This window comes from Bubalus kerabau, chromosome 1 (genome assembly GCF_029407905.1).
Source record: "Bubalus kerabau isolate K-KA32 ecotype Philippines breed swamp buffalo chromosome 1, PCC_UOA_SB_1v2, whole genome shotgun sequence".
NCBI lineage: Eukaryota > Metazoa > Chordata > Mammalia > Artiodactyla > Bovidae > Bubalus > Bubalus kerabau.
In genome coordinates, this window is record NC_073624.1 from 63,564,478 (window position 1) to 63,684,245 (window position 119,768).

At 35.5% G+C, this 119,768-nt stretch overlaps 5 protein-coding genes and 4 pseudogenes across 5 annotated transcripts; 8 read left to right on the forward strand and 1 right to left on the reverse strand.

The window, feature by feature from the left end:
* Positions 1-20,089: 20,089 nt before the first annotated feature.
* LOC129641562 (olfactory receptor 6C2-like) lies at positions 20,090-21,025 on the forward strand. Its single transcript, XM_055566245.1, has one exon. It carries the CDS (start codon positions 20,090-20,092, stop codon positions 21,023-21,025), a length of 936 nt encoding a protein of 311 aa, XP_055422220.1.
* A 19,516-nt stretch (positions 21,026-40,541) lies between these two features.
* On the reverse strand, positions 40,542-41,524 carry LOC129641563 (olfactory receptor 6C1-like). The gene has a single exon (XM_055566246.1). It carries the CDS (start codon positions 41,478-41,480, stop codon positions 40,542-40,544), a length of 939 nt encoding a protein of 312 aa, XP_055422221.1. The 5' UTR covers positions 41,481-41,524.
* A 7,550-nt stretch (positions 41,525-49,074) lies between these two features.
* LOC129646329 (olfactory receptor 6C2-like) lies at positions 49,075-49,620 on the forward strand (annotated as a pseudogene).
* Positions 49,621-49,848: 228 nt separating this feature from the next.
* Positions 49,849-56,591, forward strand: LOC129646368 (olfactory receptor 6C68-like; annotated as a pseudogene).
* Positions 56,592-60,278: 3,687 nt separating this feature from the next.
* LOC129641564 (olfactory receptor 6C2-like) lies at positions 60,279-61,194 on the forward strand (annotated as a pseudogene).
* A 5,322-nt stretch (positions 61,195-66,516) lies between these two features.
* Positions 66,517-67,532, forward strand: LOC129646411 (olfactory receptor 6C68-like). Its single transcript, XM_055572566.1, has one exon. It carries the CDS (start codon positions 66,984-66,986, stop codon positions 67,530-67,532), a length of 549 nt encoding a protein of 182 aa, XP_055428541.1. The 5' UTR covers positions 66,517-66,983.
* Positions 67,533-67,687: 155 nt separating this feature from the next.
* LOC129646449 (60S acidic ribosomal protein P0-like) lies at positions 67,688-71,010 on the forward strand. Its single transcript, XM_055572673.1, has 3 exons — positions 67,688-67,744; positions 70,196-70,628; positions 70,808-71,010. The coding sequence occupies exons 1-3, from the start codon at positions 67,688-67,690 to the stop codon at positions 71,008-71,010; spliced, it is 693 nt and encodes a 230-aa protein (XP_055428648.1).
* A 6,072-nt stretch (positions 71,011-77,082) lies between these two features.
* Positions 77,083-78,014, forward strand: LOC129646501 (olfactory receptor 6C2-like; annotated as a pseudogene).
* Positions 78,015-93,403: 15,389 nt separating this feature from the next.
* Positions 93,404-94,351, forward strand: LOC129646536 (olfactory receptor 6C2-like). The gene has a single exon (XM_055572914.1). It carries the CDS (start codon positions 93,404-93,406, stop codon positions 94,349-94,351), a length of 948 nt encoding a protein of 315 aa, XP_055428889.1.
* The last annotated feature ends 25,417 nt before the right edge of the window (positions 94,352-119,768 follow it).

Below are 119,768 nucleotides of genomic sequence, written 5' to 3' on the forward strand. Positions count from 1 at the left end.
AGTGATAATTGTTGTTGTTTTTGTTCAGTCACTCAGTTGTGTCCAGCTCTGTGACCCCATGGACTGTACCATGCTAGGCTTCCCTGTTCTTCACCATCTCCTGGAGTTGACTCAAACCCATGTCCACTGAGTCATTAATGCCATTCAACCACCTCATCCTCCATAGCCCCCTTCTCTTCTTGCCTTCAATCCTTCCCAGCATCACGGCCTTTTCAAATGAGTCAACTCTTTGCATCAGGTGGCCAAAGTGTTGGAGCTTCAGCTTCAGCATCAATACTTCCAGTGAATTTTCATGGTTTATTTCCTTTAGGACTGACTGGTTTGACCTCCATGCAGTCCAAGGGACTCTTAAGAGTCTCCTCCAGAACCACAGTTCAAAAGCATTAATTCTTCAACTTTCTTTATTTTTTTTTTTTTTTCAAGCTGGTTTTATTTATTTATTTATTATTTTTTTTTAATTTTATTTTATTTTTAAACTTTACATAACTGTATTAGATTTGCCAAATATCAAAATGAATCCGCCACAGGTATACATGTGTTCCCCATCCTGAACCCTCCTCCCTCCTCCCTCCCCATTCCATCCCTCTGGGTCGTCCCAGTGCACCAGCCCCAAGCATCCAGTATCGTGCATCGAACCTGGACTGGCAACTCATTTCATACATGATATTTTACATGTTTAAATGCCATTCTCCCAAATCTTCCCACCCTCTCCCTCTCCCACAGAGTCCATAAGACTGTTCTATACATCAGTGTCTCTTTTGCTGTCTCGTACACAGGGTTATTGTTACCATCTTTCTAAATTCCATATATATGCGTTAGTATACTGTATTGGTGTTTTTCTTTCTGGCTTACTTCACTCTGTATAATAGGCTCCAGTTTCATCCACCTCATTAGAACTGATTCAAATGTATTCTTTTTGCATTTATTACTTGTAGACTTTTGGATCGCAGCCATTCTGACTGGTGTGAAATGGTACCTCATAGTGGTTTTGATTTGCATTTCTCTGATAATGAGTGATGTTGAGCATCTTTTCATGTGTTTGTTAGCCATCTGTATGTCTTCTTTGGAGAAATGTCTATTTAGTTCTTTGGCCCATTTTTTGATTGGGTCATTTATTTTTCTGGAGTTGAGCTGTAGGAGTTGCTTGTATATTCGCGAGATTAGTTGTTTGTCAGTTGCTTCATTTGCTATTATCTTCTCCAATTCTGAAGGCTGTCTTTTCACCTTGCTAATAGTTTCCTTTGATTTGCAGAAGCTTTTAAGGTTAATTAGGTCCCATTTGTTTATTTTTGCTTTTATTTCCAATATTCTGGGAGGTGGGTCATAGAGGATCCTGCTGTGATGTATGTCAGAGAGTGTTTTGCCTATGTTCTCCTCTAGGAGTTTTATAGTTTCTGGTCTTACGTTTAGATCTTTAATCCATTTTGAGTTTATTTTTGTGTATGGTGTTAGAAAGTGTTCTAGTTTCATTCTTTTACAAGTGGTTGACCAGAGTTCCCAGCACCACTTGTTAAAGAGATTGTCTTTAATCCATTGTATATTCTTGCCTCCTTTGTCGAAGATAAGGTGTCCATATGTGCGTGGATTTATCTCTGGGCTTTCTATTTTGTTCCATTGATCTATATTTCTGTCTTTGTGCCAGTACCATACTGTCTTGATAACTGTGGCTTTGTAGTAGAGCCTGAAGTCAGGTAGGTTGATTCCTCCAGTTCCATTCTTCTTTCTCAAGATCGCTTTGGCTATTCGAGGTTTTTTGTTTTTCCATACAAATTGTGAAATTATTTGTTCTAGCTCTGTGAAGAATGCTGTTGGTAGCTTGATAGGGATTGCATTGAATCTATAGATTGCTTTGGGTAGTATACTCATTTTCACTACATTGATTCTTCCAATCCATGAACATGGTATATTTCTCCATCTGTTAGTGTCCTCTTTGATTTCTTTCACTAGTGTTTTATAGTTTTCTATATATAGGTCTTTAGATTCTTTAGGTAGATATATTCCTAAGTATTTTATTCTTTCCGTTGCAATGGTGAATGGAATTGTTTCCTTAATTTCTCTTTCTGTTTTCTCATTATTAGTGTATAGGAATGCAAGGGATTTCTGTGTGTTGATTTTATATCCTGCACCTTTACTATAGTCATTGATTAGTTCTAGTAATTTTCTGGTGGAGTCTTTAGGGTTTTCTATGTAGAGGATCATGTCATCTGCAAACAGTGAGAGCTTTACTTCTTCTTTTCCAATTTGGATTCCTTTTATTTCTTTTTCTGTTCTGATTGCTGTGGCCAAAACTTCCAAAACTATGTTGAATAGTAATGGTGAAAGTGGGCAGCCTTGTCTTGTTCCTGACTTTAGAGGAAATGCTTTCAATTTTTCACCATTGAGGATAATGTTTGCTGTGGGTTTGTCATATATAGCTTTTATTATGTTGAGGCATGTTCCTTCTATTCCTGCTTTCTGGAGAGTTTTGATCATAAATGGATGTTGAATTTTGTCAAAGGCTTTCTCTGCATGTATTGAGATAATCATATGGTTTTTATTTTTCAGTTTGTTAATGTGGTGTATTACATTGATTGATTTGCGGATATTGAAGAATCCTTGCATCCCTGGGATAAAGCCCACTTGGTCATGGTGTATGATCTTTTTAATGTGTTGTTGGATTCTGATTGCTAGAATTTTGTTAAGGATTTTTGCATCTATGTTCATCAGTGATATTGGCCTGTAGTTTTCTTTTTTTTTGGGATCTTTGTCAGGTTTTGGTATTAGGGTGATGGTGGCCTCATAGAATGAGTTTGGAAGTTTACCATCCTCTGCAATTTTCTGGAAGAGTTTGAGCAGGATAGGTGTTAGCTCTTCTCTAAATTTTTGGTAGAATTCAGCTGTGAAGCCGTCTGGACCTGGGCTTTTGTTTGCTGGAAGATTTTTTATTACAGTTTCAATCTCCGTGCTTGTGATGGGTCTGTTAAGCTTTTCTATTTCTTCCTGATCGAGTTTTGGAAAGTTGTACTTTTCTAAGAATTTGTCCATTTCTTCCTCGTTGTCCATTTTATTGGCATATAATTGTTGATAGTACTCTCTTATGATCCTTTGTATTTCTGTGTTGTCTGTTGTGATCTCTCCATTTTCATTTCTAATTTTATTGATTTGATTTTTCTCCCTTTGTTTCTTGATGAGTCTGGCTAATGCTTTGTCGATTTTATTTATCCTTTCAAAGAACCAGCTTTTGGTTTTGTTGATTTTTGCTATGGTCTCTTTTGAACAAATATTAAAAGCAGCAAGGGAAAAACAACAAATAACACACAAGGGAATTCCCATAAGGATAACAGCTGATCTTTCAATAGAAACTCTTCAAGCCAGGAGGGAATGGCAAGACATACTTAAAATGATGAAAGAAAATAACCTACAGCCCAGATTATTGTACCCAGCAAGGATCTCATTCAAGTATGAAGGAGAAATCAAAAGCTTTTCAGACAAGCAAAAGCTGAGAGAATTCTGCACCACCAAACCAGCTCTCCAACAAATACTAAAGGATATTCTCTAGACAGGAAACACAAAAATGGTGTATAAATTCGAACCCAAAACAATAAAGTAAATGGCAACGGGGTCATACTTATCAGTAATTACCTTAAACGTAAATGGGTTGAATGCCCCAACCAAAAGACAAAGACTGGCTGAATGGATACAAAAACAAGACCCCTGCATATGTTGTCTACAAGAGACCCACCTCAAAACAGGGGACACATACAGACTGAAAGTGAAGGGCTGGAAAAAGATTTTCCATGCAAATAGGGACCAAAAGAAAGCAGGAGTAGCAATACTCATATCAGATAAAATAGACTTTAAAACACAAGACTGTGAAAAGAGACAAAGATGGTCACTACATAATGATCAAAGGATCAATCCAAGAAGAAGATATAACAATTATAAATATATATGCACCCAACACGGGAGCACCGCAGTATGTAAGACAAATGCTAACAAGTATGAAAGAAGAAATTAACAATAACACAATAATAGTGGGAGACTTTAATACCCCACTCACACCTATGGATAGATCAACTAAACAGAAAATTAACAAGGAAACACAAACTTTAAACGATACAATAGACCAGTTAGACCTAATTGATATCTATAGGACATTTCATCCCAAAACAATGAATTTCACCTTCTTCTCAAGCGCACATGGAACCTTCTCCAGGATAGATCACATCCTGGGCCATAAAGCTAGCCTTGGTAAATTCAAAAAAATAGAAATCATTCCAAGCATCTTTTCTGACCACAATGCAGTAAGATTAGATCTCAATTACAGGAGAAAAACTATTAAAAAATCCAACATATGGAGGCTGAACAACACGCTGCTGAATAACCAACAAATCACAGAAGAAATCAAAAAAGAAATCAAAATTTGCATGGAAATGAATGAAAATGAAAACACAACAATCCAAAACCTGTGGGACACGGTAAAAGCAGTCCTAAGGGGAAAGTTCATAGCAATACAGGCACACCTCAAGAAACAAGAAAAAAGTCAAATAAATAACCTAACGCTACACCTAAAGCAACTAGAAAAGGAAGAAATGAAGAACCCCAGGGTTAGTAGAAGGAAAGAAATCTTAAAAATTAGAGCAGAAATAAATGCAAAAGAAACAAAAGAGACCATAGCAAAAATCAACTTTCTTTATGATGCAACTCTTATGTCACATAACTACTAGAAAAACCATAGCTTTGACTATCCAGACATTTGTTGACAAAGTGATGTCTCTGCTTTTTAGCACACTGTTTAGATTTGTCATAGCTTTTCTTCCAAGAAGCAAGTATCTTTGAATTTCATGGCTACAGATTTTAATTTCATGGCACAGTGATTTTGGAGCCCAAGAAAATGAATCTGTCACGATTTTCACTGTTTCCCCATCTATATGCATGAAGTGATGGGACCGGATGCCATGCTCTTAGTTTTTTGAATGATGAGTTTAAGCCAGCACTATGTTTACCGGATAAATTATAATTACCAGGTAAATGATAATTACCAAATAAAAATGACAAGAAAACTTAATAGACACTTCATAAAGGAATCACATGAATAGTCAATCAGATCAGATCAGATCAGTCGCTCAGTCGTGTCCGACTTTTTGCAACCCCATGAATCGCAGCATGCCAGGCCTCCCTGTCCATCACCAACTCCCAGAGTTCACTGAGACTCACATCCATCGAGTCAGTGATGCCATCCAGCCATCTCATCCTCTGTCATCCCTTTCTCCTCCTGCCTCCAATACCTCCCAGCATCAGAGTCTTTTCCAATGAGTCAGCTCTTCGCATGAGGTGGCCAAAGTACTGGAGTTTCAGCTTTAGCATCATTCCTTCCAAAGAAATCCCAGGGCTGATCTCCTTCAGAATGGACTGGTTGGATCTCCTTGCAGTCCAAGCGACTATCAAGAGTCTTCTCCAACACCACAGTTCAAAAGCATCAGTTCTTCAGCACTCAGCCTTCTTCACAGTCCAACACTCACATCCATACATGACCACAAGAAAAACCATAGCCTTGACTAGACGAACCTTTGTTGGCAAAGTAATGTCTCTGCTTTTCAACATGTTATCTAGGTTGGTCATAACTTTCCTTCTAAGGAATAAGCGTCTTTTAATTTCATGGCTGCAGTCACCATCTACAGTGATTTTGGAGCCCCCAAAAATAAAGTCTGACACTGTTTCCACTGTTTCCCCATCTATTTCCCATGAAGTGATGGGACCGGATGCCATGATCTTCGTTTTCTGAATGTTGAGCTTTAAGCCAACTTTTTCACTCTCCACTTTCACTTTCATCAAAAGGCTTTTGAGTTCCTCTTCACTTTCTGCCATAAGGGTGGTGTCATCTGCATATCTGAGGTTATTGATATTTCTCCCAGCAATCTTGATTCCAGCTTGTGCTTCTTCCAGTCCAGCATTTCTCATGATGTACTCTGCAAATAAGTTAAATAAGCAGGGTGACAATATACAGCCTTGATGTACTCCTTTTCCTATTTGGAACCAGTCTGTTGTTCCATGTCCAGTTCTAGCTGTTGCTTCCTGACCTGCATACAAATTTATCAAGAGGCAGATCAGGTGGTCTGGTATTCCCATCTCTTTCAGAATTTTCCACAGTTTATTTTGATCCACACAGTCAAAGGCTTTGGCAATAAAGCAGAAATAGATGTTTTTTCTGGAACTCTCTTGCTTTTTCAATGATCCAGCGGATGTTGGCAATTTGATATCTGGTTCCTCTGCCTCTTCTAAAACCGGCTTGAACATCAGGAAGTTCATGGTTTGCGTATTGTTGAAGCCTGTCTTGGAGAATTTTGAGCATTACTTTACTAGCGTGTGAGATGAGTGCAATTGTGCGGTAGTTTGAGCATTCTTTGGCATATAAGAATAATCAATAGGAACTTGGAAAGAAGCTCAAAATCATTATCATTAGAATATTAAAATTGAAATGAGTCAAATATTCACTCTAATGGCCACAATTGTCACAATATATGCTGACAATGTAAGTCACAAGCACAGAGAACAACTGGAACTATCATTCAGTGCTGGTGGGCATATGTGAAGTGAAACAACTGCTTGGGAAAACATTCTGGCAAGTTCTTAAAAAGTTAAACATAGTTACCGTACATCTCAGCTATTACTCTCCTATTTACCTAAGAAAAATGGAAATCGACATCCCCCAAAATGATATACATAATTTTTTGTAGCCATTTAACTCATAGAGCTCAGAGTTTCAAATATGTCAAATACTTGTTTAAAAATAAACAGAGAAGCATATTTTAGTTTATTCATACAATTTAAAAAGGGGGGTTCAGGATGGGGAACGTGTGCACACTCGTGGCGGATTCATGTTGATGTATGGCAATACCAGTACAATATTGTAAAGTAATTAGCCTTTGATTAAAATAAATAAATTTATATTTTAAAAAAAGAAAATAAATAAATAAATAAAAATAGTAAAAAAAAAAAACAAAACACTCAACTGTGCAAAGATATAAACTGCTAAGACAAATAAAATAGAAAATTTCAGAAAGATTATGCTGAGTGAAAGTTATCAGACACAAAACAGTACATGCTGTGTTCCCTAAATTTAACACTCCAGAAAGGGAAAGACAAACCTGTACTGACAAAAAGCAGGTCAATGATCAAATGAGATCAAAGTGAGCTATATACTGATGAGGGAATGCTTTGGGGATTTGGGAGACATTATATATCTTGTGGTGTGGTAATTACTTGGATGGCTGTATTTTTCAAAATTTCTCAAAATTTACAGTTAAAATGAATGCATTTCATTGTATATAATTTATATCTAAATAAAACTGATTTGAAAAGCAAAGAAAATGAGCAAAATATCTTAAACATGTACCTTACATAAATAGATATTTTGGGACTTCCCTGGTGGTCCAGTGATTAAGACTCTGTGATTTCATTGCTGAGGGCCCAGGGTTCAATCCCTGGTCAGGGAACTAAGATCCTGCATGCCTCATGCATGGTCTGGCCAAATAAATATATATTTGGGAAGTAAGTATATGAAAACAACATATGACTACAAACACACATGTAGGCACCCACAAAGAGTCCAAATGAGATGGCGAAAAACTGAAATTCTTATACACTCTCCACAGGAATGTAATTGGTACATGCACTTTGTAAAATACACTGCATGATCAGCAATTAAAATCTTAGGTATATTATCACAAGTAACATATATATATATGTTTTAAAAAAAAAAAAAAAAAACCTGTATACAAGAGACTCTTATCAGTGCTGTGGGAAACAGGAAGACCTGGTGATGTGCCCTCATTGTAATGTGTTATATACCAAACTTTTAAAAAGTAAAACAGAATTTTCCAGAAAAAAATCAAAGTGAATTTATCACCAGTATATCAAACCTAAAATAAAAAATAATAAAACGTTCTTTATAGCTAAGAAACATAATGAGACATATTCTTGAAGATGCCATAAGTAACAAAGAATAGATATTAATATAAGGAGGAAATTAGAAGGTTGAATATGCAGTGTCTGAAACAGTGAAAACAGCTTACAGGATTTAAATATATAGAGAATTTTTTTTAGAAAAACAAATATTTCTGAAATTAATATTTTCTGGCATAACTGTTAAAAAGATTGAGGGTTTTTAGTAAATTTGTTTTAGCTTAGAATGAAGAATAAATAGAGTGGTATAACAAATTCCCTGCTTTATTATTACTTCAGAATCTTTAAAAGTAGGCAAGTTAGACTCATATTTTTTAAAATTCGGAAGGAATCCAATATAGAGGATACTGCATCAGGTTTTCAGTTCAGTTCAGTCACTCAGTCATGTCTGACTCTTTGCAACCCCATGGACTGCAGCACGCCAGGCCTCCCTATCCATTACGAACTCCCAGAGTTTACCCAAACTCATCATGTCCATTGAGTTGGTGATGTCATCCAACCATCTTATCCTCTGTAATACACTTCTCCTCCTGCCCTCAATCTTTCCGAGCATCAGAGTCTTTTCAAATGAGTCAGCTCTTTGCATCAGGTGGCCAAAGTATTGGAGTTTCAGTTTCAACATCAGTCCTTCCAATGAACACCCAGGACTGATCTCCTTTAGGAAGGACTGGTTGTACCTCCTTACAGTCCAAGGGACTCTCAAGAGTCTTCTCCAACACCACAGTTCAAAAGCATCAATTCTTAGGCACTCAGCTTTCTTTATAGTCCAACTCTCACATTCATACATGACTACTGGAGAAACCATAGCCTGAGTAGACAGACCTTTGTTGGCAAAGTAATGTCTCTGCTTTTCAATATGCTATCTAGGTGGGTCATAACATTCCTTCCAAGGAGTGAGGATCTTTTAATTTCATGGATGCAGTCTCCATCTGCAGTGATTTTGGAGCCCCAAAAAATAAATTCAGCCACTGTTTCCACTGTTTTCCCATTTATTTGCCATGAAGGGTTTGGACCGGATGGCATGATCTTACTTTTCTGAATGTTAAGCTTTAGATTTTGGAAAAAAAAAAAAAATCCAAATTCTACACAAACATTCAGTATCCTTTACTTGAAAATAAAGTTCGAATGGATTGTCCTCTACCTTGACTGTGGTAATGGTTTCACTGATGTAGCATAAGTACAAACTCATCAAATTGTATACATTAAACAAGTACGTTATTGTATATCAACCACATCTTCGAATAACAGATGCTGACAAAATTATAAACTGGGGAGGAAGAATTTGTAATCATCTTTATACTTTTAACACATTTAGGATTAGAGAAATTGGGACTTCCCTAGAAATTCAAATGGAAAACAATTTGCCTGCAATGCAGCAGACCAGGATTCAATCCCTGAACCTGGAAGATCCCCTGGAAGAGGGCATGGCAACCCATTCCAGTATTCTTGCCTGGAGAGTCCTATGGGCAGAGGAGCCTGGTGGGCTACAGTCAATGGGGTTCAAAGACTCATACATGACTTAGTGACTAACACTTTAACACTAGAGAAGTTTGTTTCACAAAATAGCACGTTAGGTCTACAATCTAAGAACTCTGTATCTATATAGTGTAAGAACCTATACCCTGTGAGAGTTTTTAAATATCCAAATTTGACTTATCTTTAAGTTACGGTCTTTTATTACTAGTGTGTCTATACCGTCATTTGATCTTTGCTGTTGTTCGGTCAGTCACTCAGTCATGTCCAACTCTTTGCAACACCATGGATTGCAGCATGTCAGGCTTTCCAGTCCTTCACTATTTCCCAGAGTTTGCTCAAACTCATGTCCATTGTGTTGGTGACGCTGTCCAACCATCTCATACTCTGTTGTCCCCTTCTCCTCCTACCTCCAATCTTGCCCATCATCAAGGTCATTTCCAATGAGTCAGCTCTTTGCATCAGGTGGCCAAAGTATTGGAACCTAAGCTTCAGTATTACTTCTTCCAATAAATATTCAGGTTTGATTTCCTTTAGGATTGACTGGCGGAGAAGGCAATGGCACCCCACTCCAGTATTCTTGCCTGGAAAATCCCATGGATGGAGGAGCCTGGTAGGCTGCAGTCCATGGGGTCGCTAAGAGTTGGACACGACTGAGCAACTTCACTTTGACTTTTCACTTTCCTGCATTGGAGAAGGAAATGGCAACCCACTCCAGTGTTCTTGCCTGGAGGATCCCAGGGACGGGGGAGCCTGGTGGGCTGCTGTCTATGGGGTCGCACAGAGTTGGACATGACTGAAGCGACTTAGCAGCAGCAGCACCAGCAGGATTGACTGGCTTGATCTTACAGTCCAAGGGACTCTTCAGAGTTTTCTCTAGCACCACAGTTCAAAGGCATCAATTCTTTGGCACTCAGCCTTTTTTATTGTCCAGCTCTCACATCCATACACAACTACTGGAAAAACAACAGCTTTGACTATACAGACCTTTGTCGGCAAAGTAATGATCTTACTTGGTCTTAGATGACTTGCATTAGATAACATATCTAAACATGGTATTGGAAAATATTAGGAAGTACTAATAAATTTTAAACTACAGGTTTAGAGTAACCTTGGTAATTTATTTAGTACCCTGATTTTGACTAAATTCTAAGATGTTTACCATAAGCTCAGAAAAATATTCAAAAGAACTGAAAACGGGAAAATAAAACTGGAAAGATAGAATTTGTTCTATTTGAAAAAGAACTGAGGAATATAACGATAGGTGTTGTTAACCAAAGGCTTAAGAGTAAGCGGATCTGATTAAGAGAAGATACTAGGATAGGAATGTGGCAAATATTAGGAAGAAATACATAGTCCCTACTCATTATATTCTTTCCAAATGGATGTTTATTTTATTATGAAATAATGTTCCTAAAGTTAAAAAAATATGAGGCATACAATTATTTAATAAACACATGCAAAATATTTTCTTTTATTTTAAATAGTAGGACAAGTAAGATGGTAAGTCTGCTGTTCCAGAGGAGAAATCAAGGAATAAATATATAATCAAAAGACTACTGCTCAATATATATTAGAAACTGAAACTACCTAATACATATTGGACTGGTTAACATCATACAATAAAATTGTAACCTTTAGGGTATCATTAGTTAATGTGCCACTTCACAGAGTCTGGAATATATAGTAAAGTCAAATACCTACATATTTTACTGCATATTAAATAATTTTTGGATGAACCTATTTACAATCAGATTGCAAAGACAGGCAATCACGTTCATTCTATATTTCTAAGATTTGGACATTTTTCTCAGGCTTTTAGTTCTGCCAACCCCTGACTTGCCTCCTACCTATTGGCATAATGGGTGGATTTTGAACAATGATACGCTATATTAGATCCATCCTATTCCATTTCCTGTCATGTACTGTATGTCTACAGACAGATTTCATACTCTTTGAAGTCATTTAGCAAAAGGATCTGTCCCAGGTGGTGGGGTAGATGTGGATTTCTAGCACTGCCTACCTAGAGATATAACTCAAGATTTTTTTACGGGATATTCAAAGCTCAGTTTTCAATACCTCTATATAAAACTGGTATTTTCATCTCCATTTACTTACCTTCATTCTAGTTGATTCGGAACTCAAGCAAAAATAAGGGTGGAATTCCTTCAGAACCCATAATCTCAACAATGTGAAAGAGAGACCCAGACACTTTTGTATTATGTAAGTAATATTACAAACTGGAAGCCAAATTTGACAATACACTTCAAAATTCTAAAATGTAAGGCTTTTGCCTCAAAAATTCTTTTTCTGATAAAATAAACTAAGGAAATAAAAGACATTTATACAGAACATAATATGTACTTTTATAATAGCTAAATATGAGAAGCTTTATTAAATAATGATTTATCCATGAGGTACAATACAGAAAAATTATAATAAAAATATATATTTTGCATGTAAATATTTACAGTTTTTGGCTTAGAAATTGACTGTAAGTATACAACTTTCATATATATATAATATACTTGTGTAAATATTTTTCCATTGAAAACATAGACATAAAGCCACTTTGTTGTGTTTTCTTTTTTTTTTTTATTTAACTTTACAATATTGTATTGGTTTTGACATATATAACAGTCTTTTGGACTCTATGGGAGAGGGAGAGGATGGGATGATTTGGGAGAATGGCATTGAAATATGTATAACATCATATAAGAAACGAGTCGCCAGTCCAGGTTCGAAGCACGATACTGTTGTGTTTTCTTAATACTTTGTTATTTGTGGGTTGAAGAGTATCCAGAAATATGTTTACATCAGGACATTATTGTTTTACTCTTGGAATGTGTCTAATAAAATGGCAGCATTTTCTCCAAGGACCCTATTCCCATTGCTGCCTCTATCAGGTATTTCGCCAAAATTCAGTGCACATTAGATTCATTGGTCATGTTTCAGCTTAAGTCAGGAATGACTCTATTTATCCAAACAGCGGGCTCCTGCACATACATAACAGTCTGAGACAATAAAACATTCATTTTATTCACTATGTAAAAATCTATCCTTGCTGAGAGACATCAGCAATTACCATTTTCAAAATCTTCTAAGAATCAACTTATATTTCTCAGATATTTTAAATAAATGATTTTGTTACTTCAACTCTAAGACATAAGACCTTTATTCATAGGTCTAAATAGAATAGAACCTTAATGAGAGTCAGTTGGCAACTCAGCACTATCCACTGCAAAAACTGCCTGTGAATATGTATGTCCTCAAGAGAGGGGCATTTGTGCATGTGTTTGAGACCATTTATACTTTCAATTTCATCTTGGGGATGATTATGATTACACAGCTAATTAAAGTCATGATTACCTTCCATTGGAGTAAGTTCTTTGGTAATTTCAGTTTTTTTCTTCATTCACTATTCTAGTTCCTTGGTGTCGGCAAACCATCAGACTTATCTATTTAAAACTCAGAGACGGCAATACATTAATCTGGATATATCTAAAAAAAAAAATCAGTATTTCTAACAGATTTTCACTTTCAGTTCAGTTCAATTCAGTACAGTCGCTCAGTCATGTCCGACTCTTTGCGACCCCGTGAATCGCAGCACGCAAGGCCTCCCTTGCGTGACCACTATGTGGTCATCTGCAAACCTTTACATTATGCAACCATCATGAACAGTAGAGTCTGTGGAAGACTTTTTATTCGCTGTTGGATAGCAGGTTGCCTGGTCATATTTCCACCAGCTTCCCTGGGCTTAGAACTGGAATTCTGTGACTCTAATATCATTGATCATTTTCTCTGTGATGCTTTTCCTGTGCTAAAAATCTCTTGTTCAGACACATGGTTCCTAGAACAGATGGTTTTTACCGTTGCTGTGTTGACTCTCATTGGGACATTTCTGTGTGTGTTTATGTCTTATACATACACCATCAAGACTATCATAAAGTTGCTTTCAGCTCAGCAAAAAATGAAGGCCTTTTCTACCTACTCTTCTCACCTGATTGTGATTTCTATCACCTATGGAAGCTGTATTTTCATCTATGTCAAACCTTCAGCAAAGGATGAAGTGACTGCCCCCATGTTAAACCCGTTTATTTATAGTCTGAGGAACAAACAAGTGAAACAAGCTTTTACAGAGTTAATTGAAAGAATTTCATTGATCTTAAAGAAGTAAAGAAATGTTGAAACTAAGCATAAAATATCAATTTAAAAAGAGCAGTGGGCCTCAAGGTCACTATCTTCCTTTATTAACTATTAAGTCCTGGTATATTGTCTGTTCATATTAACATGCTCTTACCACTGTTATTATTGGATCTTGGACCTAAGGTCATCTTTTCAATGCTTGTTGAAATAAAAAACTTGTGTTATTTCAACTCTTGTTGAAAATAAACTTTATCCAAGAGGACATCTCATATGAAGAGAACGTAAAGGGCCTTACTGAAACTCTAACCTTGTTCTGATCAATAAAAGAACTATTAAATATTACATGGAAAAAAATTGAATTATTGAACTGATAGGAAAATAGTGGAGTAATGGTATCCATTGCTTTTTTTAATGCAAACATCCAAAATGCATCTATATGATTATAATTACTCTTCTCAAGCAGGAATTAATTATTTAAGAAAAGAATGAGTTATTACCCACGTCTCTTATATCTCCTGCATTGGCTGGCAGGATCTTTACCACTAGCACCACCTGGAAAGCCGCTTTTTCTGCTCACATCTTGGTAAACTGATAAGAAAGCTCAAGCATTCATTTCTTTGGCTCTGGCAGGATGTTGAAACCACATGCAGGTAATTTCATTCCATCCCTACCTTTTCTGCACCATAGAAACCCCAAGCCAGTCTTCTTTCTCTGTTCTCTCATGCCATTTTCAGACCAGCTGGGGAAGCAAAGAACTTCTGCTCTTCTCAGAGAACTTCATTATGTGAATAAGTAACCTTACAAACCCTGTTCACATGTGTATGTTGTCACCCATCTCCACATCCAAATCACATTTTGCATAAAGCTCCATCCTGTACCTATGAGGGGTGAAGGATGGAGACAAAACTACCACTTGGCTAGACAGTACAGGAAATTCAAAATAATTGTTGTATGTTCTGTCTCCAAGAAATTGTCAAATCATGTTTCAAGATGTAATAGTTTCAATCAACGTTCAGAGATACAAATGTTTTACAGTCACAGACTTAGGTATAATTCTTTATTATGTCTATAACTAACTTTTTGGCCCCAGCTGGGGGTCACTAATACCAATATGAAAGATTAGTTTTCCTGAAGAACCAATCTCTCCTATTTCTTTCTACTGCTCTCAAAGTTTATATTTTATAAATATGAATGATATTTTCAGCCAGATGCCAAGAGAGTTCCACTTCTATTAGGTCCTCAGAAAGTCATACCCAGAAGGAAGACCATCCTTGTTATAATGGTCAAGTTGTCATGAAACATTTTCAGTATCTTGTTGAAAAATCCCATATTTGGCAATGTAGGAAATTAGGATGATCTGTTTTTGTTAGATTATTAGTGTCTTATTCTGAGTTCATTTGTCTTTTTTCAGGCATGCCATGCCAATCTTCGAAAGTTCTCTCATGTGGGGACATCCTCAGGAGATTTCAAATAACAGGTGCTCTGACCACCTTGGACAGTTGAGTCAACAATGTGAATGTTAGCTATCAACACTGTAGGCTAAACTGGTTTTTAAATGTTTAACCAGCAGTAGCCTAATTAAACTTTCTCTGTACCCTGCTTGCATGTTGGAAAATCAGAAAACATCCCTGAGCAAAATTTTCTCTTTTTATTTTTTTTGTGCCTAATTTTATTTTTATTTATTTTTTAATATAAATTTATTTATTTTAATTGGAGGTTAATTACTTTACAATATTGTGTTAAACCCGTGTTTGCTCAATCACTTCAGTCGTGTCTGACTCTTTGCAATCCCATGGACTATAACCTGCTGAGCTACTTTGTCCATGAAATTATCCTGGCAAGAATATTGGAGTGGGTTGCTATTTCCTTCTCTGGGGATGAAACCCATGGCTCTGCAGCTCCTGCATTGACAGACAGATTCTTTACTACTGAGCCACCTGGGCTTTGTTTATTAAGTACCACAATTGTCTTATAAAATTAAAGAAGAAAGCTGAGCCTAACTCTGTTTTGGCTTGGAGTCTATTTACTAAATCACTGGCTTTTTTGCTCCCTGAAATTAATATATGACTAAATAATCTCTTTTCCTCCAGTAGATACTAATTTTAGAGCACAGGATGTTAGAACTGAATGGTTCTTTAGTTCTAACACAACTCCCTTTGCTCATGGTTGAAATATGAGCCTGTGAGAGAAAAATAAATTTGCCAAAAGATTTATTGATTAGAGCAGTTGGAAAGCTGGGATGTTCCAACCCTGTCTGCTCAAATGTGTTTGTCTTGACATTGTTGTTGTTCAGTCACGCAGCTGTGTCCAACTCTTTGTGATCCCGTGGACTGCAGGATGCCAGGCCTCCCTGTCCCTCACCATCTCCCAAGTTCATGTTCATTGCATCGGAGTTTGCCCAAGTTCATGTTCATTGCATTGATGATGCCATCCAGCCATCTCATCCTCTGATGCCCTTTTCTCCTTCTGCCCTCCATCTCTCCCAGCATCAGGGACTTATCCCATTGAGTGGTCTGTGTGCATCAGATGACCAAACTACTGGAGCTTCAGCTTCAACATCACTCCTTCCATTGAATATTCAGGGTGGATCTCCCTTAAGATTGACTGGTTTGATCTCCTGGCTTTCCAAGGGATTTTCAGGAGTCTTCTCTAAAACCACAGTTCAAAGGCATCAATTATTTGGCATTCTGCTTTCTGTATAGTCTAGCTCTCACAACCCTATGTGACCACTGGGAAGACCATAGCTTTGACTATACGGACTTCTGTTGACAGAGTAATGTCTTTGCTTTTCAATACACTGTCTAGGTTTGTCATCTAGGTTTGTGCATGTCTTAGGTCTCCAAAACAAAATAAATTACTTATAGATAGAGACCAAACATGTATATCTGTATTATTAATAGTTTCTTAAGGCTACCATACCAAAGTACAAAAAATTGGATGGCTTAAAACAATAGGAGTTTACTGTTTCACAATACTAGAGGCTAAAAGTCTGAAATCAAGGTCTCAGGTGAGCCACACTCTCTCTGAGAGCTCAAGGGAAGAGCCCTCTTTTCTTCTTGTATTTTCTAGAATTTTCCAGTAATCCTTGGCATTTCTTGTTTCATGGATGCATCTCTCTAATCATTGCCTGTCATCATATGCACGTCTTCTGCCTGTCTGTTATTACTTCATCTTTCCTCTATGCATGTCAGTATCTATGTCCAAGTGTCTCCTCTTACCAGGGCACCAGATATTCTGAAATAGGGATCATCACAATATTCAACATATTGTTTTGTGGAAGCACAATTCAATTCCTAACAGTGTGCACAATGACCTCCCAGTACTCATGTCTTTCCTATATGCAAAACTGTTGAAGTCTGGGGAAAGTATGGACAGACCTTTCTAAAGGAGCAAAATATTCACTTATTTTGTGGAAATTGTCAAAATGAATCTAAATTTTATATGGAAATTTTAGGAGTGCACAGGACAATTTTGAACATTACTAGCAAAGCTACAAGAAAGTTGTGCTAGTGGCAAAGAACCCTCCTGTCAATGAAGGAGACATAAGAGATGCAGGTTCTATCTCTGGATTGGGAACATCTCCTGTTAGAGGGCATGGCAACCCAGCCCAGTATTCTTGCCTGGAGAATCCCATTGACAGAGGAGCCTGGAGGTCTAAAGTCTGTAGGCTCCCAAAGAATCAAACACGACTGACATGACTTAGCATGCACACATGGTTATGTCCAACAAAGCAATACAAATAAGCAACATTTTCAGAAAAGCTGAAGCATCAGAAGCATTGTTTATTTATTTTTTTTTAACCTGGTTAATTTGGTTGTAGTAAACTACAACCAAAACTTGGTTTTGTTTTGGTTGTAGTTTACTAGTTGTACTTTTACCTAGTCAGCTACTCAGTTCAATCTCTCAGTCATGTCCAACTCTTTGCAACCCCATGAACCATCGCACGCCAGGCCTCCCTGTCCATCACCAACTCCCGGAGTTTACTCAAACTCATGTCCATTGAGTTGGTGATGCCATCCAACCATCTCATCCTCTGTCCTCCACTCCTCCTCCTGCCTTCAATACTTCCCAACATCAGGGTCTTTTCAAATGAGTCAGTTCTTTGCATTACATGACCAAAGTATTGAAGTTTCAGCTTCAACATCAGTCCTTCCAATGAACACTCAGGACTGATCTCCTTTAGGATGGACTGTTTGGGTCTCCTTACAGTCTAAGGGACTCTAAAGAGTCTCCTCCAATGCCACAGTTCAAAAGCATCGATTCTTCAGTGCTCAGCTTTCTTTACAGTCCAACTCTCACATCCATACATGACTACTGGCAAAACCATAGCCTTGATGAGATGGACCTTTGTTGGCAAAGTAATGTCTCTCCTTTTTAATATGCTGTCTAGGTTAGTCATAACTTTCCTTCCAAGGAGTAAGCGTCTTTTAATTTCATGGCTGCAGTCACCATCTGTTAGGACATGATATACATTTTATGGATTAATTTCTGAAATATTTATTTAAGAAATAAATAAACACAAGAGAAAAGCAGGGCTCTTTGATTTTCAAAATGATTTGGATAATATAAATATAAACATAAAATATTTAGAGCAGTGCATCATTTTTGTTCCCTGTGCACCAATCTCTAAACTGTTTCATCTTCTCTCCTCTGAGGATACTACTCCTCAGAGCTGCATGTTGTAGGCTTTTTGCCAACATTATGACACTAAAGAGTCTATAGTGATTTTATTGAATCTGGGCCTCTAAGGACCCTTTTGTTTATTCATTATGTTATAAATATGCTAAATAAAGCAAATGCCAACTTTGTTAATGTGCAAACCTCTCTTTGCCCTTAGAAGTCAGAATATAAAGATCTCCGAAGGCTTAAAAAATTCTTAGTAATTTTCAACTCTTGGAACTGCTTTTTATTTCAGGTATAGGCAGAAAAAGAAATTATCTTCTAGGTTTATAATAGCCAGAGTGATTTGTGAGGAAATTGTTTTAATTTTTGGTGATGAATAATAGAAAGACTTATGCAATACCAAACAGCATATAGAGTGAAGTTATGACCAAGAGAGAACAGAAAGGCACAAATTAATTTTAGCCTTAAGTACCAATGTTGCTAAACAATCACCTGAATTATGACTGACTGGCAAAAAGTAAGTACAATAAAGTTTTTATTTTCAGTATTCTTAGTAAGAAATGGTCATAGATTACTATGTAAGAAATACATTATATTTGTGTTTATCAAGTCAGAACTCTTAGTGTATATTCTGATATTTCTTAATGAAACCAAAATTATTTATTGTATGTCAGTTGTAAAATTTATTATCCTTCCAAAGTTAAATTAAGGACAAATTATTTTTAAGCATTAATTGTGAAGTACAATTTGAGCTATATCAAGACAATAAGCAGCTACCTTATCCTTGATCATAACATAAACAAAAAATATATACACATTAACACATACAAATAAGATCATCTCTCCCAAAAAAAGGTCATACAGTCTGCTAATTTATCATCTATTTTGACATCCCTCTCTTTCTTTAAAAATACTGATTTATTAGAATGTTTTAAAAAATGAGAAATTAATCAGTTACATCCTAGGTCAATTACTTTCTCAAACTCTGATTTATAACATCTAGGAAAAATTGAGTTTCATGTAATGAACTGTATTAATGATTGAAAAAGACACCATATTATTTTTTAGAACACTGATAAACTGACTGGAATGTGAAAGGCTGAGTTCAGTATCACAGTGATGTCTTAAGTGCTCACAGCTAGGAGAAGGGAAGGTAGTTAAGCTGTCAAAATGTTCACAGCATCTCAAATTTATCTGCCATGGTTGTACCCTGGGTAGCCCCTCACTTGGAAAAGCTTTCAGCCTTCAAGCAAAGAATAAACCAAAACTGTTTCCTTGTGTATGATAGTAGCTGTAAACCCTGGAGTTTAGTTGGGAACACTATAAATTTGGGCAAACAGTTGAGCCTTACTCCTTGTATCATTAGCAAGGAGTATATTTACTCTATTTTTTAAGAGCATATTTAAAATGTTTGCTCTAAAGACAGGAAAAAAAGTTAAATCACATAAAATAATTCAATTCTGCAGGGGAAATTTCTTAATTGTTGATTGACAAAGGGAAATCCCAAGCCCTGGAGGCATGAATGAACCCTGAAAACAATTGAAGTTGGTATTTTTATAATTAATAGGTAAAAGTTAAAGAATAACCTTAGGAAAAAAAGTCCTAGTATTACAAAGTATTTTACCACTAGCTTTCATAACTTATGGATATACAGACTAAGCCAAAAATATTAGGAACAAAGATAAAACTATCTGATTGAAAGATGAGGCAAGAATGAAAATACAATAGCTATTAACATATATAAAATAAAATACTACTCATAGACAAGATATTCATTTCAAGACAGTCAAGTCAGTTTGCCTGTCATCTATAGCCAGTATTGAGCACTCATTTTGGCTTCATTACACTCTTTTCAAGTGTCTCTGAATTTTTCCTGATGACTGGGCAAAAGCAGAAATCCTTGATGAGAAACCACACAGTAACAACATTCATCCTGCTGGGACTGACTGATGACCCACGAATAAAAGTTCTAGCTTTCATCTTTCTTTTTTTCACCTACATGTTGAGTGTAGCTGGGAACCTGACCATTATCTTCCTCACCCTCACAGATGGCCATCTCAGGACAGCCATGTACTTGTTTCTCCAAAATTTCTCTTTCTTGGAAATCTCATTCACAACTGCCTGTATTCCCAGATTTCTGTACAATATATCAACTGGTGACAAGGCCATTACCTATACTGCTTGTGCTGTTCAAGTATTTTTTACTTACCTTTTTGGGATAACGGAATTTTTTCTTCTAGCCACTATGTCCTTTGACCGCTATGTGGCCATCTGCAAACCCCTGCATTATGTGACCATCATGAATAACAGAGTTTGCCACAGGCTTATTATCAGCTGCTGGATGGCTGGTTTGTTGATCATCATTCCCTCACTTAGTCTGGGCCTCAATCTGGAATTCTGTGACTCTAATGTCATTGATCATTTTTTCTGTGATGCCGCTCCCCTTCTAAAGATATCATGCTCAGACACATGGTTCATAGAGAGAATGATTCTAGTGTGTGCTGTCTTGACTTTCATCATGACCCTCGTGTGTGTTGTTCTGTCCTACATGTATATCATTATGACAATTCTAAGATTATCTTCTTCTCAGCAAAGGAAAAAAGCCTTTTCAACCTGTTCTTCCCACATAGTTGTGGTTTCCATCACTTATGGCAGCTGCATCTTCATATATATCAAACCTTCAGCCAAGAAAGACATGGCTCTTAATAAAGGAGTTTCTCTTCTCATTTCTTCTATTTCACCAATGTTGAACCCATTTATTTATACTCTAAGAAATAAGCAAGTAAAGGAAGCCTTGCAGAACTTCATCAAAAATATTGAATTCTTCTTAAAGAAGTAAGAAAAAAAAGTAGTTCACTGGTCATAATGAAAGAATAAATATTTTTTCAACCTCACTAGTAAAATTTTAATCATAATCAAGCCTTCCCTTAATCCAAGTCTATGTCCCAACCACCAATGCTTAAGCAGCTGTTGACTGATTTTATGAAGACCTACAAGATCTTCTAGAATTAACAACAACAACAAAAAGATGTCTTTTTCATCACAGGGGATTAGAATACAAAAGTACAAAGTCAAGAGATACCTGCCTTGGAGGACAAAATTTCCTATGACAAAGGCTAACAGAGTTTCATAGAGAACACACTGGTTAGCACACACCCTTTTCCAACAACACAAGAGATGACTCTACACATGGACATCACAAAATTATCAAAGCTGAAATCATATTGATTATATTCTTTGCAACTAAAGATTGAAAAACCCTATACAGTCAGAAAAATAAGACATGGAGCTGACTATGGCTCAGATCATCAGCTCCTTATTGCAAAATACAGGCTTACATTGAAGAAAATAGGGGAAACCACTAGATCATTCAAGTTTGACCTAAATCAAATCCCTTATGACTATACAGTGGAGGTGATGAATAGATTCAGGGGATTAGATCTGGTACCCAAAATGCTTGAAGAACTATGGATAGAGATTCATAACATTGTACAGGATGTGGTGACAAAAACTGTCCCAAAGGAAAAGAAATGCAAAATGGCAAAGTGGTTGTCTGAAGAGGTATTATAAATAGCTTAGAAAAGAAGAGAAGTGAAAGGCAAAGGAGAAATGGAAAAATATACCCAACTGAATGCAAAGTTCCAGAGAAGAGGGAGGAGAGATAAGAGAGCCCTCTTAATTGAAAAAGGCAAAGAAGTAGAGGAAAACAACAGAATGGGAAACACTAGAGATTTCTTCAAGAAAATTGGAGATGTCAAGGGCATATTTCATGCAAAGTTGGGCACAATAAAGGACAGAAATGGTAAGGACCTAACAAAAGCGTAAAAGATTAAGGGGTGGCAAAAATCCACAGAAGAACTCTGTGGATTTATGAGAAGAAAAGGTCTTAATTACCCAGATAATCACGATGGTGTGGTCACTTACCTAGAGCCAAACATCCTGGACTGTGAAGTCAAGTGTTCCTTAGGAAACGTTACTACAAACAAAGCTAGTGGAGTTGATGGAATTTCAGCCAAGCTTATTTAAATCCTAAAAGATGAGGGTGTTAAAGTGCTGCACTCAATATACCAGCAAATTTGGAAAACTGAGCAGTGACCACAGGACTGGAAAAGATCAGCTTTCATTCCAATCCCAAAGAAAGGCAATGTCAAAGAATGTTCAAACTACCATACAGTCACAGTCACACTCACTTCACAGGCTAGCAAGGTAATGCTCAAAATCCTTCAAGCTAGGTTTCAGCAGTTTGTGAACTGAGAACCTGCAGATGTACAATCTGGATTTAGAAAAGGCGAGGAACCAGAGATCAAACTGCCAAAGTCCATTAGATCATAGAAAAAGCAAGGGATTCCAGAAAAGCATCTACTTCTGCTTCTTTGACTACACTAAAGACTTTGACTCTGTGGATCACAACAAACTGGAAAATTCTGAAAGAGATAGGAATACCAGACCAGCTTACCTACCTCCTGAGAAACCTGTATGCACATCAAGAAGTAACAGTTAGAACTGGACATAGAACAGACTGATTCAAAACTGGGAAAGGAGTATGTCCAAGCTATATATTATCACCCTGCTTATTTAACTTTTATACAGAACACAATATGTGTAATGCTGGCCTGGACGAATCACGAGCGGGAATTAAGATTACCAGGAGAAATATAAACAGCTACCAATACGCAAATGATACCACTCTAATGACAGAAAGCAAAGAGGAACTAAAAAACTTCTTGATGAGAGGAGAGTGAAAAAGATGGCTTAAAATTTAACATTCGAAAAACTAAGATCATGGCATCCAGTTCCATCACATTATGGCATATAGATAGTGAAAAAGTAGAAATAGTGACAGTGAATTTTATTTTCCTGGGCTCCCATATCACTGAAGACAGTGACTGCAGCCATGAAATGAAAATACACTTTCTCCTTTGAAGAAAAACTATGACAAACATAGTGTATTAAAAAACAGAGGCATCACTTTGCTGACAAAGGTTCATATAGTAATACATACAGTTTTTTCTGGTAGTCATGTGGATGTGAGACTTGGACCCTGAAGAAGGGTCCAAGAATTGGACCAAGGGTCCAAAGAATTAATGCTTTTGAATTGTGGTGCTAGAGAAGACTCTTGAGAGTACCTTGGACACCAAGGAGGTCACACCAGTCAATCCTAAAGGAAATCAACCCTTAATATTCGTTGGAAGGACTGATGCTGATGCTGAAGCTCCAATACTTTGGCCAGCTGATGCAAAAATCTGATTCATTGGAAAAAACCCTGCTGCTGGGAAAGATTGAGAGCAAGAGAAAAAAGGGATGACAGAGGATGAGATGGATGTATGATATCACTGATTCAATGGACATGACTTTGAGAAAGCTCCAGGAGTTAGTGAAGGACAGGGTAGCCTGGATTGCTGCAGTCTATAGGGTTGCAAAGTGTCAGACACGGCTTAGCAACTGAACAACAATAATCTCATTTCAAGTTTTTTGTTTGTTTTTTAACATTTTGCAACCTCTTTAATTTTACTGATTGGGTACTATTTCAATTTGATTCCTCTGTTTCAAATTTGTTTAATAATTCCATCCATATGGATATGTTTATAACAATATTTGGGTTAAAAGTTGTAAGTAAGGCCTAATTCAGTAATTAAAAGCAAAAGTTTCAGTTGTTCAGTTGCTGAGTCATGTCCAACTCTTTGTGACCCAATGGACTGCATCATGCTAGGCTTCCCTGTCCTTCACTATCTCCCAGAATTTGCTCAAACTCCTGTCCATTGAGTCAGTGATGCCATCCAACCATGTCATCCTTTGTCACCCCCTTCTCCTCCTGCCCTCAGTCTTTCCCAGCATCAGGGTCTTTTGCAGAGAGTCAGGTCTTAGCAACAGATAGCCAAAGTATTGGAGTTTTAGCATCACCATCAGTCCTTCCAATGAATATTCAGGGTTGATTTCCTTTAGGATTGACTGGTGTGTTCTCCTTGCTGTGCAAAGGACTCTGAAGAGTCTTCTCTAGCACCACAGTCTGAAAGCATCAGTTCTGTGGTGCTCAGTCTCCTTTATGGTCCAACTCTCACATCTGTACATGACTATGGAAAAAACTCTACAGATTTTTGTCAATGTGAATAAAGACACTTCAAAATGTATCCAAACAAAATAAATGTAAATACAACTCAGAGATGGAATATAAGATCTTAATAGTTGTGTGGTTAAAAAATTCAGAAGTGACTCAATAACATGAAACTAAGTTGACCAATGGCACCCCACTCCAGTACTCTTGCCCGGAAAATCCCATGGACGGAGGAGCCTGGTAGGCTGCAGTCCGTGGGGTCGCTAAGAGTCAGACACAACTGAGCGACTTCACTTTCTCTTTTCACTTTCATGCATTGGAGAAAGAAATGGCAACCCAATCCAGTGTTCTTGCCTGGAGAATCCCAGGGATGGGGGAGCCTGGTGTGCTGCCGTCTATGGGGTCACACAGAGTCGGACACGACTGAAGTGACTTAGCATAGCATAGCATAGCAAGATGACCAAACTGATATACAGTCAATGGAGTGCAGAATTATAATTCAATCTTCTGCTGCTGCTGCTGCTAAATTGCTTCAGTCTACCCAACCACAAATTCAGATCAGTTTAAAAAAAAAAAAAAAGAAGAAGAGAAACAGATTCTCTAATGTATTGAAAATTTGAACCTTGATTGTAAAGCATTGATGTGGCATTTTAAAGTCTATAAATCAGACATAAAATTTTAAATGTAAATATTTAAAATAAACAGTTTAAACTTAAATACCCAACTTCAATAAACTTAAAAATTTGAGACAAGTTAGAGCATACCTAGCAAACAATAGGGCTTCCCAGATGGCTCAGTGGTAAAAATCTGCCTGCCACTAAAGGAGACCCAGGAGATGTGGTTTAGATCTCTGGGTCAGGAAGATCCCCTGGAGTAGGAAATGGCAACCAGCTCTAGTATTTTTTGCCTGGAAAGTTCCACGGACAGAGGAACCTGGTGGGCTCATCTACGGGATGGCAAAGAGTCAGCTAGAACTGAGCGACTGAACACAGCAAGCAATAACATGGTAAATATCTATAGAAAGCACACAGTTATAAAGTTTGTATGTCTAAGACATTTGTATGTATAAATTTGTACTTGACAGTAATTTATGTACTTACTAATCTTCGATAATAACATTTTTCAAAGTAGATTAAAAATAAAGTGGAATACTCATTTTAAGCAATTAGAAAAACTATACAATGAAACAAAGTAGAGTGAACAATGAAAGATTAAGATAAAAAGCAAAAGCAATTAAGTGTTAAATTTAAGGCAAATAATTCAGAGATTGATTCTCTGTAAAAATTAAGGAAAAATAATCTTACATACCCAAATACAGAGAAAAAAGACAGAAATTAATATATTTGAGGTTAAGAATTAGAAACAAGATATAAATATCAATACATGGGAGATTCAAATATATATAAACACATACTTCATTCAATTTTACAATAAATTTTACAGAAACACTGAAAGATAAAAACTTCTTGGTAAAATATGAAAAAAGGAATTATGTATTTAAATACAGCAAAACTCATATAATTTATTGGATAAGTGAAAATTTCAGACTGTAAAGTGGAAAGAGAATAATTTTAAAAAAATTCTCACTAACTTAATAAATTTTCTAAATAATTTCAGCCTAAATAAATCCATTCCATTCCATAAAAAAAAATTTAACTTCATTTAAGTGTATAAATAAAAGTTTTCTCTATAAATATCTGTAAGTACATGTTAGGAACATATTAAAAGAAAAAAGAACAAGACCAACTAGAGTTTAATCTAAAAAAAAAGCTATGCCTCAGTCAAATCTATCCATATACTTTATCATATCCATTTTTAATGATACACATCAGAAGAGTAGATAAATAGATGGTGAAAATCTTTCATAAAATTTAATAATTAAAAATTTACAATTAAATGAGAACATGGTAAAATAATTAATAAAACTATTTATAAAAAATAAAATTTATTTTACAGAATAAATTGCTGATAGACTACGAATAGACTTAGGCTTCCCTAGTGGCTCAATTGTTAAAGAAACTGCCTGCAACGCAGGAGACCCAGGTTCAATCCCTGGGTTGGGAAGATCCCCTGGAAAAGGAATTGGCAACTCACTCCAGTACTCTTGCCTGGAGAATTCCATGGATAGAGGAGCGGGACAGTTTATAGTCCATGGGATCGCAAAGTGTCGGACACAACTGTGCAACTTTCTTTTTTTTCTTTCAGACTATGAATATAAATCAAGGACCAAACATGGATGCCTAATTTCATCACACAATGAGGACCAGCAGTGGGACAGCCAGGGCACCCGGCATGTCATCTGGCTACATTGAGTGGCTGAAGGTCATGTCCCTGATAGTTAGGGTCTGGCAAAATGTGGTCCACTGGAGACGGGAATGGCAAACCACTTCAGTATTCTTACCTTGAGAACCTCATGAACAGTATGAAAAGGCAAAAAGATATAACACTGAAAGATGAACCCCCCAGGTAGGTAGGTGTCCAATATACTACTGGGGAAGAGCAGAGAAATGACTACAGAAAGAATGAAGAGGCTGAGCCAAAGTGGGAAAGAAGCCCAGTCATAACAAAACACTCTCTTCCAACAACACAAGAGATGACAACAATAATTTCATCCTTGTTATTCAACATTGTTTTATGGTCTTGAAACATCATAAGAAAATAGACAAACTATAAATAGAATTCGATATAAATGCTAAGCAGAAGATATAAAATATCGCTTTTAACAATTTAAATATGCATATTTTATGCATCATTAACCTGAATATAAAATTTTATAATGTATGATAGCTTATCATTTACATCATAATATATTTAAATGGCAGCATTTTTTTCTGTATAGCAGTAAAATAAACCATGTCTGTGAATTAATGTTGTTTTAAGTTCATATAAAGAGGTACATAGTAAAAGAAAAAATATCATATATTAACACATATATATGAAATCTAGAAAAATGTTACTGATGAACATATTTGTAACTCAAGACATAGATAATGGACTTGTGGACACAATGAGGGAAAGAGAGGATAGGATGAATTGAGAGAGTAGCACTGACATATACACTACCAGGTGTAAAATATTAATAGATAGCTAGTGGGAAACTGTTGTGCAGCACAGGGTGCTCAACTCTGTTCTGTGATGACCTGGACGGGTGGGAATACGGTACGGGAGGGAGGCTCAAGTGGGAAGGAATATATGTATGTTTATAGCTGATTCATATTGTTCTTCAGCAGAAACTAATACAACATTGCAAAGCAACTATTCTCCAATTAAAAAAAAATTAAAAAGAAGTACACACTCTTCCACTAACATTATTGAAAGAGGTATAAATTCAAGAAACTTATAGAGAAATAATAGGATTTAGATGAGAATTTAAGATGGATAAGGATATTTTTTTTTTAAAAAATCAGTGGTATATTTTGTATAAGAATAAATATTTAAAAAGCATAATAAGAAACCAATTTCAATCAAAACAATAAAGAAAGGATGCCATTAAGGAATAAAGCAGGTTTCTAAATGAGGAAAGAGACACAATCAATTTAAAGATATATGAAACGAGTTGCCAGTCCGGGTTCGATGCACGATACTGGATGCTTGGGGCTGGTGCACTGGGACGACCCAGAGGGATGGAATGGGGAGGGAGGAGGGAGGAGGGTTCAGGATGGGGAACACATGTATACCTGTGGCGGATTCATTTTGATATTTGGCAAAACTAATACAGTTATGTAAAATTTAAAAATAAAATAAAATTAAAAAAATAAATAAATAAAATTAAAAAAATAAAAAAAAATAAAGATATACAATTATGGAAACACATAATTTTTAAAGTTATGTTATTCTTGGCTGCAAAGCAACACACCAAAAGTGTAATAATTCACCTAAAACTAACATATAGAATTTAATATAATTATCATTAAAATTCCAACAGATATGCCATTCATTACATAAAATTATTTGTAGATGTGCCTGGAAGACTAAAACTCACAAACTTCCCACTAATGTATAAGTAAGAGCCATTGAAATAAATTTAAATTGTGTATTTGCCTAGAAATAATTAATGCATAGAACAAAAATATAAAAATGGTTTTGTGTAAATAAACTAATGTATTCAATTACAAAAATGAAGCTGGAGTTCAGTATGAAAAGAATTAATGAATGAATGTTGTGACTAAAACTTATTCTTCTGCAAGTAAATATGTTAGACCTATTTTTCACAACATAAACAATGGATTCAATGACTTAGACATTACTTATTGATCTGCTAGTAGATTGGTAGGTTGATTGATGAATGATATAGACACACATGTTCAGTGTGCATATGAATTTCTCATAAAAAATATTTAATAGTGTGGTTAAGACATCACAATGAAAAAATAAAAAAAAGAACATTAAAATAAAGGAAAGAGATGTCATACTTTTGAAAATACTCAATTTAAAACATTATAATACACAATGTACTATGTCAATTTATCCCAATCAAACTGAGGAAAAAAATCTCTTTTCTAACCTAGAGGTAATACAGCAAACAAATGCATAGAAAAAATTGTTTATCTTTCAGAGTAATCAAGGAACTGCAAGAGAAAAAGTTTTAAAATAGCTTTTTATATCTACTGCAACAGCAAAATTATAGCTTTTTATTACAGTAACTGTCAATGTTGAAATGAAACTATGTATTCATCAGTTCAGTTCAGTTCAGTCGCTCAGTCGTGTCCGACTCTTTGCCACCCCATGAATCGCAGCACACCAGGCCTCCCTGTCCATCACAAACTCCTGGAGTTCACTCAGACTCACGTCCATTGAGTCAGTGATGCCATCCAGCCATCTCATCCTCTGTCATCCCCTTCTCCTTCTGCCCCCAATCCCTCCCAGCATCAGAGTCTTTTCCAATGAGTCAACTCTTCACATGAGGTGGCCAAAGTACTGCAGTTTCAGCTTCAGCATCATTGCTTCCAAAGAAATCCCAGGGCTGATCTCCTTCAGAATGGACTGGTTGGATCTTCTTGCAGTTGATCACAATTATTAATGCAATACTTTTAGAAAAGAATATGGCAATAAAGAACAGTAGCCATAAATATATTTTAAGTAAAAATAAAATATTTTATAAGTAAAATTATACCATAAACTAAGTTTAAAAAAAAGCATATGCTAGATTAATATCTAAATTATAAGAGAGCTCTTACATATACAAACAGAATGTATAAGTAATTAAATAAAGAATAGGGTTCAGGATGGGGAACATGTATACCTGTGGCGGATTCATTTCGATATTTGGCAAAACTAATACAATATTGTAAAGTTTAAAAATAAAATAAAATTAAAAAAAAAGAATAGGAATACATAATTGCCTATGGGTAAATCAAATTTAGAGGCAAATAGTAAAGTAAAAAAAGTAATAATAATAATTAAAAAAATAAAAAAATAAATATATGGAAATTTGTTTAAACTCATTCACAGTCCAATACAAAATTAAGCGACATTGAGATACTGGGGATGTTGAAAAGAGTTCTTAACCTCTTTCTTTTTTTTTTTTTTTTAATTATTTTTTATTTATTTATTTTTTTTAACTTTACAATATTGTATTGGTTTTACCTCTTTCTTATTACAACCATTGGGAAATGACTACTCTCACAGTGTCTATTGAAATGTAAGTTGCTATGTAAATGCGATTTGTTGATAATTGTAAACAAAATGTAATTGTAAATGAAATATAAATTACAATATTGCATTACTATATTTACTTAAGCTGCTAAAGGAAACAAACTAGTCCATAGTGACAATTTAACAGTGGTTGCCTGAGGAGTAGGGAGGTGCAGGAAGACTAGGGCACAGGAGATAATAAAAATCCATCAACACTTAGGGGTGATAGACATGTTCACTTTTTTATTATGTAAATGTTTTCACTGGAGTGCACATATGTCAAAACTTTAAAAATGTGCAGTTTATTGTATTATGATTTTCCTTCGATAAAGCTCTTAAGAGAAATAAGAAAATGAACAGAATAACCTGATACTTGTCATCCTCTTTTCTCCAAGGACACTAGAGCCAAAACACTTTTTTCTATTTTGCTTTTGCAAAATAAAATTACTCCAAAGATTCATTAATGACTTTTCAGCACAAGTCATCAAGGACCTTTTTAAAGGCATTTATTTGCAAGGAGAACAAATTTAAAAAGAAGAAAAAAAAGGCGAGGCTGATATTATTCAAACCTTTGCCTCTGTTCAAAGATACTGAAATACCAGCTCTTGCAAAAGAGGAGGGAGTCTAAGGCATTTCACTGCCATTAGGATCATTTTTTCCCCACCTTTTAAAAGTTAATCTATATACAAAACTATTTCTTAGGCTTTTCCCAGGAAAGTCAAACCAATTTTTAGAGACAGCAGTTTCAGAAAGCTTTCTATATGTTCAAACACCCTGTGAGAGTGATAAACGATGCATGAGCCAAGCGGAAGTTTCTATGAAAATCTTCATCGAACTTTCCATTTTCAATTAAATGCCTTTAGGAATTTTAATCAACTTAAGGAAGTTATGATTGACACAAAAGTAAGTGTGATGTTTGCATCATTTGTAATATTTCTGTTTGGTTAATTTCAGTTGAAATTTTCTCAGACAAAAAGGAAATTCATGTGCTTGCATTAACCTAAGATCTATGAGCTATAATTTCTGTATTTTACAAAGTCTTCAAAAATATGTATGAAATATCTTAATAGAAATAGGCGGATATATAAATGAAAATCCAAATATAGTATATATGCAGAAATAGCATCAGCTATACCATCAATCTCAAGTTGGAAAATATACGTACGTGTGTGTGGTGTGTCTGTGTACTTCTTCCTTCATCACACTAGGAGATTAGTTGCAGTAACGTCACTCATTGGAAATCCCTCCTTTTGAATATTTATTGAAAGATAAATGAACCAAAATGTTTGTTGTATGTCAATGTCAATTAGCTTATGGAATTATCTTTTTTTTTATTTTTTTATAGTCTGCCTTTCTTGATTATCCATTTTAAATAATCAGTGTGTACATGTCAACCCTAAAATCCCAATTATTCCCTCCCCCTGCCATCATCTCCATCTGGGATGGTAAATTCATTCTTTAAGTCTATGAGGTATGTCTTATAAGACTATTTCAAAAAAATACAGTTTTTGAACATTGAGTAATGTCCATACCACATTGAAGAAGGATACATAATGATACATATGTAGCCTCAGAGATAAAAAAAAAAAAAAAAAAAAAGGATGACAAGAAGTAGATAGATGGCAATAATCATTCCCTACTACTTCTGAATTAAATCTAATATATATGTTGTATATGACCCAAATTCTATGGGAGGGTCCTAGTTTTCAAAACTATGAGCCTAGATCAGCACTTCACCCCCATACTGGTGGCTGCCAACACAAGGATTTAATGTTATGAATTGGACAAACCATCAGATACAGCTCTTCTCCTACCTCAGTATGAATAAAATGCAACTTAAAAACAATGAAGAGAAACTCTTCAAAGGCGCATAAACTATTATTTCAAAGGGAAATTTTTTCACTCATTGATGTAGTATTACAATCTTTGAGACACTTATTCTAAATTGAAAATGATCAATTACCACACTTCAGTAATTAAGTCGGGATGCCTGAAAAAATAACGATGCAGTAGCTTTTAGTATAAACTCAGCATCAATAAAACCCTTGATTTCTGGAATTAACATTGCATTTCTAGATAACTGAGCATAGAAACACAGAATCAATGAAAATACAATTACTTATTTGAAAAACCAGGGTTAGAGGCGAATGACCCTACAGCTTTTCCCACAGTTGCAAATATCACAGTACATGTAAATTAATTTTTTTAAATAGCTCTTCTATAAAAAGGAAAAGCAAAATAACCAGAAAATGTCTGGCTATAAACTGGTATACAAAAAATTGAATAAAAATATTGAGTATCAGAATTTTAGCCCAAATATGAAGAAACACTTTTGTTGTTTTGTTGTTGTGCTTGTTAAATCTAGACACATAAATTTATTAAGAAAATAGTCTTAGGCATTGACAATATATGTGAGACTACATTAGTTGTTGTTGCTATAAGGGTGAGGAAGTTACGATCCCAGCAAACATATTCTCTAGCTAAGTACTAATATAGTGGCAAGTTTTGCTGTTCGTGGGAACACAGAAGTAGGTATGTAGGATAAGGCATCTAGCAGAACTGCACAAAACTTTTCAGAGGAAGTTTTACTTCAACTGAAAATCAATTATTAGGTCTACTCAGTTAAGTTGCTGAATATAGGACAGAGTATATAAGTACTTACAATAATACCATGCACAGATTGTGTGGTTAATAAATGGAATCTGTGAGTACACAGGAAAGGTGATGAAAGTGACAAACCATGTGGATGATCATGACCTGTGATTTAGTCACACTGAAATCGACATGAATGGTTTGGTAGTAGGTTCAATACAGATGTGGATATGCTTGGTGTTCAAGCCAATATATTAAGTCAGAAAAAATCCATTAGTACAAGTAGAAACATGTGTTTATTAACTGAAAAATGTTATATAAAATTATAGCAATTGTGGAGAAACAAGAGAGAGGTATGCAATCAGAAGTGAAGAGGATTTAAATATGCCCAAGCAATCAAAACAAACAGATAATACAGGAAAATCATGTGTAATTTTAAAGTTCCTTTATCAAAGCACTTCTTTTTTGTTTGTAGATTTTTTAATTAAATTTATTTGTCTTAATTGGAGGCTAATTACTTTACAATGTTGTATTGGTTTTGCCATACATTAACATGAATCTGCCACGGGTGTACATGTGCTCCCCATCCTGAACCCCCTTCCTACCTCCCTCCCCATACCATCCCTCTGGGTCTGCTTTTAAAAATATAATAAAATTGTGTTTAAAATGCTGTATGCTGCACAACAGTTTGCACAATGATACTGTTGTTCATGGGAGACAACACACTTATCCACAACAGGAAAAACAAATTAAAAAAAAAAAGAGAACTCTTATTATAAAGCTGGCACAGAGATTCCATATTCTGGTCAAGACTCTAGAGGGAGTCCAAATTGCAAATCATGCGTTAGTATTTTGGGGGCTTCCCAGGTGGTTCAGTGGGTAAAGAATACCCCTACAATGCAGAAGACTCAGGAGAGGCAGGTTCGATCCCTGGGTCAGGAAGATCACCTGGAGGAGGACCTGGAAACCCACTCTAGTATTCTTGCCTGGAGAATCCCATGGGCAGAGAAGTCTGGTGGGCAACAGTCCCTAGGGTCGCAAAGAGCTGGACACAACTGAAGAGACTAAGCATTCACGTTTTAGCATTTTGACAAGAATGGAATTGTTAAGCAAATGCACACTTTAATGATGTGTTGTTTCTTTCACTTAACTCTGAATATGGAAGATTTAGGGGAGTCAAATGAGATTTTCCTACTCATGAAATTACACTACTTTAGCAATGTATTCAATCATATGCATATTGTTTTTTAGTAGTTTCATTCTTTTACAAGTGGTTGACCAGTTTTCCCAGCCTATTATACAGAGTGAAGTAAGCCAGAAAGAAAAACACCAATACAGTATACTAACGCATATATATGGAATTTAGAAAGATGGTAACAATAACCCTGTGTACGAGACAGCAAAAGAGACACTGATGTATAGAACAGTCTTATGGACTCTGTGGGAGAGGGAGAGGGTGGGAAGATTTGGGAGAATGGCATTGAAACATGTAAAATATCATATATGAAATGAGTTGCCAGTCCAGGTTCGATGCACGATACTGGATGCTTGGGGCTGGTGCACTGGGACGACCCAGAGGGATGGAATGGGGAGGGAGGAGGGAGGAGGGTTCAGGATGGGGAACACATGTAAACCTGTGGTGGATTCATTTTGATATTTGGCAAATCTAATACAGTTATGTAAAGTTTTAAAATAAAATAAAATAAAATTAAAAAAAAAAAAAAAGATTATCTTTAATCCATTGTATATTCTTGCCTCCTTTGTCAAAGATAAGGTGTCCATATTGCATGGATTTATCTCTGGGCTTTCTATTTTGTTCCATTGATCTATATTTCTGTCTTTGTGCCAGTACCATACTGTCTTGATGACTGTGGCTTTGTAGTAGAGCCTGAAGTCAGGCAGGTTGATTCCTCCAGTTCCATTCTTCTTAAGATTGCTTTGGCTATTCAAGGGTTTTTGTATTTCCATAGGGTACTGGATGCTTGGGGCTGGTGCACTGGGACGACCCAAAAGGATGGTACGGGGAAGGAGGAGGGAGGAGGGTTCAGGATGGGGAACACGTGTATACCTATGGTGGATTCATGTTGATTTATGGCAAAACCAATACAATATTGTAAAGTTAAAAAATAAAAAGAAAATCTCATGCTCAGACACATGGTTGAAGGAACAGACGGTTATAATCTGTGCTGTGCTGACCCTAAATATGACTCTTATTTGTGTAGTTCTGTCATATGCTTGCATCGACAAGACAATTTTGAGATTCCTTTCCGCTCAGCAAAGGAAAAAGCCCTTTTTGACCTGTTCTTCTCACATGAGAGTGGTTACCATCACCTATGGCACATGCATTTTCATCTACACGAATCCTATAGCAAAGGAAGAAGTGATCATTAAAAAAGTGGTTTCACTCCTCATTTTTTCTGTTTCATCTACGTTGAACTCATTTATTTATACCTTGAGAAACAACCAAGTTAAGAAAGCCTTTAAGGACTCAATGAAAAGAATTGCCTTGCTCTCATCTAAGTATGAAAAAATATTTTTAAAATATCATCTCAAAAGGGTAGGAAGGAGACTTTTTTGAAGCTTATAATTTACTATTAGCAAAATACATATTATTACACTGAACACACATATATATTAGATTAAAATTTAATAAATATTGTTTTGAAACTATGGTAAAAGCTGTCAATAGAATGTATCAGAAATAATGATTTAACTGGTTAGAGCAATAATCTATAAAAACATGTGGATAATCAGGAGAATATAGGCAGGCATATGGGAGCAGAGGTTGCACTATAGATCAGAGACTTAAGGCTGAAGTCTCAGGATTACTGCAGTAAGAGCACTTGTGACACAATAGATGCACATTTAATGAAAGTTTGAATTAGTAAATCGTACTTATTTTCATGGAAAAATTACATTTTTTCCTGAGACGTATTATCTGCAGCTTTTACAGCTGTGAGTCAAGGGAAAAACATTCCCCAGTATATTTGAACCTGTGCCAATATCTAACACCAATTAAGCTTTTATAGCCCAGATTCTATCATAATAATCTAAATGATTAGATACAACAAGTTGAAAAATCCACACAAATGTAATTCCTTGGAAATTATAGCTTTTACACCAAATCAACTAATTACTATCAGGAAAGCAATGAAATACAGATCTAACATCACAGATTTGGAACACTGAAAAAGCTATGGTCAAGAGGAATTCTGTTAACTTAAATTATTCATTATTTACAAAAATGCAAACTAGCCCCAAAGAGGGAATTTGTACTCACCTGAATAAAATGAAAAAAATGAAGAATTTACAAAAGTAAATGGAAAATGTAACTTACTATGGGTAGAAAATGAAGTCAGTTAAGTAAGCTAAAGAGATTAAAAACCACTTCTTTGAAAAGTCCAACAGCATAGGTAAATCCCACTCCAATGAATGTCATGAGTGAAAAACAAATAATCGGTATGTTATTGGGAGATCTGGGACAAACAATAACATAAGAAAGCACAATAATTAGGAAAAATATGAGGGAAAATAAATAAATGATTGCATTTGATTGATTTCAAAGTCTTATTCAAATTTTGCTTTTCTGAAATGGAGGTATTATATGTCATTCAACGAATGATATCAATCATGGTTCAGTTTAATCAGCAACATTTTGTTTTCACTAGTAATACACAATAAAATTGTATTCTTAAAGTGATGTCTTAAAATTGATGAAATTTGATATTTAAAAAAAAAAATCTCGAGGAAATTCTTACATATTCAGAAAACTCAAGAAACTCTAACAGGGAAATAGTGCAATTAATGAGGGAATTTGGTTTCTAGATGAAAAAATGGGAAATATTTAAAAATCAGTAGACAATCATAGCAATAAGCAATGGGAAATTTGTAATATGAGCATGTACATGTGTATTTATGTATTTTGGAATAAGCAATCTATAAGTAATTATAGATTATGTATTGTAGAATCACATATTATTTTATTTGTGTACAGCCATTAAGCAAGTAGAACATTGAAACATGACAAATTTTAATACAGGATATCTGAAGCAGAAACTAAATGATGCAATCAGAAAGAAGAATGGATAGAACAAGACAAAAAAATAAAAATGAAACATTGATCATAAAATCACATGAAATATGAGTTTCAGTAAATATATATACATATATTTGAGTATAAAGAAACTTTTTTAAAATACATTTAATTCTACAATTGAATGATAGATAATTAAATATCTGTTGCCAAGTGAAAGAAATGAAGTTGCAGTCTATTTTGTTAATATTAGTTCAATAAAAATACAAATGTGAAAAGATCAACTCTTTGAATGTGTAAATATTGTACATTATACAATGGAATGTTATTCATCCATAAACAGTGGGAAATCATACCACTTGCAACAGCATGACTGGACCTTGAGGGTATTATGTTAAGTGAAATAAGTCAGAAATAGAAAGACAAATACTGTATAATCTCATTTTTTTGTGGAATCAAGAAACAAAAACAAAACAAAGAAGTCAACCTCATTGAGAAAGAGATTATATTTGTGGTTACCAGAAGAGGGAGGGCAGAAGCAAATGAAGAACATGATGCTAACACTGCTGTAAGGTATATTTGAAAGTTGTTAAGAGAGTAGTCCTAAGAGTTTTCATCAAAAAGGAAAAAACATGTTTTGTATCTATATGAGATGGATGTTCACTATACTTTTGTAGTAATCATTTCACAATGTAAGTCATTATGCTGAATGTCATAAACTTGCCATCCAGTGTGGCATATCAACTGTATCTCAATAAAACTATAAAACATTAAATATAAAACTCCCATTAAAAGTAGAGCACTGTAAACTCAAACAAGTGAAGGGTATTTGAAAAGACTAAGGTGGAAATTAATAAAATAGAAAAATATTTGAGAAATCATCAAGATTAATGAAGGCATGCCAATAATGTGGCATTGGTATAAGAATAAACAAATACATCAGCAGAGAGAATAAACAGTTGAGGAATAATATATCCAAATATGGTAAAATGAGGTATGACAAAGCAGTACAGATAGAGTAACATTTTCAAAAATCCTGGGCTGTAAGAAATATTTTAGATTTTTATCTTGGTTATTTTGTTTGTTTATTCCCGGTAAACTTGTGAAAATCAATCTCGAATTTCAGGTAAGATAAGTAAACTTTTAATATGCATATCAGTCAGTTCACTTCAGTTCAGTTCAGTCGCTCAGTCGTGTCTGACTCTGCAACCCCATGAATCGCAGCATGCCAGGCCTCCCTGTCTATCACCAACTCCTGGAGTTCACTCAGACTCACGTCCATCGAGTCAGTGATGTCATCCAACCATCTCATCCTCTGTTATCCCCTTCTCCTCCTGCCCCAAATTCCTCCCAGCATCAGAGTCTTTTCCAATGAGTCAACACTTTGCATGAGGTGGCCAAAGTACTGGAGTTTCAGCTTTAGTATCACTCCTTCCAAAGAAATCCAGGGCTGATCTCCTTCAGAATGGACTGGTTGGATCTCCTTGCAGTCCAAGGGACTCTCAAGAGTCTTCTCCAACATCACAGCTCAAAAGCATCAATTCTTCGGCACTCAGCTTTCTTCACAGTCCAACTCTCACATCCATACATGACCACTGGAAAACCATAGCCTTGACTAGACGGACCTTTGTTGGCAAAGTAATGTCTCTGCTTCTGAATATGCTATCTAGGTTGGTCATAACTTTCTTCCAAGGAGTAAGTGTCTTTTAATTTTGTGGCTGCAGTCACCATCTGCAGTGATTTTGGAGCCCCAAAAAATAAAGTCTGACACTGTTTCCACTGTTTCCCCATCTATTTCCCATGAAGTGATGGGACCAGATGCCATGATCTTCGTTTTCTGAATGTTGAGATTTAAGCCAACTTTTTCACTCTCCACTTTCACTTTCATCAACAGGCTTTTCAGTTCATCTTCACTTTCTGCCATAAGGGTGGTGTCATCTGCATATCTGAGGTTATTGATATTTCTCCCCGCAATCTTGATTCCAGCTTGTGTTTCTTCCAGCCCAGCGTTTCTCATGATGTACTCTGCATATAATTTAAATAAGCAGGGTGACAATATACAGCCTTGACATGCTCCTTTTCCTATTTGGAACCAGTCTGTTGTTCCATGTCCAGTTCTACCTGTTGCTTCCTGACCTGCATATAGATTTCTCAAAAGGCAGACCAGGTGGTCTGGTATTCCGATCTTTTTCAGAATTTTCCACAGTTTATTGTGATCCACATAGTCAAAGGCTTTGGCATAGTCAATAAAGCAGAAATAGACTTTTTTGGGAACTCTTTTGCTTTTTCCATGATCCAGTGGATGTTGGCAATTTGATCTCTGGTTCCTATGACTTTTCTAAAACAGCTTGAACATCTGGAAGTTCACTCAGGTATCAAAACACACATCATCAATCAATTCTAAACCTCAGTATTTTCAAATATTTCCAGTTAACTGTAGAAATTATTGTTTCAATGAAAAGGTAAGAAATAGTAACTTCATGACTCCCTCCAAACTGGAAAACTCCAGTATTTTTTAAAGTTGTTTTCTTTGTTTTTCAGCATAGTATGGATCTAAGTCTCTCAACTGAGTATAATGCATGCATATAAAGAAGAATTTAGGTCAATGAATTACAATTACAGACTATTTAGAAAGATGATTAGAAAATGCAAGATGAGTTTGCATAACATTCAATATTATTTGAAATTTTGACTTCATGGAAAAGAAAAAAAAAAAAACTTTAGTGCCAGAGTTGCAAGATCTTGCATAATCATCTTTTAAATTCTAATCAATACATTTTAAATACACTGCTACATTATAATGCTTAAAACAGAGTGAAAATACAAATTTTTAACAAAAGAAAATCTCAAATTCATACACAGTAAAAGTTTGCCATTTAGCATTTTTATCCCTATTAATTGTTTGCCATTTAATTAGGTAATTGGATGCATTATGTGTGTACAATATTAACTCAAAATAACCACTAATATGAGAAAGTTGTAAAAACTGTCAGCTATTGATTATTTACCAAAAACAACTTGACATCAAGCATTAAATATACAACTGACTATAGCAAATGCAGTCACATATGGTTTCCAATAATATTTAATTCTTCAGGCTTTTATTGTAAATCATTGTTATATGTGTTAATTAAACAGTTTCCCCAAAGAGCGACAATTTCACAGTTTTCTTGAAAGTATATATTAATAATTGTTCTCAAATTGATAAAGTATATGGCAGAGAGATTTTAAGTTGCATAATGAGAAAAGTTTTTGATTTCTCAAAAAACTATAATTCCATTACTTTTTTAGTTGCGCTGTTTTTCCTGTAATTACTGAGTAAGCCATAGTATGGAGAGAATAATATGTGTAATACTCTAATAGGGTGGTCAGATTATGCTCATGGTCTTGTATAGTAAATTAAAAACAGTGTTTAACATGATTTATCATTTCCTGAATTTCTAGAAAGAATGAAATCATGAAACACAGGTCTCTCTTGAATATTCTTGCTCTGCCTCTTTCTGTCTGAATTTAATTTCCCAAGAAATATTGTGGAAGAAATGGAATTTTAAGTTTCAAAGAAGGAAATGACAGTTTCATAGTTACAGAGTTGAACACATGCATGCAGTTGCACAATCATGCCAGATCTTTGTGACATCATGGACCATAGCCCATCAGGATCCCCTGTTGATAGACTTTTCCAGGCAAGAATACTGGAGTGTGCTGCCATTTCCCACTATAGAGGATCTTATGCACCCAGGGATTGAATCTGTGTCTCTTGTGTCTCCTGCATTAGCAGGTAGATTCTTTACCCCTGGTGCCAACTGGAAAGTACAGAATGAAAAGCTGAGCCCAAAGGAAGGGAAGTGCATGAGAAAGGATGGGAATTTGAATAGAAAAAAAATGTATACAATACGCTTGTGACACTGCTGTCAATGAAAATATGAGTAATGAAAAAATAGCTCTATGGAGACAATATGAAAATTAATAGATTTTGAAAAGTTCTGAGTTTTATTTAATTGCATTTCATTATGCCTCCAATTTATTAAATAGGACTTTTATTTTTCATTTCCTTGAGAAAAGTACATTCTTCCTTGCCATGTCTATGAAGGCTCGCTTGACTTGCTGATTCCTTAAGGTATAGATAAATGGGTTTAGCATGGGGGCAACTGAGGTATTTAGCACAGCTACTCCCTTACTCAAAGAGACCCTGTCCTTTGCTGATGGATTCATGTACATGAAAATGCAGCTGCCATAAGAGATGGAGATGACAATCATGTGGGAAGAACACGTGGAAAAGGCCTTTGTCCTCTGAGTGGTAGAAGGGATCCTCAAAATTGTTCTGATGATATATGTGTAGGACAGAATTATTAATGCCAAAGTAAACATCAGAGTAAACACAGCACAAGAAAACACCATTATCTCTAGGAATTTGGTGTCTGAACAAGAAAGTTGTAAAAGGGGGGAAAAATCACAGGTATAATGGTCAATAGCATTGGACTTGCAATAATCAAGCTGTAGGGAGAACATGAGTAATGGAAATGTGATTAAGAATGAAGCCAGCCAAGAGGCCAAGACAAGCAGTGTGCACACTCTATGATTCATGATGGTCATGTAATGCAGCGGTTTGCAGATAGCAATGTAGCGGTCATAGGACATGGCAGCCAGAAGATAAAACTCAGTGACTCCCAAGAGAATGAAAAAAAATAACTGAACCATACAGTCATTATAAGAAATGGTTTTATCTCCTGTAATAATGGTGGCCAGAAACCTGGGCATAGTGACAGTTGTGAATGATACTTCTAATATGGAGAAACTTCTGAGGAAGAAATACATGGGAGTCTGGAGGTGGGCATCCAGCAGGGTCAGGATGATAATGGTCAGGTTCCCAGTGATGCTGAGCATGTAGGTGATAAGTAGAAAGACAAAGATCACAACCTGAAGTTGTGGGTCATCTGACAATCCCAGGAGGATAAAATCTGTTATTTCTGTGTAGTTTCTCATTTTCTTCTTCTTCTGAGTAACTTTCAAGAGAAAACAGAAACCGAAGAACTTAAAGAAAAGAGAATTATTCATGGACTACACTGGAATTTATTTCTGAATGTGTTATGCCATACTGATTTAACTTGGGAGATCTTTGAAACAACTTAATACAAATAGAGAACTCTCTTTAAAAGAATTTCTTACTATATGCCACTGTGTGTGTTTTCCATAGAATGTTTCTTTTAAAATCTCCATTTTACTGATTGGAACTATGCTAAAAATACTTCTAAAAATTTTATCCAAATCACACACCCTAAATGGGAAGAGCAGGAATTTTAACCTAGGCTTTTCGAAGTGTTTGAAATAGTGGAAAAGAAATGCTACCTGTTGACTTTTTAAAAATCCTTCCCTAAAAGGTTTCTTTCCCATTGAGAATCTTGTCTTTTCTTCAAATCCGGTAAAATTATATTATTTCTTTTTTTTCTTTTAATTTTTTATTATTTATTTTCCCTTTTTCCTTTTTATACTCATTTTTTTTTTGTAATCAGAGATTTTATTTTATTTTATTATTTTTCCATCTTTTCTTTTTACTTTACAATATTGTACAATATTGTACAACACAGGCAAAACCAATACAATATTGTAAAGTATATTATTTCTTAATCTTTCACCTAGTTTTTTATTGTTATTTGCTAGTTAACATATAGAAAGTACAAAAATGTCAGGAAAAAGATCTGTCTTCCAAATGAAAGTCATTGGACTTAAATCTTCAACAATGGAAACAATTTCTAAGATATCACTCTGACTCACATTTACCTCCCAAGCTCCTACTCCTTATCTGAAGCCACATCTAATGGATTCATTGTCATGACCTCCTCAGATATTAAAGCAATGGTCCCCAACCTCTGAGATCTAATGTCTGATGATCCGAGGTAGAGTTGATGCAATAATAAAAGAGAAGAAGTACACAATACATGTAATGCACTTGAATCATCCTGAAACCACACCCTTGTCCTCGGTCTATGGAATAATTTTCTCCCATGTAAACTGTCTTTAGTGCCGAAATGTTTGAGGACCACTGTAAAGAGTCCAGAGTTCAGAGAAGGCAGAGTAATGTTTAGTAGACTGGATCTGTGTCATGGACTAAGAAGACCAAATTGTATGAAAAATCGAAAAGAAAGCATAAAAAAAAAACATCTTCTTGAGAACATTTTTTTGTTCAGAATGTCTCCTATCTAAATAATGCTATTGTTCTCTCTCTCTCTCTATCACTTTAAATATGTGTGTGTGTGTGTGTGTATATCTTTCTACTGCATGTTATACTTTTAGGTTTTTCCTTTTATCTACATTAATATTCCTTAATAGAAGGTCTATTTTGCTAGTACTTTGGAGTGATCCAAGAAGTAGTAAGGAAATGCCCTTATTTTTGTCTTCCTATATAACGATAATGATAACATGCCTTCATTTTAAAAGGAAGCTAAGAGTTCTCTCAGTAAATAGAGTTTTTCCCCTAGACCTGTGGAATTTAGGATAACAAGCTTCATATTCCTTTCAATCCTTTTGTTCTTTTTTAAAATGAATTTTAAAAATTCATTTTTTAAATGAATATCTCATTGTCAAATCAGTCTTGTAGCTTACTGAATGTGAAAATCAACTTCTATAAACATATATCCTCAAGGCAATTTGCACCCTCAGCATTGCTAAACAGTGTTCCAATTCTCTATCTTTCCCTCTTACTTGACAATCATTTTCTGTGGTATGTTTATATGCTAGGCTATTTTGTCATAGAAGAGAACAGAATATTGGTGGTAATTTGATATCTTGGGTAAATTTTGAGTTTAAAACAACCTGAACTTTTTCTGGAATGATCCACTTCACGCTTGACTGTGTTTGTGACATCTAGGATCATGTAAGAACTTCATCATGACTGCAGTAAAAACAAAAACCCATAAGAAGAATTAATTTAGATTATTTTCAGATTATTGCTTTAAGACTGCCTTCAAATAGTACTACAGTTAGTTCAGAATTCTGTTTCTCTGAGTCCTTTGGGGGGAAAAAATGTCCTTGCTTTTTTCTTAATGGAAAAAGGGAGTCAGATCAAGTCAATCAGATCAAAGCACCAACCAATATGAATAGGAACAATGAAGGAAAACTGTAATCACCTAAATTACTCTCAAAGTCTATAGGTTTTCATAGAGATGCTCTAATTCTTCCCTGATTGACTCAGTTTGTTAACTAGTATCTATATTTGAAGATAATTTTAACTCAAAAAAGAAAAGAAGTTATAATAATATGGCATCAGGACTTAATATATAACATGTGAGATTATTTGAGGTTTGCATTCCAAGAGAAATACATGAAAATACAGCTTTTTCTGAGTTTTAGGTTTGTTTTTTGTTTCTCCACTGGGAAGATGGGGATAATATTTCAGGGAATAATTGTGAGGGCTAATTTATGTTATAAGTAAAATTCAACGATACAAAGCTTTTAAAGCATGTACTCCACATAGAAAATATTGCTCTTTATTATTTCCTAAAAGTGAAATCAATTATCATATTTGAGGAAAAGGGTCCCGTTTGGAAACAAGAATATTCATTTCAAGGAAGCTCATTTGAGAAACAATGCTGATTTATGCATATATCTCATTGACTCATTACAATTCTTATGTTACTTTTGAAGAAGCTGAGCATGAAACTTTAAATAACATAATGAAGATAATACTACTAGTTAATGCACAAATTGGAACTCTAAGCTTTTTTTTTTACTGAAACTGAAGCATGTGCTACTTACTAAATCTATATTCAATTAGGGGGACCAAATTCAGAAAGTAGTTTTCTGAAAACTAATAAAGAACTAAATTAGTAGGACAAACAGGGAATGTAAACATGTTCACTTTTCATAATCCTGGACATATACTGGAAGAAATGCAACCCCAAAATATTCTACTCAACTGGATGATAGGTTAAGCCAAGAATGACTAAATCAGCACTAATCAAAAGAATGCTTTATATGCCTTTAACATTGCAAACTTACTTCTTCTTGTCATACAAATGCATCACATGAGCTGGTTTCAATGATTAAAAATTTACTGGCAACCATTTCAGTTTTAGGTTAAGCAATCCAGTACTTCTAAGAGTCATTCTCTCTCAACACATTGGAGTTATCTTATTTCTATAGATAGTATTTTTAATACATCTTCCATTGTAGCCATGGGAGCAAAAATAGTGAAGAGAATCAAGATATGGAGTTACTGTGGTCCTTTCTGGTTAGGATTTTTATGTGGATTTTAACCTGCATGAGCCGCATGTTGTTTAATCCACCACATGGGCAAGGCTCTTGGGAAATAGTGACTCAAATGTGCCAACAAGGACCAAGAAGGAAATGTTCCAAGGATCATAAATATGCTATCAACATTTGTAACACTATTGAAACAGAAAACTTGGAAGACTATGTCCAAACTGCTAGAAAAGTATGAGAGATAGGATAGAAGTAATGGAATATTGTGCATATTCTCTATACGAAAATATCTAAACCTGCAAAATTTTGGAAAAGATTTCCTGAATTTTCTAAGGCAGGATTCCTCTGAAGAACAGGCTTTTTTACTTCTTGTTTGCTGAAATACTGGGAATGTATCTCATATATAAATGTTACACTTTCTTTTCTCATATAATAAAATCTCTCCATAAAATAACTTTGAAAAGGGGCAGTTCTCCGAGAAGACCTAAAAATTCCTAATGACTATTCTTAATTCCTAACAATGGATAAAATATGTCATGCATAAATTAATAGAATGACTAAAAGATAGATGAATGCACTATAACAGTTGGAGACATCAATATCCATCTATCAGAAAGAAACATATCCAGCAGGTAGAAAATCAGTAAGGACATAAAGGAACTCAACAAGGTCATCAACCAAATGGTTAAAACTGACACCTATAGAGTACTTCATCCAGTAACATGAAAATCTATGTTCTTCTCAAGCTTCATACAGAATTATTGTCAAGACATTTTGGACCATCAAATGCACTAAGTGAATTTAAAAATGAGAAATAATAAAGCAGAAGTTTCTATGAAAATCTTCATCGAACTTTCAATTTTCAATTAAATGCCTTTAGGAATTACTATTTTAATCAACCTAAGGAAGTTATGATTGACTGACATAAAAATAAGTGTGATGGTTTGCACCATTAGTAATAGTTCTATTTGTTTAATTTCAGTTGTAATTTTCTCAGAGAAAAAGGAAATTCATGTGCTTGCATTAACCTAAGACCTATGAGCTATAATTTCTGTATTTTACATAGTCTTCAAAAATATGTATTAAATGTCTTAATAGAAATAGGTGGACATATAAATGAAAATCCAAATACAGTATATATGCAGAAATAGCATCAGCTATACCATCAATCTCAAGTTGGAAAACATACGTACGTGTGTGTGGTGTGTCTGTGTGTACTTCTTCCTTCATCACTCTAAGAGATTAGTTGCAGTAACATCACTCATTGGAAATCCCTCCTTTCGAATATTTATTGAAAGATAAATGAACTAAAATGTATGTTGTATGTCAATGTCAATTAGCTTATGGAATTATATTTTTTTAATTTTTATTTCTTTTACAGTCGGCCTTTCTTGATTATCCATTTTAAATAATCAGTGTGTACATGTCAACCCTAAAATCCCAGTCAATCCCTCCCTGCCATCATTTCCGTCTGGGATGGTAAATTCATTATCTAAGTCTATGAAGTATGTCTTATAAGACTATGCAGCATTTTGTAAGAAAAAATACAGTTTTGAACACTGAGAAATGTCCATACCACATTGAATAAGATTACATAATGATACATATGTAGCCTGAGAGATTAGAAAAAAAAAAAAAAAAAAAACGGTGACAAGAAGTAGATAGACGGCAATAATCATTCCCTACTACTTCTGAATTAAATCTAATATATATGTTGTATACAACCCAAATTCTATGGGAGGGTCCTAGTTTTCAAAACTATGAGCCTAGGTCAGCACTTCATCTGCATACTGGTGGCTGCCAACACATGGATTTAATGTTATTAATTGGACAAACCATCAGATACAGCTCTCCTCCTACTTCAGTATGAATAAAATACAATTTAAAAACAATGAAAAGAAACTCTTCACAGACCCATAAACTATGATTTCAAAGGGAAATTTTTTTCACTCATTGATGTAGTATTACAATCTTTGAGACACTTATTCTAAATTGAAAATGATCAATTACCACACTTTAGTAATTAAGTCAGGATGCCTGAAAAAAATAACGATGAAGCGGCTTTTAGTATAAACTCAGCATCAATAAAACCCTTGATTTATGGAATCAACATTGCATTTCTAGATAACTGAGCATAGAAACACAGAATCAATGAAAATACAATTACTCATTTGAAAAACCAGGGTTAGAGGCGAATGACCCTACAGCTTTTCCCACAGTTGCAAATATCACAGTACATGTAAATTATTTTTTTTTAAATAGCTCTTCTTTAAAAAGGAAAAGCAAAATAACCAGAAAATGTCTGGCTATAAACTGTTATACAAAAAATTGAATAAAATTATTGAGTATCAGAATTTTAGCCCAAATATGAGGAAACACTTTTGTTGTTTTGTTGTGCTTGTTAAATCTAGAATACATAAATTTATTAAGAAAATAGTCTTAGGCATTGACAATACATGTGAGACTACATTAGTTGTTGCTATAAAATGAGGAAGTAATGATCCCAGCAAACATATTCTCTAGCTAAGTACTAACCTAGTGGCAGGTTTTGCTGTTCATGGGAACACAGAAGTAGGTATATAGGAAAAGGCATCTAGCAGAGTTGCACAAAACTTTTCAGAGGAAGTTTTACTTCAACTGAAAATCAATTATTAGGTCTACTCAGTTAAGTTGCTGAATATAAGACAGAGTATATAAGTACTTACAATAATACCATGCACAGATTGAGTGATTAATGAATGGAATCTGTGAGTACACAGGAAGGGTGATGAAAGTGAAAAACCATGTGGATGATCATGACCTGTGATTTAGTCACACTGAAATCGACATGAATGGTTTGGTAGTAGGTTCAATACAAATGTAGATATGCTTGGTGTTCAAGCCAATATATTAAGTCAGAAAAAATCCATTCGTAGAAGCAGAAACATGTTTATTAACTGGAAAATGTTATATAAAATTGTAGCAATTGTGAAGAAAAAAGGGAGAGGTATGTAATAAAAAGTGAAGAGGATTTAAATATGTCCAAGCAATCAAAACAAACATATAATACAGAAAAATCACATGTGTAATTTTAAAGTTCCTTTATCAAAGCACTTCTTTTAAAACTATAATAAAATTGTGTTTAAAATGCTGTATGCTGCACAACAGTTTGCACAATGATACTATTGTTTGTGGGAAAAAACACACTTATCCACAACAAGAAAAACAAATGAACAAAAAAAGAGAGAAAACTCAGAGATTCCACATTCTGGTCAAGACTCTAGAGGGAGTCCAAATTGCAAATCATGCGTTAGTATTTTTGGGGCTTCCCTGGTGGTTCAGTGGGTAAAGAATACCCCTACAATGCAGAAGACTCAGGAGGGACAAGTTCAATCCATGGGTCAGGAAGATCCCCTGGAGGAGGGCCTGGCAACCCACTCTAGTATTCTTGCCTGGAGAATCCCATGGGCAGAGAAGTCTGGTGGGCTACAGTCCACAGGGTCGCAAAGAGTTGGACACAACTGAAGAGACTGAGCATTCATGTTTTAGCATTTTGACAAGAATGGAATTGTTAAGCAAATGCACACTTTAATGATGTATTGTTTCTTTCACTTAACTCTGAATATGGAAGATTTAGGGGAGTCAAATGAGATTTTCCTACTCATGAAATTACACTACTTTAGCAATGTATTCAATCATATGCATATTGTTATTGTTTTTTAGTAGCAAAGTTCTGTCCGACTCTTTTGCAATCCCATGGATTGTAGCCCACCAGGTTCTTCAGTCCATGGGATTTCCAGGCGAAAATCTTGGAGGGTGCTGCCATTTCCTTCTATAGGGGATCTTCCCCACTCAGGGATTAAACCCCTGTCTCTTGCATCTCCTGCATTGGTAGGTGGATATTTTTACCACTGAGCCACCAGGTAAGCCAATCATATGCATATTATGATTTAAAATATAATATGAAAATGTAATGAAGATAGAGCTGATTAAATTAGTATTTATACAGACAATATGTTCTACATAATAATCTCTGAATAACTGTGCATGCTGTTTGAACTAAAGTCATCAATGATGAAAAACTACCATAGCAACCTTTATTCTGCTGGGATTGACAGATGACCCTGCACTGAAGGTTTTGATTTTTCTTTCTATCTCTCATGTACATGCTGAGTGTCACTGGGAATCTGACCATCATCACATTCATCTTTGTGGATTCCCACAATTTTTTTTTTAACAAAATTTCTACTTCCTAGAAATCTCATTCACAACTGTCTGTATTCCCAGATATTTGTATAACATCACAACGGGTGACAATGTCATTATTTACAATGCCGGTGCCAGCCAAGTGTTTTTTACTGACCTCTTTGCAATAACAGATTTTTTTATCCTGGCTACCATGTCTTATGACTGCTATGTGGCCATCTGCAAACCTCTGCATTATGTGACCATTATGAGCAGCAAAATCTGCCAGAGACTTGTTTTTTGCTCTTGATTGGCTGGACTATTTGTCATAACTTCCCCGCTTAGCCTGGGGCTAAATCTGAAATTCTGTGACTCCAATGACATTGATCATTTTCTCTGCAATGCTTCTCCCCTCCTGTAGGCATCCTGTTCAGACACACGGTTCATGGAACAAAGTGTTTTAATCTGTGTGGTGCTGACCCTCATTTTGACTCTTAAATATGTAGTTTTATCTTATATTGTGAAGACAATTTTAGGATTCCCTTCGGTCCAGCAAAGAAAAAAGACTTCTTCCACCTGTTCTCACATGATTGTGGTTTCCACCACATATGGCACATGCATTTTCATCTATATGAATCCTAGAGCCAAGGAAGAACTGCCTATTAATAGAGTGGTTTCACTACTCATGTCTTCCATTTCACCTATGTTAAATCCATTTATTTATGCACTGAGAAATAAGCAAGTGAAAAAAATCCTTTAATGACTTGATCACATGAATTGCATCATTATTAAAGAAGTAAAATAAAATAGCAGTCAATAAATAAAGTTAACATAGAATATGAGTGGCCGCCAAACCTTTCTATTCAAGCTTATAATTTTCTTTACCTTTTAATAATCTATATTTCAGTTTCATTTCTCTGTTTCTCTTATATTTACTTATATTGCACCTTAATCAAGTTAATTATTTGCTTTATTTTTTCTCAACGTCATGACGATTTGTCTTGGTAAAGAAAATGAAAATATATTTCTCATAACTTTATCTGTAGATAAATATGTTGTGTTAAGTCGCTTCAGTCGTAGCTGACTCTTTGCTACCCTGTGGACTCTAACCCACTAGGCTCCTCTGTCCATGGGATTCTTCAGGCAAGAATACTGGAGTGGGTTGCCATTTTCTTCTCCAGGGAATCTTCTGACCCAGGAATCAAACCTGTGTCTCTTTTGTCTCCTGCATTGCCAGGCTGGTTCTTTAGCGCTAGTGCTACCTGGGAAGCCCAGGTAATATAATCCCATATAATTCAACTTTATGGTATAATAAAAACAATTCATGAGTATTCCATAAAACTGGTAGCATAATACCACTGATTACTGTATTCAAATACGGATAAAATTCTACAAAAATTCCAGTGAGAACTGAAATTGTGTGATAAGATATTGAATAGAATGAATGAGGGCATGATCTAAAAGTACAATGAACCACTGAGAAAGATAACTGTAACATTTCTAATGTTCTAGGAAAACACATTAAAAACAAAAATGTGTTGGATAAAATCTCTCAATTTTTTTTTTAATATTGGTAAAAGCGAAGGTTAAAATGTGAACAATTATATTGCATCAGAGGCATAAAATAATCAGAAAGGAAGATAAATAATCCCATTTATGACCCATGAAAGGAAAATCTCATTTATGACCCAGGAAAGGAAAAAATGAAGGATGGAAAGGACAAGCTACTGGATTATCAATTAGAGGCTGGAGTTTAAAAACCCATTTGGTGGCAGGAGATGAAAAGTCAGAATCCAAATGGTGAAAATACTTAAAGTGACAGAGCAACATAAAGTCAAGGCTTCAACATTGTGATTTAAGAGGAAAACATTGGCCTCCCATGTAAAAAGACAGCAATTTTCTCTAAGAAATTTTTCGGTCTCTTCTTGAGTTATGAGCTACAAATGAAGACATGGAGACCATTATTATGTTTCTCTTTCTATCTGAGAAAGACTTTACAGCCCATGTTTTTTATATATATATATATATATATATATATATATATAAAGCTATATATATATCTTTATATATATATAAAGATATATATAAAGCTACTAATACTATATATAAATTTATATATATACTATATATAAAAACTGCAGTAGTGAATTCAAAGTATGCAGTGAGTTAGAGACACTTTATAAGAATTCATAGAAATCATATAAAAGCTACCCTCAGAAGAAATCAAATAATTCTTCAAACATAAATTATTCATTATTAAAAAAACAAATGGAAAAAAAATAACATTTTACTGCTCATTATAAAATTTAGATTAGAATAGTTAGCTATTCTAATTGCAAATTAGAATAACTTCACAGATATATTATAGCAATGTAACAACAAAAAAATACGTGAAGATATAGTGCTAATGAACAAAGTTTTAGCAAGCCAGAATTTTAAAAATTAATTCAAGGTGTGGAAGACAAATATATCAGTCTCCATAAAACATTTAAGAAGGCAAATAAAATGCATGTTTAAAGAGATAAAAGGATCAGATTACTTTAAAACTAACCATGGTGAATCACTAGATAAACTTGTTATGATTTCAATTATACAAACAATATCTCTCCATATTGAATTTTATGAAAATGTCTTAATATTTGACAAAAATATGATTATGAAGTTATAAGATAAGCTATAAAATTCACTGATGAATATAGGTAGGCTATTTCAAATAGCACCAAAAAATAGTCCAAATTATACTATGATCAAGGTGTATTTCCATAATACAAGAGTAGAGATAGATAATAGATAATAGAAATATAAATATATGTATACAGAAATAGAAATATATATCAATACATACACACATATAAATGAAATATAGCCCAATTTTGCTATAACAACAAAATAAAGAAAGAACATTATATTTAGGTTTTGATTAATTGATCAAATGATCACTGGATACAAATCAATAATCTCTCCTAATACACTTAAAGTAAAATGAGAATATAATTAACTACCAAAATAAAATAATTTCTAAAGAAATAAAAGTTACATACTTATACTGTGCCATGTACTCATCTTAATTAAAATCAAGAACAAATGAGAAAAAAGAAACAAGTGAGGGATACTCACCTTCATCCCTGATAATCAGAATTTCATTGCCATCTTGAAAATGCCATAAGATATGTAATAAAATAGTTGGAATTATTAGAATATAAGTTATGAAACCACTGTAGTTAGAAATTATGAAAATCATGTTTTTTCAAGTGTTTACCTGTTTGAGAAGTGAATGGACCTTACGGTAATTGCCCTTTTAACATTTTACATGTTTTATTCACTACTTTTTCATTAAAATACATAAGACAATGACATATATTTAATTAGAATTGATGAAATCTAATAGAAAACTTACAAACATAATAAGAACATTTAGTTATTTGGATGAAGAACGGATGAATGCAATCAAAAAGTTAGTTTTGACAATATTTATAGCAGCAATAAGCTCCTCCATCAAAGCAATCAATATGACTGATAAAGAATAGATTCTATTGGGGATTCAATGTGTTACAAAATAAAATACTAATTTTCCCACTCAGTAGACAAATTTAACACAACTCCAGTTGGAATCAACTTTTTAAAAATTTTGAATTGCACAAATTATCTCAGTATGAAACAATTAAATCTCATGAATGTGGAGCACATAAATGAAAATGATTATTAGTGAATAGAAACTTATTTTAAATAGTATCAAACATATTATAGATCAGTAAAACCAAATTAATATGGTACTTGCATTAAAAAAGATAAAACATTCAGTAGAACCTTTGAGAGCATGAAAGTATACACTAAAAAATAGCCTTTATTTTTATATAAAGTTTTAATTTACTTGTTAAATAATAGTTGATTGTTTTCAGTTCATTAAGAAAATCATTGTTCATATAATAATTGCTTCAGTCACAAGAAAAGCTCAAATGAAAAATTTATTTTTTATTCACACAAATGGGTTGCATTCTAAATAATTTAAAATTTTAAGTGTAAAAATAAGCCATGAAAACAAGACAAAACAAAACAGCAGTAACTGTTTCAGGTAATGAATGTTAATGAGCTTCATTGTGGTGGCTATTTCTCAATGTATATTTATAAGAAACTATCAGATTTTATACCTTATACATACATGTATATCCTCATTCATACCTCAGTAAAGGTGAAAAAATATGTTTTAGAGAAATAAAAAAATGAATACATACTATATGATTCAATTTATATAATAGTTTAGAAAATGCAAACTAAACTATAATGATAGAGACGGATAGGTATTTGAGAGCAGCAGCAGGGATGAGCGGGATAGAGAGAGTAAACAAGACACATGGAAACTGGAAAATGAAGGATTCACATGATGGGCTGACACTTGGGAGTACACATATGTCAGAATGTCAAACTGTACAATTTAAATAGTGAAGTTTATTGTATGTCAATTATATCTCAATAATGTAGTTAAAAATTAAAGAGCAAAAAACACTTGATAGCCTTGACTGTATAAAACTATACCAGAGGGATGGTATGCGGAGGGAGACGGGAGGGGGGTTCAGGACTGGGAACACGTGTACACCTGTGGCGGATTCATGTTGATGTATGGCAAACCAATACAATATTGTAAAGTAACTAGCCTCCAATTAAAATAAATAAATTTAAATTTAAAAAAACTATGAACTATAAGGCAAAACTTAATATCAACACTTAAAGACTCAAAATCTTGAAATACGTATATAATAAATATAAAAGAACAAGACATGAATCAGTATAAAAATTAATTTACCAAATCTAATTATAGTGGCAAATATTTGATATAAACTGATCTCATAATTTCTATAATATTATATAAATTTTCTAAAAGTGAAATATTTTTATTGAGAAATTTCACTTCTATAAATTATTCTCACAAATTAAAATGCATTTGTATGAGCATCCTTTTGATAGAATAATTGGCAACTTTAGACAATAAAAATAATTTTACACTTAGTTCAGGTATTGTTTTAAAACTGGCCAAAATTGCTATTGAGGTGACATTACTTTGCAAAAAAAAAAAAAATTTGATACTCTGAGGTAAACAAGTTATGTTTAAATATATAAAAGTGTGTTATTATTTTCATGAAATACACATAACAAAATTTATCATTTTGACCATTTTTAAGTGTAAAATTCAGTGGCAATAAATATATTCATATTGCTGTGGTGCTCAGTTGCTCAGTCTTGTTCGACTCTTTGTGACCCCATGGACTGCAACCCATCAGGCTTCTTTGTCCACGGGGTTTCCCAGGCAAGAATACTGTGGTGGGTTGCCATTACTTTCTCCAGAGGATCTTCCTAACCCAGGGATCAAATCCATGTCTCCTGCATCTCCTGCACTGCAGGCAGAGCCTTTACCACTGAGCCACCTGGGGAGCCCATATTGTTGTACAATCATAAAAACATATTTTGCATCCAATTAGAAGATATGGTGGCAAATTTTTAAGTATTCACAAGTAGTCTGTGCCAAGACAGGAATATCTAAGGATAAGTTCTATAATGTAAACATTAACCTCCTAAAATTTTATAAACTTTTCCTTTCTCTTATCTGATTGGAATTGTCCAATAATAAAACATTCATATAATTACGGATTTCATTCCTTTAATTAAAGTTAATTTTTTCAAGATTTTTGTAATGATTTATGTAATTGAAATGATACCGCTTTCCTCCTGACCTGTGTCAAATGCTGCTGTAACATCCTCCTGTCTCCAAAGACACAGTGTTATTTTTTTTTTTTTTTGCCAAACTTCATTACTCAGAAGATTAAGTAATGCCTCTTGATTGTAGATCAGCAAGGACCATTTGTTTTTATCACTCAGTTGTATTTTCTGCAAATTAAAAAGAAAAGTGACATTTGACATTGATTGTAATAGCATTTCTCTCTGTCCTGCTGATTTAACATACATCCCCTCTAGCAGTCGAGAGTTCCTCAGCTCTTACTGTAATTTATTTTTGTTTCAATAATGGAGATAGTAAGAAAATATTTGGAGGTTTGACTGGAAGATGTAGAAGAGAAGGGAAGGTGATTATCATATGTATCAGCAGTAGAGGTTACATACATGTTCAGTAAAGGTAATGCAGGAAAAAAAATGTGGACTATATAGCAGGAGATGGTGGGCAAGCAGCAGGGCTTAGCTTGTTTGTAATAATTAAGCACACTTAACCTGAAAAGTGAGTTTGAGCAAGCTCCAGGAGTTGGTGATGGACAGGGAAGCCTGGCGTGCTGCAGTCCATGGGTTAGCAAAGAGATACAACCAAGAGACTGAAGTGAACAGAACTGAACTTAAGAAGAAACTAGCACACAAAATTTTCTTTTGGAGCAAAGACCTTATATTTTGCTCTAGAGTCTATAGAGTAAACCCCAGTTATCATAGCACTGGTTTAAAAAGATTCAAGGTGTCAAGAAAAGATATGAATTCAAGCCAAAAGATATCATTGCAATCCATAAAACTTCTCAGCATCTAGTTACAGTGGAAAATCTTAAACACAAGATAGACATAAAACATGTTGGTGTATATATATATATATATATATATATATATATATACATACACACACATTATTAACACATATAACACATTGTATATAATAAAATAAAAGATTAAATAAAAAATTAAATCCATTTAAATAGTATATAACAAAAAGAAAATTTCTCTAAATATCACATACAGATTGGAGAGAAGTCAGAAGTCTGTGATGAGAAACAGAGAACAACACTCATTCTGCTGGGACTGACAGATGACCCAGAGCTGCAGGTTCTAATTTTTATCTTTTTATTCCTCACCTACACACTGAGTTTAACTGGAAACCTGACCATCATCACACTCACATTTGTGGATTCCCACCTGAAAACACCAACGTACTTTTTCTTAAAAAATTTCTCCTTGGAGATCTCCTTCACATCTTCTTGTATCCCCAGATACCTGTATAGCATAGCTACAGATGACAGGGTCATTGTCTATAATGCTTGTGTCATTCAAGTATCTTTTACTGACCTCTGTGGAGTAACAGAATTTTTTCTGCTGGCCACCATGTCCTAAGACCATTACTTGCCCATCTGCAAATGCTTGCACTATGTGACCATCATGAGCAACAGACTCTGCAGGATTCTCATCATCTTTTGTTGGATGGCTGGTTTGTGCATATTAATCCCACCACTTAGCCTGGGTTTAAATCTAAAATTCTGTGACTCTAACAAGGTTGATCATTTTGGCTGTGATGCATTTCCTGTAGTGAAAATCTCATGCTCAGACACATGGCTGATGGAACAGATGGTTATAATCTGTGCTGTGCTGACCCTAAATATGACCCTTATTTGTGTAGTTCTGTCATATGCTTGCAGAGCAAGACAGTTTTGAGATTCCTTTCTGCTCAGCAAAGGAAAAAGCCCCTTTTCACCTGTTCTTCTCACATGAGAGTGGTTACCATCACCTATGGCACATGCATTTTCATCTACCTGAATCCTACAGCAAAGGAAGAAGTGACCATTAAAAAAGTGGTTTCACTGCTCATTTTTTTCTGTTTCATCTATGTTGAACTCATTTATTTATACCTTGAGAAACAACCAAGTTAAGAAAGCCTTTAAGGACTCAGAGAAAAGAATTGCCTTGCTCTCATCTAAGTATGAAAAAATATTTTTAAAATATCATCTCAAAAGGGTAGGAAGGAGACTTTTTTGAAGCTTATAATTTACTATTAGCAAAATACATATTATTACACTGAACACACATATATATTAGATAAAATTTAATATTCTTTTGAAACTATGGTAAAAGTTGTCAATAGAATGTATTAGAAATAATGATTTAACTGGTTAGAGCAATAATCTATAAAAACATGTGGATAATCAGGAGAATATAGGCAGGCATATGGGAGCAGAGGTTGTGCTATAGATCACAGAGACTTAAGGCTGAAGTCTCAGGATTACTGCAGTAAGAGCACTTGTGACACAATAGATGCACATTTAATGAAAGTTTGAATTAGTAAATCGTACTTATTTTCATGGAAAGATTACATTTTTTCCTGAGAAGTATTATCTGCAGCTTACACAGCTGTGAGTCAAGGGAAAAACATTCCCCAGTATATTTGAACCTGTGCCAATATCTAACACCAATTAAGCTTTTATAGTCCAGATTCTATCATAATAATCTAAATGATTAGATACAACAAGTTGAAAAATCCACACAAATGTAATTCCTTGGAAATTATAGCTTTTACACCAAATCAACTAATTACTATCGGGAAAGCAATGAAATACAGATATAACATCACAAATTTGGAGCACTGAAAAAGCTATGGTCAATAGGAATTCTGTTAAATTATTCATTATTTACAAAAATGTAAACTAGCCCCAAATTGGGGAATTGGTACTCATCTGAATAAAATGAAAAAAAAAATGTAGAATTTACAAAAGTAAATGGAAAATGTAACTTACTATGGGTAGAAAATGAAGTCAGTTAAGTAAGCTAAAGAGAGTAAAAACCACTTCTTTGAAAAGTCCAACAGCATAGGTAAATCCCACTCCAATGAATGTAATGAGTGAAAAACAAATAATCGGTATGTTATTGGGAAATCTGGGACAAACAATAATATAAGAAAACAAAATAATTAGGAAAAATATGAGGGAGAATAAATAAATGATTGCATTTGATTGATTTCAAAGTCTTATTCAAATTTTGCTTTTCTGAAATGGAGGAATTATATGTCATACAATGAGTGATATCAATCATGGTTCAGTTTAATCAGCAACATTTTGTTTTCAATAGTAATACACAATAAAATTGTATTCTTAAAGTGATGTCTTAAAATTAATGATATTAGGTATTTTTTAAAAAATCTCTAGGAAATTCTTACATATTCAGAAAACTCAAGAAACTCTAACAGGGAAATAGTGCAATTAACGAGGGAATTTGGTCTCTGGATGAAAAAATGGAAATTATTTAAAAATCCCACTGCTGGGCATACACACTGAGGAAACCAGAAGGGAAAGAGACACGTGTACCCCAATGTTCATCGCAGCTCTGTTTATAATAGCCAGGACATGGAAGCAACCTAGATGTCCATCAGCAGATGAATGGATCAGAAAGCTGTGGTACATATACACAATGGAGTATTACTCAGCCATTAAAAAGAATACATTTGAATCAGTTCTAATGAGGTGGATGAAACTGGAGCCTATTATACAGAGTGAGGTAAGCCAGAAAGAAAAACACCAATACAGTATACTAACGCATATATATGGAATTTAGAAAGATGGTAACAATAACCCTGTGTACGAGACAGCAAAAGAGACACTGATGTATAGAACAGTCTTATGGACTCTGTGAGAGAGGGAGAGGGTGGGATGATTTGGGAGAAGAGCATTGAAACATGTATAATATATATGAAACAAGTCGCCAGTCCAGATTTGATGCACGATACTGGATGCTTGAGGCTGGTGCACTGGGACGACCCAGAGGGATGGAATGGGGAGGGAGGAGGGAGGAGGGTTCAGGATGGGGAACACATGTATACCTGTGGCGGATTCATTTTGATATTTGGCAAAACCAATACAGTTATGTAAAGTTTAAAAATAAAATAAAATTAATGAGAAAAAAAAAAGAAAAGAAGGTGGGAGGATAGAAACTGTATTGAACTACAGGAAAATTCCATATTTGTAAGAAAATTCAAGTTTTAAATGCATATATTTTCAAAAAGAAATATTAACTACTTAAACTTGCATCAGTATGTACATTGGGGACTACCAATATAAGATATTCAAAGCCAAAGATGGTTTTAAAAACTAATGAAGTATTCAGAAAATGAACACTATACACCAGGAATTTTTCTGCTGAAACTGGTAGAAATTATTGAAGTGAAACTTAGTTTCTGGTGTTTATAAATCTGAAAAATCACAGTTTATGATCCACTTTTACAAATGCTTTCCTACTTTAAATGTCCTTAATAAATGTGCATAGTAATGTATAAAAATAATATATCTAGGTGTATACATACAGATGTCAACAACAGCTAACTGTTTACCATGAATGATCATACATGTATTTTCTTTATGAGTATTTATTTTTGCAATTAAAGTCATAAAATTAATAAATAAGGAAAAGTGTTCCCTATAATTAAAAGGGTCTTTGGTGAAGTTCATGTTTATTTCTGTCTCTAAGAACTCTGTCCCCATTGTTCCTTCAGGAGTATTTCTTTCCCCCAAACTTAATTACATGCTAAATTCCTTAATGACTTTTGAACCAGTCACCAAGGACCTAAGTGTTTATTCACTTAGTTGTGATACATTAAAAAAAAAAAAAGACTGTATTTCAAAGGAATCATATCATAAAGCTCTCTAAAAAACAGTGAGATCTTGTTGTACAGCCTTTTTACTTAGAGTACAAGTAAACATTGTTAGATTTCAGTGGGACCAAAATGTTTTAGAGATAGAAAACTTGGAAATCTTTGCCTGCAAATGTGTTAGTGTTGTTTCCTAAAAAACAGTAATTGGCAGTGTACCTACCTATTTCTACTCCTTGGAATTTGACACATTCCTGCTCAGCTACTGTCACCTTGAGGCATTTGGGAATGAAATGACTATCTGAAGCTATCATTACCAGAAGAGTAAGTATGTTCATTTTGATCACTTATCCTCAAATTATCAGAATGATAGACTGATGTTTGCCTCTGAAAGCTAAGATGATTCCATATTTTCTGAAAAGATCTTTTTACAAAGTTAAGACAAGTAATGAAATAAATATATTAAAATCGTGTTGGCCTGCTTATGCATTGGTAAAACTAAGTTATCTCAGTGTAACATTATTTTTTGAACATCCAAAGCAAACTTCCTTGGTATCCCAAGCACATGTGAAAAAATACAGAGAGATAAACATACATGGTAGATGTGTCTTGAGCTCTAACATTTTAGAAGAAAATCTTGGTATGTGAGAAGAAGCAAAATAGTGAGTTAAAAGTGAATTGAAGAATTATTGGAAAAAAAAGGGCTATCAGACTACCGGTGAAATCACCTAAATCAACAGTCTCTTCTGCTTCTATGGCTGAGACAGAATTAAACAAGTGTATTGCAATGTAAAACAAACTGAAAAAAAGAATTTGAAAATGTGGAAACAGTTATAAAAATAAGATCTCTCATATAGTAAAAACAATTTTGAGAAAACATTCCCTTAACCAACCATGGAATACATATCAGTTAGAGGTGAGGATAGATATCTGTTCACAATTCATTGTTAAGTTCAAGATGAAAATCTCTGCGAACCGCTTTACAAGAAGTTGTTTTGCTAATACCCACTGATAACATGATTTTGGTACCATTTTTTCAATATTAATCTCAATTTTATAAACAAACGGGCTGAAGTCAGGAGCTTGTGATGAGAAACCATACAAGACTAACAGCATTCATCCTGATGGGATTGACCAATGACCCACAATTCCAAGTTCTAGTATTTATCTTTCTGCTTGAGTTACATATGTTGAGTGTAACTGGCAATCTAACAATCATCTCCCTCATCTTAGTGAATTCACAGCTTAAATCTGCCATGTACTTTTTCCTCCAAAATTTCTCCTTCTTAGAGATCTTATTCACTACCATCTGTATTCCCAGATTCCTTTATAGCATGTCTACTGGAGGCAAGACCATTACTTACAATGCTTGTGCTAGTCAACTACTTTTTGTCAACCTTTTTGGAGCAACTGAATTTTTTCTCCTAGCCTTCATGGCCTATGACCACTCTGTGGCCGTCTGCAAACCATTGCATTATGTCACCACCATGAGCAGCAGAGTCTGCAGAAGGTTTGTCCTCAGCTGCTGGCCTGGAGGGCTGTTTATCATAAGCCTCCCCAATTAGTCTAGGCTTAAATCTGGAGTTCTGTGATTCTAGCGTCATTGATCATTTTCTCTGTGATGCGTCTCCTATCTTCAAGATCTCTTGCTCAGACATCTGGTTCACAGGGCAGATGGTTACAGTCTGTGCTGTGATGACCTTCATCATGACCCTTGTGTGTGTAGTTCTTCCCTACATATACTTCATAAACACAATCCTAAAATTTCCCTCTGCCCAGCAAAGGAAAAATGCTTTTTTCACTTATTCTTCCCACATGATTGTTGTTTCCATCACCTATGGCAGCTGCACTTTCATTTACATTAAACCTTCAGCAAAAGAAATGCACATTAATAAAGGTGTGTCAGTGCTCACCACTTCCATTGCCCCAATGCTAAATCCCTTTATATACACCCTGAGGAATAACCAAGTGAAGCAAGCATTCAATGATTCAATCAAGAAATAGTAAAATATTGAAATTGCAGATTCAGGTTATCAGGGCAGTTTGGTGTCATGTTTAGTGCAGGATGAGAGCTGATCAACAAACTATTCTGATGCACAATAAATACAAAAATAGAAAGTAAACTTTATATACTTTAAGAGCAATATGACAAAATTATTAGTGAGCCTAACAATAAAAAATTGAACTTGTATATTATACCATCTTATATTTTCACTGTTTTTACAAAAATATGAATATGCATCACATTGAAGGTAAATGCTGGTACTTCACCATAAATAGTTCTGGAAACACTAGATTAATGGGTCTTAAGTTTCTAAATGATTCTGTATCTTTGTGATCATCACAGTAGTTAAACTAAGTGCCTGAAAGCATTTTTGGCCCTGCAGCCTTAACAGATCCTAACTAGTTCATTTCCCCCCCTGTTGCAAAATATATGTGCAAGGTACCATCTCTCATTAAAGAGATTGTCCAGAAAAACAAGCAGAATTATACCTTCAGACCAGTGTCACCTATTCAACAAACAGTTCAACTATACAAGTGCATAAGAGATGATGATAACGATAGAGAACAAGAGAGAGATGTTGTCATCCACATAACTATCAAGGCCATTATTCAAACATTAGTATAAAAAGACTTTCTAAAATCTTGAGAATCCTCATTACAAAAGAAAGCTTCTGATACTATATATGGTGACAGATATTAATTACACTTACTGTGGTGATCAGTTCACACTATATACAAATGTCAAATCATCATGTTGTACACCTGAAACTAGTGCAAGATTTTATCTCAATTATACCTCAATAAAAAGTGATTTGCATATACAAACTGCTATGTATATTGGGTTAGCCAAAATGGTCCTTTGGGTTTTTCCATAGGATAATAAATTAAACAACAAGGTCCTAATATAAGCATAGGGAACAATATCCAATATTCCGTACAAGCTATAATAGAGAAGAATATGAAAAACAATATATATATATGTATGTATAATTGAATCACTTTGCTGTACACTTGAAACTAACACAACTTTGCAAACCAATTGTACTTCAATAAAATTTTTTAAATGTTTGCTAAAAATAAAAAAAATGTAGTCAATGTAAAAAATAAATGTACTTTGTTATCAAAGAGGAAGACTAACATTCCAGAACTGAAGGTAGCTTCTTGAATGGAAATTTATAATAAAAATGGAAATTAAAAAAAAAAAAACTTTTAGGAAAAGGCTGATCAAGTACTGAAATATATACTGAAACACCAGATATAAAGGTAGGTATTGCACAAAGACCAAATTTCAATAAAACTCAACTGAAAAAATGGAAGGAAAACTCAAGTTATTTATTGATCAGAGGTCAGTAATGTAAAGTGAGAAAGAATAAAAAAGATGAACCTTCATATGAATTCTCAAGGAAAATTCATACTCTTAGATATTAAATTCTTCATTACCTTTCATGTATCTCTCCCTAGTCCTCTGTGTCTGGGCATATAGAATACATTTGTCTCTGTAATATTTTATTTATAGATCCTTGTTTATTCTTGAATTATTTTCTTCAGTCTTTGCACTGTCCTTTAGATAAATCCTGATCATCCTTCAGATCTCAACATAATGTCACTGCCTTGGGAAATCTGTCCTCGGCCTCTTCCCAAATCACACTTTCTTCCCATTTTCCCCACCTTTTATCCCACTCCCCCACATCCCATTCTTTCTATTCTTCTTTATTCCTCTCAATGAAAGGAAAACCCTTTTTGCCTAACACTTGACATACTTGCAGCATTTATGGTCACAATATTCTCTTTTCCTTTCTGCCTCAGTTTGCTTAACTTTAATTGTTACAACTAAGTTTTTTTTTTATTCTTCATTCTTTACAATGCTATTACTGTCATCCAGTAAATTTCTCATTTCAGGTATTGTATTTCATTTCTCAGAGCTAACTCTTTGGTTTGTGTATATTTCTGAAGAAAAAATTTATCTTCTGGAATATTTAGCTAGAGTGCAAAAATATTTTTACTACAATAATACTCCAAAAATTACAAAAAAGGAATTTTCAAAAATTAATATATAAATTTGTTGTATCAAATATATAGTTATATGGGCTTCCCTTGTGGCTCAGCTGGTAAAGAACCTGCCTGCAATGCTGGAGACCTGGGTTCAATCCCTGGGTTGGGAAGATCCCCTGGAGAAGGGAAAGGCTACCCACTCCAGTATTCTGGCCTGGAGAATTCCATGGACTGTACAGTCCATGGGGTCACAAAGAGTTGGCAAAACTGAGCAACTTTCACTGGGTCTAATCCCTTCTTATATACATATAATCATTTTAATAATATGAAAATTCAAAGCTATAAATTTATAAAATGTGCTTATAAATTTTGGGTTGATATTATAGTAACAAAATATTATATAATATATTATTATATATTATATTATTATTATATATATATATAATATATATTATATTATATATATATAGCTGAGGTATTAAATAGATCTCTAAAAATGAATTACATTTATATTTACAATTATTTCAGCAAATTATACAGGTCAAGATTATTGTTCATATATTTTTAAATATTATGCACAATATATTGATAAAGTTGCTGATTTATAATCTGAGAAGATCTTTTTCAAAGTGTTTACATTAGTTATCTCCAGATTATGATACCATGTACATTTTATTTGATTAACTTTTCAAAATAATTTTATTATTCATATAAAAGGTAAATTCAAGAGAAAATTGAGTTTCCCAGGTGGCACAGTGGTAAAGAATCTGCCTGCCAATGCCAAAGACATAGAAGATGAGAGTTCAATTCCTGGGTTGGGAAGATTCCCTGGAATAGTAAATGGCCACCCACTAAAGTATTCTTGCAGGGAAAATCACATGGACTGAGGAGCCTGGCAGGCTACAAATTCACGGGGTCACAAAGAGTTGGACACAACTGAGCACCACCACCAAGAGAAAATTAGGGCTCTTTGATCTTCAGAGTAATTTGAATGATATAATTATAGAATATTTAGAGTAGTGCATCATTTCGCTCTTGTTTCTTGTGCTCCAGTCTCTAAGCTGTTTATTCTTCTTTCTTCTGAGGATATTACTCCTCAGAGCTGCATGTTTTAGGCTTTTTGCCAGCACTATGACACCAAAGATTCCATAATGATTTATTGAACCTGGATCTCTAAGGACCCTTCTGTAATTTATTAAGTTGTACGTCTGCTAAATAGAAAAAACACCAGTCTTGTTAATGTATAAATCTCTCTCTCCAGAAAGTCAGAATGTGAAGACCTTCAAAACCTTAGAGAATTCTTGGTAATTCTCAATCTTAGAATTGCTTTTTATTTTCAGCTATAAGCAATAAGGGAAAATACTTTTTAGGTTTGGGATAGCCATCATTTATGCAGAAAATTTTATAATACTTGATGATGAATAGCAGAAATAATTATGCATTTCAAGCTGCACATTAATATAGAGTGAAATTATGAGCAATAGACAACAGAAAGACACATATTTTAACCTTAAGAACTAATGTTGCTAAGCAGTCACTTGAAGTTATGATTGACTGGCAAAAAAGTATATAGATTTTTTTTTAATTTTTCAGGGGCTTTTGTAAGAAATATCTGTAAATTCCTATGTAAAAAATGCTTTATATCCATCTTTATCAACTAAGAGCTATTAATGTAAATTTTGACATTTCATAATGAAACTAAATATTATAAGATATAGATCATTTTTAAATAATTAACTTTGAAAAGATAAAAATCATGGTACAGTTTGATTTTTATGCATTAGTTAGTATAGTATAGTTTGAGAGATATTAAGACAATAAATTCCTACTTTATCCTCAATCATAACATAAAAAATACATATATACACAAGTCGATCACCACTCCTATGTAAAACATGTTGTGATGATTTATCATCTCATTTGGCATCCTTCCTTCATTACAAATACCAATTCTCGAGAACATAAAGTAAACAGAAATGAATCTAAGGTCAATTGCCTTTTCAATACTTGATTTGTAACACCTAGGAGAATCTCAGTTTCATTGGTGAACTTTAATTTTGAAAAAGGACACGTTACTTCCAGAACACTGAAAACTGCCTGGAACGTGAAAAGCTGAGTTCACTAGCACAGTGATGTCCTAAGTGTCCACGACTAAGAGAAGGGGAAGAAAGTTTGAATTGTTGAGTGTTTTCACACCATCCTAAATTCACCTAATTTTGGACCCAGTGAAGCTGCTAATTTGGGGGAAAGCTTTCAGTCCTCAAGCAAAGTATAAAATCAAAACTGTGTAAGAGGGTTCCCTTTTCCCCACACCCTCTCCAGCATTTATTGCTTGTAGACTTTTGGATCGCAGCCATTCTGACTGGCGTGAAATGGTACCTCACTGTGGTTTTGATTTGCATTTCTCTGATAATGAGTGATGTTGAGCATCTTTTCATGTGTTTGTGAGCCATCTGTATGTCTCCTTTGGAGAAATGTCTATTTAGTTCTTTGGCCCATTTTTTGATTGGGTCATTTATCTTTCTGGAATTGAGGTGTAGGAGTTGCTTGTATATTTTTGAGATTAGTTGTTTGTCAGTTGCTTCATTTGCTATTATCTTCTCCCATTCTGAAGGCTGTCTTTTCACCTTGCTACTAGCTTCCTTTGTTGTGCAGAAGCTTTTAAGTTTAATTAGGTCCCATTTGTTTATTTTTGCTTTTATTTCCAATATTCTGGGAGGTGGGTCATAGGCAAAACCAATACAATATTGTAAAGTTTAGAAATAAAATAAAATTAAAAAAAATAAAATAAAAATATGGAACCCGTAACAAATTAAATAAATAAATAAAATTTAAAAAAAAAGAAAAAATACCATTAAAAAAAAAGAAACAGAAAAAAAAAAATCAAAACTGTTTCCTTCTGTTTAGTAGTGTTTGCAAAATGTGAAGCTTACTTGGGGACACTATAAAGTTTTTTGTCAGATTTGAGCCTGCTCTCAGATGAATACAAGAATATTTTTTAAATAAAGACAGTAAAATGTAAAATTACATAAAATAACTCCATTATGTAGGGTAATTTCCTAATAGTTTGTTAACATAGAAAAATCCAAGCCCTGGAGGCACTGAATGAAGGCTGAAAACAGTTGAAGTTGGTGTCTTTGTAATAGACGAAAGCTGAGAAATAACCGTAGGAAAATTATCCAGTATTACAAAGTATTTGACCACTAGCTTCCATAACTCATGAATAGACAGACTAAGCCAAAAATATTAGGAACAAAGATAAAAACTATCTGATTGAAAGATGAGGCAAGAATGAAAATACAGTAACTATTTATATACACAATAAAATACTACTCATGGACAAGATATTCACTTCAAGACAGTCAAGTCAGTTTCCTGTCATTTACAGCCAGTGTTGAGCACTTATTTAGACTTCATTACACTCTTTTCAAGTGTCTCTGAATTTTTCCTGATGACTGAGCAAAAGCAGAAATCTTTGATGAGAAACCACACAATAACAACGTTCATCCTGCTGGGACTGATTGATGACCCACAAATGAAAGTTCTAGCTTTCATCTTTCTTTTTTTTAACCTACATGTTGAGTGTAGCTGGGAATCTGACTATTATCTCCCTCACCCTCACAGATGGCCATCTCAGGACAGCCATGTCCTTGTTTCTCCAAAATTTCTCTTTCTTGGAAATCTCATTCACAGCTGCCTGTATTCCCAGATTTCTGTAAACATAACAACTGCTGACAAGGTCATTATCTACACTGCTTGTGCTGTTCAAGTATTTTTTACTTTCCTTTTTTGGGATAATGGATTTTTTTCTTCTAGCCACTATGTCCTTTGACCACTATGTGACCATCTGCAAACCCCTGCATTATATGACCATCATGAGTAACAGAGTCTCCCATAGGTTTATCATCAGCTGTTGGATGATTAGCTTGTTAATCATCATTCCCCTACTTAACCTGGGCCTCAATCTGGAATTCTGTGACTCTAATGTCATTGATCATTTTTTCTGTGATGCCACTCCCTTTCTAAAGATATCATGCTCAGACACATGGTTCATAGAGAGAATGATTCTGGTGTGTGCTGTCTTGACTTTCATTATGACCCTTGTGTGTGTTGTTCTGTCTTACATGTATATCATCATGACAATTATAAGATTATCTTCTTCTCAGCAAAGGAAAAAAGACTTTTTGACTGGTTCTTCCCACATGGTTGTAGTTTCCATCACCTATGGCAGCTGCATCTTCACGTATATCAAATCTTCAGCCAAGAATGAGGTGGCTCTTAATAAAGGAGTTTCTCTGCTCATTTTTTCTATTTCACCCATACCTAGAAAATTATCAATAGTTTAATAATTATTATTTTCATTGTTTAGTTTATCTTATAACAAAAAGATATTGAAAATAGATAGCATATGCCTATGATCCTACACTAAGTGCTGCATAGGGCGAAGATGAGTAAACAAGAATATTTAAAAATATACCCAAACAGAATAAATTTAAGTACCATGAAGATATGTAATATGAGATCTCAACAGTCACATGATGAAAAAAAATTAGAAATGGTGTAATAACATGAACATAACCATATTAATACACATTCAATGGAATGGAAAATTAAAACAAAATCTATCCAACCACAAATTTGGATAAGTTTGAGCATTTTAACCCATCAGATAAAAAATAAATAAAAGGAGAAAAACAAATTCTCTAATGTAATTAATTAATTAATCTAATTTAAACTCTCATTATAACAGCAAACAAGTAGAGTTTTTAAAGTCCACAGATCAGATGTAAAATTAAGATTCTTTAAACTTAAAATAAATCTTTTAAAATAAGTCAAATGTCAATTAACAATAAATCAAAATTTTGAAACTGAAATTACAGCATACCTAGCAAACAATGACATGCCAAAAATCCATATTTAAAGAATGTATAATTATAAAATTTGTACATATATTGCATATTTGCATATATAAAGTTATAATTGAAAGTAATTCATGTGTTTACACTTTCTTGATATTAAAATATTTTAAGTAGATTAAGAATGAAGGGACTGATATAAAACATTTAGAAGAGCTATAATACAAGATGAAACAAAATTTTAAAAAAATGAAAGGTTAAGATAAAAAGCAAAAACAATTAACAGTAAAATTTATGGTAAATATTTCACAGACTGATTCTCTATGATACTCAGGAAAAAAAATCTGACATACCCAAATATGGGGAGGAAAGACAGAAAGCAACATATAGAAGATTAAGAATTAGAAAAAAGATATAAATAAAGACAATTAAGAGATTCAAATAGATATAAATACATGCTACATCTGATTTTACAACAAAAGATATAAAAATTGAAAAAGATTTTTAAAATTCTTGACAAAATATGAAAAAAAGAAATTACAAATTTGAATATAGCAAGACCTATAAAATTTCTTGGGAAAGTGAATGAATTTCTGGGTGTAAAATAAAAGAGAATGAAATCATTAAAAAAAAAAAAATTCTCACGAACTCTTCAGTTCACTTCAGTGGCTCAGTCGTGTCCGACTCTTTGCGACCCCATGAATCGCAGCATGCCACACCTCCCTGTCCATCACCAACTCCCGGAGTTCACTCAGACTCACATCCATCCAGTCAGTGATGCTATCCAGCCATCTCATCCTCTGTCGTCCCCGTCTCCTCCTGCACCCAATCCCTCCCAGCATCACAGTATTTTCCAGTGAGTCAACTCTTTGCATGAGGTGGCCAAAGTACTGGAGTTTCAGCTTTAGCATCATTCCTTCCAAAGAAATCCCAAGGCTGATCTCCTTCAGAATGGACTGGTTGGATCTCCTTGCAGTCCAAGGGACTCTCAAGAGTCTTCTCCAACACCACACTTCAAAAGCATCAATTCTTTGGTGCTCAGCCTTCTTCACAGTCCAACTCTCACATCCATACATGACCACAGGAAAAACCATAGCCTTGACTAGATGAACCTTTGTTGGCAAAGTAATGTCTCTGCTTTTGAATATGCTATCTAGGTTGGTCATAACTTTACTTCCAAGGAGTAAGCATCTTTTAATTTCATGACTGCAGTCACCATCTGCAGTGATTTTGGAGCCCCCCAAAATAAAGTCTGACACTGTTTCCACTGTTTCCCCATCTATTTCCCATGAAGTGATGGGACCCGATGCCATGATCTTTGTTTTCTGAATGTTGAGCTTTAAGCCAACTTTTTCACTCTCCACTTTCATGTTCATCAAGAGGCTTTTGAGTTCCTCTTCACTTTCTGCCATAAGGGTGGTGTCATCTGCATATTTGAGGTTATTGATATTTCTCCCGGCAATCTTGATTTCAGCTTGTGTTTCTTCCAGTCCAGCATTTCTCCTGATGTACTCTGCATATAATTTAAATAAGCAGGGTGACAATATACAGCCTTGACGTACTCCTTTTCTTATTTGGAACCAGTCTGTTGTTCCATGTCCAGTTCTAACTGTTGCTTCCTGACCTGCATACAAATTTCTCTAGAGGCAGGTCAGGTGGTCTGGGATTCCCATCTCTTGAAGTATTTTCCACAGTTTACTGTGATCCACACAGTCAAAGGCTTTGGCATAGTCAATAAAGCAGAAATAGATGTTTTTCTGGAACTCTCTTGCTTTTTCTGTGATCCAGAGGATGTTGGCAATTTGATCTCTGGTTCCTCTGCCTTTTCTAAATCCAGCTTGAACATCAGGAAGTTCACAGTTCACATATTGCTGAAGCCTGGCTTGGAGAATTTTGAGCATTACTTTACCAGCGTGTTAAAATATCCTAAATAATTTCAGCCTAAATTAAACCAATCCAAGCCATTGAAAAAGAAAACATCATGATTTCATTAAATGTATAAACAAAAACGTTCTATATAAACTATATGTAAGTACATTTTAGGAACATATTAAAAGAAAAAAACAGACTCTCACTAGGCGCCCTTCTGTGAGTGACATCATCTTTAAATCCTGTGTGTCAATCGGTGACGATGCACTGCCTTGATACCCAAGTCCAACTTCTTCCTTAAAATCGTCCAACTCCTGGATGATTATTCAAAATGCTTCATTTGGGGAGTAGACAATGTGGACTCCAAGCACATGCAGCAGGTCTGCATGTCCCTCCAAGGGAAACCAATGGTGCTGATGCGCAAGGAAATGATGATACACAAGGTCATCCAAGGCCATCTGGAAAACAACCCAGCTTTGGAAAAACTGTTGCCTCACATCCAGGGGAACCTGGGCTTTGTGTTAACGAAGCAAGACCTCACTGAGATCAGGGACATGCTGCTGGCCATATTGCCAGCTGCCACCTGTGCTGGTGCCATAGCCTTGTGTGAAGTTACTGTACCTTCCCAGATCACTGGTCTGGAGCCTGAGAAGACCTCCTTCTTCAAGGCTTTAGGATTTGCCACTAAAATCTCCAAGGTCCCCATTGAAATCCTGAGTGATGGGCATCTGATTAAGACTAGAGACAAAGTGGGAATCAGCAAAGCCATGTTTCTGAACATCTCCCCCTTCTCCTTTGGGCTGATCATCCCAGTAGGTGTTTGACAGTGATAGCATCCACAGTCCTGAAGTGCTTGACATCACACAGAAAACTTGGCAGTTCTCACTTCCTGGAAGGTGTCTGCAATATTGCCTGCATATGTCTACAGATTCCTTACTCAACTGCTGCATCCGTACCCCATTCTATCATCAACGGTTGTAAGTGGGTCCTGGATCTGTCTGAACAGATTGATTACACCTTCCCACGTGTTGAAAAAGTCAAGGTCATCTTGGCTGATCCATCTGCGTTTGTGGCTGCCAGCAGCCTCCACCAAGGTTGAGGTAAAGCAAGAGTCGGAGGAGATGGATGAGAATATGGAATTTGGTTTCTGACTAATCATCAAAAAGCAGCCGACTCAGCCAGATTTGTTTGTGAAACAAGGAAATAAAAATTTACTTCTCTTACAAAGAGAAGATAAAAGAAAAGAATAAATAGATTATGACCAATTAGAGTTGAATCTACTTACAAAAGAGAAGCTATATTTCAGTAAAATTTATCCACATACTTTATCACATCAATTTTTAAACATAGACATCATAAGAATGTGGAGAAGAGAAATATCTTTTCTACTGAGAGGAAATACAGTTAGTAAATAAATACATAGAAAAAATTGTTCATCCTTGAGAGTAATCAGAGAAATGAAAGAGAAACTATAAAATAGCATTTTGCTGCTGCTGCTGCTGCTAAGTCGCTTCAGTCGTGTCTGACTCTGTGTGACCCCATAGACGGCAGCCCACCAGGCTCCCCCATCCCTGGGATTCTCCAGGCTAGAACACTGGAGTGGGTTGCCATTTCCTTCTCCAAAGCATGAAAGTGGAAAGTGAAAATTGAAAGTGAAGTCGCTCAGTCGTGTCCGACTCTTAGCGACCCCATGGACTGCAGCCTACCAGGCTTCTCCGTCCATGGGATTTTCCAGGCAAGAGTACTGGAGATCTACTAAAATAGCAAACTTATAGCTTTTTATTACTGTGACTATCAATGGTGAAGTAAAATTATGTATCCATACTTGATGGCACTGTAAGTTAATGCAATACTTTTGGAAAGAAATATAGCAATAAAGAACAGTAGACATAAATATAGCAAAATAAAAGTAAAAATAAAACATTTGTAAGTCAAATTATACCATGTGCAGTGAAAAAGCATGTTCTAGATTAATATCTAAATTATAAAAAGAGCTCTTACATATAGAACAGGATATACAAATAATTAAAAAGGTAAAGAATAATAGGATGTGGTAGTTGGCCTAAGACCAAATCAAATTTAGCAGCAAATATATAAATCTATGAAAACTTAGTTAAACTTATTTATAGTCAAATTGAAACTGAGAGATACTGAGAATGTGAAAGAGTTCTTACTCTCTTCCTTATTAGAACTCTTGGAATGTGTCTGTTCTCACAGTGTCTGTTGAAATGTAAATTATCAAAATTTATCTTTAAAATAATGAAACATCTCAGTTAAAAAAAGTCCTGCCAAGTTAGAGTAACCCTATTTCTCCCACATCCTCCTCTTCTTTGTTATTGTTCTTCACTCCCTAAGTTGTGTCCGACTCTTTGTGTCCCCATAGGCTGCAGCACTCTGGGCTCCCCTGTCCTCCACCATTTCCCAGAGTTAGCTCAAATTTTTGTCCATTGAATGGGTGATGCCATCCAACCATGTCATCCTTTGCCACACCCTCTCCTTTAGCCTTCAATCTTTCTGAGCATCAGAGGTTTTCTAATGAGTCACGTCTTTTCCAATGAGTCAGTTCTTCACATCAGGTGGCCAAAGTATTGGAGCATCAGTTCCTCCTCTTTTTTATTTATTTTAAATATAAATTTATTTATTTTAATTGGAGGTTAATTACTTTACAGTATTGTATTGGTTTTGCCATACATCAACAAGAATCTGCCACTGGTGTACATGTGTTCCCCATCCTGAACCCCCTCCCTCCTCCCTCCCTGTACCATTCTTCTGGGTCGTCCCAGTGCACCAGCCCCAAGCATCCAGTATCATGCATCGAACCTGGACTGGCGATTTGTTTCATATACGATAACTAACAAAATTAAAATGCATAGAAAAGTTCTTTAAAAATAAAAGAAACAGGCTTCCTAGGGACCTCAGAATTTGAGGAAGAACAAGGCACTGAGTTCCCTCAGGTTACTTAATGCCTGCCTTATGTTCTAGTCAGGGATCTGCAGATGCCTCCAATCCAGGACCTCCAACAGGCATTATTATTATTATTACTTTTTAATCTTCGATACAAGCCTTATCTGCCTATTCAAAGGATTGAGCAGAGTATGTGAGAGTTGGACCATAAAGAAGGCTCAGTGCTGAAGAATCAATGCTTTTGAATTGTGGTATTGGAGAAGACTCTTGAGAGTCCCTTGGACAGCAAGGAGATCAAACCAGTCAATCCTAAAGTTAATCAATCCTAAACATTCATTGGAAGGACTGATGTTGAAGCTGAAGCTCCAATACTTTTGCCACCTGAGGCAAAGAGCTGATTCATTGGAAAAGATTCTGATGCTGGAAAAGATTGAAGGAAGGGGGAGAAGGGGGAAACAATGAGTGAGATGGTTGGATGGCATCACCGACTCAATGGACATGAGTTTGGGTAAACTCTGGGAGTTGGTGATGGACTGGGAGACCTGGCATGTTGCAGTTCATGGGGTCACAAAGAGTCGGACATGACTGAGCGACTGAACTGAACTGAGTCTTTCTTAGTGACTCATTAGTGAGTCATTAATGACTTTTGAGTAAATCACCAAGGACCTTTTTTTTAAATTTTTTATTTTATTTTTTAACTTTACAATATTTGTATTTGCAAGGAGAGCAAACTTAAGAAAAGAAGGTTGACATTTTTCAAACCTTCATCTCTGTCCAAAAATACTGAAGTACCAGCTATTTCAACAGAGTGGAGCATTTCTGGCCTTCCTCTGCCATTAGGATCAGTTTTTTTCCCTGTTAAGTGTTAAAATACACAGCAAAAGCTTTCATAGGCCTTTCCTAAGAGAAGTAGTCCAATTTGTTGGGGACAGAAATCTCAGAGAGCTTTCTACAAGTCTAGAAATCAGTGAGGGTAAATGTGGGTGCATGAACAAAAGTCAACAGAAGTTCACAAGAACTTCTTCATCAAACCTAACATTTTCAACTAAATGGCTTCACGAATTATTATTTTAAACAACTTAAGAAAGTTATGATTAACTGACAGAAAAGTAAGTGTGATAAGTTTTTCAACTTAAATAATATTTACCTTTGTTTAATTTTGGCTAAATTTTTCTCTGAGGAGAAAAGGTCTTGCCTGCCTGCATTAAATTCAGATATATAAGCTATACTCTATATATTAAAGAGTAAATAGTAAGTTTATATATAGTAAAAATATATTTTTTACTTTATATTTTCATTTTACTGTATTTATATATATTAAAAATTTATATATACTAAACAGATGGCTGCATAAATAAGAATCCTAACAAATATCAAGAAATGACTTCAGTTATACCAGCAACCTCAACTTGGAAAATAGATGTACCATGTTTGTGTGTGTGTGTAAATGTCTCCCTTCATCACATGCAAAAGACAAGCTGTAGTAATATCACTCATTAGAAATGCATTCCCCTTTTCAAATATTTATTGAAAAATAAATAAACAGAAATCAATGCATTGTCAGTCTCAATTAATTATTTTTTTCTTATAATCCCATGTAATATCTTCTAAGAAGAAAAAATTAAACTGAGTAATGCCCATAAAGTATGAATTGGGACAACTACTAGATATAGCTCTTCTCTTGCCTCAATATCAGTAGAATAAAGTTAAAAAAACAATGAAGAGAAACTGTACACAAGTAAATAAATTGTGGTTTCATAGAGCTTTTTTTTTTTTTTTAATCATTGATGTAAGATTAAGAGTATTGAGAAACTGAAAATTGAGGACATTCAAGTACACCACGACAGTAATGAATTCTTGATGCCTGAGAAAGTTACTGTGGAGCAGCTTTTGACATAAATTCAGCAGAAAAAAAAAATCCCATGATCTCTGGATTTAACATTGCTTAATAGATAATAGTGAGGATGGAAACAAAGTATCAATGAAAATACAGCTACTATGTAAAAAAACAGAGAAAATAGTTGTAATTGTAACATTTGTCACAATTATAAAAATCACCTCACAGTGTCTTAATAAAACAGCTCTTCTATAAAGAGAAAAAGCAAAATAATCACAATACTTTCCAATAATAGAATTAGCAATGCAGAAAATTTAATAAGTATATTCAGTATCAGAGCATTATGAATTTAATATGAGAAAATTGTGTGCGTTTGATAAGGGTTTCCCAGGTGGCGCTAGTGGTAAAGAACCTGACTGCCAATTCAGGAGACATAAGAGATGTGGGTTCAATCCCTGCGTTGGAAAGATCCCCTCCTTGGAGGAGGACTTGGCAACCCACTCCAGTATTCTTATCTGGAGAATCTCATGGACAGAAGAGCCTGGCAGTCTACAGTCCATAGGGTCACAAAGAGTCAGACACTAATGAAGCAACGTAGCATGCAAGCATATAGGTGCGTGGTAAATTGAGGATATATAAATTTATTCAGAAAATATTCTTTAGACATTGACAGTATAGGTAGAATTTTGTTGTAATTATTAAGAAAGACATGATCCCAACAAGCAAGCATGCATGCATTCATGTTCAGTAGCTAAGCCATGTCTGACTTTTTTTTTCTTCTTATACAATATAGATTTTTTTTAATTTAATTTTATTTTATTTTTTAACTTTACAATATTGTATTAGTTTTGCCATATATCAACATGAATCCACCACAGGTATACATCCTGAACCCTCTTCCCTCCTCCCTCCCCATTTTTTTGTGACGACAAGGACTTTAACCTGCCAGGATCCTCTGTCCATGGGATTTTCCAGGCAAGAATACTGGGGTGGGTCATCATTTCCTTCTCCATCCAGCAAACATAGTCTGCTGCTAATCACTAACACAGTAGCAAGTTTTATCTGTTATGGGTGCATAGGTGTGGATAAGTAGGCTAAGATAGTCATCAGAATTGCAGAAAACTTCCTGGGGAGGTGGTACTTCAACAGAAAATCAATGATTAGATTTAATCAGTTAAATTGGGGAATATGGGACAAAACATACAAGACAAGAGTTACTCTAATATCTGGCTCAGATTGCATGGTTAACAAATGGACCCTATTAGCACACAGGATGGAGGAGCCTGATAGGCTGCAGTCCATGGGGTTTCGAAGAGTCTGGACATGACTGAGCGACTTCCCTTTCATTTTTCACTTTCACGCATTGGAGAAGGAAATGGCAACCCACTCCAGTATTCTTGCCTGGAGAACCCCAGGGATGGGGGAGCCTGTTGGGATGCCGTCTATGTGGTCCCACAGAGTCGGACACGACTGAAGTGATTTAGCAGCAGCAGCAGCAGCAGCACACTGGAAAAAGGAGAAGGATGGCATAGTACCTGAATATCATAACTTTGCTTTACCTACAATGCAACAGACAAGCATATGATTTGTGCAAGCAGATATGTTTAGGAGTAGGTTATAAATATAATTACATATATTTGATAATACATTCAATATGTTGTCAGGAAAACTCCATTACGAGAAACCGAAATTTAGTGTTCATTAAGGGAAAGATGCTATATAAAATTGTAGGAATTGTGGGGAAAACAGGAAGAGTATGTATAGTCAGAAGTGAAGAGTATCTAATGGATCCAAGCAATCAGAAAGGGAAAAGAGATTACATAGAAAAATTTTATGTGTAGCTTTAAAGTTACTTTATTAAAGCATTTCTTTTAAAACTACAACAATTATATCTAAAATACTTCATTCTGCACAACAGTTTGCAAAATGATGAAGAAATTTGGAAGGAAAACAGGAAAAGTAAGTTTGTATGTGGTCTTCTGTGTAATGTTTAGCATCATTTTAGGAGAAAATACACTTATCCAAAAAAAAAAAAAAAAAAAAGAAAGAAAAAAATCTTATAAAACTTGTGCAGAGACTCCATGTTCTGACAAGACTCTTTAGAGCTCAAATTACATATTATGTATTAGCATTTTGACAAGAATCAAATCTGTAACCAAAAGCATTAATTTGTTTGGTTTTTTGGTTCTGTTTTGATTTTTACTTAGCTCTGAATAGGAAGAATTTGAGGAGCCGAATGACATTTTGCTACTGGAAAAGCACACTATGTTAGCAACAAATGAAATCATCTGCATATTATGATCTAAAATATAATATGAAAATATAGTGAAGATGAGCTGATTAGAGTTTATAGACATCATTTACTCTGAATAATAATCTCTGAATTATTGACAATGCAGATTCGATAGAAGTCATCAGTGATGAAAAAACTATACAGTAACAACTTTTATTCTACTGGGACTGACAGATGACCCTGAGTTACAGGTTCTGATTTCTACCTTTCCTTTCATCAGCTATGCTCTGAGTGTGACTGGGAACTTCATCATCATCACACTCACTTTTGTGGATTCCCACCTGAAAACACCCATGTCCTTTTTTTTTTTTTTTTTAACAAAATTTCTCCTTCTTAGAGATCTCATTCCTAACTCCCTGTATCCCTAGATATTTGTATAACACCACAACAGGTGATAATACCATCCTATATAGCGCTTGCATCAGACAAGTGTTTTTTACTGACTTCTTTGCAATAACAGGATTTTCTCTCCTGGCTGCCATGTCCTATGACCGCCACATGGCCATCTGCAAACCCCTGCATTAAGTGAACATCATGAGCAGCAAAGTATTCCAGAGACTTGTTTTTTTCCTCTTGGTTGGCTGGACTGTTGGTCATAACCTCCCCACTTAGTCTGGGCCTAAATCTGAAATTCTGTGACTCCAATGTCATTGATCATTTTCTCTGTGATTCTTCTTTCCTGAAGATATCCTGTTCAGACACACGGTTCGTGGAACAAATGGTTTTAATCTGTGCAGTGTTGACCCTCATTTTGACACTCATGTGCGTAGTTCTACCCTATACTTATATTACGAAGACAATTTTAGGATTCCCTTCTGCCCAGCAAAGAAAAAAGGCTTTTTCCACTTGTTCTTCCCACATGATGGTGTTTTCCATCAAGTATGGCACATACATGTTCATCTATATGAAGCCTACAACCAAGGAAGAAGTCACTATTAATAAGGTGGTTTCACTCCTCATTTCTTCCATTTCACCTATGTTGAATCCATTAATTTACACACTGAGAAATAAGCAAATAAAGAAATCCTGTTATGACCCAATCAAAATAATTGCATCATTATTAAAGTAATAAGGTGCAATGTAAAAGGTGAATGGCCCATAAATCTTTCTATTGATGCTTTTAAGTTTCCTTATTTTTTAATAATCTATATTTCAGTTACATTATATTTCTCTGTTCTTCTTTAGGTTTACTTAAGTTGCACCTTAATCAACTCCATTATTTTCTTTGGTTTTTATTTATCTTCTTGAGGCAGCTTTATCTTTGTAAAGAAAATGAAAGTATATTTATCATAAATTCTTTTGTAGATAAGCATGATTGAATATAATAAAATTTTGGCATAATAAAAAACAACTCTTTTGTCTTACATAAAATTAGTAGCATAATATTGCTGATTACTCAAACATTCATAACATTCTATAAAAATTTAAGAGTTAAAATCTTATGCTGAAATATTGAGTAGAAATGATGAGGGCATGATGTAAAAATATAGGGATCAATTGGGAGAGAAGATAATATCATTTCTAATACTTTGGGAAAATACACTGAGCACAAAAAAAAATGCAGAATAAAATCTCACATGTGTAGTTTAAATTATAATTTAAAATGTGAGCAGTCACAAGTTATCAGAGACACAGAAAAATAAAAAATGAAGATAAGTAATTATAACCCATGGATTTCCAGAAAAGCAAATAAAGGAGGATAAAGAGGGGCAAGTTATTGAGTTACAGGTTACAGGGACTTGGGTTTAAACATCCATATGTAGAGGAAATGGCAACCCACTCCAGTATTCTTGCCTGGGAAATCCCATGGACAGAGGAGCCTGGTGGTGGGCTAGTCCAAGGGGTCACAAAGAATCAGAAACAACTAAACAATTAACACACTAACACATACACACACACACACACACACACACACACACACACACACACACATCCCAGGTGGCACAGGGATAAAGAATTTGCCTTCACAATTCTGGAAAGCCAAGATGTGAATTTAATCCCTGGGTCCGAAAGATCCCCTAGAGTAGGAAATGGCAACCTACTCCAGTATTGGGAAAACTCCATGGTCGAGGGGCTTGGAGGAGGGGGAGACTATGATCCATGGGGTCGAAAAGAGTCAGAAGCGACTGAGTGTGCATGTATATCTCAAAGATGGCTTTTACAGCTCAAATTCTATAATAATAACCACTAATGCTATATATAATGCTAAGTAGTGAATATAAATGTAATTCTTGAAAGTTAAGAAGTAAAGATGAGATAGACACTTCATAACAATTCAATAAAGTATAAAAAGTTATACACAGAAGAAAGTAAAGAATTTTTATGCATGTGTTGTGCACAGTCACTCAGTCATGTGCCACTGTTTGTGATCTCATGGACTGTAACCCTCCAGGGTCCTCTCTCCATGGAATTTTTCAGGCAAGAATGCTGGAGTGGGTTGCTCTTTCCTTCTCCAGGGAATCTTCCTGACCTAGGGATCAAATTAACATGACTTGCTTCTCCTGCGTTGGCAGGCAAGTTCTTTACCACTAGTGCCACCTAGGAAACCCTTTTATTCATAGACATATTAATTATTTTAAAAAATAAACAGAACAAGCAAAAGAGACACTGATGTATAGAACAGTCTTATGGACTCTGTGGGAGAGGGAGAGGGTGGGAAGATTTGGGAGAATGGCATTGAAACATGTAAAATATCATGTATGAAATGAGTTGCCAGTCCAGGTTCAATGCACGATACTGGATGCTTGGGGCTGGTGCACTGGGACGACCCAGAGGGATGGAATGGGGAGGGAGGAGGGAGGAGGGTTCAGGATGGGGAACACATGTATACCTGTGGCGGATTCATTTTGATATTTGGCAAATCTAATACAGTTATGTTAAGTTTAAAAATAAAATAAAATTAAAAAAAAAATAAATAAATTCCTGCTCTTTATAAAAATTTCATAAGCCATAAAATTATTTTAAAGTATATAGAATATGTATTTACTAAGGATAGAAATTAAACAAATTTAAAAGATAAATAAATATAAAAGTGAATTCTTTCAAATTTTAAGAGAAATGAAAGAATAAGAAAAATGATACATTTCTCAGAAATTAAAAACATGAAACAAAGAGAGAAAAATATGTAAAGTTACAAATCAGAAAGAAGATATAAATACCAGCATAGAATAAATTAGTATGACTTTGTAGATATATTATCACAACTGTACTACAGCAACAATAAGCTGTGAAGACCTAGAGTTAATAAACCAGGACTTAGCATAACAAAATTTCAAAATTTAACTCAAGATGTGGAAAACTTACATATATTAATCTCTATGTAACATTTGGGAAAGCAAGTAAGATATATCATTAAAGAGGCAAAAGAACCAGGTTGTTGTTGTCGTTCAATCGCTAAGCTGTATATGACTCTTTGTGACCCCGTGGGCTGCAGCATGCCAGGCTTCCCTGTCCTTCACTATCTCCCAGAGTTTTACTCAAACTCATGGTCATTGAGTTTGACCATCCAATCATCTCATCCTATGTCATCCCCTTCTCTTCCTGCCTTCTATTTTTCTCAGCCTCATGCCAATGAGTTGGATCTTTGCATCAGGTGGCCAAATTATTGGAGCTTCAGCTTCAGCATCAGTCCTTCCAATGGATCTTGAGAGTTGATTGCCTTAGGATTGACTGGTTTGATCTCCTGCTGTCCAAGGGACTCTCAAGAGTCTTTTCCAATCCCAGTTTGAAGGTATCAATTCATCAGCACTCAGTCCTTTTTATTGTTCAGCTCTCACATCTGTACATGACTACTGGAAAAATCATAGCTTTGACTAGATGGACCTTTGTTGGTTAAGTGATGTCTCTGCTTTTTAATATGCTGTGTAGTTTTGTCATAGCTTTCTTTCCAAGGAGCAAGTGTCTTTTAATTTCATGTCTGCAGTCACCAAATGCAGTGATTTTTAATCCCAAGAAAATAAAATCTGTCACTGTTTCCATTTTTTCCTTCATCTATTTGCAGGAAGTGATGGGACCAGATTGCCATGATCCTCACTTTCTGAATGCTGAATTTTAAGCCAGGTTTTTCACTCTCCTCTTTCACCTTCATCTAGAGGTTTTTAAATCCGTCTTCTCTTTCTGCCATAAGGGTGGTGTCCTCTGCATATCTGAGGTTATTGATATTTCTCCAAGCAATTTTGATTACAGCTTGTGCTTCATCCAACCCAGAAGTTCTCATGATGTACCCTGCATATAAATTTAATAAGCAGGGTAACAATATACAGGCTTAATGTACTCCTCTCCCAATTTTGAACCAGTCTGATGTTCCAGTCTGGTTCTAACTGTTGCTTCTTCACCTGCATACAGGTTTTGCAGGAAGCAGGTAAGGTCATCTGGTATTCCCATCTCTTTAAGAATTTTTCACAATTTTCTGTGATCCACACACCCATCTATTAAACTCAATATTTAAAAAACTAAGATCATGGCATCTAGTCCCATCACTTCATGGCAAATTTATGGGTAAACAATGGAAACAGTGGGAGACTTTATTTACATAGACTCCAAAATCACTGCAGACGGTGACTGCAGCCATGAAATTAAAAGACTCTTGCTTCTTGGAAGAAAAACTATGACCAACCCAGCAGCATATTAAAAAAAAAAAAAAAACAGAGACATTACTTTGCTGACAAATGTCCATCTAGTCAAAGCTATGGTTTTACCAGTAGTCAGTCATGGATGTGAGAGTTGGAACATAAAAAAAGCTAAGCACCAAAGAACTGATGCTTTGGAACTGTGGTGTTGGAAAAGACTCTTGAGAGATCCTTGGACTGCAAAGAGATCAAACCAGTCAATCCTAAAGGATATTGGTCCTGAATGTTCATTGCTGAAACTGAAGCTCCAATACTTTGGCCACCTGATGTGAAGAATTGACTCATTTGAAAAGACCCTGATTCTGGGAAAGATTAAAGGCAGGAGAAGAAGGGGATAACAGAGGATGAGATGGTTGGATGACATCATCGACTCGATGGACATGAGTTTGAGTGGGCTTCAGGAGTTGGTGATGGACAGAGAAACCTGGCATGCTGCAATCCATGGAGTCACAATGAGTCAGACACAACTGAGTGACTGAACTGAACTGAACACACCCAACACAGACAGGTCATGGTGGAGAGTTCTGACAAAACATGGTCCACTGGAGAAGAGAATGGCAAACCACTTCAGCATTCTTGCCTTGAGAACCCCATGAACAGTATGAAAAAGCAAAAATATGTGACACTGAAAGATGAAACCCTGAGGTCAGTAGGTGTCCAATGTGCTACTGTAGAAGAGTGGGAAAATGGCTCCAGAAGGAATGAAGAGGCTGAGCCAAAGAGGAAACAAAGCCAAGTTGTGGATGTGTATTGTGGTGAAAGTAAAGTCTGATGCTGTAAAGAGCAATATTGCATAGGAACCTGGAATGTTAGGCCCATGAAACAAGGTAAACTGGAATTCGTCAAACAGGAGATGGCGAGAGTGAACATCAACATGTTAGGAATCAATGAACTAAAATGGACAGGAATGGGAAATTCTAATTCAGATGACCATTATATTTACTACTGTGGGCAAGAAACTCTTAGAAGAAACGGAGTAGCCCTTAGAGTCAACAAAAAAGTCTGAAATGCAGTACTTTGGGTGCAATCTCAAAAATGACAGTATGATTTTGATTTGTTTCCAAGGCAAACCATTCAATATCACAGTAAGCCAAGTCTATACCCCAACCACTAATGCTGAAGAACCTGAAGTTGAATGGTTCTGTGAAGATCAACAAGACCTTCTATAACTAACACCAAGAAAAGATGTCCTTTCCATCATACGGTACTAGAATGCAAAAGTAAGAAGTCAAGAGATACCAGGAGTAAAGGGTGACCAGGGAGCCAAACATTATCCTGGCTGTCTCTGTAAGGGTGTATTTGAGTGAGATTAGCATTTAAATTAGTGAATTTGAGCAAAGTAAATTGTCCTCCATGAAGGAGTGGGCTTCATCCTGCTAACCCCTAGCGAGAAAGTTCTACAGCAGATCACCTTCAAACTTTATCTACATATCTACTCTTTCAAATCCTTCAGCAAACTGCACTTGAACTCAAACAGAAGTTATCCCTGAGTCTCGCCTACAAATTTTGGACTTGCAATCCTCTGTAAGCACATGAGACAACTGCCAATTCCTTATTGTGTATATCCTATTGGTTCTGTCTCTCTGGAAAATCCAGGCTAACACTGTCTTAGAATTCTGTCTGCTGTTTATGAAATATATTAGAAAGACTTAAATTGTACTTCTAGAGATTAAAATTATAAAATCTGAGGTGAAAATGCATGAAATATGAATAATGAATCTGATCTTTCTCTGAGTTATAAAATACTTCAAATTCATACAAAGTATGAATTATGACACAATAGAACTTTTACAACAACAGAAAGACATGAGAAAAATATCCAAACATATAGAACTAAATAAATCAAAATAAAACAAGGTTCAATAAAAAAACCAAAAGAATTATTTAAAGTATTTTGAAAAGAGTGAGAATTAAAATACAACACATCAAAATATTTTGGATGCAGCCAAGCAGTGTTGAGAGGAAATCTATGGTACTGAATGATTACACTATTTTTTAAAAAGGAGAAAAATCTCTATTCTCAATTTTCCCCACAAAACTAGAAAAAATCAATACAATCAAAAGTAAAAGGGGAAAATAATAAAAATTAGCATTGAAAGAAATTGAAATGAAGGAAGGAAACAATACAGAAAAGTAGGTTCTTAGAGAAAATCAAGAAAGTAAAAGCCAAAGATTACAAATATAAAGAATGAGAGAGGTGATATAACCATAGATTTTATAGATATTAAAAGAAAAATAAAAGATCACTAAAAGTACATAACCTAAGTTGACAGATTTGATAAAATGCACAAATCCTTACAGCATGCTACACTGTGCACTATAGCAGTAGCAGTAGTAGATGTAGTCACTCAGTCATGTCCGACTCTACAGTTTCATGGACTTTAGCCCACCAGGCTCCTCTGTCCATGGAGATTCTCCAGGCAAGAATACTGAGTAGGTTGCCATGCCCTCCTCCAGGGTATCTTCCTGACCCAGGGATATAACCTGGATCTCCTGCATTACAGGCAGATTCTTTACCATCTAAGCCACCTGGGAAGCCCACGGTGCACTATGGTGGAACTTAAACAATGATTGTTAGAAAAGACTTGTAGGACCCAAAGTGACAATATTTAGAACTACAGTTTATTACAAGAAAAGGAAACACTGCATGAACAGCATTAAAATAAGGGTATCACCCCCACACAAAGACTGCCTCACATAAAGAGATGTGAAGAGGTGAGGTACACACTCTTACTGTCCTCCCTGTATAGGGATTATGACTGGACATACTTTCACTCTCAGCCTAGAAACCACTGATCTGTACAGAAAACACCTCAATCCCAGAGATCCCAAATAAACTCACAGATGAGGATTTTTATATTTGATTATCTGTATTCCAGAAAAACATCTATGTCTGCTTCACTGACTATGCTAAAGCCCTTGATTGTGTGGATCACAGCAAACTGTGAAAAATTTTAAAGAACATGGGGATACTAGACCACCTTATCTGTCTCCTTAGGAACATGTATGCAGATCAAGAAGCAAGAGTTAGAACTAGACATAGAACTACAGACTGCTTCCAAATTAGGAAAGGAGAATGTCAAGGCTGTATATTGTCACCCCACTGATTTAACTCCTATATAGAGTACCTCAAGCAAAATGCCAAGTTGGATGAAGCGCAAGCTGGACTCAAGACTGCCAGGAGAAATATCAATAACCTCAGATATGCATATGACACCACCCTAATGGCAGAAAGCAAAGAGGAAATAAAGAGACTCTTAATTATTTTTTGAGGTGTTTTTTAAAAAATATAAATTTATTTATTTTAATTGGAGGTTAATTACTTTACAATATTGTATTGGTTTTGCCATACATCAACATGAACCCGCCACGGGTGTACACATGTTCCCCATCCTGAAACCCCCTCCCGCCTCCCTTCCCGTACCATCCCTCTGGGTCATCTCAGTGCACCAGCCCCAAGTATTCAGTATCATGCATAGAACCTGGACTGGCGATTCGTTTCATATATGATACTATACATGTTTCAATGCCATTCTCCCAAATCATCCCACCCTCGCCCTCTCCCACAGAGTCCAAAAGACTGTTCTATACATCTGTGTCTCTTTTGCTGTCTCGCATACAGGGTTATCATTACTCTTGACTCGAGACTGTTGATGAAGATGAAAGAGGAAAGTGAAAAAGTTGGATGAAACTCAACATTCAGAAAACGGAGGTCACCGCATCAAGTCCCATCACTTCATGGCAAATAGATGGAGAGAAAACAAAGTCACTACAGACAGTGACTTTAATACTGGAGTTCATTGTATGTCAATTTTACTTCAATAATGCTATTTAAAGTTAAAAAGCAAAACAACTTGATATCAATAGATTGGACTATACAAAGCTATAAAAATACTGATAAATACTGGAAAATCAATATTGACACATGAAAAAACATAATCTTAAAAGAAATATATATTTATATTTAAAAGACCAAGATATTAATAGGCATTAAATAAAAATAATGTACATTAAAACCTGTTTATGGTGGCAAACATCTGATATAAACTAATCTCATGACTTTTGCAACATACATTTTCCAAAAGGGAAATAATATTTTTATCAAGAAGTTATAATCACACATGCAAAAATATTTTCATAAAGTTACTTTTGATAGAATGAATTATAATTGTGGAAAATAAAGAACATTGTACATTTAATTCAGGTATTGGTTTAAAACTTGCCAAAATATTCATGGAGCTAAAGTTATTAATGGTGATGGCATCACTGACATGATGAACATGAATTTGAGGAAGCTCCAGGAGTTGGTGAAGGACAGGGAAGCCTGGCGTGCTGCAGTCCATGGGGTCATAAAGAGTTGGAAACACCTAACTGACTGACTGAGCATTATTAATAGTGAATGATTGGAAAAAGCAAATTGATACTATGTGATAAATTAGCATATGTTTGAATATATGAATCTTTATGTTTTTATTGTTGTGAGATATACATAACAAAGGTGGCTTTCTGTGGCACAGTGATAAAGGATTTGCCTGCAATGCAAGAGACACAGGAGTCGTGGGTCAGATCCCTGAATTGGGAACATCCCTTGGAGGAAAGCAAGGTAGACTACTCCAGTGTTCTTGCCAGAAAATTCCCATGAACAGAGGAGCCTGGCAGACTATGGTCCAAGGGGTCGTGCAGTCTGACATGACTGAAATGACTGAGCACACACTCATACATAATAAAATACACGCTTTTGACAATGTTTAAGCTTAAAATTCAGTAGCATTAAATGCATGCATATTATTGTGCAACCATAAAAGCATGTTTTGTATCCAATTAAAGATATGGTGGCAATTTTTTAATGTATTTTTAAATAATTTTTAAAACATAGTTGGTGTATTTTGAGAAAAGAAATATCTGGAAGGATAAGGTCTATAAAGTAAACAGTAGCCTTTTGTAATTTTATAGACACAATTATTATCTGATTGAAATTGTCTAATAATAATAAAACATTTATATAATTAAGTATTTTATTCATATAATAATTACAATCTTCAAGATGCCTTACCAGACGTGAAAAATTTTTTAATGATTTATGTAATTGATACAATTGTCCTCCTGACCTGTGTCAAACGCTACTGTAACATCCTCCTGTCTCCAAGGACACAGTCCCCACTTAAGCCTATTTTCATTGTGTTTTTGCCAAACTTCATTACTCAGAAAATTAGGTAATGACTCTTGACTGTAGGTCAGCAAGGACCATTTGGTTTTGTTTGTTTGTTTTTTCACTCAGTGGAATTTTCTGCATATTAAAAAGAAAATCACTCTTGGCACTGACTGAAAAAGTATTTTTTTCTGTCCTCCTGATTTAACAAGCATCTCCTGCAGCAGTTGAGAGAGTTACTCAGCTCTTACTGTAATATATTTTTGTTTCAATGACGGAGATAGAAATAAAGCATTTGGAGCTTTATAATACCATAAAGCTCATTTCAAGAAAGTTCTTCCAGTTTGTTGGAGATGATAAACAAAGGAAGCTCTATGTGTTCCTAGACATGCCAGTGAATGTGAAGACATCAGTTCAGTTCAGTTCAGTCGTTCAGTCGTGTCCGACTCTTTGTGACCCCCTATGAAGACATAAATACCTTTAATCGAATATGACTTCTAACAGTGCAGTATTAATTTTTCTATGTTTAAACAACCACCAGAAGCTCTGATTTACTTTAAAAAAAAGAGTAACTATGATAGGAATGCAAGGGATTTCTGTGTATTAATTTTATATCCTGCAAATTTACTATATTCATTGATTAGCTCTAGTCATTTTCTGGTGGTATCTTTTGGGTTTTCTATGTAGAGAATCATGTCATCTGCAAACAAGAAGACTTTTACTTCTTTTCCAATCTGAATTCCTTTTATTTCATTTTCTTCTATCATTGCTGTGGCTAAGACTTTCAATTCTATGTTAAAGAGTAGTGGTGAGAGTGGGCACCCTTGTATTGTTCCTGATTTTAGAGAAAATATTTTCAATTGTTTGCCATTGAGGATAATGTTTGCTGTGGGTTTATCGTATATGGATTTTATTATGTTGAGGTATAGTCCTTCTACACCTGCCTTCTGGAGAGTTTAAAAACAAAAAAGAGTAAGTATGATAAAGTGTGTCTCTTTGGTTATAATTTCTCTTGTAGGATCTAGGTTATATTTTCCTCTGGAAACAAAAAAAGAATTCCAGTAATAGTTTATATTTGTAATGTACTTATAGGTTTTTGAAAGCCTGATCTTTAGAATGAATTTCCCCATGTAGGTAAATGTCATTGCCTGGAAGGCATATGTGAAAAAAAAAAAAAAAACCTGCATATAATCTAAGTAGTAAATATTCAGGGTCACTATGGATAGGAAAATCACTTCAGTTCACTTCAGTCGCTCAGTGGTGTCCAACTCTGTGTGAATCCATGAACTACAGCACACCAGGCTTCCTTGTCCATCAGCAACTCTCGGAGCCTAATCAAACTCATGTTCATCACATCGATATTGCCATCCAACCATTTCATCCTCTGTCGTGGCCTTCTCCATGCACTTTCCATCTTTCTCAACATCAAGGTCTTTTCAAATAAGTCAGTTCTTCGCATCAGGTCATCAAAGTATTGGAGTTTCAGCTTCAGCATCAGTCTTTCCAATGAATATTCAGGACTGATTTCTTTTAGGATGGACTGGTTAGATCTCCATGCAGGCCAAGGGACTCTCAAGAGTTTCCTACAACACCACAGTTCAAAAGTTCAATTCTTCGGCGCTCAGCTTTCATTATAGTCCGACTCTCACCTCCATAGATGACTAATGGAAAAACCACAGCCTTGACTAGATGGACCTTTGTTGACAAAGTAATGTCTCTGCTTTTTTAATATGCTGTCTAGGTTGGTCGTAACTTTAATTTCAAGGAGCAAGCATCTTTTAATTTCATGGCTGCAATCACCATCTGCAGTGACTTTGGAGCCCAAAAAGATAAAGTCTCTTACTGTTTCCATTTTTCCCCTATCTATTTGCCATGAAGTGATGGGACTAGATATCATGATCTTAGTTTTCTGAATGTTGAGTTTTTAGCCTCCTTTTTCACTCTCCTCTTTCACTTTGATCAAGAAGCTCTTTAGTTCTTCTTCGCTTTCTACTGTAAGGGTGGTGTCATCTGCATATCTGAGGTTATTGATATTTCTCCCAGCAATCTTGATTCCAGCTTATGCTTCATCCAGCCCAGCATTTCTCATGAGGCACTCTGCATATAACTTACATAAGCAGGATGACAATATACAGCCTTGATGTACTGCTTTCCAGATATGGAACCAGTCTGTTGTTTAATGCCCAGTTCTAACTGTTGCTTCCTGACCTGCATACAGATTTTTCAGGAGACAGGTCAGGTGGTCTGGTATGTCCAACTCTTGAAGATTTTTCCAGTTTGTGGTGATCCACACAGTCAAAAGCTTTGGCACAGTCAATAAAGCAAAAATAGATGTTTTTCTGGAACTCTCTTGCTTTTTTGATGATCCAGCAGATGCTGAAAATTTGATCTCTTGTTCTTCTGCCTTTTCTAGATCCAACTTCAACATCCAGAAGTTCACAGTCCATGTACCGTTGAAGCATGGCTTGGAGAATTTTGAGCATTACTCTGCTAGTGTGTGAGAGGAGTGCAATTGTGCAGTAGTTTGAACTTTCTTGGCATTGCCTTTCTTTGGGACTGGAATGAAAACTGACCTTTTCCAGTCCTTTGGCCACTGCTGAGTTCTCCAGATTTGCTGGCATAGTGAGTGCAGCACTTTCACAGTTTTATCTTTTAGGATTGAAAGAATTCAACTGGAATTCCATCAGCTCCACTAGCTTTGCTTGTAGTGATGCTTCCTAAGGCCCACTTGACTTCACATTCCAGGATGTCTGGCTCTAGGGGAGTGATCACACCATCGTGAGTATCTGGGTCATGAAGATCTTTTTTGAACAGTTCTTCTGTGTATCCTTGCCACCTTTTCTTAATATCATCTGCTTCTGTTAGGTCCATACCATTTATATACTTTATTGTGCTCAACTTGGCATGAAATGTTCCCTTGGTATCTCTAATTTTCTTGAAGAGATCTCTAGTCTTTCCCATTCTGTTGTTGTCCTTTGTTTCTTTGCATTGATCACTGAGGAAGGCTTTCTTATCTCTCCTTGCTATTCTTTGGAACTCTGCATTCAGATGGGTATATCTTTCCTTTTCTCCTTTTCCTTTCACTTCTCTTCTTTTCTCAGCTATTTGTAAGGCTTCCTCAGACAACCATTTTGCCTTTTTGCATTTCTTTTTCTTGGAGATGGTCTTGATCACTGCCTCCTGTATGATGTCACGAACCTCCATCCATAGTTCTTCAGGCACTCTATCAGATGTAATCCCTTGATTCTATTTGTCACTTTCACTGTATAATTGTAAGGGATTTGATCTAGGTAATACCTGAATGGTCTAGTGGTTTTCCCCACTTTCTTCAATTTAAATCAGAATTTGGCAATAAGGAGTTCATGATCTGAGCCACAGTCAGCTCCCAGTCTTGTGTTTGCTGACTGTATAGAGCATCTCCATTTTTGGCTGCAAAGAATATAATTAACTTGATTTTGGTATTGACCATCTGGTGATGTCCCTGTGTGGAGTCTTCTCTTGAGTTGTTGGAAGAGGATATTTGCAGTGACCAGTGCATTCTCTTGGCAAAACTCTGTTAGCCTTTCACATACTTTGTTTTGTACTCCAAAGCCAAATTTGCATTTTACTCCAGGTATCACTTGAGTTCCTACTTTTGCATTCCAATCCTCTATAATGAAGAGGACGGAAAGATATTCAACCTCAAATTAAAAACAGTGTCATTACAGGTTTTCATTTCAAACCTTTGTTTGAAAGATAGAATCATCAGAAATTAAATGCTTACACTATACTGTAAATCTTTTTACTAACTTTTATTATAAAATAAGTTGTAACAGTTTAGAAAAAACAGATATATTCTGATAATTTAATAATACTCAATTATTGAAGGGCTGAGTAAGTTTTCACAATAAAGCACACATCATTTGAAAGATTAAGAGAAAAGATGAAAGGAAGGTATGTGGGGCATAAATATATATGTATATCTATCCCCTCTATATCACAATTCATTATAAATATTTTTTAGTTGTTGAATGAGAGACTAAATTTCCTAAGGTTCTAACTTTCAATTAAACCATAATCCTCAGATAGCAATTTTTCTATAAGAAACACTGGAGCGAAATAAGCTTCAGTAAATGAGCACAATCAATTCTGCCTCAACCTCAGTAAGAAGAGAATGCACTACATTAAACAATAAAGAGAATCAGTGGACAAAATAAACTAGGTTCACAAGGATAAATTAGTTTCTATTAACTGATGTCACAAAATCTGAAGATTTGAAACACTAATTGAATATTAGAAATGTTTTACTCCTTATGACACAGCATCATGTAAGGTAGTTCCTTTACTGAAAGATTCAGAGGACAGCAAAAGCAGTCATCACTGGGTCAGCAAAAGGTAACACATGTATTCAGTAAAATTAAGGCACAAATTCAGAAAAAAGTAGTGGACTGTGTAGCAGTGGGTGGGGGCGGTGAGTAGCAGAGCTAATGCTGACCATAAGAATTAAGAGCACAACATAAAAACAAGAGCTTCCTTGGTGGCTCAGACAGTAAAGAATCCCCTTGCAATGCAGTAGACCTGGGTTTAATCCCTGTGTCAGGAAGATCCCCTGGAAAAGGGAATGGCAATCCACTCCAGTATTCTTGCCTGGAGAATCCCTTGGACAGAGAAGCTGGGTGGGCTACAGTCCATAGACTCCCAAAGAGTTGGAAACGACTGAGCAACTAAGCACACAACCTAAAACGAGAAAATAAAAAATATTTATGGAACAAAGACCTCAAATTTTGCTCTAGAGTCTCTCTTATACTAACAGTATTGTTTGAAAAAGACCCAAAGTTTCAAGAAAAGATGTGAAATCAAAGTTGAAATTCTGTGATTTATTTTTTGAATAGAGCGTTCTTGAGAGTGAAAAACAGTATTATTAACCATAAAATTACACTTCCTCAACAATTTAGTCACTTGGGAAAATCCTAAGCTCAGGATAGACACAAAATGTAAATATGTGTACAGATATAATCATATATGGGCTTCCCTGATAGCTCAGTTGATAAAATGCCAACAAATTTGGAAAACTCAGCAGTGGCCACAGGACTGGAAAAGGTCAGTTTTCATTCCAATCCCAAAGAGAGGTAATGCCAAAGATTACTCAAACTACCACACAGTTGCACTCCTCTCACACACTAGCAAAGTAATGCTCAAAATTCTCCAAGCCAGACTTCAACAGTACATGAACTATGAAATTCCAGATGTTCAAGCTGTATTAGCAGAGGAACCAGAGATCAAATTGTCAACATCCGTTGAATCATCGAAAAAGCAAGAGTTCTAGAAAAGCATCTACTTCTGCTTTATTGACTATGCCAAAGCCTTTGACTGTGTGGATCACCACACGCTGTGGGAAATTCTTCAAGAGATGGGAATACCAGATCACCTGACCTGCCTCTTGAGAAATCTATATGCAGGTCAGGAAGCAACGTTAAAACTGGACATGTAACAGCAGAATTGTCCCAAATCGGGAAAGGAGTACATCAAGGCTGTATATTGTCACCTTGCTTATTTAACTTATATGAAGATTACATGATGAGAAATGCTAGGCTGGGTGAAGCATAAGCTGGAATCAATATGGCCAGGAGAAATATCAATAACCTAAGATATGCAGATGACACCAACCTTACAGTAGAAAGTAAAGAAGAACTAAAGAGCTTCTTGATGAAAGTGAAAGGGAAGAGTGCACTGGGATGACCCAGAGGGATGGTATGGGGAGGGAGGAGAGAGGGGGGTTCAGGATGGGGAACACATGTATACCTGTGGTGGATTCATTTTGATATATGCCAAAACCAATACAATATTGTAAAGCTAAAAAATAAAATAAAATTAAAAAAATACTCAACATTCAGAAAACTAAGATCATGACATCTGGTCCCATCACTTCATGGCAAATAGATGGGTAAAAAATGGAAACAGTGAGAGACTTTATTTTTGTGGGCTCTAAAATCACTGCAGATGGTGACTGCAGCCATGAAATTAAAAGACGCTTGCTCCTTGAAATTAAAGTTATGACCAACCTAGACAGCATATTAAAAAGCAGAGACGTTACTTTGTCAACAAAGGTCTGTCTAGTCAAGGCTATGGTTTCCAGTAGTCATGTATGGAGGTGAAAGTTGGACTATAAAGAAAGCTGAGCACAGAAGAATTGATGCTTTTGAACTGTGGTGTTGTAGGAAACGAGAGTCCCTTGGCCTGCACGGAGATCCAACCAGTCCATCCTAAAGGAAATCAGTCCTGAATATTCATTAGAAGGATTGATGCTGAAGCTGAAACTCCAATACTTTGGCCATCTGATGCGAAGAACTGACTCATTTTAAAAGACCTTGATGCTGGGAAAGATTGAGGGCACGAGGAGAGGATGAGATTGTTAGATGGCATCACTCACTTAGTGGACATTAGTTTAAGTAAACTCTGGTAATTGGTGGGACAGGGAGGCCTGGCATGCTGTAGTTCATTGGGTCGCAAAGAGCTGGACACGGCTGAGAGACTGAACTGATAATCATATATACGTGTGTGTGTGTGTGTGTGTGTGTATATATATGTTGAAGTAAAAAAGCTTGAATACATGAAAATTTAAATCAACTAATGTAGACTATAATCTATAAGCAAGTTTCTCTGAATTTCACATACAGATTGGAGAGAAGTCAGAAGTCAGTGATGAGAAACGGTACAGTAACAACATTCATTCTGCTGGGACTGACTGACAACCCTAAGCTGCAGGTTCTGATTTTTATCTTTTTATTTCTCACCTACACACTGAGTTTAACTGGAAACCTAACCATCATCACACTCACATTTGTGGATTCCCACCTGAAAACGCCAATGTACTTTTTCTTAAAAAATTTCTCCTTCTTGGAGATCTCCTTCACATCTTCTTGTATCCCCAGATACCTGTATAGCATAGCCACAGGTGACAGGGTCATTACCTATAATGCTTGTGTCATTCAAGTATTTTTTACAGATCTCTGTGGAGTAACAGAATTTTTTCTGCTGGCTGCCATGTCTTATGACCGCTATGTGGCCATCTGTAAGCCCTTGCACTACGTGACTGTCATAAGTAGCAGAGTCTGCAGGACTCTCATCGTCTCTTGCTGGATGGCTGGTTTGTGTGTATTAATCCCACCACTTAGCCTGGGTTTAAATCTAAAATTTTGTGACTCTAACAAGGTTGATCATTTTGGCTGTGATGCACTTCCTTTAGTGAAAATCTCATGCTCAGACACATGGCTGATGGAACAGACGGTTATAATCTGTGCTGTGCTGACCCTAAATATGACTCTTACTTGTGTAGTTCTGTCATATGCTTGCATCATCAAGACAATATTTAAATTTCCTTCTACTCAGCAAAGGAAAAAGGCCTTTTCAACCTGTTCTTCTCACATGATTGTGGTTTCCATCACCTATGGCACATGCATTTTCATTTACATAAATCCTATGGCAAAGGAAGAAGTGACCATTAATAAAGTGGTTTCACTAATCATTTCATCTATTTCACCTACATTGAACCCATTTATTTATACTTTGAGAAACAATCAAGTTAAGAACGCCTTTAAGGACTCAATCAAAAGAATTGCCTTGTTCCTAAGTGAAAAAAAAAAATTTTAGATATTATCTTAAAAACAAGAATAAATATCAAAAAGCCTTTTATATCTGAATATTTTAAGCTTTTGAATTTTGAAGTTTGAATCTTTATGAATATTCTGAAGTGTCTTTCTAATAATATATGCTTGTCATATTAATTTTCTGAACACTTCTTAAATGTAGCTTCCATTGAAACCTGCTCAAGACGTTTGTACTCTCATTATTCAAATCAATATATGATGGTGTGCATGCAAAATTCTTCACAATTTTTCTTTTGGGAAGACATTAACTTCATAATATTGTTTATCATATAATAAAATTCACTACAAGGGAAATTATAGGATGTACATTTTTGAACTCTTCTCAAATATGTACAATAATGATTTCTAAGCACATGTAATGAGTGATTTTATGTAAATATTTTAAATGAATGAATAACCACATAATTCAAAATACATGAAAAAGCTATCAGCATTTCTTAATACTGAGAAAATAGAGGAAAATACATACTACTATTAGGACAGACAGAAATGCTAGATAAAATTAAGCAAATATTCTTTTGAATCCACATCTATACAATCATAGTAAAGTTGTACATAGAAGATTTCAGAAATAATAATTCAAAGAAAAGCAGAGCAATCATTTATAAAAGGACATGGGTGCACAGGATAGTACAGACAGGTTTATGGGAGCATTGTGTTACACATTACTTAAGTTGAAACAACAGACTGGTTCCAAATAGGAAAAGGAGTACGTCAAGGCTGTATATTGTCACCCTGCTTATTTAACTTATATACAGAGTACACCATAAGAAACGCTGTGCTGGATAAAGTACAAGCTGGAATCAAGATTGCAGGGCTGCTGCTGCTAAGTCGCTTCAGGCGCATCTGACTCTATGTGACCCCAGAGACAGCAGCCCACCAGGCTCCCCTGTCCCTGGGATTCTCCAGGCAAAACACTGGAGTGGGTTGCCACTTCCTTTTCCAAAGCATGAAAGTGAAAAGTGAAAGTGAAGTTGCTCAGTTGTGTCCTACTCTTAGCAACCCCACGGACTGAAGTCCACCAGGCTCCTCCATCCATGGGATTTTCCAGGCAAGAGTACTGGAGTGGGGTGCCATTGCCTTCTCAGAGATTGCCTGGAGAAATATCAATCACCTCAGATATGCAGATGATACCACCCTTATGGTAGAAAGTGAAGAAGAACTAAAGAACCTCTTGATGAAAGTGAAAGAAGAGAGTGAAAAAGTTGGCTTAAAGCTCAACATTCAGAAAACTAAGATCATGGCATCTGGTCCCATCACTTCATGGCAAACAGTGGAAACAGTGGCTGATTTTATTTTTGGGCTCCAAAATCACTGAGGATGGTGACTGCAGCCATGAAATTAAAAGACTCTTACTCCTTGGAAGGAAAGTTATGACCAACCTAGACAGCATATTGAAAAGCAGAGACATGACTTTGCCAACAAAGGTCCATCTAGTCAAGGCTATGGTTTTTCCAGTAGTTATGTATGGATGTGAGAGTTGGAATATGAAGAAAGCTGAGCGCCGAAGAATTGATGCTTTTGAACTGTGGTGTTGGAGAAGACTCTTGAGAGTCCCCTGGACTGCAAGGAGATCCAACCACTCCATCCTAAAGGAGATCAGTCCTGAGTGTTCATTGAAAGGACTGATGTTGAAGCTGAAGCTGCAAGACTTTGGCCACATGATGAGAAGAGCTGACTCATTTGAAAACACCCTGATGCTGGGAAAGATTGAGGGCAGGAGGAGAAGGTGATGACAGAGGATGAGATGATTGGATGGCATCACTGACTTGATGGACATGAGTTTGGGCAAACTCTGAGAGTTAGTGATGGACAGGGAGGCCTGGCATGCTGCAGTTCATGAGATCGTGAAGAGTCGGACATGACTGAGCAACTGAACTGAAGTTTGAAGTCTCAGGATTAATATAGTGAGATAACTTGGTGACCATTTTCATTACATTTGATGAAAATCTGAGTTGGAATATCATGCCCATTTTAGGAATATTACCATTTTTTCTGATAAATATTGTCTGCTGCTTATTGAGCTGTGAGTCAAAGGAATAACGTTCCCCAGTGTATTTGATAGCTTGTGCCAATATCTAAAACAAGTCAAGCTTTTATAATCCAATTTCTATTATAATCTAAATTATAAAGAATTGAAAATTTCACAAATATAATTCTTTAGGCATTGTTTACATCAATTTAACTGATTGATTTCTGCAATAAAAAGCAGGCATGTTATCACAAATTATTTGAAACTGGAAAATCTGTAGTCAAAAGGAATTTTATTATCTTAAATATATTCATTACTTACAAAAATTTAAGCTAGCCCCAAAGAGAGTAACTTATATATATTCTAATAAATTTGAAAAAGGAAAAATTAATAATAGTAAATGGAAAATGAAATTTACTATGGAGAGAAAGTGAAAGTAATTAAATAAGGGAAAGAAATTCAAAACCCAGTTCTTTAAAAAGATCAGTAGCATAGATAAACCCTGATCCAACAAATATGATGAGAAAATACAGAAATTCTCTATATTTTATCAGAAGATCTTGGCATGCAAAAGCATAAGAAAACAAAATAATTAGCATTAGTGTGGAAAAGAATAAATAAAAGTATTAAATTCAATTGATTTTAAAGTCTTATTCATATTTTGCCTTTCTGAAATGTATTTATCATACAATGAATAGTGTCTGTCTTTGTTCATAGTTTAATTGGCAATATTTTCTTTTCAATAGTGACATACAGTATAATTGTTTGTCTTAAAGTTGATGATGGCTTAAAATTGATAAAATTTAACATATCTTTCTTTTTCCCCTGAGGATATTCTTACATATCCAGAAAACTCAAGAAACTCTAATAGGAATGTAGGGATTTTAATAAGGGAAAATGGTGGTCTATCTGAAAAAAAATGGAAATTATTTAAAAATTGGTAGATGATCATAGCAACAAGCAATAGGAAATCAATGAGCAAATATTATTTTACTTAAAATAGTCATAAAATTTTAATACCAGCAGAATAAATTTAGCACAAAAGTTCAGTGGACATATAAACAAAGCATAGAATCTCTTAAAACAGTATAAAATAAAATTAAAACCAAAGAAAAGCCATCAATATTCTTGGTTGAAAAATTTAATGTGAGCATGTGTGTGTGTATAAGTATAGATTATTCATTGTAGAAATGTTGATTTATTTATATGTAGTCAGTAAGCAAGTAGAATGTTAAAGGAAGACAGATTTTAATGCAGACTATCTGAAGCAGAAACTAAGTGATGCAGTCAGAAATAATAATGTGTAGAATAAGACAAAGGAAAAAATTAAAATGAATCACTGATTATACAATTGTATATATGTGAAGTTTTGAGCTTGTGTAAATATATATAAACTCAAATATATGTAAACATGTTTGGGTATAAATAATCTTTTTTTTTCAAATATATTTCCATCTACAAAATAATAGACTATCAAACGTCTATTCCCAAGTGAAAAAAAAAAATTGCATTTTATTTTGTTAACACTAGTTCACTAAAAATAAGCAAAAACAAACAAAAAAAAGGCAAAAGAGAAAACCCCTTGAACCTGTAAATGTTGCATGGTATACAACAGATTATTATTCAGCCATAGAAAAAGAGGAAATCATAGCACTGGCAGCAACATACATGGATCTTGAGAGACTTATGCTAAGTGAAATAAGTCAGACAGTGAAAGATAAATACTGTACAATCTCACTTATATATGAAATCTAAGAAAAAGAAAGGAAACAAACAACAAGTAAAACCTCAAAGAAAAAGATTAAATTTGTGATTACCAGAGGTAGAAGAGAAGGGGGAACTGGATGAAAATGGACAAAAAGTACAAACATCCATTATAAGATCAGCAGGTACTGGTGATGAATGTAGAATGGATCTTGAGAGACTTATGCTAAGTGAAACAAGTCAGACAGTGAAAGATAAATACTGTATAATGACTATGGTTAACCCTGCTGTATGGTATGTTTGAATCTTATTAATAGTGTAAATTCTATGAGTTCTCATCACAACGAAAAGATATTTCTTTTATCTTTCTTTAATTTCATATCTATATAAGATGATGGATGATCACTAAACTTATTGTGGTAATCATTTCACAATATATGTAACTCGAGTCATGCTGAACACTAACATCATTAGCCATTAAGGACATGAAAATCAAAACCCCAACAGATGCCATTTCATGTCCACAACGATAGCTAAAGCAAAACTTGCCAATTTTTCATAATATTGTACAGCAAATTTGGAATTAAATTTTGCAGTTCTTCAAAGATTAAGTGTTCCCCAAAGATTAAGTTAGTTTCTCTGCCTTGTCTGACTCGGACACCTCATGGACTGCAACCTGCCAGGCCTCTCAGCCCATCAACTTTCCAGGCAAGTATACTGGAGTTGGTAGCCATGCCATACTCCAGGGTAACCTGGCAAAATGACCTAGCAATTCTACTATTTGGTACATACCTAAAAGGACTGAAAATATGCATACATACAAAAAACTTGAACTCAAATATTCGTACTAACATTATTCATAATAGTATCCAGAAAGTGAAAGAACCCAAAGACCTTTCACTGGATGAACAGAGAAAATGTTCATCACTTTATCAATGTCTCATTATAATTATACCTCATGATAAATTAATATCTCATCAATACAATGAGATATTATTTGTCCAAAAAAAATAAAGAATGCTACATCATGAATGAACCTTGAAAGCATTATGCTAGGAAAAAGTGCCAGTCACATAAGGTCATATATCCTATTATTTTATTTATACAAAAGGTTCAGAATTGACAATTTTACAGAGACAGAAAATAGATTATTGGTTGCCAGCAACCAGAAGTAGAGGGGAATGAAAGTGACTGCTAACGGTTTTCTTTTAGGTTTAATATAAAAAAAAAATTAGGTAATGATGAGAAAACAGAATATTATTAATATTCTCAACTCACAAAATTGCATACTTTAAAATAATAAATTTTACATTATTCACCTTTTAAAATAAATATTTAATTTTAAAAATGAGTTAAGTTACATGAAATAACAAGGATGGATTTCAAAATATTTTATAAGTGAAAGATGCCAGACTCAGAAATATACATACTGCCTAATTTAACCATATAAAACTCTTGAAAACACAGTAGACTCTTTATAAACTGAATCTATAATGACAAAAATACATGAATGTCTGCCTGAGATAAGAGCTATGGTGAATGAGAATGAAAATATAAAAGAGAAAATTTTTTCAGAGATGGAAATGCTCTGACTTTAATGTGGTTCTGATTATAGAGGTATATGTGTGTGTGTGTGCATGCTCAGTCCTGTCTGACTCTTTGCCACCCCATGAACTGTGGCTGCCAGGTTCCTCTGTCCATGGAATTTTCCAGGCAAGAAAAGTGGAGTGGGTTGTCATTTCCTTCTCTGGGGGATCTTCCCGACTCAGGGATCAAACCCTCATCTCCTGCATTGGCAGGCGATTCTTTACCACTGAGCCACCTGGGAAACTCTACATGATAGCAATTAATTTCTTTTTAAGGTTAAAGCCTTACTGTTTTCCTACCACTCTTTTTAAGATATTCCAAAACCTGTCTCTCTAAAGGCTGTGTCCCCAAGTTACCGCATAATCTGATTTTTATCCCCAAAGTTCATTACACATATGACACATTAGTGATTTTTGAACCTGATAACCAAGGACTCTCTTGTTCATAAGTTACATTTTTACAGATTTGGCAAATAAACATTGAGCTTGAACTTAGTAAAACCTCTCTCTGAGCATAGATACTTCAGGACATTAACCCTTCCAAAATTACTGGAGGTTCCTTTGTACTAGCTTTTTCTTTTTAGTGATGGAGATAGAAACATTTTCTGGGTTTATAAAAGTGGATCTATCTTGAGGAAGTTTATCCAACTGATTGAAAATAGAAACTCGAATTATTCAAGACTTCAGTAACTGTGGGCAGGGATTCAATCACCAGTGGGCAGAAACTCACATGCAAGTTTTCAACATTAAATTCATTTTTATTTTCAAATGTGTAGCTATAAGAATAATTGTATTGAAATAACACTTTAACGAAGGCTATAATTATTTGCTAGGAGCATGAATATGATGTATTCTTTTTTCAGTCATGTCCTTTTTTGGTGAGATTGGGTGATTTTTTCCTCTGGGAGTGGATTTTTCTCTAACTGTATAAAGCTAAGAGATATGAATTTTAATTTGTATATAATGAAATGTTAATATTAGAATGTATTATTCTTGGATAGTTCATATTCAGTGATGTAATTTTTTTCAACAATAAGTAGAAAGCTATGTATAGTTAGTATAGAAGCAATCTCCCCAAAAGCAACAAAAAAGAATTTCACAACTTGGCTCACATTGTACCATCTTATAATATATCAAACTTTTTAAATCTCTTCAAAATAATATAAATATCAATCAGTCAGTAATAATGCAGACAATAATATTACTCTGCCCTCTCACTGTAATATGAGACTTCCCTTGGAAATACAGTTTCAATAACTGGAAAAACTGAACACTACTCAAAGTCAGTTGGTCTGCATTGCTGCAGCTGCTAAGTCACTTCAGTCGTGTCCGACTCTGTGCGACCCCGGAGACGGCAGCCCACCAGGCACCCCTGTCCCTGGGATTCTCCAGGCAAGAACACTGGAGTGGGTTGCCATTTCCTTCTGCAATGCACCAAAGTGAAAAGTGAAAGTGAAGTCGCGCAGTCGTGTCGGACTCCTAGCGACCCCATGGACTGCAGCCTACCAGGCTCCTCCATCCATGGGATTTTCCAGGCAAGAGGTACTGGAGTGGGGTGCCATTGCCTTCTCCGGGTCTGTATTGGTTGCCACAAATAAACAAAGGTCCCTGTATATTGAAAAGGAACAGAGTCAGTGAGGAAGCTGGAGGGAATGTTATAAAGTAGAATAGTAAAACTGTTCACATAAAAAATGAATTGGAGACTACAACACAAATTACAGGAAAATTTCCTTTGGGGAAACATTGATTCAATGTTTAAAATACCTGAAAAACAGCTCTAGCATTTAGTTTCTGTTGGCTGTGGAAAAAATCTGTAGACAATGTATTGCTATCAATTTAGAAGGACAAAGTACCTGGCTTCTGGCTTTAATATCCTACCAAGAGATTCACTGGGAAAGCAAAAGCAATTTCAGTGAACATACAACTATTCTTCTTGAACATACAACTATTTCTCAGGTGGAAATTTTAATTTAATTCTGTGGCCATTAGAATTGTTTTAGGCACTGGTTGTATATGGAACTACATTATTATAGAAGCTATTCTGGTTTAAAATCAAAATAATGTACTTTCTCAAGATAGTGCAGATCTTTCTCAACTTATTGCAGAGTTATGTAAAACCCATCATAAACTGAAACTATCATAAGTTAAAAATTCATTTAATACACAACCTACAGAACTCCATTGTTTAGCCTAGCCTACTTTAAACAGGCTCAGAACACTTACATTCACCCACAGTTGAGAAAAATCATCTAATACAGAGTCTGTTTCATAATTGTGTTGACATCTCAAGTAATTTATTGACTACTGTACTGAAAGTGAAAAGAGAATGATTGTATGGGTGGAGAATGATTCTAAATGTACAGATTGTTTACCCCAGGACTGGGGAGTAGGGCTGATTTGGTATTGCAGCTCCCACTGCCCAGCATCATGAGAGAGTACTGCACCCCATATCACTAGCCTGTGGAATATCAAAATTTCAAAGAACATTTTCATTGACTGTACCATCATGAAGTTAAAAACTCGTAAGTGGAGCCTTTCTATATAAGGGACTGTCTGTACCAAAATAGGAGGGAAAATTACTTGCTTTGAATGACACCCACCATTATATCAGAGTTTCATGAAGTTTCAAGAAGATAGGCATTGACTAAAAACTAATGGCCAATTATTTGCACCACAAGTGGAAGTGGGGCTTGAAGAACAGAGATAAATGAATAAATAGTATAATGAAAAACTATTCAGGACAGATAATGCATGTAAAGTGATTAGTTCAATACTTGTCCACACCTACTAGCTTAATTACAAGAAACCAAGGAAACAAAGAGGAGGGAAATGTGGAAATTTTTGTTCAAGGTACATTTGATTCAGATCAGATCAGATCAGTTGCTCAGTCGTGTCCGACTCTTTACAACCCCATGAATTGCAGCACCCCACGCCTCCTTGTCCATCACCAACTCCAGGAGTTCACCCAGACTCAGGTTCTCAAGTCAGTGATGCCACAAGCCATCTCATCCTATGTCATCCCCGTCTCCTCTTGCCCCCAATCCCTCCCAGCATCAGAGTCTTTTCCAATGAGTCAACTCTTCGCACAAGGTGGCCAAAGTACTGGAGTTTGAGCTTTAGCATCATTCCTTCCAAAGAAATCCCAGGGCTGATCTCCTTCAGAATGGACTGGTTGGATCTCCTTGCAGTCCAAGGGACTCTCAAGAGTCTTCTCTAACACCACAGTTCAAAAGCATCAATTCTCCAGTGCTCAGCCTTCTTCACAGACCAACTCTCACATCCATACATGACCACAGAAAAAACCATAGCCTTGACTAGATGAACCTTTGTTGGCAAAGTAATGTCTTTGCTTTTGAATATGCTATCTAGGTTGGTCATAACTTTCCTTCCAAGGAGTAAGCATCTTTTAATTTCATGGCTGCAATCACCATCTGCAGTGATTTTGGAGCCCCCAAAAATAAAGTCTAACACTGTTTCCACTGTTTCCCCATCTATTTCCCATGAAGTGATGGGACCGGATGCCATGATCTTCATTCTCTGAATGTTGAGATTTAAGCCAACTTTTTCACTCTCCACTTTCACTTTCATCAAGATGCTTTTGAGTTCCTCTTCACTTTCTGCCATAAGGGTGGTGTCATCTGCACATCTGAGGTTATTGAGATTTCTCCTGGCAATCTTGATTCCAGCTTGTGTTTCTTCCAGTCCAGCGTTTCTCATGATGTGCTCTGCATGTAAGTTAAATAAACAGGGTGACAATATACAGCCTTGACGTACTCCTTTTCCAATTTGGAACCAGCCCGTTGTTCCATGTCCAGTTCTAACTGTTGCTTCCAGACCTGCATACAAAATTCTCAAGAGGCAGATCAGGTGGTCTGGTATTCCCATCTCTTTCAGAATTTTCCACAGTTTATTGTGATCCACACAGTCAAAGGCTTTGGCATAGTCAATAAAGCAGAAATAGATGCTTTTCTGGAACTCTCTTGCTTTTTCTATGATCCAGTGGATGTTGGCAACTTGATCTTTGGTTCCTTTGTCTTTTCTAAAACCAGCTTGAACATCTGGAAGCTCACGGTTCACGTATTGCTGAAGCCTGGCTTGGAGAATTTTGAGCATTACTTTACTAACATGTGAGATGAGTGCAATTGTGCGGTAGTTTGAACATTCTTTGGCATTGCCTTTCTTTAGGATTGGAATGAAAACTGCCCTTTTCCAGTCCTGTGGCCACTGCTGAGTTTTCCAAATTTGCTGTCATATTGAGTGCAGCACTTTCACAGCATCATCTTTCAGGATTTGAAACAGCTCAACTGGAATTCCATCACCTCCACTAGCTTTGTTCGTAGTGATGCTTTCTAAGGCCCACTTGACTTCACATTCCAGGTGTCTGGCTCTAGGTCAGTGATCACACCATCATGATTATCTGGGTCATGAAGATCTTTTTTGTACAGTTCTTCTGTGTATTCTTGCCATCTCTTCTTAATATCTTCTGCTTCTGCTAGGTCCATACCATTTCTGTCCTTTATCGAGCCCATCTTTGCATGAAATGTTCCTTTGGTATCCCTGATTTTCTTGAAGAGATCTCTATTCTTTCCCATTCTGTTGTTTTCCTCTATTTCTTTGCATTGATCGCTGGTGATTGAAGCAAGGTCCGATGCTGTAAAGAGCAATATTGCATAGGAACCTGAAATGTCAGGTCCATGAATCAAGGCAAATTGGAAGTGGTCAAACAAGAGATGGCAAGAGTGAATGTTGACATTCTAGGAATCAGCGAACTCAAATGGACTTAAATGGGTGAATTTAACTCAGATGACCATTATATCTACTACTGTGGGCAGGAATCCCTCAGAGGAAATGGAGTAGCCAAAATGGTCAACAAAAGAGTCTGAAATACAATTCTTGGATGCAATCTCAAAAACGATAGAATGATCTCTGTTGGTTTCCAGGGCAAACCATTCAATATCACAGTAATCCAAGCCTATGCCCCAACCAGTAATGCTGACGAAGCTGAAGTTGAATGGTTCAATGAAGACCTACAAGACCTTTTAGAACTAACACCCAAAAAAGATGTCCTTTTCATTATAGGGGACTGGAATGCAAAAGTAGGAAGTCAAGAAGCACCTGGAGTGACAGGCAAATTTGGCCTTGGAATACAGAATGAAGCAGGGCAAAGACTAATAGAGTTTTGCCAAGAAAATGCACTGGTCATAACAAGCACCCTCTTCCAACAACACAAGAGAAGACTCTATAAATGGACATCACCAGATGGTCAACACCGAAATCAGATTGATCATATTATTTGCAACCAAAGATGGAGAAGTCTATACAGTCATCAAAAACAAGACCAGGAGCTGACTGTAGCTCAGAGCATGAACTCCTTATTGCCAAATTCAGACTTAAATTGAATAAAGTAGGGAAAACCACTAGACCATTTAGGTATGACCTAAATGAAATCCCTTATGATTATACAGTGGAAGTGAGAAATAGATTTAAGGGCCTAGATCTGATAGATAGAGTGCCTGATGAACTATGGAATGAGGTTCGTGACATTGTACAGGAGATAGGGATCAAGACCATCCCCATGAAAAAGAAATGCAAAAAAAAAAAAAAAAGTGCATTTGATTACATGCCTGAAATTCTGAAAAGCAATTGTTTTCTGGAAATTAAGTAATTAGAAGTTCAAAAATATATCCACCAAGTGAACATGTTATGTTACAGAAATGAAGAGAAGAGACTGAAAATATAAACACAGTAGAGATGATCAAGAAGACAAAGACCCAGAAAACAGAAACAAAAGGGTAGCAAGCAAACAATGTGTGTAATAATAAGGCAAGTTATGAGAAAATATTATGAATAATGTGCAGTCAAAACTACACATTTCTTAGAGAAGTCTGCTGCTATTTAATACCCTCCCCCAAAAAGAGTCTTTGATACACTTTGTGAAACATTGTTTCATTAGAATGATGAGGGCAAAAGTGTGATTAAAATATGGTGAATGAATGGATGGTGAAAAAAAAAGAAAAATCACTGTGAATAAGGACACTGAAATAGTGATAATATGTTTATTAGTCATTATGAGTTAGTAGGTTCTAAAAGTTTCAAATGTATACAAACTTAATATTTAGCATATAAAGGATACTACTCTTATTTCCATGACAAACTGAATCATATGAGTAAACAGTGGTTGGGGAATGTAACTAGTATTCGAAATCTGATATTTTTATAATAAATGACATTTATATCAAGATGTTGAAATGTTTAAATCCTAATTTAACAGGTTAGAAGTTAAAACAATTGTGATAATGTCATAAAATCCTGTGAATGCCACATCTAAAGTACTTTAACAAATTTCTGACCAAAATATTGCCTATATTCTGCACAATAATAACAACAATTACAAGTTTTAGACAAAAAGTCATGAGAGGGACAGGCGAAGAAGTGAATGAGGAGAAAATTATTTAGAGAATAAAATACTAGTTTTAAAACATGCATTAATGCTAGTATCAAATCTCAAGCAGTGGATAAGGAAAGCCTGTATAATAAGACTCAAACTAATTTGGCTCTTTAATGATTTTTTTTAATTTAATGATTTTTAATTTAATTTAATGATTTTTAATTTCACTTTAATGATAACCAAGCTACAAAAATAACTAGTAAAGCACTTGAGAAGTTTAAGATTTGGTTTTGGTATCTGGCTTCAGTTAGTAGTAGAAGGAAATGGCAATCCACTCCAGTACTCTTCCCTGGAAAATACCATAGACAGAGGATCCTGGTAGGCTACAGTCGCTGTGTGTTGCAAAGAGTCAGACATGACTGAGTGACTTTGCTTTCTTTTCTATAACTATATGAGCAATTCCAATCCCAGATGAAGATAAAAATAAAACATAATTTGGGAATAACATGCATGAAAAAGAAGACCCATAATATGTTGAAATGAGATATAGATAAAGCCATCTAATATTTTTCAAAATATGCCTTAAAATTATCAAACATACTGCTTCAGATGACCTGTTAATAATAATACTTATAACCATATTTTTGTAAATTGCATGTTAGATGGTTTTGTACAGCTTGCTGAGTGATTATTGCTGCATATAAAATCTCCAAATCATAAATGCAGATTGAGTAGAAATCAGAATTCAGTGATGAGAAACCACACAGTAACAACTTTTATCCTGCTGTGACTAACTGATGATCCACAACTGAAAATTGTGATTTTCATCTTTTTATCACCTACATGTTGAGTGTAACTGGGAACCTGACAATCATCTCCCTTACCTCATAGACTCTCACCTGAAAACTGCCATGTACTTTTTCCTGCAAAATTTCTCCTTCTTAGAAATCTCATTTACATCTGCTTGTATTCCCAAAGATATGTATAATATATCAATAGGTGAAAAGAAAATCACATATGACAATTGTTGTCAATCAAATATTTTTACTGACTTCTTTGCTGCTACAGAATTTTTTTTTTTCTCCTGGCTACCATGTCCTGTGATTGATATGTGGCCATCTGCATCCCCTACATTATGTGACTATCATGAACAACATGGTCTGTAGAAGATTCATCCTTTGTTGCTGGATGGCTGGCTTGTTGATCATAATCCCTCCACTTAGACTGGGCCTGCATCTGGAATTTGATGACTCCAATGTTACTGAGACCGGGAGCTCAGCGTGGCTTAGATCATGAACTTCTTATTGCCAAATTCAGACTTAACTTGAAGAAAATAGGAAAAACCACTAGACCATTCAGGTATGACCTAAATCAAATCCTTTATGATTATACAGTGGAAGTGAGAAATAGATTTAAGGGACTAGATCTGATAGATAGAGTGCCTGATGAACTATGGAATGAGGTTTGTGACACTGTACAGGAGACAGGGATTAAGACCATCCCCATGGAAAAGAAATGCAAAAAGGCAAAATGGCTGTCTGGGGAGGCCTTACAAATAGTTGCAAAAAGAAGAGAAGTGAAAAACAAAGGGAAAAAAGAAAGATATACCCATTTGAATGCAGAGTTCCAAAGAACAGCAAGGAGAGATAAGAAAGCCTTCCTCGGGGATCAATGCAAAGAAATAAAGGAAAACAATAGAATGGAAAAGACTAGATATCTCTTCAAGAAAATTAAAGACCAAGGGAAGATTTCATGCAACAATGGGCACAACAAAGGACAGAAATGCTATGGACCTAACAGAAGCAGATGATATTAAGAAGAGGTGGCAAGAATACACAGAAGAACTGTACAAAAAAGATCTTCATGACCCATATACTCACCATGGTGTGATCACTCACCTGGAGCCAGACATCTTGGAATGTGAAGTCAAGTGGGCCTTAGAAAGCATCACTACAAACAAAGCTAGTGGAGGTGATGGAATTCCAGTTGAGCTCTTTCAAATCCTGAAAGATGATGCTGGGAAAGTGCTGCACTCAATATGTCAACAAATTTGGAAAACTTAGCAGTGGCCAAAGGACTGGAAAAGGTCAGTTTTCATTTCAATCCCAAAGAAAGGCAATGCCAAAGAATGCTCAAGCTCCTGTACAACTGCACTCCACTCAGGCTCATAAAGAAATGCTCAAAATTTTCCAAGCCATGCTTCAATGATACATGAACCATGAAATTCCAGATGTTCAAGCTGGTTTTAGAAAAGGCAGAGGAACCAGAGATCAAGTTGCCAACATCCACTGGATCATGGAAAAAGCAAGAGAGTTCCAGAAAAACATCTATTTCTGCTTTATTGACTATGCCAAAGCCTTTGACTGTGTGGATCACAACAAACTGGAAAATTCTGAAAGAAATGGGATTACCAGACCACTTGAACTGCCTCTTGAGAAACCTGTATGCAGGTCAGGAAGAAACAGTTAGAACTGGACATGGAACCACAGACTGATTTCAGATAGGAAAAGGAGTATGTCAAGGCTGTATATTGTTACCCTGCTTATTTAACTTATATGCAGAGTACGTCATGAGAAACGCTGGACTGGAAGAAACACAAGCTGGAATCAAGATTGCCGGGAGAAATATCAATAACCTCAGATATGCAGATGACACCACCCTTATGGCAGAAAGTGAAGAGGAACTAAAGAGCCTCGTGATGAAAGTGAAAGTGGAGAGTGAAAAAGTTGACTTAAAGCTCAACATTCAAAAAACTAAGATCATGGCATTCAGTTCCGTCACTTTTTGGCAAATAGATGGGGAAATAGTGGAAACAGTGGCTAACTTTATTTTTTGGGGCTCCAAAATCACTGCAGATGGTGACTGCAGCCATGAAATTAAAAGACGCTTATTCCTTGGAAGGAAAGTTATGACCAACCTAGGCAGCATATTAAAAAGCAGAGACATTACTTTGCCAACAAAGGTCTGTCTAGTCAAGGCTATGGTTTTTCCAGGGGTCATGTATGGATGTGAGAGTTGGAGTATAAAGAAAGCTGAGCACCAAGGAATTGATGCTTTTGAACTATGGTATTGCAGAAGATCCTTGGGAGTTCCTTGGACTGCAAAGAGATCCAACCAGTCCATCCTAAAGGAAATTAGTCTGGGTGCTCATTGGTAGGACTGATGTTGATGCTGAAGCTCCAATACTTTGGCCACATGATGAGAAGAGCTGACTCATTTGAAAAGACCCTGACGCTGGGAACGATTGAGGGCAGGAGGAGAAGGGGACGACAGAGGATGAGATGGTTGGATGGCATCACTGACTTGATGGACATGAGTTTGAGCAAACTCCGGGAGTTGGTGATGGATAGGGAGGCCTTGTGTGTTGCAAATCATGGGGTTGCAAAGAGTCAGACACAACTGTGCTACTGAACTGAACTAAACTGAATGTTATTGACTATTTTGTGTGTGATGCAGCCCCCCTCTTAAAGATCTCATGCCCAGAAACATGGCTCATAGAGCAAAGGATCATAGTCTGTGCAGCATGACCTTTATCATGACCCTTGTGTGTGTCTTTCTATTATATATATATATATATCATCAAGACCATTTTACAATTTCCTTCTTTCCAACAAAGGAAAAAGGCATTTTCTACATGTTCTTCCCACTTTATTTTGATTTCCATCACCTATGGAAGCTGTATTTTATCTATGTTAATCCTTCAGCAAAGTAATCAGTAGTTATTAATAAGAGTGTGGCAGTACTTACTGCTTTCAATGCTCCTATCAGGAACCCCTTCATTTACACCTTGAGAAACAAGCAAGTTAAACAGGCCTTTGATGATGCTATCAAAAGATTTGCATTCTTCTTAATAAAGTAAGGGAATTTGCTAAAGTGGAAAATCAAATTTTCTTGAATAGATCAGACATCCTAACTTTTAAGGCTTTCCTACATAGTGAGGAAGCTTTATTGGGATTACATGTATCAGTGAGAAAACACAATAATACAGTGCTGTGGAGCAAAAGAATCATTTTGCAATTTACCAAGTCTTAATAAAACCACAAACAGAAAAAATGACTTCATCTTAATATTATAGATTTACTAATTGTGCTTTTTGCCTATTCCCACCTCAGCATTTGAGGCCTTTTTTATTCCAGGGACCATTCTGTTGTTGTTGTTGTTGTTATTCAGTCATGTCAGACTCTTTGCAGCCCCACAGAGTGCAGCACATCAGGCTTCTCTGATCTTCACTATCTCCCAGAGTTTGCCCAAATTCATGTCTATTTAGCTGGTGATTCCATCAAACCATCTCAACCTCTCCCACCCTCTTCTTTTGCTTTCAACCTTTCCCATCATCAGGGTCTTTTTCAATGAGTTGGCTTTTCACATGTGTTGACCAAAGTATTGGAGCTTCAGTTTTAGCATCAGTCCTTCCAAAGAAGCACCATTCTAGGTTATTCCATCCTTGACTTTAAACAATAAACCCAAGAGAAGGATGGCTTAGGGGAAATGAGTTTAACATTAAAATTGTCTAAATCTTGAAGTGATAATACTGTTTCTTTATATGTTCATTTTCATATCATGATGACAATGATTACAGCAGCTAACAATGAGAAAATCACTAGAGACCTATTACATTTTAATATATGGAAAACAAATTTAAAAGGTGTTTTATCTTCCCAGGTAAGTAAGTTAAAGCTCAGCAGTTACACTGCTAGTAAGAGGTAATTTCCTGATGCAAATCCCTTTATATCTGACTCCAATGTTAGTATTTGTTACAGTGTGTGATGCCCTGTGATGCCCATTTTAATGTTAAAATGTCCTCAATGGACACTTTAGGAAAGTTACAAATACCAAATTAAGGTATTAATTTGTGAAAACTGAAAATTTTTACATGATTTTAAGAGAAAAATTATATAAAATATAGCATTCCATTTAATATAAGCATTCATAATTTATAAAGAATTGAAAACATTCATCATATTAGAAAATAGCTTGTATTTATATAATATTTACAAAAAGAAGATATACTTTAACATAAAACAATGAAGAGCAGAAAGTTCTGGACAAAAAGTAAGGTCAATAGCATATGTACACTCTCCCTAAAAAGATAGATAAAAGTTGAATTATCTAATAATTGGTATATAGAACTGAATTTATGAGTATAGCAATTGTGACTGTTTTCAGGAAAGGTCTAATGAAATCAGGGCAATGGGCTCAAAAATGCTACTAAGAAACGACCAATGACTTTGAACAAATGCAGGAATCCATATTAAAAATCAGGCCACCTTGAGCCCCAGATGTCCCTTCAATCAGGTCGTACTTATATACTCTGTCTTAAATAGGATCCTTTGATCAATATATAAGATATTGATTCTGAAGGCACAGGCTCATTCTAACCTTTTTCTTTTCACCAAATTGTATGAGCTTGAATTTTTCAAGACCATTAACTTTGGCTTTCACACACCAAGGTATTTATTCTAAGTAAAATCTTCAGCTTCTCACATAACTCTTTGCAGAAACTCCTGCATTATAACTTTTGTAATTATTATCCATTCCATGATTGTGGTACCTGTTCTATTTTAAAGAGGTTAATTATTTAGAAAATAAATTATCAAATAATTGAATTTGCATTGATCACTCTGTCTTGAGTGGGACAATGAAATAACTGAAAGCTTCCTAAACATAGAGTGAATAAATAAGTAACACCAAAAAAACCCTGAGCAAGGAAAAAAGTTAACATCATATAATAGAAAACTCAGCCACCCTAAGTGGAAAAAAATAAGGGAATTCAAAACCTATGGTATGCAGCAAAAGCAGACCTAAGAGGTAAGTTTATAGCAATACAATCCTACCTCAAGAAACAAGAAATAGACAAGAATAGACAACCTAACTTTATACCTAAAATCAATACAAAGAAATCCTTTCATTTCTATATACTAACAGTGAAAATTTAGAAAGAGAAATTAAGGAATCTATCCCATTCACCATTGCAACAAAAAGAATTAAATATCTAGGAATAAACTTACTTAAGGAGAAAAAAAAGAACTATACACAGAAAATCATAAGACACTGATGAAACAAATCAAAGATGACATAAACAGATGGGGAGATATTCCATGTTCCTGGGTAGAAAGAATCAATAATGTGAAAATTACTATACTATCAAATGCAATCTACAGATTTAATGTGATCCCTATCAAATTACTGAAAGGTTGTTGCTGAACCATGAAAGAGGCAGGGATTCTTGGCTTCTGGAAGAGAAGAATTCAATCTGGGGCCAGAGACGAGGCTCGATCACTCAGAGCTTTTGTGTAATAAAGTTTTTTTTTTTTTTTTTTTTTTTTTTTTTATTTATTTATTTATTTTTTTTTAATTTTATTTTATTTTTAAACTTTACATAACTGTATTAGATTTGCCAAATATCAAAATGAATCCGCCACAGGTATACATGTGTTCCCCATCCTGAACCTATTAAAGTATAAAAGAGATAGAGAAAGCTTCTGACAAAGACATCAGAAGGGAGCAGAAAGAATGCCCCTTCGCTAGTGTTAGCAATAACTTTTTAATTAGTTATTACAGTGACTCAGAAGAATGTCAGGAGGTTGTAAAGACCTTACTAGACCCACTCTCATAATTTACATTTTAAAATAACAGGATTAGCAAGAAGGTTTTTTCAAGAAACTGTCCTCAAGCAGGATACATTATTGTTATATAATCCTAAGGAATGTAGAGGGAAAAAAAGTTTGTCCTTTCCTTCTCCTTAAGGATTCCAGATCCCTATCTCCTCCTTGAGAACCCCAGACCCTTCTCTCCTTGTATTCTAATGCACATGTACAAAATAAAGAAAAAAATTACTGAAGAACTTATTTAGAGAGCAGCAAGACTTCCCTGGTGGTTCAGATGGTAAAGCATCTGCTTATAATGCAGGAGACCTGGGTTCAATCCCTGGGTTGGGAAGATATCCTGGAGAAGGAAGTGGCAACCCACTCCTTTCCAGTATTCTTGCCTGGAAAATCCCATGGACAGAGGAGCTTGGTAGGCTACAGTACATGAGGTCACAAAGAGTCAGACATGACTGAGCGATTTTACAAAAAAAATAAATAAATAAATAAAAATAAATAAATAAATGGAGAAACAGACATAGAGAATAGACTTATGGACATGGGATGAGGGGAGGAGAGGTTAACATGTATGGAAAGAGTAACATGGAAACTTACATACAGTTCAGTTCAGTTAAGTTGCTCAGTAGTGTCCGACTCTCTGCGACCACATGAACCACAGCACGCCAGGCCTCCCTGTCCATCACCAACTCCCAGAGTTCACTCAGACTCATGTCCATCGAGTCAGTGATGCCATCCAGCCATCTCATCCTCTGTCATCCCCTTCTCCTCCTGCCCCCAATCCCTCCCAGCATCAGAGTCTTTTCCAATGAGTCAACTCTTCGCATGAGGTGGCCAAAGTACTGGAGTTTCAGCTTAAGCATCATTCCTTCCAAAGAAATCCCAGGGCTGATCTCCTTCAGAATGGACTGGTTGGATCTCCTTATAGTCAAAGGGATTCTCAAGAGTCTTCTCCAACACCACAGTTCAAAAGCATCAATTCTCCAGCGCTCAGCCTTCTTCACAGTCCAACACTCACATCCATACATGACCACAGGAAAAACCATAGCCTTGACTAGATGAACCTTTGTTGGCAAAGTAATATCTCTGCTTTTGAATAAGTTATCTAGGTTGGTCATAACTTTCATTCCAGGGAGTATGCATCTTTTAATTTCATGGCTGCAATCACCATCTGCAGTGATTTTGGAGCTCCAAAAAATAAAGTCTGACACTGTTTCCCCTGTTTCCCCATCTATTTCCCATGAAGTGATAGGACCAGATGCCATGATCTTCATTTTCTGAATGTTGAGCTTTCAGCCAACTTTTTCACTCTCCTCTTTCACTTTCATCAAGAGGCTTTTGAGTTCCTCTTCACTTTCTGCCATAAGGGTGGTGTCATCTGCATATCTGAGGTTACTGATATTTCTCCCGGCAATCTTGATTTCAGCTTGTGTTTCTTCCAGTCCAGCGTTTCTCATGACGTACTCTGCATATAAGTTAAATAAGCATGGTGACAATATACAGCCTTGACATACTCCTTTTCCTATTTGGAACCAGTCTGTTGTTCCATGTCCAGTTCTAACTGTTGCTTCCTGACCTGCATACAAATTTCTGAAGAGACAGATCAGGTGGTCTGGTATTCCCATCTCTTTCAGAATTTTCCACAGTTTATTGTGATCCACACAGTCAAAGGCTTTGGCATAGTCAATAAAGCAGAAATAGATGTTTTTCTGGAACTCTCTTGCTTTTTCCATGATCCAGCGGATGTTGGCAATTTGATCTCTGGTTCCTCTGCCTTTTCTAAAACCAGCTTGAACATCAGGAAGTTCAAGGTTCACATATTGCTGAAGCCTGGCTTGGAGAATTTTGAGCATTACTTTACTAGCACGTGAGATGAGTGCAAATGTGCGGTAGTTTGAGCATTCTTTGGCATTGCCTTTCTTTGGGATTGAAATGAAAACTGACCTTTTCCAGTCCTGTGGCCACTGCTGAGTTTTCCAAATTTGCCAGCATATTAAGTGCAGCACTTTCACAGCATCATCTTTCAGGATTTGAAATAGCTCAACTGGAATTCCATCACCTCCACTAGCTTTGTTCATAGTGATGTTTTCTAAGGCCGACTTGACTTCATATTCCAGGATGCCTGGCTCTAGGTCAGTGATCACAGCATCATGATTATCTGGGTCCTGAAGATCTTTTTTGTACAGTTCTTCTGTGTATTCTTGCCATCTCTTCTTAATATCTTCTGCTTCTGTTAGGTCCATACTATTTCTGTCCTTTATCGAGTCCATCTTTGCATGAAATGTTCCTTTGGTATCCCTGATTTTCTTGAAGAGATCTCTAGTCTTTCCCATTCTGTGGTTTTCCTCTATTTCTTTGCATTGATCACTGAAGAAGGCTTTCTTATATCTTCTTGCTATTCTTTGGAACTCTGCATTCAGAGGCTTATATCTTTCCTTTTCTCCTTTGCTTTTTGCTTCTCTTCTTTTCACAGCTATTTGTAAGGCCTCCACAGACAGCCATTTTGCTTTTTTGCATTTCTTTTCCATGGGGATGGTCTTGATCCCTGTCTCCTGTACAGTGTGACGAACCTCATTGATAGCCAATGGGAATTTGCTGTATGGCTCAGGAAGCTCAAACAGGGGCTCTATATCAACCTTGAGAGTTGTGATTGGAAGGGATGTGGGAGGGATATTCAAAAAGGAGGGGATATATGTATACCTATGGCTGATTCATGTTGAAGTTTGACAGAAAACAAAAAAAACCTGTAAAGCAATTATGATTGGATTAAAAAAATAATTTTTGTTTAAAAAGGAAATGAATTTGAAGCACAAAGTATTTCAGGTGGAAATAAAAAAACGTTATATTAAAAAAAGGCAAAAAAAAATTAAAAATAGAACTGCCATATGATTCAGTAATTCTACTTCTGGGAATTTATCCAGATGAAACAAAAACATGAACTTGAAAAGATACATGCACCCCCATATTCACTGCAGGATTATTTACAATAGCCAAGACACAGAAACAATCTAAGTGTCCATTAAAGGAGGAATAGGTAAAGAAAATGTGACATAATACTATTCCATCATAATAAAGAAAGGAAATCTTGCCATTTGTAACAACATGGATGGACTTGAGGGCATTATGCTAAGTAAAATCAATGAGACATAGAAAGAGAAATATATGATCTCATATATACTTCAATACTAAAAAATACATATAAAATAAAACAACCAAGCTAATAGATACAGTGACCAGACTGGTGATTTCCAGTGGTGAGGGGTGGAGGTGGGTAAAATTGGTGAAGGTGGTGAAAGGTACAAACTTCCAGTTATAAAATTAAAAAGCCATGATGATATTAAAAAAAAAAATAAGGGAGTCTTTCTAAGTCTAATTTTGGTACTTGGTTTCTGACATCTCCTATTCTCCTTCTACTAAGCCATCCATTAAAATGACTTGATGGATATAAACTACTATATATAAAATATATAAACTACAAGGATTTACTGTAGAGTACAGGGAATTATAGATAATATACTGTAATAACCTATAACAGGCAAATTTGGCCTTAGAGTACAGAATGAAGCAGGGCAAAGGCTAATAGAGTTCTGCCAAGAGAATGCACTAGTCATCACAAAAACACAAGAGATAGCAAAAACTCTTCGAAAAACACAAGAGAAGACTACACATGGACATCATCAGATGGTCAACACCGAAATCAGATTAAGTATATTCCTTGCAGCCAAAATTGGAGAAGCTCTATACAGTCAACAAAAATAAGACCAGGAGCTGACTGTGGCTCAGATCATGAACTCCCTATTGCCAAATTCAGACTGAAATTGAAGACAGTGGGGAAAATCACTAGAGCATTCAAGTATGACCTAAAACAAATCCCATATGACTGTACAGTGGAAGTGAGAAATAGATTTAAGGGACTAGAACTGATAGAGTGTCTGATGTACTATGGACAGAGGTTCTTGACATTATACAGGACACTTGAATCAAGGCCATCCCCATGGAAAAGAAATGCAATAAAGCAAAATGGCTGTCTGAGAAGGCCTTACAAATAGCTGTGAAAAGAAGAGATGTAAAAGCAAAGGAGAAAAGGAAAGATATATCCATTTGAATGCAGAGTTCCAAAGAATAGCAAGGAGAGATAAGAAAGCCTTCCTCAGTGATCAATGCAGAAAAATAGAGGAAAACAATAAAATGGGAAAGGCTAGAGATCTCTTCACCCACTCCAGTGTTCTTGCCTGGAGAATCCCAGGGATGGGGGAGCGTGGTGAGCTGCTGTCTATGTGGTTGCACAGAGTCGGACACGACTGAAGCAACTTAGCAGCAGTAGCAGAGATCTCTTCAAGAAAATTAGAGATACCAAGGGAACATTTCATGCAAAGTTGGGCTCAATAGAGGACAGAAATGGTATGGATATGGACCTAACGAAAGCAGATGATATTAAGAAGAGGTGGCAAGAATACACAGGAGAACTGTACAAAAAAGATCTCCCGACCCAGATAATCACGATGGTGTGATCACTCACCTAGAGCCAGATATCCTGGAATATGAAGTCAAGTGGGCCTTAGGAAGCATCACTACGAACAAAGCTAGTGGAGGTGATGGAATTACAGTTGAGCTCTTTCAAATCCTGAAAGTTGATACTATGAAAGTGCTGCGCTCAATATGTCAGCAAATTTGGAAAACTCAGCAGTGGCCACAGGACTGGAAAAGGTCAGATTTCATTCTAATCCCAAACAAAGGCAAAGCCAAAGAATGCTCAAGCTACCACACAATTGCGCTCATCTCATAGGCTAGTAAAGTAATGCTCAAAATTCTCCAAGCCAGGCTTCAGCAATACATGAACCATGAACTTCCAGATGTTCAAGCTGGTTTTAGAAAATGCAGAGGAACCAGAGATCAAATTGCCAACATTCCCTGGATCATTGAAAAAGGAAGAGTTCCAGAAAAACATTTATTTCTGCTTTATTGACTATGACAAAGTCTTTGACTGTGTGGATCACAATGAACTGTGGAAAATTCTGAAAGAGATGGGAATATCAGATCACCTGACCTGCCTCTTGAGCAACCTGTATGCAGGTCAGAAAGCAACAGTTAGAACTGGACATGGAACAACAGACTGGTTCCAGATAGGAAAAGGAATACATCAAGGCTGTATATTGTCACCCTGCTTATTTAACTTATATGCAGAGTACATCATGAGAAACGCTGGACTGGAAGAAACACAAGCTGAAATCAAGATTTTGAGGAGAAATCTCATTCACCTCAGATATGCAGATGACACCACCCTTATGGCAGAAAGTGAAGAAAAACTAAAGAGCCTCTTGATGAAAGTGATAGAGGAGAGTGAAAAAGTTGGCTTAAAGCTCACCATTCAGAAAACTAAGATCATGGTATCCCGGTCCCATCATTTCATGGCAAATAGTTGGGGGAAACAGTGGAAACAGTGGCTGACTTTACTTTTCTGGGCTCCAAAATCACTGAAGATGATGACTGCAGCCATGAAATTAAAAGATGCTTACTTCTTGGAAGGAAAGTTATGACCCATCTAGACAGTATATTAAAAAGCAGAGACATTACTTTGCCAACAAAGGTCAGTCTGGTCAAGGCTATGGTTTTTCCAGGGGTCATGTATTCAATGAGAGTTGGAATATAAAGAAAGCTGAGCACCGAGGAATTGCTGCTTTTGAACTGTGGTGTTGGAGAAGACTCTTGAGAGTCCCTTGGACTGTAAAGAGATCCAACAAGTCCATCCTAAATCAGATCAACCTTGAATATTCATTGGAAAGATTGATGTTGAAGTTGAAACTCCAATACTTTGCCCACCTGATGGGAAGAGCTGACTCATTTGAAAAGACCCTGATGCTGGGAAAGACTGAGGGCAGGAAGAGAAGGGGATGACAGAGGATGAGAAAGGTTGGATAGCATCACTGAGTCAATGGACTTAGGTTTGGGTGGACTCCAGGAGTTGGCGACTCCTGGCGTGCTGCAGTTTACGGGGTTGCAAAGAGTCGGCCATGACTGAGCGACTGAACTGAACTGAACTGAAGTAACCAAAGTGGGTAATCAACTCTACTTCAACATGAAAAATCACCCTAAAGTAACCTGATGAATAAATCCCTACTTGATTTCACAAAATTCTTGTTTGAAACTACTACTGTAACATGTATATGTAATAAATTACCTTCTTTTAGTAACTCGAAAACAATATATTGTCCAATTAAGATGTTCCATTGAGTATTTCTTTTGAAAATTGAAAATTTCATCAGACAAAATATTTAAAGACAGAATATTAACAATTCCAAACTCTGTAAATTGTTCTTACTTGATCAACCAGGACCTGGGCTAGAATAAACTCTACTCACGAATAACTGTAGTTTTGACCGTGTCTTTGAACAATTTTGCTTATATACAATATGCTGAATAATGATCCATCTAAAGATATTCTAACTCCTGAAACCTATGAATGTTACCTTAAATTGCAAAAGGAATTTGATAGATGTGATAAAGTTATAGATCTTAAAATAAGTTTATCTTGGATTATCTGAATGAGCACCATTTAATCAGAAGGAAAAGAATCAAATTAGTGGTTGGAGATGTGATAATTGAAACAAGAGGCTGGAATGATACAAGGAAAGGAACAGGAGTCAAAGAATGCATGCAGCCTCTAAGAAGCTGAAAGAAAGTAGTTTTCCTCCTGGTACAGGAAAAAATGCACATGAATATGTACATACAGTGTATATTCAGCAACTGAAAAGAAATTCTGTCTTTTTAAGACAACATGGATTGAACTTGGGGGCATTAAGTGAGAGAAGTCAAAGTTAAATATTGCATGGTATCACTTATATATGGAATCTAAAAAATAAAATAAAACTCAGACATAGTAGAAAAGTGGTCACCAAAAGTTAGTGGGTGAAGGAAATAAGGAGAATTCTGTTATTTTAAAAAGTACAAACTTTTAGGTATAAAGATGGCTGAGGATCTAATGTATAACATGATGACTATGTACCAAAGAACTGATGCTTTTTTCTGTGGCATTGGAGAAGATTCTTGAGAGTCTCTTGGACAGAAAGAAGATCAAACCAGTCAATCCTAAAGAAAATCAGTCCTGAATATTCATTGGAAGAACTGATGCTGAAGCTCCAATACTTTGG

Bases quoted from the DNA above. Each gene is read 5' to 3' on its own strand.
- LOC129641562 (XM_055566245.1), top strand. From the start codon at position 20,090: ATGAGAAACCACACAGTAACAACATTCATCCTGCTGGGACTGACTGAT.
- LOC129641563 (XM_055566246.1), bottom strand. From the start codon at position 41,480: ATGAGAAACTACACAGAAATAACAGATTTTATCCTCCTGGGATTGTCA.
- LOC129646411 (XM_055572566.1), top strand. From the start codon at position 66,984: ATGGATTTTTTTCTTCTAGCCACTATGTCCTTTGACCACTATGTGACC.
- LOC129646449 (XM_055572673.1), top strand. From the start codon at position 67,688: ATGAAGATATGTAATATGAGATCTCAACAGTCACATGATGAAAAAAAA. The intron at 67,745-70,195 runs GTGTAATAACAT...TTGATACCCAAG, and splicing joins ATGAAAAAAAATTAGAAATG to TCCAACTTCTTCCTTAAAAT. The intron at 70,629-70,807 runs GTGATGGGCATC...ACTTCCTGGAAG, and splicing joins GGTCCCCATTGAAATCCTGA to GTGTCTGCAATATTGCCTGC.
- LOC129646536 (XM_055572914.1), top strand. From the start codon at position 93,404: ATGAGAAACGGTACAGTAACAACATTCATTCTGCTGGGACTGACTGAC.